Genomic DNA, 121,896 nt, shown 5'->3' with positions numbered 1-121,896 from the left:
AGGAAGGCAGCCTTTTTATTAAAGGTAAAGTGTACCATCAAGTTGATTTCAACTCCTAGCGACCATAGAGCCCTGTGGTTGTCTTTGGTAGAATACAGGAGGGGTTTATCATTGCCGCCTCCTGCACAGTGTGAGACGATGCCTTTCAGCATCTTCCTAGATTGCTGCTGCCTGATCTAGGTGTTTCCCATAGTCTGGGAAACATACCAGGGCTAACTAAAATATCACAAAACAGCAAGCAAGCCTTTTAGTTTCCAAACAAAAGATAAAACCCTGTATGCTTCGGAGTGTGTGTGGAGGGGCAATTCAGATGAATGCTCCCCTCAGGCAATTAAAGGACATATCGTGAGTGCATCAGGACATCCTCCAGTGATGTCACAATGGGCACGTTCTTAGCACATCCCCAATATTATCATGCATGCAGGTCAGTGTTCATCTGAACCAGATTGTTATTTTGAACAGATGGAATGACCACTGAGGGAGAGGTGGAATTAATGGCTGTTGAGAACTTGATTTATATGTACTTTATATTATTGCTAAAGTACCCCAAGATCATTCTTTTCTGCAATAGTTGAAGTCAGAGAGTGCTGGACATAGGTCCCTTTCTTTTGGAGAAAGGAAAGTGATACACTTGTGCTCTCTGGCCATTTTTACTATGCAAAAAAGTACCCTAAATTGTTGTGCTTGAAACATGCAAAACTGAAAAACTGCAATTGCTGTGACAACATTAAATCAGCATATTCATTCACCACTATTGTGAAAATCTCTCTCATTGCAAAGTAACTATGTGAAGCTTGCCTTATTTAGTGCTATGAAGGGAGGGGGGAAGTGTGATTAAAATTTCCTCATGTGTCTCATTGTGTATTTCAGTCATATTTGCAACACGTGTGCATCTCTATGCTATACTACAACCACAACTGATTGTATATAGGGATGGCAACAAATAAAATATTTTAATGCATTTATTATAGCAAAAATAAGTCTCTTTAAATTCACAACATTCAAAATCGATTTTAAACAAATAATAATGGCCAGGATTTGGGTCCACAGACATCAAAACAAGCTCAAAAGTCACAAACATTTTAATTTATCAAGATAGAAAAAATGTTTTTACAAACTCACACAATGTATAAAAATACTACATTTTCAATGTTAAGAAAATTAAGACAAGATAGGGGGAAAAGACAAGTATTTTACATATGTTATAATTGCACCCCTTTGTTTTCCCTCCCAAATAGGGCTAATACATTTCAGGTGATAATTATAAGGTCATGCACACTATCAAAAGCTGTGTTCTACGATTTGGTAGCTGTGTGTGCTCCCAATTTGGTTGTGGAAGCCAGATAGGAGGAAAACCTGGGTAGAAGTGACCTGGGTACTTTTTCCCCCCTACCTTGCTTCCACACAATCACTTCTACCCTGGTTTTCCTCTTACCTTGCACACAACCAAATATTGGAAGCACACACAGATCCCAAACCTGGGTAGAACACATTTTTTGACTGTTTGAATGACCTCTATGTCTCTGCTTGACATTAACAAATTCAACATTAGTACAGCAGGATCCTGGAAAGTTCAAGACTTTCATCAGAGCCATCATTCCCACCCCATATTTGACTATTTTCCTAACTTATCGAACCAATTTTAAAAACAAGAAACTACTTTCCAAAAAAAAAGACACTGCTTATCTCATTATCTCAAGACCCCAGCCTAGAACCTGGCAAAGTCAAAAGATGCTCTTCAGAAACCTGAATCAAAGCAAAACTAGACTTTTGGTGAAATACTGCTAGGTTGCACAATAGTTTGATGCTGCATTTAATCACTTAATCCAGGGATACCCAACCAACAGTACTCCAGTTATTGCTGAACTGCAACTCCCATCATCCATAGCCACAATAAATTGTAGCTGGGGGTGATGGGAGTAGTAGTTTTTCAACATCCGGAGTACCATCAGTTGGAAACCTCTGACAATCTATAATGCTCTAGGTGGCAAATGAAAGTAGTGGGGAGGGAGGCAGGGGAGGAGAGAAAGAAGGAAGTCTTCTGAAATGTCTTTATATCCAGAGGAATGAGAATACTGCAAAATTGCCTGGACACTGAATCTCTGCCTAAACTATACTATTGTGGGATTTATATAAGAATAAAGTAGAATTCAAAATAAATGGCCCAAAATAGACACCTAAAAGCTTACGGCACAACTGGTATACTTGTAGGACAAATCAAGGTAGCCGGTTAAACTGTCTTACGTGAATAGCAGATTTTACAATTCAAAAATGCAAAATTTAGATATCCAAATGTTGTGTGGAGTGCATACAAAGTATAAATGGTTGGACATTTATTATTTTTGCTCATTTTTTAATAAGTGGAAATGGCTACACCAGGTGCAAATCAATGGAAAGATAAATTGGGGTCATTTCCTTTCACAGATCTTTTTCCTTTGCTGTTTTTTTCTTTCAGGATGTCCCAGTGCCTACAGACATAATGATGTTAAATGATTTTTATATTGAGCAGAGAAATCAATACAGCAAGGCATGTATACCCACTTTGTCACATATGCCAACTCTCAGTTCCCACCCACTAAAACCTAAACTACCTTTACTATGTATGAAAATAAAAGCACAGGTGTGGGGGTAGGGAAGCCCCTTAAATATGATGCAGCAATTGCTAAGAAAAGAGTACATCATGGAAGAATATGAAGACAGACAACAGATCAGGAAGCCAACGCTTTTCAAAAGTGCTCTACCTAACTGGAAAATTGGTGTTATTAAAACGAAAGGCAAATAGATTCAGAGACACAGAAACATCTTCCTTGGAAGAAACATTGTGTTATTTGGCTTAGATAAATAGACCCTTCCTTTGGTGAAGAAGAGCATGCTAGTGGGTCCTGCAGAATAAGCCACATAGGTTTGGAAGCCGTATTCTTAGGGTGTGAGTTTTGCAATTTGGACCAATTCAGACATAATAGTTGGCACTTAAAAAATAATTAGGTTTTTGGGGAGAGTTGTGAAGTGATATTCACTTGACATTTCTGAATATGATCCCATAAGTCTCCTAGATTTCCATTGGGCCCTGCTCACTAATTTGCTCCTGAAAACTGTACATGGCTAATCAGTTCTAGGAAATGCTGGGTGGGCAGCTGTACCTTCAACAGCAGTCCAACATACTGTAACCAAGCAGATTAACCTTTTGCCATGGCTTTATCTCCATGTCAGATGTTCACCAGCTAATTTTGGGTGTGTATTCTAGATATTTTAAGGATACAGAACGCAAATAAGGGAAGAAATGGAGATGTGAGCTACAAGGTATTGCCGACATTTTTTGGTGGGGGGCAGGTTTCTTTGACCTTTAACAGCTGCAAACAGGAAGAAATCAATAGGTAGTTTTAGCTTTCTGCTCCTTTAACAAATGTTATCAGAGTCAAATTCAGAAGTTAAAGCTTCCTCTGTGCAGTTTTGCCTGCCCTAGCATACCACACAACAGGCAAAACTCACAACAGAGTAACAAAGTGAGGGACCTGAATGAACAGACAGCTGAAGATGTACAGGAGAGGAGGGCCAAATGTCAGTTCCTCTGCTTTCAAGTTGTAAAACAAACATTTGTTAAACACGTATAATATTGATTTTGTTCATTGACTTGGAACTTGGTGAAATTTCCAAGCAGATCTTGGACAGAGATAATACAACAAATAACTGTGCATTATTTAAGCAACATATCAGCTGCTACACTTCCTTTCCTTTACAGAACGATAAAATCCTCAGCCATATGCCTGAAAAACTAATAGAATGGGAAAGTGGAAAGGGAGAAGAGGGGTGATATGTATTTGCACAATGCCTCAGCATTTCTTAGCTTACCGTTTACATGCAATATCATAACAGCAATGATCTTGGGTTTTCATGATTCGACAGAATTTTGAGGTGCTAGCAGTTTGGAATACATGTCAAGTGTGCCAGTGTCCTCCAGGTTGTGCTCCAAGCATCCACCCCAGTGTCTTGGAGAAATCTGAATTAACTCAGCTCATATGGAAACACAGCAGTACTGTTCTGAGATGCAGGAGTTTCAGAGTGATCCCACACTATGATATCCCAGAAGCTCAGCTGCTTTGGATTCAGCTAGAATGCCATTATATAAGGAGACTTAACTTCCTCTAACATGTACTTTTAACACTGCCAATGACAAGACTCATGTTGCCAGGATCAGACTACCCACCATTAAATATAAAGCAAACAAATGCTGTAAGTGAACAGTTATCTGTACAATTTCTATCACACCTGTCTCCCCTTAACCAATGCTTACATTGCCTTAGTTGATGTTTGCAGCTTTACTCTAATCTGGAGAATGATTTTCTTCACAAAACATCAAGGAATTTAACAAAGATTTGCCTCATTAATGGACTCCAAGACACCTCCCCCCCATTAACCCCTCTCTTTTCATCCATGTTCAGATCTTTACAGAGGGACCCTCCTTACTTAGTCCTTAACAGAGGGACCCTCTCCCCAAACCGCCAAAATCTAGATCACTGAAGATTTAGGTCAGAGATGGCCAACCTGAGAGTCTCCAGCTGTTACTGGACTACAGCTCCCATCATCTCCATCCAAAATTTATTGAGGATGGGGATGGTGGGGGGCATAGTCCAAAAACAGCTGGCCACCCCTGGTCTAGGCATGAAGTGATCACCTGAAAGGCAGAGGGGAGTTAGGAGACAAAAAAGAACCAACTAACAGACACAGAGTTTTCTTTTTAAATAAATTGAGGTACACATCTTTGAAATGGTTGCAGAAGTTTGCATTTCTTTCATCCTCAAATAAATTCACAAGTGTCAATTAACTGTGGTGGTTGTTTGCTGATCAAATATTAACAGTCAAGAGGTATTCCTCTGCTTTTGCTGTACTTAGGGGACATGCATAGCATGGCTTCCATATGATTCTTCTTAAATAACTTGGCAAATGGCTAAAAAAATAAAAAGAGTCCAAATAAAAAAAAGTCATCCTCAAAAATCAATCCATTTGAAAATAGTGATTGTTCTTCCATTGTTATTCTTCTGTCAAATTGACCACAATATTGCGGTCCATGAGTTCCTTCAAAAACTTTTGCTCAGCAGCAATGTCATGGTATCCATTCTGTGCAGAACAACAAACACGCATTCAGAATTTAATGATCAAGGAAAAGAGCAAAGATGGTATTTATTTTCTAATCCTGAGGCACAATCCCCAGAAAACTAAGCAACCCCACTAAAATCAATGGGACCTGAACTCTAAACTTAAACACTAATTTTTCCAAAAGCACATCAAAACTCCTCTGGGCTGTCCATGACTTAACATTCTGCAGAGTGTCACCCACTTCATTCAGGTTAATTCACAGTTCAAGGGTGAGTCTCTTCTGCCACCATGTTTCTGCTAGACTTATAGGATTAAAACAAGGAAATTAAGAGGAACATAGCAACATAGGCAGCTGCCATATACTGAGTCAGACCCTTGGTCTATCTAGCTCAGTATTGTCTTCACAGACTGGCAGCAGCTTCTCCAAGGTTGCTGGCAGGAATCTCTCTCAGCCCTATCTTGGAGAGGCCAGGAAGGGAACTTGGAACCCTTAGACTATTTAATTGGTGATGTGTTCCATGAATGGTGCTGCAGAAGCAGTACAAGGTGGTCCCTATCTGAGGGAATGATTTGTGGACCCCCTTGAGTGAATAAACAAGCAAACATGTAGTATGATTGTATCACGTATGCAATTTGTTCCTAGTTAACCCTTCAGTTGTAGACTCTTTTGTAATCTTGCAGGACACAAGGGCAACGAAGAGCAAGCTGAGTGCACAACTCTCTGATCATGATATGGGGAATGATTCCATGAGCCCCTTTGTGTAGTGTGCATATATACTAGGGCTCTTTTTTTCCTTTCTGAAGAGCTAGCTCAAGTGCAGCATCAAAATAACTAGTGCAGTGCCCAAGAAACGAAGCTATTAATATGGAAGCTCCCAATTCAAATCTTGTCTGGGAACCATCCCCTCTGTCTCAGTCCCCTGCCCATCTGCAATCTGGGGATATGAATGTTGACTACCTTATATGGTCATTGTGAAGTTAATGGATGTTTCGAACACTCTAATGAAGGACATCTTAGCACATAACAAACCTTGGGGCGATTCTCACGATCAACAAAAATTGGGCTAGCAGAGGCTAGCCCGATTTTTGTTGACCGTAAGAACCACCGGGCTGGCAGCCGAGCCCGGTAGTTCTAGAGCGGGTAACCCGCTCGAGAACCCCTGCTAAAAAGCAGGTCTGCCTCCCAGCTCCGGGGGTCTCCCCAGTATGCCCTGCGCGCTCGCACAGGGCATACTGGGGCTTGCGGGGGCCGCGTGGCCCCCGCTCCCCCCACCCCCCGCCAGCTCCGCCAGGGAGCCGGCAACCGTGTGGGCGGCTGATCCAACCACCCAGGGCTCCCTGCCCGCTCATCTGCGGGGAGAGCAGGCTTAGCCCACTCTCCCCGCAGTTGTTACAAAAGCGGGTCTCACGGATCGTGAGACCCGCCTCCTTATGTTCTTCATACTGGTGTCCTGAAGACCATTTCACACATTACACAGAGGCAAAGCCAGATTTGCTACTGAATGTACACTCAACCGGCAGCTGCACCCAATCACTGCTTCCTGAGCCATATATCTAGAATTTTAAAAGTTGGAAGGATCTTGGAAGTCTTCTCGTCCAATCCCCTGTTGAATGAGGAAACTGCTACAGCACTCTTGACAGATGGCTATGACTATCCAGCCTCGGTTTGAAATCTTGTAGAGAAGGATAGCTCACAATTAGGGAATTCTTCCTGATGTCTAGCCTAAATCTCCTTCCTTGTAATTTCAAACCACTGGTTCTATTTCTGTCCTCAGGAGAAACACAGAGTAAATAAGCTCCTTTTTCTATGTGACAGCCCTTCAAATATTTGATAGAATTTCTGTATGACGCATGTTTGCAAACACCTGTTTGTTGCACTCACATTGAACAATACTGGGTGTACACCTGAAAACCTTGATGTACCTTGTAAAACCTTGATGTACCTTGAAAAATGTAATGTGTGAACTGGTCCTGAGGAGAGAATAAAGCCACTTACTTGAGGCCAAGTAGTGCAGTTGAGGTGGTAAGCAATAAAAGATCCCCAAATCGGGCTCGTAGCTTAAAGCCCACTTTAACTCCCCGCCCGCAACCTCCTAGAAAACACACACTTTCTCATAGCCATTTCTTATTGCAAAATGTAGCACATTACCTGAATCATCAAAGACATGGTGTCATTGCCATAATAGTGCAAAGAACTGTTTCGGTCACTGAAGTTGTACTTGAAGCCTGCCAAGTGAACGTCACTGCATATGTTAAATGCAAAGGCAATCGCAATTAACCCAGTTGTGGGATGTTTGGGTTTCTTAAAAAGGAAAAGGAAAAGAGAAAAAGACAAGCACAATTTTTTTAAAAAACCAACCAGAAAATAAGAGCTTTTGATTTGCAAACACATCCACACAGGTGAAACCATGTTTTATCAAATATATACTTTAAAACAAACCAGAAACTTGGTTACACAGTAAACTATGGACCAGGTCTCACGATCCTTGAGACATGGTTTTGGGAAGTGCGTGGGCAGGGAGCCCTGGGCGGCCGGATCGGCCGCCTCCATGATGGCCGGCTCTGAGATGGAGCCAGCGGGGGCTGGGGAGCTCGGGGGCCGTGCGGACCCCGGAAGCCCCAGTATGCCCTGCGCGAGCGCACAGGGCATACTGGGGAGACCCCTGAGCCGGGAGGCTGCTTTTAAGCCTCCGGGCCGGGGGTCTACTTGCGAATAGCCGTGGCGCGGAGCCGCACCGTGGCTACTCACGAGCAGATAGCCCAGGTTTGCAGAGCGCTCGCTCCGCAAACCCGGGCTAAGGGGTGGACTACAGGAGCAGGTTAACCACTCCAGAACCACCGGGCTCGGCTGCGAGCCCGGTGGTTCTTACGATCACAAAAATCGGGCTAGGATTTTCCTAGTCGCGTGCCACATACGTCATTGTGACGTATGCGGCGCGCGTGCCGGTGGCGGCAACGGGCGTATGCGTGGTGCCAGCTTTTTCTACTTATAAACTTGGAAGACAACGACGGGGGCAGGGGCGGCAGGGAGGAACAGCACCGGAGGAAGAAGAGCGGCAGAGGGGGGGTAAGTACTACCCCCCGCCCTTAAATACACACTCCCCGAGTGCCGGACCACACCTCCGTGGTTCCATGCACATCCCTAGTTAGCAGGAAGCTGAAGCCAATCCCAGCTCTCAGGAATGTGTGCCAGAATGACAAATGGAGCCCTTTCTCACAATCAGTGAGAAAGCGCTTGAAGGGACAAGGGGAGGAAGCCTTGCAAAGCTTATCTTCCCCACAGGCAATCCCCTGGTCTTTCCTGGATGGGCAGATTGCCCGCCCAGACAATTGCCAACTGCCCCTGGCAGCGTGGAGGGTCGGGGGCCATGACATGTCGCCCTGGAACTCTCATAATGCACTTCACAAGTGCACAGTGCATTATGGGGGATTCCCTCAGTGATGGGCAGTTGCCTGATGGTGTTGCAGCATCAGCTGAAAGCAGCCAATGCTGCCACAGAATTAACAAAACAGGGCAAAGGGAGCACTTGCTCCCTTAACCTTTAAGCGGGTGGCTACCTAGGTGAGTTTGCCGTTGAGGCACCACTGGATTGGGAGCGATCCCGGTGTTTCTTATGCATGGGCAAGACCAGGCTTGGCTTCCTTAGCTCAGTTTTGTCTGCGGATGAGAACAGCCTCATTGTTTTATAGCTGCTTCCCTCATAAACACAAAGCAATCTTATGTTTAACTAAGCTTTATTCAGGAAAAGTCCATTTTTCTCTTTTTCCTTCCCTTCCCTCTTCTTTCTGAGTCCACCCCCCACACTCTCTACAGGATCCTCCACAGGGACAAACTTCTAATTAACAAAACATGAAGGATTGCTAGATAGAATACAACATGTATGCATTTGCAAAATCTCTTATGCTGTATTCACACTTCATATTGCAGGTGTATGTGTACATATAAAAATGAAATGCGTGACCCAGCCCTGAAATTATGCCTGAGCAGAGCCTTGAAAGTGTAGGTTCTAGCTTAAACCTATGCTTTTCAGTAGGGATGGGATGTCAATTCAAAACAGGGGTGTTCAGATTAGTGGCCCCAGTTCAAAGCAGGCATAGTCCCCCTCAACCAGGCCCACCTCCAACTGGGGCTTGTACCCCATTCCTGCACATCACCTTCCCCAAGGTAAGAACTTTTTCCCTTAACAAAGGGAAAGAGGTGCAGCAGGCATAGAAGAGCTCCGGTAAGCAAAGGAGAAGCAAAGGCCTCTCTTCTAGTGGCAAATGACGCTCTTAGAATTGTTTTCACCCAGATTCATAAGGTTTGACTGCCAGCTTGCATGGTGCCTAGGAGGTCTCCTTTCCTTCAAAACCCTTCTCAAATGCAGTTTCTGCATGAAATGTTTGGCAAGACCTCCTAGCCTCTATACCTGATTATAACCAAGTCTAAGTACATGTAACAGAAATAATCACATATTCTTCCCTTGCTTCCTCCATCTCCTCTTCCCTTGCTGTCTTCTCATATATGTTTCCGTACAAAATACAAAGTACTGTTTATTACCTATAAAGCCCTTAATGACTTAGGTCCAGGGAGAAGCAAAGAGAGCCCCTTCTCTGTCATGAACCCTGTTGCCTATTAAGATAATCTAGAGAGGTCTGGTTATGGTTGCCGCCAACCTGTTTGGTGGCAACTTGGGACTGAGCCTTTTCTGTGGCCCAGGGCTTTGGAACCCACTCCCTGCTGAAATAAGAGCATCTCCTTCTGTTTGTTTTTAGGAGGACCCTGAAGACGTACTTGCTTCCCCAGGCTTTTAACTGAAATCTAAATTTTTACATTTTAATGTGTTTTTATCTATTATGATTTTTATCTTTTTATTATTTTAAGATGTTTTATATTATATTTTGTTTTAATGCTGTACACTGCCTAGAGATTTTGATGTTAGGCAGTATAGAAATTCAATAAAATAATAAATAAATAAATAAATAAATATCACATTTTAGATCACAAAGAAACTTATGATGTAAGCTTCTGACCTTACATCATAAAACACCACACACACTGATGGCACTATATAAATTAAACCACTACAAATGGACTCAGTTTCTGAAAGTACAACAGAAAAGCAAGGTCTTAACTAGTTTCTGAAAGGATGATAGAAGCCCTGTTCAGGTGTTATAAAAAGCAGGGGTGCTGTACAGCATCCCCAAAAGCACATTCTGAAGCTCAATCCCTGTGCCAACATGCTCAGAAGCTGTGCCTTCTCCTGCTGTCCATGGTTACAGCACTGGTCTGCAGAGACAGAGTTTCTCTGCAGAGGCAGATCTGACGAGTACCGCATTTGTCTCTGCAAACAAACACTGTAGCCCTGAACCATGGGATGGAGTTTTAGAGTGCAGGGGTGGAGCTTTAGAGCACATTCTCTGGGATGCTGTAGGCAAGCACAGCATCTCTACTTTTTAATCATACTGAACAGTGCTAGTGAGGAAGCCTCCTGCAGAGGGCCATTCCAAAGTTTGAATCTCTTCTTCAGGTGGTTTGCCTTTCTCTCAGAAGCCAAAAGAATCTCCTGCCCCAGATACACAGGTAGATTAAAAGACATGAATAATGGTGGTGGTGGGTGGGGGACCCACAGCCAGCACTGCAAAAACTAATTAAGATGAAAAATAAAGTGTGCCAAGCCAGAGATATCAAGGTCAAATGCAAAAATGAGATGCCCTGTTCTGCTGTGGATCCTGGCAGAAATTTCCTGGGCTGTCAGTTACTTTTTATTACACAATCTGGAACATATCAAATTTTAAAATTAAAATTAAAGAAAAGAGGGGCAGGAGAACAAAGGCCAGTGCAACACAGGCATCATCTTCTCCTCACTCCACTTCAGCAAGCAGTTTGTTTGATTTCCACAACTAAAATTGCTAAATGGAATCCAGGTAGGAGTGAGCATGTTTGTTATTTGTTAAATGGAAACATTGCTGTAGTGTAGAGTCAACATTAATTTGCTGAATCCTGTAATGTAGAGTTATGTTGTCACATTCCTGGAATCTTTTTAATGCATAGACCATGAGTAGTCTGTTGCTCAGAGTTCTCTCTCAGCACATGCTACTACCTTGTTTTCAAAAGGCACAGTGACTGGCCTTTTCCCACTGGGTTCCCTGTTAAGAAACTGTATGCTGAGTACTTTCCTTTTTCTTATCAGGGCAGCAGGCAAAACTGAGTAACACAAATCACTAATCACACTTGAAAAGTAAAATTACCAAGCTACTCTGGAGATGAGATGAGACCCACACCATTATAACAGCAGACACATTTATTTTTAGGGGTGGATTTCCAGACAGGCAGCACATCCTTTCCATGCTCATTTTCCATATTGAAGATCCCCCTTGGCCTTTTTGGGAGGACACAAATCTCACTCAGGTATGCCAAATTTCCAGATGGCAGCAACTTGTCCTACCTACACTTGTGCAGTTTGTTCCTCAGAGAGGGCCATCAGGACATGTCCTTTGAGAGCTTCAGAAGGATAGCTAGATTTTCCTGTTTTGCCAAGTTTTGGCAGAGGAGACACAGAAACATAAACAGCCATGCCCTTAGGTCCAGAGCTATCCTTAGGGCAGGGCAAGCAGGGCGACTGTGTGGGCCCCGCTCTTGTTGCTGCCATTAAAATTAACTGGAAATAACCAACACTGGCTGATTTGCCCAAGGGCCCACACCCTGCCAGGGCTCTCTGAGGACACCCCTGCTTAGGTCACAACCTCCCATTTAAGTTTACTCCCATCCCCAACACTGATCAATCAAGGGAGGGGGGGAATAGTTTATCTATGGATTCAAGCTTACAGACTTTTTTGGTTTTTTAAACTGCCAATAGTCCCAATAGATGTTGAGCACTTGCAGAAGATTTGTTCAAATTACTCTTAGGGTTTGGTTAACTTTAATAGGTGGGACTGTGAGCGAAGGCCACAGTTCTTTATTTAAGGGTTCTGTTGCTTCTAGTGTGTTACTGTGATCAGAAATAAAAATATTAAAAGTAGCTTTTCCTTCTAACAAGGAGTGGTAACATTAAATCGTAAGTTATTTATTTATTTCAGCATCATGTATCCTGTCTTTCTTTAAAAATATTCAAGGCCGGAAACTCACAGAAATTAAAGCAGTATAACTGATATTATCAACTTAAAGTTACGTTTAATCAGAATTTTAAAAAAACTGATCTGGTCAGTTATACTTCCTGCTGCATATCAAAGAAGTACATACTATAAATGCTTTAATACTATGAGCATTTAACTAAGTCCCATTGAAATTAAAGGGAGTTGTTAGTCATGTCTCATTTATTTCAACTGTGCTCAGGATTCATGACCAACTGAATCCTGCCTCTGTCCTCTTCTCTATTATTTGCTTTGAGTTTCCATGTTTTGCTTACGATGTGTGTGTTAAAAACGGATGTAAATTTAATCAACCCATCATTTAACCAATTAATCAAAAGCCAGGCAACAAGTAAATGAATAACCCTCATACCAATAGTAATTTGGTAAACAACTATTCTAGATCAACCATGTATTCTTAAATCAAAGCTGTAGACTTTGGGCTCTTCCAGCAACAACAAACAGCACTGTGAAAAGAGCTTGCATCAAGTAAGCTGAAGGCAAGAGCTTATTCAGCATCCACACACTCTTGCAAGATTCCCATTGTCTTTTCCAGCACAGTCTCATATGGTCATTAATGACCTTGCACAATTTCTGCAGTACCATCTGCTGGCCAGCTATTGCTTTCAGTGATTATCCCACCACTTTCCTGACAAACAGGGGAAAGGGTGGGTGAATCACATAAAGCAAGGGCTGGTCAGCAGGAGGAACTATGGAAATCACACAAGGTTCGTCATTCTGGTCCTAAGACCTGCATGTGAGATTGCATGGGGCATAACAACAGGAGTCTGTGAAAATGTGTGGAGGAATAAGCTTTTGCCATCAACTGACTGGCAAGCTCTTTTCAAAGCACTACATATTGTTGTATGGAAGAGGCCACTGTGAGGGTCATTCCAAAGGTAGACCAAGGCCTTTAAAATGTGATTGCAGGATAACTTGAAAGATTCAGAGGTTACATAACAATGGGAGATTATAAAATAAGATTAATGTATAAAGATTGGAGAAGTTCCTTTATTGGTTAATATTGTGTCTTTATGGGAGGACAGTCTGTGATTAAAAAAAACACCCAGAACTTACTTTTAGCAATATTTCAGGCTTGTAAATAGTTGCTCATTTGGTTGCCTGAATATGATTAAGATTAGTCTTTATTCATTCATTCAATTTATATCCTGCCCTTCCTAATGGCTCAGAGAAGTTCAAATTAAAATCAAACACACATAATAAAACAATTAAAATAAAATAAGACATTTAAAGCAGATTAAAACTCATTAAAATTTGTTAAAATATTTTAACTAATGTTTTAATTTTTTCTGTTGTAATTTATTTTTGTTTTGTTGTAAACCACCCAGAGACCACACCAGTGGGGTGTAGTGGTTAGATTGCTGGACTAGAACTGGGAAGCCCAAAGTTCAAATCCTGATTCAGCCTTGAAATTCACTGAGTGACTATGGGCCAGTCACTTATCTCTTAGCCTAACCTACCTCATAGGGTTGTTGTGAGTATAAACATAACCATGAACACCACTCTGGGCTCCTTGGAGGAAGAGTGGGATGTAAATGAAAAAATTAAAAAAAAGTTAAATTAAAACAATAAAATTAAAACTAGATATAATTAGAAGGAAGGCTAAAAAGACGGATCTACAGCTCTCTTGAAGGCCTCCAAGAAAGATAATCTTCTTATAATCCTCCAGTTGTGTTGTAAGCTGCCTAGAGAACAATTTGTTATGGGGTGGCTAACAAATAAAGTTGTTTACCACCACCACTACCACAACAACAACATCTTTAGATCACAGCTGGGCAAACTTGGCTCTCCAGACGTTGAATTACAACTCCCATCATCCCAAGCCACAACAACAGTGGCTGGTGGCGATGGGAATTTTAGTTCAACAACATCTGGAGAGCCAAGTTTGCCCAGCCTGCTTGAGGTGACCAGGCAAGGAGACTGTTACATACTGGAAGATATAATTATTTGTTTCAGGCTTTTAATGTATCAATATGACTAACAAAGTTATGTGTGCACAGGCAGGTTAATAACGCTTGTGGGCTAATTTTCAAGGCTGCAATATTGCTTGGGCAGTAAAATAAGTGTGGATTTCTCAACGTATACCATGTGCATTTGTTTACTCTTACACAAAAGAGAACCGTATACTGTCATCTCATATATTGTAAGTACGGTATCTTGTACATAGCAACACCCTTTAAGGAACAAAGCCACAGGTTTACCTTAGCTCCATCTTTAAGTGACCATTCCACTATAATAGGAAATTGTCACTATTCTCAATACCATGGAGCCTACAAGAAGCCTTCCAAGGCAACATGGTAAGGATGACTCTTGTATACCATTGCCTTGGCAGTTATGCAGACAATCAGAGTAAACGAATACTTACTTCTAGCTTGGAGAACTTTGAGGGCAAATGAAGCCAATCATATGCTGTTCTTCTAGTGATAGCAGGATCAAGTATTCTGATTTGGCTGGATTTGTATATCATTTGCAGTGCCGGTTTCTTCCAAAAAGCATTAGTTCTCTACAGAACATGCATTAAAATTTAAAAGCTGTTATCTCTTCAACACCTTGAGCACTCATTGACAAATAATGTAACAAGAGAGGCAAATTAATTCTGCGAGCAAACACACCAGTGGGACAGAGGATGTAAAAAAGAAAGCTCACATTGTTGCTTTTTAAAATAAGGTAATCTCAGGCCTTGGTCTTGTGTCTCTCATTCTCTGAGAATTAACAAAGCAGTAATACCAAGAACTAACACACATCCTGATGATTTTTCAAAGAAAAATGTATGAGTAATGGATTTCTAGAGCATGAAGCAACTTGAGAATAATGTGTTTTCATAGCCACATTATAAAAGAGCTGCAAGGTCAGAGCAGGCCAAAAAGGTAATACACTGTTCTCAAAGCTGTACAAGGATCTGAGAACTTTTTCAGAAAATATGGTGCCTAATTTTATATTCAGGACCCAAGAGGAAACTCTCCTGAAAATCAACTGGAGTGTCATTGAGGCAATTAAAGATAGCCTTTCCTATTCTGGCATAATTTCATCAATCTAGCATATTGTAATGTATCTTCTCTATCTATCTGGATTAAAGAGCATTTTAAAAAATCCTCATGGGCTCCAATCCTGAATTACACTGACTTTTGGAATTTGACTTTTGGAATTTGACCTTTCAAATTCCACAGGAAAACATGCCACATTCTGGTGATCAACAGAAACCACCAATCAGAGCTTCAGTGATGATACTGATCAGGCAGTTTGCTCAGCTCGCTGATGCCTACTGCCTCTTCTTTCTGAATTAGATACAGGATGTATTGCTTTAATCAGCTCTGTGGCTTCTGTGCTCCCCCCATGTTCAGGCTGGAGGGGCTGAGAAAAGGGGTTTCCTTTTTCACAGCAGCACTTTTTGCATTCATTCTGCTCTTTTGCAAGGCACATCCAAGATGATAATTTTGACTAATAACCTTTTTAAGCGGGTAGAAAAGAGTGAGTGGGGGGATATACACACAAGGAATGCAAGAAAATACTGCTGTGTGCAAACATTCAAAGCAAACATGGAGGACAATGTGACATGACTGAGCAAACACACACTATGAACGTGAGACAGTATGCACAAAGGCAGAATGCCATTCTGTCTAGGTGAAGGTTTTGCTCCAAAACTGTGTATATAGATAAGTTTGCTCTTAGAGCGTTGATCAAGGGAAGGGGCATGTATGATTATGGCCACCACTTTCACTGATGCTTGCCACTAGAACCGCTTTGCCACAAGCTGATTTCCTAAGTACTTCCAGGCTTTACCTCAAAATCATGAAGAACCTTCACTTTTGAAGACCAAGTTGGAGGTGGGGAAGGGTATTAGAGCTTCTCTCACAAATATACACGAGTGTATTAGTATGTGTGTTTGAGAGAGGGAGGGTGTGTGTGGCTTGCTTGTTGTTACTTTCCCTTCCCATATCCCTGCATTCTCCAAAATAAATAATCTCTAGTCCATCATCAGGGGTTGTGATCAGGACCAGGGCAGGGAGAAAGTGCCAGGCCATGCCAATCACTCCTTCACAATCAGAACACATGCGTGTGCACAGAGATATTATTCTATTTGTTTCTCTCTATCCTTCTCCTCTGACACTGAGTTAAATCTGAAGTGAAATAGAAGAAAAGGTGTTCCACATTACCACTATCACATGCCCTCACAATGAGGAGTGGGATGGAAAATAGAGTTCTCTTTAGCTTCTCTGACAGAACTGCCCTCTCAGATGGTTAAAGCCAACCACCTGAGAGGGCACCCACCAACTGCTAATGGATTCCCTAAATTATGTTTCACCTTTTCCAGTGTCCTAAAGCTTTAACCATCTGAGAGGGCAGTATATCAGAGAAGCCCAAGAGAACTCACCAGAACAAGCTGACCACCCTCCTGTAACTCCTACATAGGGATCACTAAATGGAACAGGCAGCAAAAGCAGCTGAAGCCGCTGGTCCTTATATTCACTCCCAACCCACCATAGCAACACTGCTATAAACATCAAACCTGTTGCCAAAATGAGATGAGGAAGTTGGTCCAAATAGAAACTAGCTCAAAGGAGCTGGACAAATCTATTTAACCCAGTTTCTCATATATACAAGCACCATAAAAACAGAAACTAGGGGTTTAAGGCCAGACACTTCCCCCTCTTTGCTTTAGAAAAATACCTGTGTCAAGGAATCCTGATTCTGTGACTCATATATATTATGCAAGTTAGCATGTTTTTAATTTGCACAATTTTATTTTTTTATTTTGCACAGTTTATTTTCATCATAAAGAGGTGCAAAAACCAGTGCAAGACAGCTTGCACAGTGGAAAGCAACACAAAATCATGTCTTTCCTTATCTTCTCTTATCAGGACCATTGCTCACAACTGCTGCCACTCCCTCTCCAACACTGCAGTCTGGCTCATGTATCCCTGCAATTTAGGCTTTATAAACCAGTCAGTTCCTAAACTTTTGTTACATTCCTCACTCCGAATTAGTAGCAGAGAGTTTGTACACAGTACTATACAAGATTGTGGGAAGGAAAAGTACGAGAATTGGAACCCAAAAAATTAAATTGGCTTACTATTAAACGCTGACCACTGAGCAGATCCCAAAGCCATTTTAAGTCATGAGGCTTGAAGACAACAAGAACTGCAGTTGTGTTAGGGTCATAGTGAATTGGATCTGAAAAAACAGACTCTGGATAGAAGAGCCGAAATGTTGTCCTCCTCCCAACGTCTTCTTCATAGCCTACAACAGGGCCATTATTCATTCTATAAGGGGGAAATACACACACAAAATAGTTGTTTACATGACAATAAATCCCATTTTGCAGAAAGCCATCTTAGCTCAACAAGCTGCAGTTCAAGCTACACAATGAGCCGAGGTGCCGAGTTTTGGCCATCCAGCTGTTGTATGACTACAGCTCCCATAATTTTAAACTGTTTAAATTGTTTTACTCTGTGAAATTGCTTTATTCTAGGAATTGTTTTTGTTTTTATTCTGTGGAAGTGTTTTAATTGTTATTTTATTTTCATATTGTAATTTGGATTATGTACACTGCCAAGATATTACATTATATTTTTATGAATGATAAGGCAAAAGTTTCCATTTACATGCAACAGAAAAAAACATGGGGAGCAAGACTATTACACTCCTCTTTGCTTCTGTTATAGGTGTGTGGCGTTTGGTCAGGGATGTGTGTATAAAGTTTATTTTCAGCTGTTTTTCACCATAGATGTTACTTTGGCTTGTATAAGTGTACTTCTATTTCCACTGCCACCAATCTTATGATGAAGCATCTGTAACTCTGTTGGTTTCTGATAACATGGCTTTGCAGACGTGAGGAGGGTTTGTTACAGAAATAACTCAGTCAGATGTACTTAAAAAAAAACCACAAGAAGAATATTTATTTAAAGATTTTATCTGAGGTTTGTTTGTTTCACTGCTGATTAGTAGTGCTGAAATCTTGCTTGGTTACAGAGTTGATGATTTGAACTTCTCACACCACTTCATTGCTTAACCCCTGCTAACTTGGCAAAGAGGCACCTTTTAATGTGGTGATTCTCTTTATTTAGCAGAGGGAGAGTAACTGGCCCTATCCACTCGCAGCACAGTACCTCCAGTGACTGTTGCTGGTGTCTATCTTATGTTTCTTTTTAGATTGTGAGACCTTTGGGGACAGGGATCCATCTTATTTATGTATTATTTCTCTGTGTAAACTGCCCTGAGCCATTTTTGGAAGGGCGGTATAGAAATTGAATTATTAATAACAACAACAACAACAACAACACAATATATAAGGCTTTTCACCTTTGAACCCAGTTCCTTCCCAGAACTGTACTTCACAACCCCATCTTTATTACAGACTGTCCTAATAACCCAGACCTTTATTTTTTAGACTGTCTTATCCTTTGAGTCTCAGAACTCCTCCTCTTTAGGACTGTTCCTACCCAGACTCAAATCTCCACTCTACTCTGTACTTCACTTCTGTCACTCTCTAACTGCCTCTTATTATTGACAGCGCCAATTTGCATAAAAGTAGTCCTGCCCCATTTCATCACAAGGCGTATCAAAAATGGCTCTTTAAAAGAACTTGAAAGAAAGTGCAGCTTTTTCAGACACTCCATGCAATCCATATTCTCTATTCTGAACACCTGTTCTTCCAATAGTTTCCTCCTGCACCACTTTCTTCATTCTTGCCTACCTCTTAATGTGATCTTGTGGCCAGCACTGATTGCAGTGAATTAATCCTTGCCAGGAAGATGCCTTGCTTGAAGCCCAATTGATCTCCTCCATATGTTGTTTTCTCACTCTCACCCTCCACATTGGAGATACTGACTCCCAACATAACTGTAGCAAACTCCCTTTGCTATTCCTATGTCCCAGATACTCCGTATTCCTGTTCTTGTGCTCCTTCTTTCACACTGGCCCAACCATCAGATGCCACAGTGGTTTTTACAAAGGTTACAAAGGTTTTTACAAAGGATGATATGTCCAAACAGTACCATCCATCACACAATTAGGGACACGTTGAAACACACCACTCCTGTGTGGTACTTCATTTCCCATAATTGCGTGTGGAACAGTGCACCTGAAACTCGCCTGCACCAAAATTATGAAAAATGGGACAGCATGCTGCGAGGGTAGCAGGACATACATGTCCCAGTCCATAATTGTGTGGTAGGTGCAGCCAGTCAAACATATTGTTCAAATGGGTTCAATATAAAACATAACAGGATACAAAACAGAAAAATAAAACCATTATAGAACTGAAAGCTGAATGTCTGATTACTAAACCACTTATTTTGAACTAGTTATCACTTTTTTTGTTTAGTGATTCAGTTGTTTAGGGAATGAATTATGTGGGATGGGAATATGTTAAGTTGCATGTTAAAATGTTTCTGCTACTGCATTTCTTCATAAATATACCTGTTTTATATTCTTACATTCTTGTGAGCTCAGTTGCTGTTTGTGCCCTCAAGAATCCATGTGTTAAAAATACTGTGTTTGTCACGGGTGTGTGTAATGGGGGGGGGATGATGCTTAACTTGCAGGGGGGCCTCCAGTGGTGGGATGCCTCTGAAGGCATTTAGGTCCAGACTCCAAAATTACCTAAGTGCACCTCTGATTCTGTATAATGGTTAAGCCCCCCAGTCATGAACTTACTGGGTTGTGTTACCATGTTTGCTCCGAAGCATGGTTGCTACCACACTTCATACCACAATAGCCATAGGCAAGCTGATTTCTCTCAGCCCCAGAGTCTTCCCCCATCACCATCAGTAAAGTGAGGAAAACAATATTGGCCTATATAAACATCTATTAATTCAACACTAAACCTTGCTATAACGTGAGAAATTATGTTTACCTGATTACCACATCATAGGAATCAATTGTCTCTCCTAAACTTTTGTTTCGAAGGACACCACCATTGCCAACCACCACACACTTCTTACACGATGAACTGCTGAACAAAGAAATGAGGTTTTATTAAAGCTCTGAGAAGAAAAGTTACTTATTTGGGGGGAAACACTTAAATACAATGAGCTTGGAATATTGTTAGCACAAAGATACAAAACAGACATGGAGAAAGCAAGAAAGCAAGTTAAAAAGAGGAAGTAGATTGTTGCTGATAAGGCTGCGGCATGTAAATGAACTGAGTTTAAAGAATTACAGGGGCTTCCTTGTCAAGAGTGAATCCTGGGGCCAAACTAATTACCTGAAGCTCTCCTGCTGGCCTTCTGCTCTTGAAGCTGCTTTTCAATTAAAAAGCATTTGGAAGGCAACACATAAAGCTCCATATTACATGGAGTTTGAGCCTCAATGTGAATGCAGTCATAAGACTATGAAAAAATTATGAAGGTGATTAGAGACATATCAGCTGATCAAATGAATTTTAATATATTAAATTTGCATAAGCACGCATATCACTAAAATGATCGTTTTAAAGAAAGAAATTTAAAGAAATTTATTCATAAATGATCTAGAAGCAGGGGTAAGCAGCGATGTGGCCAGATTTGCAGATGATACCAAACTCTTCCGGGTAGTGAAATCCAAAACAGATTGTGAGCAGCTCCAAAAGGATCTCTCCAAACTGGGGGAGTGGGCGACAAAATGGCAAATGCGGTTCAATGTTAGCAAGTGTAAAGTGATGCACATTGGGACGAAAAACCGCAACTTCAAGCATATGCTGATGGGATCTGAGCTGTCGGTGACGGACCAGGAAAGGGATCTTGGGGTTGTGGTTGACAGCTCGTTGAAAGTGTCTATTCAATGTGCAGCAGCTGTGAAAAAGGCAAATTCCATGCTAGGGATCATTAGGAAGGGGATTGAAAATAAAACGGCTAACATTATAATGCCCTTATACAAAACTATGGTGCGACCACACTTGGAGTACTGCGTACAATTCTGGTCACCACATCTTAAAAAGGACATTGTTGAACTGGAGAAGGTACAGAAGAGGGCAACCAAGATGATCAGGGGCCTAGAGCACCTTTCTTACGAGGCAAGACTACAACACCTGGGGCTTTTTAGTTTAGAAAAAAGACGACTGCGGGGAGACATGATAGAGGTCTATAAAATCATGCATGGCATGGAGAAAGTGGAGAGAGAGAGATTCTTTTCCCTCTCACACAACACTAGAACCAGGGGTCACTCCATGAAATTGATTGCCAGGAGGTCTAGGACCAACAAACGGAAGTACTTTTTCACACAACGTGTGATCCACTTGTGGAACTCTCTGCCACAGGATGTGGTGACGGCCAACAACCTGGATGGCTTTAAGAGGGGTTTGGATGACTTCATGGAGGAGAGGTCTATCAATGGCTACTAGTCAGAGGGCTGTGGGCCACCTCCAGCCTCAAGGGTGTGCCTCTGAGTAACAGTTGCAGGGGAGTAATGGCAGGAGAGAGGGCACGCCCTCAACTCCTGCCTGTGGCTTCCAACGGCATCTGGTGGGCCACTGTGCGAAACAGGATGCTGGACTAGATGGGCCTTGGGCCTCATCCAGCAGGGCTGTTCTTATGTTCTTAAGGCATGCCAACTTAGTTCTTAGATTGTGCATGCCTAAGATATACAACAGGTATCACCTTCAAAGAGACATTCCTTCCTCCTATGTCAGTCAAGGGGGAAATATCTCTTCTATAATGGTGCCTGTCATCAACTGTTCTCAAATTAAAAATAATTGACATTTAAAAAAAATTATGTTGCCTAATCAGAGGGGCCTTTTTATTTCATTCTAAATTGGTTCATATAACTGATTAAAGGTACAGCCCTATTAATTAAGCAATACCAGTAGTACATCGGTTTCTCTCTAGGGGTACAAGTAGAGTTATGAACCTCTCCCATTGTACCTCTTTCTGTGTGTACCCAGATACATACGTATAGGAATCTCCCTCCCTGGCAACAGAGGAGAGTTAGCTTGGCTAACCCAGAAGGAATCCCCCCCCCCTTTATGGCCCAGTTCATCATCTTCTCATTTCTTCCTTGAACAGGGAGTGCTTGTCACTCTTAAATACTGTACCTCCTATATTATGGCCAGCTAGAATAGGTCCCCTACACACAGATATACCTCATGATGAGAAAGCCCCTTCCCTATAATGCAGTCTTATGCAAGTTGTGTATGTGGGTGTGAGAGTGAGAAAGAGAGTGATTGGATCTGTACCAGACATGTGGGATCACACTAGAGAAAGAGATAAAAGAGCCTATGTAGTATGGCAGGATTTTGTGACTCAAAAGATACTAATTTACAATGGTAGGGGTGGGGGTGATTCCATTTGCTAACAAAGGTCAGAAAGAGAGACAGGATTTTCCTACCAAGCAGTAGGATCATATCTCTTTAGCTACAAAACAATAGGACACAATCTGTGGGCCAGCACTAGTGCATAGGGAAGAAGCAAACAAAGAATCCAATCATCTCAACAGCTTATCATAAGAGACATGGAAACCTAAGCAATGAAACCAAGATAAAGATGAGGCTTCTTGAATACAGAGTTTGTACAGCCACACATTACCTGAGAAACAACAGAATGTCCTTTCGCTGAAATAACAGCTCAATTAAATGTCTGTCCTATGTGTGCTAGGTACAGCCAAATCTTAACAGAACAGTTTGATTTGTACATGGGGGCAAATGGTTTCTGACATTGCATCTGTACTGCCCCCACCCAAATTTATGCCCCACTGACAGTGGAGCCCACATGTACAGCGCTGAGTCTCTCTCTCCTTCTGCAACAGTACATGTGCTTAACCTTTCCCCACCTCTACAGTGAAGCCTCTCCCTATCTTCTTCCCATGGTGGGTTCCTTACAGAAGCTCCTTTTGCTGCCATCCTGTCCAGCTCCCTCATGAAATCTTCCCTCAATGGCAAGATTAGTCATGTCCCTGAAGCTCTACAAGTATCCACTTATAGTATAGCCCCAATATTCCAAAAGGAGTAATTCATCCCTTGTTACTATTTTCAAAGACATATAATATACAGATGTTATATGTATACTATACAATGCACATAAGCAATTTCTGTATACATTTTACTAGATGCTTAACTGCCAATATAAACATACACACTGTTAACACACTTCCTTGTCATCTGTGGCTGAAGCATAGTTTTCATTTGCTGAATTGTGAAAAAGAAAATGTCATGCATTTGCATATGCATTGCAAGCAACACTGGAAAAGCAGACAAGGGGAACCACACTATACAAGGGCTTCCCGAAGCCAAATATTAACACTTGGAACATAGCAACTGCTTAGCCAACACATAGCACCCTCCCGTTTCCTCTCCACTCTCCCACAGTAAGAAACCATCTGCAAACATTTTTGCATTGCACAACTCTTAAGTTTCATCTAAAGCAGTTTCCCTTGCCCCACTCTCCACCAGTGGAATCCAGTCATATAACATCTTCTTCTGAACTCCCAATGATATTTGAAACGCGCATTTAATACAATGTAACCTTGTCTGCATTAAAAGTGAAACCATTTTCAAAAGAGATGTTATGATGCAGGTTTCACGTGAAGCCATGACATTAAGCAAAGGCCCATTCAAATGTTATGTTCAACACTTGTACGAGTGTACAGTGTATATAGGTATGATCTGTACACAGGTACAGTCATGCACATGTTATGTTGAATGAAGGTACAGAAGTACACTTCCAATCTGTACCATGCATTTCAAGGGCCTGTATCCAGCTTCACTTTTTAAATGAACACAAATACATGTACAAGTGTACAGACATCTATACACTCGTACAGCATAATGTCTGAATCGGGCTCAAGTTTACACTATCTGCCCAAACTTTGGGGGGGGGGAAAGAAAATCAAGGTCAGTTCATAAAATTTGCATTTAGAGTTCAGCTAAGCTATATGATGAGCAATGTTGTTTAAGTCACAAGCACATTTTAACTGTGCTCCCAATCTCAGCAAAAGTAGTGGAAATTACATTTGCCCCAAAATTCCACATTTCAAACCATCATTGCATTTTTAGCTGAAGGTTGGTAATAGCACAAACAACCTCACCTGTCAACTTCTCTGAAGAGTCCACAGCTCTGCAACCTTGAAAGAGCAAGTTGAAAATACTTTTCTGCAATAAAAAATTTAAAACCCCTATTTAAAAAGGAACAGATTTTCTTTTTTCAGCTTTTAGAACTCAACACTCAACACAGCTGCCTTGACTGCTTTTTTTTTTTTAGCCAAGGTGCCTGTAATCTAGACTCTAGTGTGGGAATCTAATCTAGTGGTAATCTAGTGTGGGATTTTTTTTAAATTCCCTTTTCATAGCTGACAACAGAAAAACTCTCCTGAGCCTATTCACCCTAGATGAACAATGTGCAGGAGTCACTGCTTCATGGATGAACAGGAAGAATACAAACCTCTAATACTCTTATTTCATTTTAATTGAAAGATATTCCTGGAAGCAGGACTGGGAAGCAATCATACATGAGCCTGCCAGCTGGGTATTTGGTACTATCTGAGGGGCAAAAGCTCATTGTGATTTTTAACAAAGCCTATACTCCTAGACACCTTAAGCCAGGGATTCTCAATGTGTGGGTCCCCAGATGTTACTGGACTTCAACTCCCATAATCCCCAACCCCAGTGGCCTTTGGTTGGGAATTATGGGAGTTGAAGTCCAATTACATCTGGGGACCCACACGTTGAGAATCCCTGCCTTAAGTGGTGCAGCAGGGAAATGCTTGACGAACAAGCAGTTCGAATCCCTGCTGCTACTATATGGGGCAACAGTGATATAGGAAGATGCTGAAAGGCATCATCTCATATTGCATAGAAGGAGGCAATGGTAAACCCCTCCTGTATTCTACCAAAGAAAACCACAGGGCTCTGTGGGCACCAGGAGTTGAAATTGACTCAACAGCACACTTTACCTTTACACTCCTAGAGATGGAAAATGAGAGACAGAATTGCAATACTTTCTGCATGTTACCATGCTTTTACTCTCCTGACCATCGGGCCTGCAATGGCTAAATCTGCAATGGTGTTTGAAAAGCTTTTAAACTTTTTTAAAAACCACAAAAAACTACTATAAAATTTTATCAGTGTCAAAGGAATGGAAAGGAAAACTGGTAGGAGTGTCTTCCAAAGATTACTGCATGGAGAGAATATGACAATTTGTTCATAATTGTTTGTGGATAGGAATAAAGAAGGGGTGATAACAGAGAAAGCTGTAGGAGCAGCAATAGTTGCCCATTTTCCATTTCTATGGGAGCAGACTTCCCCCAAAATCACCATGAGTATTGGTTCCAAGATAGGCAAAATTTGTGAGGCTGGCTCATGGGCTACAAGCTATCCATTTCCTCCAATGTACTTCTGATGTAGAGCCCAACAATTCCTTTGGGACAATTCTACACATTTCCCCCCAACAAGTTTCATCGGCAGTTCAGATGTTTATAGCAATCTTTATAGTACTGCCCTCACCCAAGATAGGCATGAGCCTGCAATATTCAGGCAATGAACTCTTAAGTACTCTGACTTCCAGGTAAATTATGCAGCACTCCCAATACTGACCAAAGTCTTACACAATATCCCATATGAAGAGATAGAGGGGGTAGAATCAGATTCTTGTCCAATTTGCTCCGCAAACCGTTTCCCAGTTTACCATACTGTCTTTAACAGCAGCACTTTCAAAAACAATGCACCCTTAATAAAAATGAAAGAATTCTTTTCATAGTTTACCATAACATAACCTTGTATATAACACCACCAATATCAACAATTACTCACCTGCTTTCTTTATTCCATAAGGTAGTTCAATCCTGTGACTGCCATGGAGTTCAGACACATCCAGAAAATTATTAAGGCACAGGAAGGGATACAATGTATTCACTCTTGGAGGAAGAAAAGGAGAAAGATCTAGTAAGAATTTTTGTCAGACATCCTATGTGTGGACACATGGCATGAACTGGTACCATCTCATGAATCTGAGGGCCAAACTAGATGCCACATGGCAGATCAATGAAGAAGCTCTCTTATTTTGATCAAAGCAATTGTGGGGAGCACTATTCAGTTTGGGTATGCAGTGCTTGCAGCGGAGGTTAACACTTCCCCCTCCTATTTTCCTCAACTGATATCTCATTCCCAAGAATGTTTGATTTCACAGGATAACGCATACAGGCACCTATATTCTATGGGGCAAACAGCAGCCTCAGGGTACAATTTAGACTGGAAAAACAGCATTGGGGGCAATGTTAAGCCAACCTCCCAGCCAAGCTCAATGGTCCTATCCTCTTCCCAACCAACACTTGTCCTTTTAAAAGAGGAAGCAGATACTGGCCAAGGAATACCCATGCCATGTATAGTTTTGCTAGGATGTTAGCTTGTGTTGTCCTGATTACAGAAAGTGAAAACAGGAACAATCCACAGAATGGAGATGAGGGACAAAAAGCAGTGATTATGTAAACTAACAATACTGCAGTTTGAAAATGAACGCAGCTGGCTGTTGTGCTCTCATAGCAAGACATGTGTTTGAATTAAGGTGTCCAAAGATCTAAAGCAGAGCTGCACAATTGCAGCCCTCCAGTTGTTGAACTACAACTCCCATCATCCTGAACCACAGTGGCCAACAGTCAGGGATGATGAGAGTTGTAGTCCAACAGCAGCTGGAGGGCCAAAGCTGTGCAGCCCTAATCTGAAGTGATAGTAATTAACATTTATTTAAGTAGAAGCAAGTAAAACATATTTCCATATTTGAAAGGCCTGGGTTCTTAAGAACTTGCAAACCTGTTTATCTTTGACATTGGCTATAAAATATATCTGCCTCTCTTGGCACTAAGCTGCCAAGTATGCTTATACTGAAATTTCTCTTTAGGTTAAGACCATCTTGCCTTTAAGCAATAAAACCTTCCCAGAAAGGATAAAACAGTATGGATCCTTTTGGGTCATCAAAGGGTAACTTCCTGTTATCAACAAAGATTTCAGTCTTGAGGTTCTCCTGACTTGATTTGGATTACCAGATAAAAAAGGAACAAAATATGCAAGTAATAATTAGATGAAATACATAATTTAGAAATAACATTCAGAAACTGTTTTAATATGCTGCTTCTTTTATCTTCATTTTCACTCTATGCTGTTTTGCATATTTTAATAAAGAAAAGGCATTAAAACAGTTTTACAAAACACAATGACTTCTTTCCTTTTCTTCATTACCCTCCTTCAAGTTCCTGAATAGACAAGAAGCTATTAACTTTTACCTAAAACATCTGTGAAAATATTTTAACAAGGGCTGTGGACACCAATAACCAAAAGATTTAGGTCTTATGCATGAGGAAGAGGAGGAGGAGGAGAAGAAAACACTCTTGACAAATAGAATTATGGTCTTTAGGAGCATGTATCTTTTACACACACACACACACACACACACACACACACACACACACACACATTGTGCATACCTATTCACATACTGCATGGCTAAAAAGATTACTTGGACAGTGAGCCATGAGCAGTTTTAGTGGGATGATTGAAAAGCCATGAATCTGAATGAAATACATGCTGAAAGAACATTATATGCTGTAGGACTGGCTGGAGAACCAACGAATCTTTTGTAGGAGCATAAAAATATTTATGGAATAATACGTGTCCAACCTGCTATGAAGTAAGTATTTTCCTAATAAGTAAAAGTTCTGATGAATGGGAAGTTAGTGAGTAAAAAACTGCAACGGGTTTTTCATTGTTGCTGGATGAAGAGCAATGCTATAAGAGAAAATATAAAATTGAAGAGGACAAGATCTGGGTAGCCAGGGAGATTGCTTATGTTGATTTATGTCTACAGTACTTTCATTTTTCCCCAGCACCAGAAAAGGCTTAAGAAGCACCATTATGGTCCTTTATGTTTAAAGGTCTGTTTACACTGTAGCGAAATTCTGCTATGTAGCCATCAGAGTGTGCAGCTCCCTGATTGGCTCTAAAGGGAGCTCAGACTGCTTATGAGACTGTTGCAATGTTGTTGTTACATTTGGTATTCTTTTAACTTACATTGTTCTGCTACTTGTTCTATTGTTACTGTAATCTTTTGGTTTTCTCATTGGTCAATGACCATAAGTAAAATCTGAATTTTTAAAGTTCTGTTGAAATACATGAGCCTTGCTTCCCACTCACGCCCAACACCAGTAAACAGAAGCACACAGCCAACTTAATAGGTACCTGGTCTGCCCCAGGCTAAGCTCTGAAACATGTACAGGAGGACCTCGATATCCGCGGACTCTACATCCACAGATTTGCGTATCCGTGGTCAGGTAATAGACACCCAACCTAGGCATACGGGGTGGGGGAGAACTGGGGACAGGAAGGTCAACCTTGCACATTTGCGGGTCAGGGGTGGCTGAAAATGATCACAGAGGTCATTTCTGGCCACCATTTTGTGTTTCGGAGCCTCAACATGGCTCCAATTTTTTTGGGGGGGGACAGCGATTTTCAACCAATTTTCAGCAAATTCATCAGCATTCAGGGGCACAAAGTGATGCAGGGGGAGCAGCTAAGATGGTAGGCAACGTCCCCCTGCATCCCTCCCCCAAAATTTGATGTTTTGGTGAGGTATTCTGGTGGCTGGGAACTTAGCCCCCTATTCCTCATTGCCCCAATGACTTGATATTCACGGTTTCCGTATCTGCTGTTGTAGCATGGACAGAACCCCTACGAATATCAAGGTCCTCCTTTACCTCTAAGCATATGCAGAATATATTTTTCTCACTGAATAGCCACAACCCACTTATGCATATTTGGGATTAGGAGGCATCGACTCCAGGTAGAGCTGAGCCACAGCATCTCTCAAGATTTCAACATACCCTTGTCCTCTTGGATGTTGTCCCTGCCTGCCTGCCTGCCAGCATGACCTTTGCTGCTGCAGTTCTGGCTCCTTCTGCTGCTGAGAGGCAGGGAGAAGAATCTCTGCCTGCCAACCTGAGGTCACTTCTGGCTCCTTAGTCTTCAAGCTGACTGTGTGGGCAGGTGTCCGAAGAGGAGAGTTTTCCTGCCTGCTCAACAGAAAGTGCTAACCTTATATAACTGTTCTAGAATATATAGAATATATTCTATACACACACACACACACACACACACACACAGCCCTATACGTAAATCACAAATCTCAGGAAGGAACATGAAGTTTCATTTCTCCTTCCACATCTCATGCTGGGAGATGTTCATGTTTCCATGATATCATCAGTTACCCAATCCAGAGGTACCACAAAGAACCAATGGGAAGGGGAGAAATGAAGAAGCTAATGACACATTACATGTAAACAAAGCCCTGATGTAGTTTTTTAAGGAACAGCAGTGTAAAAAAATGCTTTTTGAACTGCTCAATGTTCATCACTGAATGCTGCTTTTCAGTGCAACATTGTGAACAACAGTAGTAAGCAATGTGAGGCAGAAAAACACAGAACAGAAACCCATTACAGAAAGTAAACTCCTCCACTACAACCAATGGAACTTACTCCCATATACTGAATTTTAGGTTTATGAGCAAGATACATTTTGGGTAGCAGGAATTTTTTTTTTTAATGACTGACTTTTCACAAGTAAGGCTAAGAACTCCTTTCGGTCTTGAAAATGTAATTTGTGAAAGACTTGATTCAGAATAGAAAGCAGATATGAACTATAAGCTTTACATCTGAATTACAGGTACTGGACGTTCAAACATACAACTGCCTATGCACTTGCATTAAAAGAAGCTAGCTGATATCCTGCAGAAAAAAATTAACATTATAGCCCTATTCAGACATTAGTAAGCCAAGTGCTGTTCACAGTTACAGCACCAAAAGTGGGTAGAAGTCCCGCCCAGGCACTGTCACTCCCTCCCTCTACCTCGCCATTCATGGTTACAGCTGTGTTTGTGTGAAAAGGGAAGCACCATGGGCTGCCAATCACAGAAGTGGCAGCCATCATGGTTATAGTGCCACCCTTTCCACACAAATGTTGCTGTAACCTTGAGCAGCAAGCTTGAGGGGGATGAGTGACAACATCAGGGCAGAACTTCCTACCTGCTTTTGGTGTTATAATCATGACCTGAGCTTGGTGTACTAATGTCTGAATAGGGCTAAAATAAGCATTCATTTGTGTTAATACTCATGGTTTTCTGACTGCAGTGTTGCATTGGTGAAAGAAAGGCCCTTTGTCCTGTTGTGGATAAGACTTCATTTAGGATTATCTCTGCTCTCACCTGGCATGTGATACAGTATGCTTTGCATACATCTCTTGTCATGCTTTGAGATCAGATGGAGGCAGCTGTGTCAAGATGCTTTGAAATTTGAGGTGCATGTGGATAGCTGCAAGATCCAAAGCCTTCTAAAATGGTGGTGTATGGTGGTATATTTTCCTGGAATATCACTTAAATTCTGTACCATGAACCGATCAACAGAGCATGGCTACTGAGCAATCCAGACATTTAATAAAATAAGCAATACCTAAGAAAATAAGTTTGGATGTTGCCAAAGGAGTGAAGCGTCAGAGCTAACGTTCTAATAAGATATATACTAGGTCTGTGCAATATCTGGTTTCCGAAATTGGAAATGGCCCAATATCAGAGCTATCAGAAATCATTTTGATCCATAAAAGGGAAGCTTATATCAGATCAGAATTATCCAATATAGTATCAGGATACGGGATACTGGATCAAATACTGGAATAATGGAGCACAAAATGGTGGCAGAAATACAAAATGCTATCTGCATTCCTGCCCCCAATTATGATTCAGAGTGGGGGAAGCCATCTTCTGCCATCTATCTACCTGTGCATTTATTTATGCTATTTTTAATTTACTTTTTACATACCTCTTTAAAATGCAAGTGGTAGATTCTCTGATGTGACATAACTTCCCCACTGAGTCTTGGATGTGACATAACTTCCCCACTGATTCTCAAAAGCTGACATAATCTTTTTCCATGATTCTCAAAAACAATGCAATTTCCAGATTATTTAAAAATAAAATAAAATAAATAAATGGACAGATTTAATTGAAATTAAATACACAGAGTCCTGCCATTCTGGACTACGTGTGTGCTTAATTTCAGAGCTCTCTGTCCAGCAATTCATTCTCTCTCTCCCTTTGTTTTTAAATGATCCTATAGTTATCAGATTTCTGATAATAATATTTAGAAGAGCCAAAAGATATGATACAGATATCTATTGTGTAAAATCTGATCCAATACAATATTTCCAAGTGTGCAGAGGTCTAATATTTACAGGTGAAACTCAAAAAATTAAAATATCGTGCAAAAGTTCATTAATTTCAGTAATGCAAATTAAAAGGTGAAACTGATATATGAGATAGACGCATTACATGCAAAGCGAGATAAGTCAAGCCTTAATTTGTTATAATTGTGATGATCATGGCATACAGCTCATGAGAACCCCAAATCCACAATCCCAGAAAATTAGAATATTACATGAAACCAATAAAACAAGGATTGTAAATAGAACAATATCAGACCTCTGAAAAGTATAAGCATGCATATGTATTCAGTACTTGGTCTGGACCCCTTTTGCAGCAATTACTGCCTCAATGTGGCATGGCATGGATGCTATCAGCCTGTGGCACTGCTGAGGTGTTATGGAAGACCAGGATGCTTCAATAGCGGCCTTCAGCTCTTCTGCATTGTTTGGTCTCATGTCTCTCATCCTTCTCTTGGCAATGCCCCATAGATTCTCTATGGGGTTCAGGTCAGGCGAGTTTGCTGGCCAATCAAGCACAGTAATCCCATGGTCATTGAACCAGGTTTTGGTACTTTGGGCAGTGTGGGCAGGTGCCAAGTCCTGCTGGAAAATGAAGTCAGCATCCCCATACAGCTCGTCTGCGGAAGGAAGCATGAAGTGCTCCAAAATCTCCTGATAGACGGCTGCGTTGACCCTGGACTTAATGAAGCACAGTAGACCAACACCAGCAGATGACATGGCTCCCCAAATCAACACAGACTGTGGAAACTTCACACTGGACTTCAAGCATCTTGCATTGTGTGCCTCTCCATTCTTCCTCCAGACTCTGGGTCCTTGGTTTCCAAATGAGATGCAAAAGTTGCTCTCATCAGAAAAGAGGACTTTGGACCACTGAGCAACAGACCAGTTCTTTTTTTCTTGAGCCCAGGTAAGACGCTTCTGACGTTGTTTGTTATTCAGGAGCGGCTTGACAAGAGGAATACGACATTTGAAGCCCATGTCCAGGATCCGTCTGTGTGTGGTAGCTCTTGATGCACTAACTCCAGCCTCAGTCCACTCCTTGTGAAAGTCCCCAACACTTTTGAATGGCCTTTTCCTGACAATCCTCTCCAGGCTGTGGTCATCTCTGCTGCTTGTGCACCTTTTTCTTCCACACTTTTCCCTTCCACATAACTTTCTATTAAGGTGCTTTGATACAGCACTTTGGGAACATCCAACTTCTTTTGCAATTACCTTTTGAGGCTTTCCCTCCTTATGGAGGGTGTCAATGATGGTTTTCTGCACAACTGTCAAGTCAGCAGTCTTTCCCATGATTGTGATTCCTAATGAACCAGACTGAGAGACCATTTAAAGGCTCAGGAACCCTTTGCAGGTGTTATGGATTGATTAGCTGATTGGAGTGGGACACCTGGAGCCTAGACTGTTGAACCTTTTCACAATATTCTAATTTTCTGGGATTGTGGATTTGGGGTTCTTATGAGCTGTGCGCCATGATCATCACAATTATAACAAATTAAGGCTTGACTTATCTCACTTTGCATGTAATGCATCTATCTCATATAGCAGTTTCACCTTTTAATTTGCATTACTGAAATTAATGAACTTTTGCACGATATTCTAATTTTTCGAGTTTCACCTGTACAGTAAATGTGTTCTGAAAACAAAATTCAGCGTGGTTCGCTAACATTCGTTTTTACTTCCAACTTACTTTAAGAAAGCTGAAACATTAGCTTTTAAAGCACAAGCTATTAGTTGCCCTTTTCTTTCTGTATCTGTAGAGGGCAACCTAGAACAAAAGAAAAACAACATGTTAAAAAAGCTGGATGAACTGACAGGAGACAATGAACTGACAGGAGCCACCCCATGAATGGCTGCAGAGGAAGGAAGAAGTAGCACTGAACCACTTTCCTCTTCTCTTCCCAATACAGAAGGGAGGAGCAAATATTTAAAAAGGAGGAAAGAATTAGAACGTGATTTTAATACAAAAAAGAAAATAGAAAATGGGGAAGGGGCTCTACTTCCCTTGGTGTTCTACTTCAGACACCAGCACGTCACAGATTGGCACCAATAATGCATTCACTTACATGTATGCTGATAATAGGTGGTAATGAAGTGCCCAAAGCACAGTGCAAAGAGTGTGTTTGAGCAGTTTGGAAGTGACATAGGGGAGCTTTAAAGAGGAGAGCAGGTCCTTACCTCCTCTCTGCCGTCCCATGTAGCTTCCTGCTGGGGCGGCGCTTGGCCCAAATACTCCCACGTGGTGCCAGCACGCACATGGTGCCCACACATGCAGGAAGATGCACGGGGCAGCAGAGAGCAGGTAAGGACCTGCTCTCCTGTTTCTTAAAGCTCCCCCACATCGCTTCTGAACTGAGCTCTAACTGCGCTTCGGGCACATCCCTAACAGGTGGAGGCTTACACTGGGCAAAAATAGACAGCTATTTTAAGTACCATCACGTTTCAAATCATTTTTTCAAGGTTTGGAACAGAGCCACTAGGAAAATAAGGCAATTTGGTCAATAAAGCTATTTCTGGAAACAAACTGAAATTCAATGAAAAATTGCCCTTTTTTGGGTAAGCAATGTTCTGGAACAAAAAAAAATCCAAGGTAATAGTCAAACTATTTTATTTCCTTTTTATTATAATTGACTTCTCTTCTGCTACTTATTATCTTGTAGCAATTTAAAAATAGATCGCCTTTTACAGTATAATATAAATTATGTATTCCACCTATACCATGCAAAATGAATGTGCATCGTTTGGCGATGGAGTGCCACAACGTATTTTCCAGCTCCTGTATAAGACTAACCTCTGTAGAGGCACCGCACATAGCCACACAAATTTTGGGGAGTTTGCAGTGACAAATGACAAGAGGTAGTAAATAAAAATTGAAATTACCAATAGCCGTTTGTCCTCCACAGGTTGCAGTGTAGTATAACATACATCACACCAGCAGCCAAGATGATTGCTAGTAATATCCGTCTCATGACTAAAAGGTCTGAAACAGAAGATCATAACAGAAAGTTAAGGAACATAAGAACAGCCCTGCTGGATCAGGCCCAAGGCCCATCTAGTCCAGCATCCTGTTTCACACAGTGGCCCACCAGTTTATACTCCAGTTTGCTTGTTTCTTATATTTGTGCACTGCCCCAAATTCTGCCCCAGAATTTCTGTCTCTGGGCGACTTACATCAACATAAAACAAGAATTAAAACCTTAATAGGCCTGAACAACATACGGCCCACAGGCCAGATCCAGCCCATGAGGCCTTTTTTTCTTGGCCCACACGACCATTTCCCTCCCCTTCAGCCATTTCCCCTTTTTTGTTCCCTTGCCCAGCACCGGTGCAAAAAAATTCCTCCCCACCCACCTCACCTCCACATGCTTTCTTGGCTCCACCATGTCTCACCTGTCAAAGAAGCATGGGAGCTGGCACTCTCCCTCGCTGAAGGGATTCTCACACCAGTGTTCCCTCTACGGTGTGCGCACATGCCTGTGCTCACAAGGGTTTGTTTTTTTAAAATGTCCACTCAGTTAATTTTAGATCCCACTCAGATTGAATCAGGAAGGCTCCATTCTGAATGCATGTGTGCACACACTGCCTTGATACTCCTGCCCAGAAGAAAACTCATTCCACACACAGATAAACAAAAATCAAAGATATTACTGTCTCAACGCGTGTGCGCTCTCTCTCTCTCTCTCTCTCTGAGAGGTACCTGGGGTGGTTGCTGCTGGCTGAACCAGCCAAGACAGCACATGGGTAGCTGAACAGGCCTCAGCAAAGGGCCAGCTTCCTTGCCCTCCCACCTTGCCTTCATGTGCTTTCTTGGTCAGATGAGAAGCAGCAGAACCAGATGAGACAGGCAAGAAAGACATGGGAGGCGAGGCGGGCAGGCAAGTGAGTCAGCACTCTCCCTTGCTGTGGCCCATCTGCCCACCCACGTTATCTTGGCTGGTTCAGCTGACAACAACCATCCAAGGAGAGAGAGAGACCCTTCACCCTTTTTGTGCTGGTACCAGCCAAAGGAACAACAACAACATTGTTTGTGCTGCTGGCTGAAGGGGAGTGCAATGGCCTGCAGGCCAAGAGAGTGGCCAAGATCCCTCCTCTGCACATGCTTAAGGTCCTCAGTGCAAGCACCTCCTTTCTCCCAAGCGGGCACTCCCAAACCTTGCCACCTATCCGCCCAGCAGGAGCTTGCTCTCATCAGCTGCAATGAGTGGGCAGTGAGTAAGGCTTGCCACCGCCACCTCCTAAAAGAGCTCCTTCATGGCTCTTTCCCACAGACAGGCACACCCCATTCTTTCCTGCCCCACCAGCAGGAGATTGCTCTCTTCAGCTGGGGAACGAACGGGCAGTTAGTGAGGCTTGCTGTGCCCCCCCCCCACCGCCTGAAAGAGCTCCATCACAGCTCTTTCTCCCAGCAGGTGCTCCCCACACCGTCCTACCCAGCAGCAGCTTTAAATTGCTTCTCTTTGGTCTCTCCCCCCCCACCCCCGCTGCACTTCCCACCATCACTGCCATCGCATCAGGAGTGAGAAGAGGGCTGGGAGAACCCAGCAGCTTACAGACCTGCAGGGTAAGGGGGGCTGCCAGGGAGGGGTTCCACCATTTTCTAGCTATTAATTATTTAAGTAAAATAAAAAATAATTATTATTTCAACTAATTATTTTAATTATTTTTTAATTTTAAAATTCACCTTGGCCCCCACACGCCAAGCCATGGATAGTTTCGGCCCACCAGGGCATTTGAGTTGTACACCCCTGCCTTAGAACAATTTAAAACCGCAAGTCTAAATAAAGGCTTGAGTGAATAAATAAGTCTTTAAAAGACGCATTTATTCACCCAAGTTCTTAGAACCTGCTGAGCAAACACAGCTGAGTTCCTGCCATATTAATGTCAATGAACCACATTGTGTGAAGAAACCAAATGGAACTGAGGTAAGGAGTTAAAGCACAGATGACTCAAACTGATAAATGACAGATGAAAGGCAGTTCTCTCTTCTACATCCTGATTTTAAGCTCATGTATATGACCTTAAAATCATGTATATAGAGCTTAGGCACAGGGTATTTAAGAGAGCTACACTGTACGCCCCATCGCCCATTGAGATCATCTGGAGAGGTTTGTCTGCAGTTGCCACCAGCTCATCTGGGGGCTAAAAAAGGATGGACCTTCTCTGCTGCCACCCCAAGACTCTAGAATGCACTCCCTGCTGAAGTATGAGTCTCTCCATCTCAGACAATTTTTCAACAAGTACTTTTGAGACTTAAATACAGACTTTTTACAAGTTGTCAAAGATGTTTCAGCAGGAAGCGCATTCCAGAGTCTCAGGGCAGCAATAGAGCAGGCCCATCCTTGTGTAGCCACCAGACAAGCTGGTGACAACTGCAGACGGACCTCTCTAGATGATCTCAATGGATGATAGGGCTCACAGTGTAGTTCTCTTAAATACCTTGGATGTAAGCTGTATATACATGATTTTAAGCTCATATACATGAGCTTAAAATCAGGCTGTAGAAGAGAACTGTATCCAGACCATTCACCCGTCATTTATCAGTTTGACTCATCTGCACTTTAAATTAACTCGTTACCTCAGTTCCATTTGGTTTCTTCACACAATATGGTTCACTGACATTAATATGGCAGGATGGAAGTCAGCTGTGTTTGCTCAGTAGCTTTTAAAGTGGTTATATAACTAGACCATTGTTTCTAAGCAAATCTTACTTAACCTTCCTTGCAAGGAGCCTGAAGAATTCCTTGACTTTTCATAACTAGCTCTCAAAACTACTTATGCATGTGTGTGCGTGTGCGCGTGCACATTCCCCCCCACCCACCCTGGTCCCAGGAGCTCTCAATCTAGAATCAATACAAGCAAGGCAACAGAGGAAGAGAAAAGGAAGCAAGGTGGAGAAACCAGGAAATAATATGCAATTGTTTCAGTTATTCTGCTGTAACTAAGTCTAAGTATAGGTATGGTGACTAGGGAGTTGGGTTTAAATATGTACTTTTGAGAACCTCTTTAGTACTCTTTCTGGATTTGATATCTGGCTCTGTTTTCAACTGCTTTAAAAGAACACCACCACCTCTTGGTTTTTTCTAACCAGTGTGCTGGACCAAGACCAGGGAGACCAGAGTTCAAAGTCCCATTCTGTCATGAAACTCATTGGGTGACTCTGGGCCAGTCACTTCTCTCTCTACCTAGCCTACCTCATAGAACTGTTGTGAGGCTAAACATAACCATATAAACCACTCTGTGCTCCTTGGAGGTGTAGTGCACTACTCAGAAGTTTGTGGAATATAGGCCTGGAATATAGGCCTGTGTCTGATTTCATTTTATATTATGAAATGAAATCACACCTGAACTCTGGGTGAACTGCCTGCTCTGCAAAGGGAGAGGCACATTTCAGCATTGCATTGTGGACTGGATACTTAAGAAAACACAAAGGGCCGGGCCTGTGCTAATCAATATGCTAAAATGTAACTCACTATCAGATAATGTCTGTGCAAGAAATCTATGCTAATCATTGTCAATGATGGCCCTGCTATGCCTACAGGGGATCGTTCAGTTGCTGTCTATAGAAATTCCACCCTAGGAGAACACCTGTAGATTTAGTCTTTCTACTAACACTTGCTCCCCCTCCGGCTCCCTTCCAAGTGCACAGTTTGCAGAAGATGGGATTAAGGTCTCTCTGGACTGATTTGCTTTGGGCTATGTCCCCTCCTCAAGATAGCAGCTAACAGAAGATGGGATTAAGATCTCTCTGGACTGACCAAATATCCTGAGGTAATTAAAAGACAATATTCAGAAGATAGCAGCAAGTTGTCACCCCTTCTGGGGAACCCAGGAAAAGATGAGATTTGTATAGATCAAAGGAAAATACACTATAAAGAGTGGGGGCCACTAGACAGGGAGTTTAGCAGTTCTGTGCCTACGGGCAATCCTGCTCACAGAAGCCATCCCAGAGTTTGCTGCTAAGCCGCATGGAAAAAGCAGGAACTCTGCCCATGGATGCTCAGCCGTGCCCTGGGCAGACTGCAAAAAGGCTCCTGTCTCCTACCAAAGGCCTGGCTTCTCCAACTGAGAGGATCCACCGCTCTCAAAGCCTCTGATCCTGGGTAATATGCTGCCTTCACAAGCCTTGGATCCCTACTTTCCTCCTCCTTACTAAGCACTACTACCCCCCCTTCCTGAGCCCCCCCCCCCTCCTCCTCCTCTCTCTGCTTCTCTCTAAATGTTTTATTTAGAACTTGTTAGATTATTAGTTATCTGTAATTACTGATTGCACACACATATGTTAGTTAGGCACATTACACTACACCTTGAATCGGAAACATGTTTTTAATGTTTTGATTTTGTCCTGATGAGCAACTTTTTCATAATAAAGCCCATTGAACTTTCTGAGTGTGTCTCTCTCTATCTCTGTTTGCGCGCCCAGATAATACATGGTCACCATCTCCAAGAACCAATTCAGTTTGTGTATGATGTGACTTTGCCTCTTTCCCTCTGAGCATGTACAGAGTGCGAAACCAGGTATAGTTCACAACAGAGGGAGTGCAGGATAGAAATGCAGCAACAACCACCTCCCCACCACCTTCTTAACTATTTTAGTGGCATGTTAAACACAACTAATCACATTCTCTGTTTGGATATTGCATAGTGTTCTCTTAATATGGTTTTCTTTACTGTGCAGCTTTGTGGGACATAACATTTAACATTTACAGTAAAGCTGTTTCACCTGAACAGAAGAGGCAAGCTGCCCTCAGAACAAACACAAACATTTAGTTTTAGAGTTATTCAAAGATGGGAATTCTATTAAACATAGAGCCAAGAACACTTTAAATGCTAAAGAGCAAGGACAGGAAGCATTGAGCAATTCCTTCTTCAGGGGCAAAGATAGCAATCAATCAATATCTTTATTACAGTACTTGACCAGATTTCAGCATTATACAGAGTTGACATTCAGTGCTGCTGGTACAGTCAGATATCACAGTTGCATGTAGGTAGAGGGAGTTTACCCATCAGGGACATCCTTACCTAACTGATGGCGGGGGGGGGGGGGTCTTTGCCACTGCTTGACGGCTCTTGTCTGCAATGGCACAAAATCTAGTGACACAAGAAGTAACAAATACAATCTGATCTGCAAGAAGATAAGTTACATAAAAATCCACTAGTCTTCCCTGAAAATTCTCTAAAAGAGGTAAAATCAATTTGCTACGTGGTGTGCTGTAAAATTTATGAAGAAGTAAAATACGAGCCAAACTATCAACTTTGTCTTATCCACAAGAACACTTGCACAGGTGATAGGGTATCTTTTTGTCTCTCCCCTCCAACCAAGCTGATGGGAAAACATTATAATGAGATAAGGTGAAGGCTCTCTGATGGGTTAGACATGTCAGATTATAAAGATAGCTTGCCAGACATAAAACTGAGGTGACCCACAAATATTTAATGCAGTTTGGGAGTTTGCTGCTCTATAGACTTTGTTCTATAATTCTATTGACTTGATCAAACCCCACAGCAATGAGAGATTCAGAAGCAAGTCCAACTGTCTGGAGTTTTCTCATTAACCTGGGTAACCACTTAAGAGTGGGTCTGATCCTGCAGAACTAGGAGGGCCCAATCCACTTAGTTGAAATTTTACTTTTAGCCAATGTTTAAAGACTGCCAACCACACTCTGGTCTCTACCTTATTCACCCCAGCCTCCTGAGTTGGATATGCCTTTTGACATTTGAAAAATGTTCTTAGAAATTTAGTTTGGACAACCTCCACAAGGGTAAAGTTCAAATACAATTGAGCTCCAAATAGCAGCTGGGCCATCAACTTGGCTTGAAACAGCTTAATAGCTGCTGGGGTAAATTGTCCCCCTTTGGAATGATAAACGTTGAAATCACAGTGGGGCAATTCTCACGATCTGCAAAAATCGGGCTAGGAGAGCCTAGCCTGATTTTTGCAGATCGTAAGAACCACTGGGCTCAGCTGCGAGCCCGGCGGTTCTCGAGCAGGTAACCCACTTCTGTAGCCCTCCCCATAGCCCAGGTTTGCGGAGTGCTCTGCAAACCCGGGCTATCTGATCGTGAGTAGCCACAGCACGGCTCCATGCCACAGCTACTCATGAGGAGACCCCCAGAGTGGAGGCAAAACGCCGCCCCCCAGCTCCAGGGGTTGCACCTGCATGCCCTGCGCGCTCGCACAGGGGATGCTGGAGCTTGCGGGGGGCAATCAGCCCCCGCTCTCCCCAGCCCCCGCCAGCTTCATCACAGAGCCGGCAATTGTGTGGGCGGCCGATATGGCCACCCAGGCCCCTGCAGCGATCATCTGCGGGGAGAGGGGGCTTAGCCCCCTCTCCCCGCAGTATTGGCAAAAGCCGGTCTCACTGATCATGAGACCCGCCTCAGTAGCACTTTGCTGCACTGTTTGTGTTATATATTCTAAGTGCTCTTCCCCCCCCCCAAGAAGCATGAAACACCACCCCCAAGTACTTAAAACACTTAACCTGTTCAATCATGTTGCTATTGATTCTCCATCTGTGAGATTTAGGTTTCTTAGCAAAGACCATTATTTTAGTTTTTTAGTAGTTAATTACAGTGTTCTAAACAGAACTGGGAAAGTGCCTTTAATGCTCTCCTAAGGCCGATAGAGGTCAAAGATAAAATCACTGCATCATCAGCGTAAAGAAGTATAAAGATCTGCCTACTTGCTTTCTTAGGGGGGTGCATGTCTACCCTATTCAGATATTTAACAAGTGAGTTAATATAGAAGTTGATAACAGGGGAGCTAAAACACATCCTTGCTTAATGCTAGAGCCTGTTGGAATTGAGTTAGATAAATCTCTGTTGGGATTATGTCTTACATGAAGAGATGTATTGCTGTATAATCTATGAATTAGAAATAAGAGACATTTGTCAACTGAGGATACACTAAGCTTTGACCAACACAGATCTCTCAGGATAGAGTCAAAAGCAAACAAGGGTGTCGTTCAGTTGCCAGAAGGTGACATGGTCCCTGTTCTAAACTGAATCAATTGTTTGTTGCCATAAATCCTTTAGCACATTGTTGGCTCAGATGGCAGTTTTAACTCTGCACATGAGTTGCAAGAAAAAGAGTAGAGGTTTCTTAAGGCATTCCCATCTAACACTAATTAAATGAATACAAATGATTCAACCAAGATTATGCTTTAAAAGCATACAGCCCCTTCTAAACATTAACTGCATCTGTTTTAACACATATATGCCCTTTTGCACAATTAAAAGGTACATATGGTTTTAGGTGGGTATCATCTCTTAAAATTGTTAAAGCACATTTCAAGGAAAATGCTAATATAATAACATAAGCATTTTTATAGCACCAGCAAGTTTCCAGAACATTTCATACATTATCTCAATAATCTAACCAATCTAGCAAAGAAAACAGACAACTCCAGGCAGTTGGTCTTTCCTGCCAGGTGTTAGTACAAAAGGAGGAATTTAAATTTTGATGGACCATTGATTTGGGCAATGTTGTCAATGCTCCAACTAGAAAGAACCATTTGCACTTGGCAAATAGAAAGAAGAATGTTAATTAGATTTTATCTAAATGCTTGCTATAGCACGCTGGACTTATTCCTCTCCTCATCCCTGTGCACTTTTTAAAATTTATTTCAAGTGAGCTGGATATGGCTGCTATCCTGCATACAACACAATGAGTGGGTTTAGACACAATGGGTCAGTTCAGAAGTAATACAGCATCAGGACTGAATCCTGGTTCCACACAATGTCCCCTAGTCTCAGGCACATGTGAGGAGGGATTCTACTTCTGTCTTAAAAGAAACCAGGATCTCTCATTACACTTGAACAGCTCAGTCCTGTCCTATTCTAGCCAAAGTTTCAAAACAAACCAGGATCTGAAGCTGCAATCCCAGTCCTTATTCTTATTCTAGTTAGAATAAGTCTTATTATTCTAACTAGAATTATTCTTATTCTTATTCTAGTTAGAATAAGTCAAGGTCACTTGCTTTAGATGCGACAAGATAAAGTGGAACAGTTCCTCCTCTCACACATGAAAGGGAGCAAGGAATGTGCATGTCTGAATTGAGAGGATGCTGAACAAAGCCAGGATTTAATCCTGCCTCTGCCTTGTGCCTGAACAGGCCAAATGTTAAGTCATGTTTTGTGTTAACCCATTCCCTTCTCCTCCCCCCACCACAAGTGGCAATGCCCTGCCTCTTATCCTGGTTTGCAACATCATTGTTTGTCATTTCATCCAAACTGGCACACCATGGTTTGCACTTGCCCTGCAAACCAGGATTGGAAACCTTCTGGTATCTGTTTGATTCTGGTTTACAGGGCAGATGCGAACCTCAGATGAAAGGACGAATTATAGTTTGCCTTAAACCACAATAGGAGGCCAGGAATGACTACACACAAGGGAATGAGAAGTGAAGGGAGCATAAGACACCTATGCTCCTTGACTGCTTGTACATGTAATTCCAAAGTATGGCTTCCTATAAACTATCTGAAATATATAGATTTTTAGGCTTACACTGCTCCCCACTTCCATCACCTCTTTGTTGTGTGTGATACAGCTCAGTTGCTTTTGACAGACTGGGGGACCTCAGTAGAGAAATCTGTGCTCTCTGATCCCAATTTAGGAGCATCCCGCTCATTTGAGGTAGGCTGCCACCAGTTGAAGACTGATCTAAAGTCACTGACCAGACTAAAACACAGATTAAACAACTTAGAACTGTCTAGTTTGGGATTTGCTGGCACTGTACTGCCAGAGTCTGCACAACCAGAATCTAGACAACAATATATTAGTCTAAAAACAACCCATCAGTAGTGCATGACTTTACAAGGCACATGGGAAAGAGTTTTGCAAGCAATCCTCCAGAACCTTTTATAACCAGACTGAAGCCACTTCTAATTAAATGAAATTCATTAAGAAAATAAGAGTTGCACACAAAATAAGGAATTGAGGAAAATAGGATAAATTGGGAGTAGAAACACACACACAAATTCAAAAGAAAATACAAAAACATTAACTAACTAGCACTGAGGTTTATCATAGCCTAGCAGTAGGCAGGTCCTTGACTGAGAGAGCATTAATTTCTACAGTTTCTCCCTTTCTGGACACCAGTAGGACTTGGTGACTAAAAACTGGTGACAAAATGACTGGGAGTCTTGGTCCCTATTTTATAGTGATTAAAGAGGTGGAAGGCTTTCCCACACTTAAAACAGACAGCTCTGGGATCCAATGAGAAGAGCTGGTGTACCTATGATACAACATTGGTCTTAGGCCAACCCAGGGTTTTCCCTACAAATTGGAGGTTCCTCCTCCTTAATGGGACTGAACTTACATGTCTAAAGGTAGGTCTGGTTTGAGCTGTTTACCTATTGTGAAAAAGGATTAAGACTATACTTTGATAGCTCTGTCCTTTTGATGACAAGAGGCAAGAGATTGCACTCAATCAACAAGAGGGAGGAATGCTTCCCTATTCAGAATACCCAGGGTGGACTGGAAGTGTTTGACATTCTTGAGCTGAGATTGATCATTCATCCCAAACTACCTGCATTTATTCTGACTGCAAAATGGTCTGTTTTGCTTCAGATCCCTCCACAGTGAGGGTCATATTGATTGCTATCTGGTTGTGGGACTGTAACAACATGGACAATGACCATCTTTTAAACTGAGTGGGTATAAGCTACTTGACTGAGTGGGCATAAGCCTAAATGGAGTGCAGCTCCATTTAGGAGGCTGCACTTACTCAACCAATTCAGCTGCACAATTCTGCAATTCCATATACAAAATTCAGACATAAGCTGACTGATTTATGAAAAGCAGCAATTAAATTTATTTCTCAGATACAAGCATTTGCATGAGCAATGCTACACAAAATAATCAAGTCCTCTGTAATACAAAATGTGATAAGGAAATTCCCAAACATGAGAAAGCTTGCTGCAGTAGCGGTGATCTGCTAAATATATTTCAAAGCACCTACAATACCATTCAAAGCAGTTCTACTTTCCTTGGGAGAGGATTGAAGATTATCCTAGAGAGAATTAAAGGGGACATCTGCTTTGATAGTGAATTGTGGTACCTAGATATGCAAGGCATATAATTAGCTACACATATGGCCAGAGATGAGGTGAAACAGAATCTCCTCCCCATGCAATCTAGCTTACAGCCCTCCTTATCCACTGGAGCAGAATATATATGGTGAGACTTGCATGATGACATGTAGTCCACTACCACAGAATTAGGCGCCAAAATTAAACAAGAACATGCACTCCTCTTGGACCCTGTACTTGTTTTCCAGTCTTCCCAAAGTTGGTTGTACTAATGAAAGTTTTGTCAAAGCCTGCTTGGCTGTCTGGACCAAAACTGGTAACACGGGCTTCCAAACAGGCAAAGGAAGAGGCATAGATGAATTTAAACCCTGGTCCTTTACAGGAGAAGATGGTTGCTTTACATAAAATCCTGCTGTATTAGCCATTTTCAAAGACACATACATTATGATTTTTTAGTTCTACTGATAATGATTTCTGCTAGTAATGGTGATTTCTGCTGATGGTTCTCAAGAGTTATCTGTATATGTGGAATCATCCTCCAAGTTATACGATTCCTCTGTCCATTTCTGAATTATTTATATTTATTTCTTTTCCCGATTTCTATACCACCCTTCCAAAAATGGCTCAGGGTGGTTTACACAGAGAAATAATAAATAAATAAGATGGACCCCTGTCCCCAAAGGGCTCACAATCTAAAAAGAAACATGATAGACACAAGTAACAGTCACTGGATGTACTGTGCTGGGGGTGGATAAGTCCAGTTACTCTCCCCCTACTAAATAAAGAGAATCACCATGTTAAAAAGGTGCCTCTTTGCCAAGTTAGCACGGGTAATCTTGGCAATCTATGACAATCTTCACTCTTCCACAGGTGCAACCTGATAATGTCAATGTTGATGCTGATAGAACAGATGTTACTGCTGATGAAACCATAATAGACATCACCATCCTTGAAGAGACAACCAGTGGTGTCAACAAACCCTGCGATGTCTCTGGTACATATAGAGGTGAAAGCTGCCGCTCCAAGCCACACTGATCAGACAACATATACTGAATATGATCCTTCCTTATCCTGTGATACAGTTAAGTTATAGTTCCCTTCTACCTCTCAAAAGTGTACAAGCTAGAGTGTGTGAAATTCTATTCCTGCAGAAATTATAATGGTAATGAGGATAATGTGACTAGTGTAATCCTACCACCATATTAAGGAACCCTGCTATGCAATACTGGAGGATAAATTCCTATGTGCCTAGCATGTGTTCTTGATGTGCAGAATGGTGTCACATTCTGTGATGCACATCCAATCTACACCTCGACACAAAACTCAATTCCTGGAAAGTAGCATCAGTTCTCTAGTCCTGGCTTACACAATAAACATACACTGGGGACATTAAAGGTGTTCTCTTAATTTGCATATACCTTCAAGGTGCATAGAGGAAACCCACTTGGTGGGTTTTTAAGGTTTTCAATTTTGTTTTAATTGGAACTGATACAGTACTCCAATAGTTCTCCCCTAATGATCACACTGGCCATAAGCAGGTTACATCAGAGTGTTCTGAGGAGCTAAAAGATGTTTCCCCAAAGAGTCACTAATTTTCCCCAAAGAGTCACTACTGCAGAGGTACTAATCGTGTTAGTGTAATGGATGAATGGAGCATCCTGATAAAGATCAGTGTTATTTTCCAAATATATCCACAAACAGGATCCTAGATTTCTATGCAGTTCTGTTCAGATTCAGCCTGCCAAAACTTACATATTACCATCTAACATTCCCACATAGAGGTGTATGCAAGCACTTTAAAATTCTGTCCATGAGCAGAAGTGTTACCTCAGAAGTGGCCCTGCTCATCTGTTGAATGCAGAAACAGTGAGTGAGCGGGTGCATTATAGCAATGAATTAGAAACTACCATCAGCCTTGCAAGCAAAGACAACAGACGACCAAGCAGAACTTGGGTAGATGTCCAGAGTATGCTGGAGGGCAGTTTGGATGGAAAGGTAGTGAAGCGGCTTCTTGGTCTCACCTGCTATCCACAGTGGCAGCCCATCCAGGGCTGCAGAAAACAAGTCTCAGGTGCAGCTCATTTCCACTCTTCTCCGAAAAACAGTCTCTGACAGGCTGAAGAACAGCCTCTGCATTATTGAGAGCTATAATGTTTCTGAATATTTCAGACTCAATTCCACTTTTGAGAGATCTGAACATGTGTTTCTATTTAGGCACAGGTTGCTTCCTTTTTATGTGTTATGCTTAGTGATTGCATAAAGTTGTACTACTCCATGATTCTGCCTTGCTAAAGGCAGAATCAAAATAACAGACTTAAAAATAAGCAGAAACAACTGACACAGGGAGGTGCATAAAACCTACAGTTCTGATGAAGCTGCTTTCCTTCTACTTCTCTTTTTCCATTTCATTTCCCTTTAGGTCAATTCCAAATTGTAAAAAATGAAATGAAGAAGTGTTCAGTCAAGACAAAGGGAAAGCAGGTGAGAAGACTGTCCTGATTTTATCTTCTCTCTCCTTTCCCTGACTTCTTGTTGCCCACTCTACTGCAGCATGGCACTGGTGAATTATTTGTTCAGTATAAAAGTCTCCTGCTATGGACTTCAAGAGCACTGGTTTTGCGCCCCCCCCCCCAAATGATGTGAAATATTGCTTTGCAACATTATTTGTCAATTCATGGCTATGTCTAGTGCTTACAGTTATGCTCCCTGCTAATGCAGAATCACAGCTACTGTAATACTTACATCTGGTTTTGATAGTGTTGTCTGTTTCTTCTTCTATTTGCTACTATTGTATGTTGGCTGAACTCCTAACAAAGCAGAAGTGGAAGGATATTTGCACTAAGTGTGGAGCTTCTGTTCCAGACTAGTGTTGCACTAGTGCAAGCATATTTGTGCATACGCAACAGGTGCACAACCTGTTTTAAGGGGAACTTTTCTGCAATAATGCAATTTTGCAAATCCCCCATAACTCCGTGCAGCTTATGTGATCTTCTTGTCCTAGCATAACTTTGTTTGTTGAGCAAGTGCAGCATTAGCCAAGACGCTGGCCATTTATATTGCAATTTGTCTTGAACATTTTTATCATAGAAAGGTGGGGATAGAAATATGAACAAATACATTATTCTTCCTCTGTTTAATCCCACTTCCGTCCCTTGCTCTCACATCCATTGTTCTCACTTGAAAATTTGCATCTGAAGCCCTTAAAGCAGCACTGGTTAAGCACCACACACATTGATGGAGATGAGGAGGGGGCCCATTGAGGGCATCTAGCCCAAGGGTTCTCCAAAAGCTGGATCTGGCACTGAACCTAGTCTTGTGTCACTCTCCAGCCCATTCTACAGGCACTAATCATAGTCTCTGGCATACATAATGAAATGAGAGACCCTGCCCTGCCCTGCAGTTGCAGAATTAGGGATCTCCTGTAGATGCCACTTATATTGTGTTACTGGTCTACCTTTGCAGGGCAGAGTCAAGGCAACTTTTATTGAAAAAAACAGATGTTAGGGCTGCCATATGGAAAAGAGAACAGGTCTCCTGTACATTTAAGAGATGCACATAAAAGGGGAATTTCAGCAGGCGCCACTTTTCTTCCAACTGCACGACAAGCTGCATCTGCTGAAATCCCCCTTTATGTGCATCTCTTACAGGTACAGAAGACCATATAGCAGGCCTGCTCAACTCCAGCCCTCGTGCAGATGTTGGCCTACTAGTCCCATAATCCCTGGCTATTGGCCACTGTGGCTGAGAATTATGGGACTTGTAGTCCAAAAACAGCTGCTTTTTAGCCTCCCAGTTGGGGGTCTCCTCATAAGTTACCGTGGCACAGAGCCGCACAGCAGCAACACACGATCCGAAAGCCCGGGTTAGTGGAGAGCTTGCTCCGCTAACCTGGGCTAGGGGGAGGGCTCCTGCTTGTAAACCACCGGGCTCACCTGCGAGCCCAGTGGTTTACACGACCAGCAAAAATCGGGCTAGGCTCTCCGAGCCCAATTTTTGCTGGTCATGAGAACAGCCTCATTGACTCATATTAAATTACTCTCAAACAGTATATGTAGCTATAGACCATATTCAAAAGAAGAATGCCTCATTTCTCCTTCCCGCTTTCATTTTCTTGTTCTCTTTCAGTTGCAAGAAGGGCGGGGCGGGGGGGATGTGTGCTGTGCTGGTGGGTACTTGTGCAGTAAGAGGAGGAAAGCTCAGAATAAACCCTGTAAAGAGTCTATTTAACTGCTGCAGAATCAGAACACTAGTAAAACAAAATATACTGTGCTCGTATATGGGCACAGTATATTTTGCTTTACTGGTGTTCTGATTCTGCAGTAATCAGTATGATGTTTGATTTTACTACAGCTTATTGCTATCAGGTATCTTAAGCTGCGAAGAAAGCAAACACATTAATGCTACTAAAAGAAATAATTGTTTAGAAGAGAGCGTGAATACAGTCTTTAGGCGAGGAGAAGAAAAAGAAATGCGCCTCCAAGGCACTTTTAAGCAGAAGTCGTGCCTGTATGTCATCTGAAAAATTGAAGCAAGGGGCAGGTCTTTCCTATTAGGGATGTGCACAAAATAGATTGTAGCACACAGTTGCCCAAAAGCGGGCTAGGCTCCCTTAGCCTGCTTTGGGGCGATCGTGAGAATAGCCTCAATATCTGCAACGCACCTTGAACATTCCAAAACACTATATAAACACAGGGTTTTAACTGGGTGTTCAGATTCAGAAGTCTAACTGCCCCCCCCCGCCCGAAACATTCAGAAACAAACTTTATATGAAGTTTTAAATCAATGGCTTACATCTGGCCGAAGGAAGCACTTGTGCACCAGGGAGGTGAATTCTGTCAGTCTCTGTACCGCTAGTCACAGTACCAAACTGTGACTAGCGAAAATATGCCCCTGAGGTCTGCACCAGAGTATCCTTCGTGCGTCTCCAATTAAATCACTAACAGCACAATTATATAGATCAGGAATGCTCAGCGTTGGGTGCCCAGCTGTTTTTGGACTTCAACTCCCATAATCCCCAGCCCCAGTGGCCTTTGGTTGGAGTCTGGAGATTATGGGCGTTGAAGCCCAATAACATCTGGGGACCCAACGTTGAGAATCCCTGCTATAGATGTTTATTCACAATTAAGTATCTTATTTTGTCACATCTGAGCTTTCCCCTCCCACTCAACATTCTGGAACCAATTTTAAAAGTGACTTTCACTTGAAGCAGTGGCAGACACTCTGATTAAATTACTCAATACCACTACTCAGGAGCTACTATAAAGAACTACTAAGCCACTCTGGGAAGAGCAGAAGGTTTCAAGTTCCCTCCCTGGCTTCTCCAAGATAGGGCTGAGAGAGATGCCTCCCTGCAACCTTGGAGAAGCTACTGCCAGTCTGTGAAGACAATACTGACTTAGATAGACCAATGGTCTGACTCAGTATATGGCAGCTTCCTATGTGACATAGATCCACATCCGCTGGCCCCACCTATCGCTGTCCCCAGCCCCAGCCCCACCTTCCCACAGTGCCTGACATCCAGAACAGTGATGTTCTGGATGCCAGGAACCTCCTTGCAGGGTCTTGCCAACCCAAACACCACTCACCTCTCTTCCCTCAACCTTGCTGTCTGTGGCAGCTACTGTAAAAACACCCACAGGCCTCTCCCTCTGCATTGGGAAGAAAAAATGGGAATGAGCTGATGGTGCACTAGTTCTTTCCTTCTCTCACCCCCATTCTCCCTTTCGGCTGATGCTTCTTCAAAAAGCAGCAACAGGGAAGAAGGCCAGGGAAGCGAGCTGGGCACCATCTGCGCTGGCAAGGAGAGCAGGGCATGAGGAGAGGGGAAAGAAAGGAAGAAGCAGGAAAGAGAGGAAGCAGAGTTGAGGCCTGGGTGGGGGCAACAAACAGGCAAGTCAATGCCTGTGGCAAGGGAAGGTGGGGTACCCAAATATAGTGTCTCATGGCACAATCACTGTCTGAGACCATAATCTCACTGGATTTCATGGATCAGCCGCCACTACATCTATGGTCCCCATACATTCAGACATGACTAAAAGGTGCATGTACAAACAAAAACCCTATGAGAGATGTGGAACTTCTCACTCGTTTTTGGTTTTTTTACCTTACAAGGGATTTAAAAAACAAAACAAAACACCTTAATTGAGATTTGGTACATCTGTTTGGGGCTAGATCAAATTGCTTCGTAGGCCAAATCCAGACTGTGCGATATAAGTTGCTTGTGTCTGGTTTAGTGATTAAAAGACGACCAAGGTGAGTCTATCCATATATGTTGCCAGATTTAAAGAGCAGCACAAAAAGTAATGGAAAACACATTAAAATGGGATTGCAAAGGCCAACAGAGGTATTTAAAACAAAGTTCATAGGTGGGTCAAGGCTCCAGGAAGCAGAACATTCTTGCAATCTCCAGCAGAGTGTGCATGCATTATTTAGTGCCTAAGGAAGATACAAATTATGTTGACAGGAGTGTCCGGTTTCTCACAAGTTTCAATATTTTAAAAAGTCTGCCACTGAAAAGTTGGCAAAGGATTTACCAGACAAGCCAACTGGCAGAGAAAATTAGATTTTAGGTAGACAATTAAGCTGCCTTTTCAGAAAAGTGATCTCCTCTAGAAGAATCAATCAGTAAGAATTTGACCTTGGTTACAAGCAGCTCCAAAGGTGATTGAAGCTGAAGAGCCATCTGTGCTGAATCCATTAAGACGACAGGACTTGCCTAAAAGTTGCTTATTTACAAAATGAACTGCCTTCCTGTTTTTTCTTCTCCATTTTGGCAGTGTTTGTAACAAAGTTTATTTTTTGAAACAATGACAGTCTCCATCCCTCATTAACTAGTGGAAACTATTAAACATCATTTACACCAGCCTATTTAAATAGTATTATATCCTAATTAAGAAGTTCTTTTTCAGCCACAGACTTTTTTTATGTAAGAAACAAATACTTGTGCTTCAAGTTTGTTTTTTCTCAAAGAAATAACTACCCTGGAGGTGCCAAATTACTTCCCCCACCTGCAATAGTCACTTTACAACACTAATAGCAACATGTGTATAGTAGTGCTAATACTCCTAATTTAGTCTGCATTAACATCTCCTCTGTTCCATCTCAAGTCTATTACAATACAAACTGCAGACTTTGGCTTCTCATCCCACCTACCAACATCATTTTTCTTAACCTCCACCCCCCACCACCCGTTAGCTGTTTGGGGGTTGGTTTTGTGTGAGTGGGTTTAACTCCTAGCCTGAAGAAAAGTGCTAAGAGATTGCTGCCTGCCACTTTTGTCCGCTCCCAAAAGTTATCACCTTTTAACTTTCTCTTGCAATTACTGTTTGTGTCTAAAGAATCGAGCCAAGCTACCACTTTAGCTTCTGCTTCCTATTACTACTTCCATTATTGCCTGTTGGCAGGCATTTAGGGAGGTTATGCCATTTCATGATGATGATGTCATGGAGTAATAGATTTGGATGTCATCAGCATATTGAAAATACCCTGCTCCAAATCTCCTAATGATCTCACCCAGCTGTTTCATGCAGATGTTAAAAAGCATTGGAGATAGGATGGAGCCCTGAGGGACAGCATACAATAGCTCTCATTTCAGGAAGCAACTATCTCCTAGCAAGAATGTAATCAGTAAGAAACACTTTTTCTCTCCCCTCCTCCACCTATTTCAGTCACCTTCCTGTTTCTCTCTACCATGGAAAAGTTTGTATTCCAAGAGTGAATATATAGGAAAGGGTAAATGATCCATGCAAAGAATGCCACATGAAGATAAATTTATTGGAATCAAGTTAGAGCAAAAAAAAGATCTTCATCCACTGAAAGATAAAGAAACTTCTCTCACCCAGCACCCAGCAATTCCCCCCAGGATATGAAGCCTGCAGGGAAGAGCTATTGTATGCCTAGAAAGGCTTGAAAAAAATGTCATTGTGGTGTAAATAATGGTTCACCCACCCCTGACTAGGCGGCTTATCTTGGAGTAGGGAACAAAGGTTCATACAGCCCTGTTGCAAGTTTTGTTTTGGAAAATGTGCTTCTTCTAATCAGTCTGTGGTTTGCAACGCCTGCAGCTTGCAAGGAGATCTTTTGTGAGAAAGTAATGAAGCATGTAGGAATAAATAAATACTGAAAAGAGATGCTGCTGGCAACAGCAGCCTGCTCTTTTGAGACAATGCTATTTGAATGGGGCAATAGCAGAATTTTGATTAAATCAAGGGTTTGTCAACCTTGTTTTTCAAAACAGAGCAGCAGATCAAGCCCACTGATATCCCAGAACCAGGCCAATAGCAGTTTCCCGATTTGCGTGAAACTGGTGGAAAACCAATGTATTATTGAAAATACTTATATACTGCTTTTCAACGGATAAATTCTTAAAGTTGTACACCGCCCAGAGCCTCTGGATGGGGTGGTTTATAAATGTAATTAATTACATAATAAAGTGACTTTACATAGAAGAGGCAATAATATGTTTAAGAAACACAAGGTGGACACAAGCAACAGCCTCTGGAGGAATGCTGTGCTGGGGTTGGATAGGGCCAGTTCCTCGCCCCCCCCCCACTAAGTATAACTTAGCACCACTGAGAGACCTAAATGCCAAGTTGAAGACAGATCATCCTGGAGAGAATCTACCTATGTGGTCGCTAAGAGTTGACACCGACTTGACCATGTGTGTAATTAAGGCAAGGACCGAACCCACTGCCTGGAGGGGCCCCGCAGAGACGTGTCACATAACTCCCCATTGCCCACCCGCCCAGTCCCCCTTGTCCTGTTCACCCTCTCTCCTACTTGCCCTCCTGGGCGACAATCTAAGCAGCCTGCAAGCTGCTAGAGCTCCTTCTCTCTCCGCCTCTCAGCTGATCGGCAGTTGGGCAGGGCTTCCAGAGAGGCCTCCGCGCAGGCTTCCCTGAAGCCTGAACTCGAGTGCCGAAGGAAGGAAGGAGACAGGCAGAGTGGCCATCTCTGGCTGCCCTTATCCACTACAGCTCTCTTCAGACCCTCTGCCCAGCCCAGGCAGCCCAGCCTCTGCCAGTAATTGAGGTAGAATGTGAATTCCATTTTTTGTGGTTACACCCCCCCATATGGTTGCACCCCCCAGAGAACTTGTGTTTTGGGTGGTAGAGAAATGTATTAAATTAAATAAATATAGGGATCTCCTTGCTTTCTGTAGGGCTTTGATATGTGCTGAGACTGAGAAGTCTGAACCTGAAACAGACTGGAATATTTGCTGGATTTTTTTTAACTATCTAAAAGGTCCTATAAGTGGCTTGTTTCATGGCAGAAAATTACAAAAACTTCTAGAACAAACAATATTTTATTTATTTATTTATTCATTCATTCATTCATAAATGCACTTATGTTCAAGTTGTTTTGCAGCCCAGAAGGTCTGAGTAAGAACTGTGAAGCATGTGTTGTGCTTTTATTTCATTTCATTTTTCTTTAGAAAGGCCAAGCTGGTAGGACATGTCCAAAAACCTCGCTCACACTATTTACACTGCATGTCATCAGTCAGTACGATTCTATAATGATATGAAATGTTTAGGAGGCCCTGCACATGCTGATTTGCCCCCAGCCCCACACCCCACTGGGGATGACCCTGCTTCTGAGCACCCGCAGAGAGTGGTTTTTATCTCAGTACAGTGAGAGACCACAACCAGCCCTACTTCCACATTGGGGAGCAGGGAGAATGACTTTTAGGACAGAAGGCGTAACTTCAGGAGCTCCTTGAGTCCTGGCATGTCTCATCTATCTTAAAACTTTACCAAGAAGAGGCAGATTCCTCATTCTTCCCCCCCCCTTTTTTTCTCCTGAGGAATGGTGCTAATTCTTGCTCTTTCTCCCCACCTATCTTCCTTGCTTCAGTGGGACTTACTGATCTCCTATAGGGAGCAAAATATGCTGGGAGCACAAATTAGTTTGGTTTGGTTTATATCCCTGAGCATGTGCAATCCTATATACACTTACCAAGGAAGAATCTCAGACACAGTTGAATGCAATGGAGTTTATTTTTAAGCAGACATGCTTTCCTAGCTAGTAAGTCCTTTAGGTTTCATTGAAATGTACTTCCAGCTAAATGTGGTTAGATTTGCTGCCTGAGGCTGCAATTCTCCACTCACTTACCTGGGATGTTTACACACAGCAGGCTTTACTGCAAAATTGAAGTTGTCCCAAAGAACCAACACAAAATAGTGTGGGTTGTTTTTTTTTACTTCAGATATAAATCAGGCTACACTCTAACGAGCAAAGCCTGAATTGCTCCCCAATAACTCGCAGGGACTTCAGGGTAAATCTGGATTCTGGATTCATAACATGTGAATGCAGTACCTCCATTCCAGAGGAGATGTGCGTTAAAGGGCTTTAAAAGCTCCGTGTGGAAAACCTCCTGGAATCAAACTTTACTGAATTTGTTCAGAATTCTGAGAAAACATACATAGGCTCACACTGCATGGTTGAAAGTCGCCTTTGTTAGTTGGCAGCGAGGGGCCTATTTTAATAATTAGTGTTTCTAGTGTGTTCTAGGCATTAAAAGTAGCACAAATATATAGCATTCAATGTATATCACTATATATTGTGAAGTGTGCATGTGTGTATTCAGTGAAATGTATTTCCAGGCAGCATACTTATTTTGAAATATCAGACTTAAATGCTTGGGGGCCTGGGGTGTGCGGAGGCCCTGGACTTTGAGAGGGGGGGCATTTTAAAATCTCATCTCTGGGCCCAGTCCAACCTTGCTACACCCCTGGACTTGACAGCACTTAATCAATCAATCAAGTATAACAGAGCCACCACTTTTAGAAGTGTCTCTTCACCCAGTCAGTAGGAAGTTTTAGCAAACCTGAAAGTACTCTTACTACTTTGTAAGTTTAGTTTGATCCTGATAAAGATATTGTGCTACTGATGGGAGAAGTTCCCCTAAAGGACCCAAGACAACTACTTGCCGCTTTTGTCAGCTCCTAATGGTATTACTTTTAACCGCCCAGGAACTTTTTTTTTTAAGAGCCGGTAAGCTTTAAATTAGAATTCATTTTAGTAATTTTAATTGTTTTAGCAACTGTTTTATACTGTTGTTTTTATTGTGTCTCGTGTATTTTAATTTGTGTTGACTTTTAAGCAGCCTGAAGGGCCGTGAAGATACTTTGTAACATGTGAAAAACACCTCTAAGAATAGGCCCTTGTCTGCAACCGATACATGGAACTTGGCTTGGTTGAATTGGTGCAGTACCTGTGAGTGCAGTTCAGACCTTTAGTGCTTTAATTTCAGCTGCTTATATCCCTTCCCTCCATACTGCCTTTTTCTCTATGTGTGCAAAGGTTAATCTAACGGAGGTACTTATTGTGCGGGGTCGGAACTCTAGAGACGATTTTGATCTGCCTGTTCTAGACGGGGTCACACTTCCCCAAAAGGAACAGGTTCGCAGTCTGGGAGTACTTCTGGATCAACGTCTCTCCTTGGTTTCTCAAGTTGAGATGGTGGCCAGGGGTGCGTTCTATCAGCTCCGGCTGATATGCCAGCTGCGCCCGTTTCTCGAGATCAATGACCTCAAAACAGTGGTACATTTGTTGGTAACCTCCAGACTTGACTTCTGTAATGCGCTCTATGTGGGGCTACCTTTGTACGTAGTCCGGAAACTTCAGTTGGTTCAGAATGCGGCAGCCAGGTTGGTCTCTGGGTCATCTCGGAGAGACCACATTACTCCTTTGCTGATGGAGTTACACTGGCTGCCAATAGGTTTCCAGGCAAAATACAAAATGCTAGTCATAACTTATAAAGCCCTAAACGGCTTAGGCCCAGGGTATCTAAGAGAGCATCTTCTTCATTATGAGCCCCACCACCCATTGAGGTCATCTGAAGAGGTCCATCTCCAGTTACCGCCAACTCGTTTGGTGGCTACACAGAGACGGGCCTTCTCGGCTGCTGCCCCGAGATTGTGGAATGCGCTCCCTGCTGAGATACGATCCTCCCCATCTCTGGCAATTTTCAAAAAACACCTGAAAACACATCTCTTCAACCAGGCTTTCTCAGCTTTTTAAAACTTGTTTTTAAACTGTTCTGATTATTTAATTGTTGTTTTATGATGTTTTTAATTGTTAATCATTGCTTTATGTTTTATAATTTTTGTTTAATTATTAATTGATTTTAATGGTGTTTTAATGTAAACTGCCCTGAGCCTTTGGAAGGGCGGTATAAAAGTTTTAATAATAAATAAATAAATAAATAAATAATAAATAAATAAATAAGAACATAAGAGCAGCCCTGCTGGATCAGGCCCAAGGCCCATCTAGTCCAGCATCCTGTTTCACACAGTAGCCCATCAGATGCCACTGGGAGCGTACTGGCAGGAACTGAGGGCATGCCCTCGCTCCTGCGCTTAAAGGTAAAGTGTGCTGTCAAGTCGATTTCAACTCCTGATACCCACAGAGCCCTGTGGTCCATTGCCTCATCCCACGCAATCTGAGATGATGAATTTCAGCATTTTCCTATATCGCTGTCACCTGGTATAGGTGTTTCCCATAGTCTGGGAAACATACCAGCGGGGATTCAAACTGGCAACTTTCTGCTTGTTAGTCAAGCATTTCCCCATGGTGTCACTTGTGACTCCTGCTCTTACTCCCCTGCAACTGGTACTCAGAGGCATCCTACCTCTGAGACTGGCCAACTAGTAGCCATTGATAGACCTCTCCTCCATGAAGTTATCCAAACCCCTCTTATAGCCATCCAGGTTGTTAGCTGTCACCACATCTTGTGGCAGAGAATTCCACAAGTTGATTATGCATTGTGTGAAAGAGTACTTCCATTTGTTGGTCCTAAATTTCTTCAAAGCCAGAAATAATGTGCACACTACCGATAAAAAAAAATAATTTGAGGTTGTTCCCATTGACAAAATACTGTCAAATACTGTTCCCATCTATTACTGAATAGAGTTGCTGTATTGAAACCCATATAAAACGTGACAACCAAAATAATATATAACAGCCTGTGTTATATGTCATGTTTTATATGGGTTTCAATACAGCAACTATATTCAGTACATAGCTGGTATATGTATTTTGTCAATGGGAACAACCTCAAAAAAAATTTCTATATACTGATACAGGTTTTCAGGTTGCAGTTCTATCCGTGGCATTCTAGCTTTACATCAGTTTTCTTTCTTTTTTTATCAGTAGTGTGCACGTTATTTCTGGCTCCGTTTGTTTTTCTGGTCCTAAATTTCCAGGCAATCAATTTCATGGGATGACCCTTGGTTCTAGTGTTATGTGAGAAGGAGAAGAATTTCTCTCTATCCACTTTCTCCACACCATGCATGATTTTATAGACCTCTATCATGTCTCCCCACAGTCGTCTTTTTTCTAAACGAAAAAGCCCCAGGTGTTGTAGCCTTGCCTCATAAGACAGGTGCTCTAGGCCCCTGATCATCTTGGTTGCCCTCTTCTGCACCTTTTCCAGTTCTACAATGTCCTTTTTTAGATGTGGTGACCAGAATTGTATGCAGTATTCCAGGTGTGGCCGCAGCATAGTTTTTGTATCCACACAAAAGGAGAACAAAATGGAGGTGACGACTGTAAATAATATGGGACGCTCATGAAAAATAAAGCTGATTACAGTGAAGCAGTCACATACCTCTCTGCAAGCATGAAATTAAATACCACTGCCATATTATGCGGTGCTCTATTTAATAAGCAAACAATTAAGAACTAATAAGTGGAAACCTGTACAACAGGCTCTTTTTTTTAAATACTCTTTTAGTACCTACTCCCCTTTCCCATGCATACCACTCCAACACACAAACACATCACATATTCTTTCACATGTGCACACTGTATTATATGCATACATACCATTCATACCATATAGCCGCAACCATCACATACCATTCATCCAGCACTATTCTCCACCCCTTAAAGCATCTGGAGCATTCTATCTAAAGAAGTGATCTGGCACTGCATCTAGCCTTTAAACTGGTAGGTGGGAGACAGAAGAGAGAGAGAAAGTTTCAGTCTAACAAACCTACATCAGTACTTGCAAGTTCTGTCTTTGTACTAAGTGTACAAATTTGAATTATTATACTTATGTTTCTAATTTTTCTTCTAGACAACTCCTTCCTCCCCAAAACAGATATAGCATGCTTTCCTTCTAGTCTTTAGTCATGTGTATAACATTGCACCTGCAAGGGATCCTCTGAGTTCAGATTATAGACAGATAGACAGACACTCTAGCTCAGTTAATTTAAATAATATGCCCAGAACCACACAAAGAACCTATTGAGAAAAGGCTGTGTTGTGCCAGTGTTGCATAAACATAGGTCTCTATCCAAAACATTAATGCCTGCAAGAAAAAGAAATACTAAACAGAAGGGTTTGGAGGGTAAATACAGCAGGAGCACTAACCTAGTATGCAGATTGTGCTAAGTTTCATTCATTTCATATAATTTCACTGTCACACAAGGTTAGGAGTCTTAAAAGCAACAGCAGAAGCGGGGGGGGGGGGTTTGGGGTTGCCACAAATAGGTATCACTGGCAGTGCACCAGGAAGTGAGGACTACTCTGAAAATAGTAGCAAAATTCAGCTGAGTGGGTCAGATTCCAGAAGCCATCTGTGTAAAAGGAAGAAATCATTTAGGCCTTTAGTACAAAAGGAAATCTATGTCTTCATATTTAGGGGAAAAACCTCAGCCACAGAAATAAACATAAACTCAAACAAAATCTCAACAGACATCTCTTTAGAAGCCTTCAAGAAATCACATGGCAGACCAAGTCACAGTGTACACATACAGCATTTAAATACCATGGAAGAAGCTTTTAAAGATCCTAGTACTGCATCGATAGCAGAAGAATGGAGCAGGTCTTTTTCTGTGGTCAGCTCAAGTGAAGTCTTTGAATTCCCTTCCAGATGCCCATCTCTGTTAGCTTTGTCTTGGCAAGCACTTAAAGACTGAACTTCCATTACTGCTGATCTTGTTACCTGTATTTGTTATTGTTATGATGCATGCCAGCTTGTTAGCCTCTATTGTTGCATTTTATTTATATTTTAGGTGGTTTTATATTTTTAATAAAGTTGTGCCGTCAAGTCAGTGTCAACTCCTGGTGACTACAGAGCCATGTGGTTTTCTTTGGTAGAATACAGGAGGGATTTACCATTGCCATTTCCCACGCAGTCTGAGATGATGCCTTTCAGCATCTTCCTATATCGCTGCTGCCCGATATAGGTGTTTCCTATAATCTGGGAAACATACCAGCGGGGATTCGAACCAGCAACCTCTTGCTCCCTAGGCAAGTTACTTTCCCACTGCACCATTTTAATACCGAATACAAATTTAATGTTGTGCATTGAACATTGTTAAAGGATGGAGGTAAGATGAATTTGCCTTCGTCACTTATTGGATGACCTATGCTGAGAACTAGACAGGAAGTGTGTCCTGGGGCAAGCCATCTTCCTGGGGCCTTTACTGGGATAAGGTCTTGTGGCTCCAGTTCTTCCTCAAGTGTGGGTTGCTGAAAGTAATGCCTTTTTCGACTCCATGACCTTTGGCTTATGGTATCCTACAGGGTTCCAACCTTCCCCTATTCTAGTCAACATCTACATAAATGCTGCTGAGACAAATCATTCACAGATTTGTGGTTAACTGTCTTCTGTATGCCAAAGACACACAATTCACTCTTTCCCCACATTTCATCTCAATCCAGGGAGACTGGAGGCCTTGATTATTATCTGAGATCAGCGATAGGCAGGATGCAGGCTAACTAAAGGTAAAGGTAAAGTGTGCCATTGAGTCAGTGTCGATTCCTGGCGACCACAGAGCCCTGTGGTTGTCTTTGGTAGTTAGCACCACCTCAAATCTGGAACAGACAGGGGCACTCCTGGTTAGAAGAACTACTGATCTAGAGATGGGTTTCAACCGATTCTTAATGGTGTTGTACTGCCCTGAAAGATCAGGTGCATAGTCTGGAAGTGCTCTTAAAACCCAGCATTGCTCCTGGATGTTCAGGTAGCTACTGTGTTCAGAAGTGCCTTTGCTCAGATTAGGCTGGTATACCAGCTGCATACTACTTTTGTGGAGGAAGCAGATTTGACCATGTCTCAATTGAATTGCTACAACATGTTCTACATGGAACTGCCCTTAAAAGCTGTTCAGCAGCTTCAGCCGATTTAAAAAAACACTGCCAATCAAGTTTTGATTGGGGTCAGTTTTGGGGAACATGATACCACACTGTTAATTAACTTCATTGGTTACCTGTCCATTTCCAAGTGTAATTCAAGAAGCTGACCATTACCTTTGAAATCACCCTTGCAACAGGGCAAAGAGCCACCTTTTAAAATGGTAGCTATCTTGTTTTTAGCAGGGGGGATAGCTACTATACCAGCACAGTGTCCCTTTTGTTTCTTTTTAGATTATGACACACTTTGGGGGCAGGGAACTATTTTCTCATTACTTTTGCTACATGAACCACTATGAAAACTTCTTGTTGTTGTCAATAACCATGTAACTTAATAAAGATGAAATGTAACCCATTTAGAACTGCTGTTGCTGGACAGTCTTCATGCCAGAATGCAGATGTAAATGGAGAAAGGCCAAGACTCAATTCAAGTTTATGTTGAAAATATTTTAAAGAATCGGTCACTAAAAAATTGGCCAATTATCTGCTTTCCTATGCTCTGTTGTGAGACCACAATAAGCTGGAGAGTTTAATTTTCAACTCCCTTTATCTTGCCTGTAGTAGTGCATCCAGCAAATTCCATTCTGATATAATTGCTAACTTTCAAATTTTATTACAAGAGTTCCAAATTTGGAAATTCTGATCCTCCATCCCATTTAAACCTGAACATATCAGCTTCAAAAAGCTGTTAGACGAGACAAGGAGAAGTACTACAATGACATCTGTAAAGACCTTGAAGATGAAATAGACATGGAAAAACAAGGATCTCTGAACTCAGAAGGAAGTTCCAACCATGAATTGGTATGTTAAGGGATGCCAAAGGACAGGTAGTAACTGATTCAGAGAAGATCAAACAGAGATGGAAGGAGTATACTGGAAATCTGTGCAGCAGGGACATCAACATCCTAGATACTCTAGAACAGGGATTCTCAACGTTGGGTCCCCAGATGTTATTGGAATTCAACTCCCATAATCCCCCACCAAAGGCTACTGTGGCTGGGGATTATGGGAGTTGGTCCAATAACATCTGGAGACCGAATGTTGAGAATCCCTGCTCTAGAAGATATTCCCTACTTGCAAGAACCTCTAGTAGGGGAAGATGAAGTTAGATCAGTACTCCGGTCATTACCAAGTTGGAAGGCTACAGGAATTGATGGAATAACTACAGAAATATGGCAGGCAATAGAAGAAGAATCAGTCAAGACTCTAACCAAACTATGCCAGCAAATCTGGAGAATGACACAGTGGCCAGCAGATTGGAAGAGGTCACTTTACATATCCATACCAAAGAAAGGAGACTTAACAGATTGTGCAAACCATCACACAATATCCTTAATTTTACATGCTAGCAAAATACAGCTCAGGATCATCCAACGCAGATTAGAGCCCTACATGGAGAGGGAAATGCCAGATGTTCAAGCTGGTTTCAAAATAGGCCGGGGAACAAGAGACATCATTGCTGATGTATGCTGGATAATTGAGAAAACAAAAGAATACCAAAAATAAGTCAATATGTGCTTTATTGACTACAGAAAAGCCTTCAATTGCGTTGACCATGTCAAGTTGTGGATCTCATTGTTCTCATGAGAAACCTATACACAGGACAGGACGCCACAGTCCTGATGGAACATGGTGAAACAGACTGGTTACAGATCAGCAAAGGAGTAAGACAAGGCTGTCTACTTTCTCCTTATTTATTCAGTTTATATGCTGAACATATACTGAGAGAAATTGGATTGGAAGAAGATGAGTGTTTTAAATTTGGAGGAAGAAACTGACAGCTGAGAATGTGGATTGGTCTGCAAGATCTAGTAATGAAAGTCTAGGAACACTGTGAGCAAATGGGACACCGACTAAATGTCAGGAAGACTAAACTAATGACAACGGGTACAGCTACCAGCCTCAGAATTGACAGTAAAGACACTGAAGTGATGGGTAGCTTCTGCCTTTTAGGATTGACCTTCAACAGTAAAGGATCCAGCAGTCAAGAAATGCACTGCAGACTAGCGCTTGGTAGGGTTGCAATGAAGGCCTTGGAAAGGATATTTAGATGTCGTGACGTGTCTATACCTACAAAGATTAGAATCCTTCAGACAATGGTTTTTCCCATGACGCTATATGGAAGTGAAAGCTGGACTCTGAAGAAGCAAGATAGAAAAAGTATTGATGCTTTTGACCTTTGGTGCTGGAGAAGACTTTTGAGGATACCATGGACAGCCAGGAAAACAAACAAATGGATCATAGAACAAATCAATCCAGAATTTTCACTTGAGGCACAAATGACCAGGCTCAAACTATCATACTTTGGACACATTATGCAAAGACTGAGCTCCCTTGGGAAGTCTATAATGCTGGGGAAAGTTGAAGGAAAGAGAAGAAGAGGACGACCAGCAGCAAGGTGGATGGACTCGATTACGACAGCAATGAATGCACCACTGAGAGACCTGAAAGGCCAAGTTGAAGAACATCCTGGAGCGAATCTATCTATGTGGTCAACACCGACTTGACGGCACTTAATCAATCAATCAATATCAGGTTTAGCTACTCAGGGCATTTTCCCCTTCCCAGACAAATTTCAGTAAAATATTTTAGCATTTTAAGAAAAAAAAATCCTCACAGCCGTGTTCCTTCTAAGGCATGCATGCACATGTTGGTACGCACAATAGTTTTTTGATGTCTGCTCAGTTAATTTTAGATCCCGCTCAGGGTGAATCAAGAAAACCTCATTCTGACTGCATGTTTACATACACTGCCTTGGTATTGCCACCCAGAACAAAACTCATTCCACGAACAGATGAAAACAATTATAGAGGGAACATTGCCTCACAGAGAAATTGAACATTCATAATAAAAAAGAACAAAAATAAACAATGGCTGACATGTAATGCAAGTTTGTCAGCATTTCTAATCAGTGCCATTCTGCTGCATGTGTCTACGGAAATACAGGTGAAACTCGGAAAATTAGAATATCGTGCAAAAGTCCATTAATTTCAGTAATGCAAATTAAAAGGTGAAACTGATATATGAGACAGACGCATTACATGCAAAGCGAGATAAGTCAAGCCTTAATTTGTTATAATTGTGATGATCATGGCGTACAGCTCATGAAAACCCCAAATCCACAATCTCAGAAAATTAGAATATTACGTGGAACCAAGAAGACAAGGATTGAAGAATAGAACAATATCGGACCTCTGAAAAGTATACAGTGTACTGTGCTTGATTGGCCAGCAAACTCACCTGACCTGACCCCATAGAGAATCTATGGGGCATTGCCAAGAGATGGATGAGAGACATGAGACCAAACAATGCAGAATTGCTGAAGGCCGCTAATGAAGCATCCTGGTCTTCCATAATACCTCATCAGTGCCACAGGCTGATAGCATCCATGCCACGCCGCATTGAGGCAGTAATTGCTGCAAAAGGGGCCCAAACCAAGTACTGAATACATATGCATGCTTATACTTTTCAGAGGTCCGATATTGTTCTATTCTACAATCCTTGTCTTCTTGGTTCCATGTAATATTCTAATTTTTTGGGATTGTGGATTTGGGGTTTTCATGAGCTGTACGCCATGATCATCACAATTATAACAAATTCAGGCTTGACTTATCTCGCTTTGCATGTAATGCGTCTATCTCATATATCAGTTTCACCTTTTAATTTGCATTACTGAAATTAATGGACTTTTGCACGATATTCTAATTTTCCGAGTTTCACCTGTATTACAGAATAGCATTTTGCACAAATACTGAAAAGAGCATGCACACACTTCATGAGTAAAATTCAGTTGTGCTCTTCAAGTGCATGCATGCTGGTTTAAATATTTGTGCAAGAGCACTCTTGCACAAGACCATTAATGTTTTCCTTAGACATCTGCAGCAGCACAGGCCAATTGGAAATACCATCATAAGCCTATGTGATATGTTGGCCAATATTCTAGGCAACATGGTGACTTTTAGTAGAGCTTTTTTCCTGACTAACAAACATCTAGGTGACTCCTTTATCCAGTTCCCTGAGGATCAGTTGTAGGTTTATTACGATATTCTGCATGTAATGCTCCCAAATCATCTATTATATTAATTCTCGTTGCCGGTGTGTGTCCTCCTGGATTTGGCGGCGGAACTCTCGCGAGAGTTCCTAGCACTGGGCAAGAGTTGGGGCAAAGAAAAAATGGCGGCCGCTGGGAGGCAGCGGGACAACCTGGCCAGCCCAGGCCATGCCATCTGGGGTACGGGGGGGCAGGCGGTGGCAACAGCAGCAGCAGCAAAGCCCAGCCTGTCTGCAGGAGGCTGGAGGCAGCGGCGGGACGGCCGTCCCAGCTATCCAAAGTAATGGCAACGCCCGGTCTGCTGGCGGGAGGCAGTGGCAGGACAGTGCAGGTAAGGGGGAGGCGGCAGCGGAAGCGGCAAAGCCCGGCCTGCCCACAGGAGGCGGGAGCCGGTGGGTTGCCAGATTGGCTCCCTGGGACGGCCATCCCGGCTGTACCAGGCAAAGGGGAGGTGGCGGCAGTGGTGGCGAAGCCTGGCCTGGCTGCCAGGGGCTGCACAACTTCAGCCCTCCAGCTGTTTTTGGAGTTCAGTGCCCATCATCTCCAGTCATAGTTGCCAATTGTTAGAGATTATGGGAGTTGAAGGCCAACATCTGCAGTTTAGCAAAGTTATCATATTTCTATACCGCCTGACATGTGCATCCCTAGGCGGTATACGTAAGTTAAAATACAACAAATATAAAAACAAGATAAAATACTTAACACAATTATGATAGAGAACCAATTAAAATTAATTAAAAGCCTGAAAAAACAGGTTTGTATTAAGGGTCTTTAAAAAAACAGCAAGAGATGGAGAAACCCTGGTTTTAACAAGGAGTGCATTCCAGAACCCCGGAGCAGCCACAGAGAAGGCCCGGTCTTGGGTAGCCACCAAACGAGCCAGTGGTAGCCATAACCAGACCTCCCCAGATTATCTTAATAGGTGGCAGGGTTCATGACAAAAGAGGCACTCTCTTAAATACCCTGGACCCAAGACATTAAGGACTTTATGGACAATAACCAGCACTTTGTATTTTACCCAGAAACATATCGGCAGCCAGAGCAGCTCTTTTAAGATCAGTGTTATATATTCTGATGCATTCTGCATCAGCTGTAGTTTCTGGGTTATCCCAGAGACCAGTCCGGCTGTCGCATCCTGCACCAGCTATAGTTTCTGGGCTACTTACAAAGCCATCCCCACAGACAGTGCGTTACAGTAGTCAAGCCTGGAGGTTAGCAGCATATGTACCACTATTTTAAGGTCATTTTCCTCCAGAAATGGATGTAGCCATCATATCAGCCAAAGCTGATAAAATTTTAGAGAGCAGGAGGCGCAGGAGAAGGCAATGGTAAACCCCTCCTGTATTCTACCAAGAAAACCATATGGCTCTGTGGTCACCAGGAGTCAACACCAACTCAACGGCACAATCTTTCCTTTCCTAATCCCATCCAGAACAGGCAGGTCTAAACTATCTCTCAAGTTCTCACCCACCCCCTGCCACAGTCAGTACTTCTATCTTATCTGGATTCAAGTTCCATTTGTTATCCCTCATCCAGCCCATTTCTGCCTCCAGACAGGTATTTAAGGAAGTTATACCATTCTCTGATGAAGCTGATATGGAGAATTAGATTTCGGAGTCATCACCATATTGATAACACCCTGCACCAAATCCCCTGATGATCTCTCCCAGCAGTTTCATGTAGATGTTAAAAAGCAATGGAGACAGTATGGAGCCTAGTAGAACCATACATTAAATCCCACTTTGCAGAGCAACAGTCTCCAAGCAACATCATCTGGAATATGCCAGAGAGGTAGGAGTGGAGCCACAGTAAAACAGTGCCACCCAATCCCAACTCCCTCAGGCGACCCAGAAGGATACCATGGTTGATGGTATTGAAAGCTGCCAAGAGATCCAAAAGGATCAACCAAGTCACACTCCCTCTGTCAATACCCACTTGGAGATCATCCATCAGGCCAACCAAGGCAACCCCATAGCCTGCCCAAATGCCAGTTTGAAATGGGTCTAGATAATGTGTTTCCTCCAAGCTTGACTGGAACATAGAGATCACTACCTTCTCAATCACCTTGCCCAACCATAGAATTTTAGAGGACTGTCTATAACTGGTTAACTCTGAGGGATGCAATGCAGGTTTCTTCAAGTAAGTTCTAATAATAGCCTCCTTAAGGCAAGGAGGCATCCTGCCTTCCCTCAGAGAAGCATTTACAATATGCACCAGGCCCTCTCTGATAGTCCTATTGGTAGATGAAATTAGCCAAGTCGAGCAAGGGTCAAGAGAACAGGTGGTAGAAGCTGAAGCAGCTTGTCCACACCCTCAGGAGTCACAAACTGAAAGTGATCTAATCTGATCCCATAAGAGTAGTTTCTGGACACCTCCCTAGTAGACTCTGCAATAAATACGTAATCCAGTTTGACACAAATATGAGAGATTTAACATGCCAGAGTGGGTGCTTGAAGAGAATGCCAAATTTGAATGCAAGGGGAAGGGGGCACGGACTAGCCCTCTCACAACCCTAGATAACTTTGCTGGACATGAACTTGCAGAAGCAATGCAGGTAGAAAAGAACTACTTCTTTGCCACCCATACTGCTAGAACATAGATCTTCTAATGAAATGTACTCATTAAAAAGTAATGAGTTTATATGAATCAGAAAATGGATTATCAACTGGTTTTAACTGAAATCAATTAATTATTGGAATTTATTCCAATAAATATTGGTGGCAATGTCTCCAAATATGAAACTATCAAAACTATTTCATTTCAGATCCTTATAAAATGATTTAGGGAATATTTTCACACTGCATTCATCTTATACTCCATTAAAATCACCTCCAAGGATAATATGTCCCTTTGCTTTTTCCTCAATAAACACCATTAAATGTTTATAAAATACAGCTTGATTTTTATTGATTGATTGATTTGATTTGTAAACCGCCCTTCTAAAATGGCTCAGGGCGGTTTACAATTAAAACAAACCACTAAAACAGTAAAGAGCTAAAACAAATTTAAAAAACAATATAACAATTAACAATTTAAAAACATTTTAAAACAACAATTAAACAATTACAGTGATTAAAAACCCCGAAATCGGGCTTTGAATTTTAAAATATACCAGATATTAAAACCCCCAAAATTTAGGGAGCTGAGAAAGTTTGGGTGAAAAGATGGGTTTTCAGGTGTTTTTTGAAAGTTTGCCACAGATGGGGAGGATCGTATCTCAACAGGGAGCGCATCCCACAATCTGGGGCAGTGACCGAGAACGGATTTGGGATTGGGTGGCAGGTTGGCGGCAACTGGAGATGGACCTCCTCAGATGACCTCAATGGGCGGTGGAGCTCATAATGAAGAAGACGCTCTCTTAGATACCCAGGGCCTAAGCCATTTAGGGCTTTGTAAGTTATAACTAGCACTTTGTATTTTGTCCGGAAACCTGTTGTTGTTGTTGTTGTTGTTTCTTGTTTACACAGTCAGACAGGTGTTATTGACTGGTTTGTTTTATCCAGACATCGAGTCCTTCCCAAGGACTTGGGATGGCTGAATTTTATTGTCAGTTGTTATAGATATTGTCGCAGAATATAGGCTGTTCCCAGTAAAGCAGCAGCAGCAGCTGCTGCTGCTGCTTATTATTATTATTATTATTATTTTACATTTATATCCCACTCTTCCTCCAAGGAGCCCAGAGCAATGTACTACATACTTGAGTTTCTCATTCACAACAACCCTGTGAAGTAGGATAGGCTGAGAGAGAAGTGACTAGCCTATTGGCAGCCAGTGTAACTCCGTCAGTAAAGGAGTAATATGGTCTCTCCGAGATGACCCAGAGACCAACCTGGCTGCCGCGTTCTGAACCAACTGAAGTTTCCAGACTACATACAAAGGTAGCCCCACATATAACACATTACAAAAGTCAAGTCTGGAGGTTACCAACAGATATACCACAGTTTTGAGATCACTGATCTCGAGAAACGGGCACAGCTGGTGTATCAGCCGGAGCTGATAGAAAGCACCCCTGGCCACCGACTCAACCTGAGAAACCAGGGAGAGGTGTGAATCCAGAAGTACTCCCAGATTGCGAACCTGTTCCTTTTGGGGAAGTGTGACCTCATCTAGAACAGGCAGATCAAAATCATCTCTAGAGTTCCGACCCCGCACAATAAGTACCTCTGTCTTATCTGGATTCAGCTTTAGTTTATTCTCCCTCATCCAGCCCATTACTGCTTCCAGGCAGGCATTTAGGGAGGATATGCCAGCTCCTGAAGAAGTTGACATGGAGAAGTAGATCTGGGTCTCACCAGCGTACTGGTAACACCCAGCTCCAAATCCCCAAACACCCAGCGGTTTCATGTAGATATTAAAAAGCATTGGAGAAAGTACGGAGCCTTGAGGGACACCATACTTAAGCTCAGATTTTGAAGAGCAACAGTCTCCAATTGACACCATCTGGAATCTATCCGAGAGGTAGAAGCAAAACCACTGTAAAACAGTGCCTCCCACCCCCAACCCCCTCAGACGTTCCAGAAGGATACTATGGTTGAAAGCCACCGAGAGATCCAAAAGGACCAACAGAGTCACACTTCCTCTGTCAATTCCCAATTGGAGATCATCCATCAGGCCAACCAAGGCAGTCTCCACCCCATAGCCTGCACAAAACCCAGTTTGAAATGGGTCTAGATAATCAGTTTCATCCAAGACTGCTTGGAGCTGAGAGACCACCACCCTCTCGATTGCCTTGCCCAGTCATGGGAGTTTGGAAACAGGCCTATAATTGCTCAACTCTGAGGGATCTAATGCAGGCTTCTTTAGAAGAGGTCTAATGATTGCCTCCTTAAGACAAGGAGGCATCCTGCCCTCCCTCAGAGAAGCATTTGTGATTTCCACCAGGCTGTTTACAACAACCTCCCTGCTAGATCGAACAAGCCATGTTGGACAAGGGTCAAGAGAACAAGTGGTAGGCCTCACCGCTCCAAGCAGCTTGTCCACATTCACAGGAGTCACAAACTGAAACTGATCCAGTCAAATCACACAAGAGGAGTTGTTGGGCACCTCCTGCTCAGACATCAAATTAATTGTGGAGTCTCCATCTAAGTCGGCCCAAATCCGAGAGATTTTATCTGCGAAAAACTCTTTAAACACATCACAGCGGGTAACTGATGACTCCAAATTCTGGTTCAAGGGAGGGGGGGCAGATACTAATCCCCTCACAACCCTGAACAACTCTGCTGGACATGAACTCGCAGAGGCAATATGGGCAGAAAAGAACCTCCTCTTTGCTGCATGTATTGCCTGAGCATGGATCTTTAGATGTACTCTATGTCGCAATCTGTCAGATTTGAGTCGAGTCTTCCTCCACTTGCGCTCCAGTCGCCTAACTTGCCGCTTCAGCCCCCGTAGATCTTCCGTATACCAAGGGGCCAAATTTGAAGTGGGTCGGAGGGGACGCTTGGGAGCAATCGTGTCTACTGCCCTGGTGAGCAAGTTGTTCCAATTCTCAACCAGGGCATCAACAGGATCACCAGAAAAGCCAACATTAAATCCCTCCAAGGCTTCTTGGAATCTTAGTGGATCCAATAACCTCTTCGAGCGGACCATTCTAATGGGCCCCTCGCCCCTGCAGAAGTGGGAAGTGGTTGTAAGTCCAACCTTAACCAGATGGTGGTCCTTCCATGACAATGGGGAAATCACAGGAATCCCCACCCACGGAACACCACCCTGATCAGAGTAAAATACCAAATCAAGTGTGTGACCTGCAATATGCGTCAGTCCAGAGACCACTTGGGATAGGCCCATAGTTGTCATGGCCGCTATGAACTCCTGAGCTACCCCGGACAGAATGGTCCCGAAGTGAACATTGAAGTCCCTCAGCACCAAGAGTCTGGGAGACTCCAACACAAGTTCCGCAACCAAGTCCGTGAGCTCAGTAAGGGATTCCGCTGGGCAGCGGGGCAATCAGTACACCAAAAGAAGTCCCAGTCTATCCCTGGTCCCCAAACTCAATAACACACATTCAATATGGTCCGATACCCTGACAGGGACCCTGGTAAGGGAGATGTTATCCCTATAGACCACAGCCACCCCACCTTCCCGTCCACATCCCCTCACCTGCTCCTCTACAGAATATCCTGGAGGGAGAAGCTGGGACCAAACTGGACCACTAGCCTCTCCCAACCAAGTCTCAGTAATACATACCAGGTCAGCCCCTTCATCCATGATCAAATCATGGATGAGTTCAGATTTATTTTGGACTGACCTGGCATTACAAAGGAGCAGGGAAAAGCTATGTAGGTTGTTGGCAGTGCTCCCCGAGGTCAAAGAGCTGGCAGGACAGCCAGAAGGGGAGACAGCTATTAAATTTCTGACTACCCTTCCCCTGGAACGGCCCGCTGACCTGCCAACATTACTTCTTCTATTCCCCACCACCACTGGGATGGCTGCCCCATAGTCAACGAAGGCGCCCCCTGTCCACCCATCTTCAGACAAACCCAAACACATTACAGCAACTTCAACCCAAGTCTAAAACAGCTTAAAACTAATTAAACAGAAGCCCTCTAGCTCTCGCCCTTGTTCTCCCCCGAAGTCACTCCCCCAAAGGAGAGAACCCCTTTGGTGTTGCCCCTTCAGTGGTGACCCCGCCGGTGGCAGGCCCACCACCACAAGGAGCCTTCCTATAAAGCCCAAAACCAAGCAGGTGACCAGAAAAACAGCTGAGTCACTCAAGGGCTGGTCCCAGTCCTGCCCACACTTCCCACGATGTTGACCTGAGGCTGCAGCCCCACAGGGGAAGCAAAAGCAGGCAGGCAACAGCAGAAGGAACCCCAGCACTCACCTGGTCTCTCACTCCAGGCAGCACTGGGTGGGAGATAGATGGACTCTTCCTTTCCCCCTCTGCTGGGCTTCGTATTTGGCATGTGTATGTGTGCCTGTACGCTCACACTCATGTGATCATCTGACCAGCTAAGTTATCAAGAAAAGCAACATATCTCCCTGATCTATCTCTACAAGGCAGTGTATGAACCTTTACTGCTTATATAGCATGGAAGCTAAGATGTGCACTTTAACTTGCAATTTCCATGCCTTTTAGAGTGGAAATTTAAGGAATCTTAACTCTAATCTTGAACCAAAATTTTTTGGAGTACTGAAGTTACAGAAAGTTGGATTACTAAATTTACTGTAGATTTTGAAGCTATTTGAATTAACGTTTTCTGTCCTGAAATTTATGTTAGGCTCCAAAAATACTGACCAAGGGTAAGGCTACAAAATCTTAGAGTTGAATTGTACCCCAACTTTTCTTTGCATTTCTGGGATGTCTGCACTGGAATTCCAGCCATTGCCTAGTACAGATAACATAGCCTTCCAGACCTCATAACCTGATGACATGAGCCACACAATCTTTTCAATGGCTAATTGTATACTTTTACAAATGTCTCTTTACTGAGTGGAAAAACTAAAGACTATTACCCAAAAGCCTCCATTAGATCTGGGACTTCAGCTACTTGAAAAACACCTGAGATTTCCTGTCTAGCAGGAGCAAGGAGTGGAAGTTAACCCTTTGTGAGCCGTGACCTCCTACTTCAAGGGAGAAAGTTACTTGCCATTCACCAAGAATAACAAGCCTTGGACCTGATAATTTAAGATTAGTAGGAGAGAACTCATTGTTGGGATTATCTACTTCAAATAAAAGATCAAGTCAATGCTTTTGATTGACTTCTCAATCACAAAGAATCTCCTTCAGCTGTTTATTAAAGGCCAGCATTTCCCCGAAATTATCAATACTATTATGCTCCTGTCCACAACTGGAGTACTCTGTCCCTATTTCCATTCTGGAACAAGCCTAAAGGATCAACAGGCTACCAATAACCCTGTCCAGTGGTCCCTCTTATTTTTCTCATCTCTGTGTGAAGTGACTTTTGTTCTAGGAGGCATTATCAAGGCAGTGTGTGTGCACCTGCATTCAGAATAGGGCCTTCCTGATTCAACCTGAGCAGGATCTTAAATGAATTAAGCAGACATAAAAAAACTGGGGAACATGCACATGTGCGCACGGCTTAGACAGTGCCCCTTAGACAGTGCCCCAGGGACAGTGCCCGTCTCGATCAAAGCTACCATTGCTTGAATCGTTACTTTCAAGCCCACTATGTCCTGATTTAAGGCATCCAATCTGTTAAAAGATTTTATCATGTGATTGTACTGAGAGAAAGCATTGATCCTTAAGATATTTATAGACTAGTACCTGCAGCAAAATTGCTTTAGAAAGAGCCTTTCCAGTCATATTACCTAGATCACCACCAAATAACTTATCTGAGAAGTACATGAAGATTTTGGAGGTGTTAATAATAAATCTCTGTACAATAAATCTGTGTCTAATGACCTGTTATCTGGCAAAACATTGAACAATATAAAAAATTCTGCACTACATGAGTTCTCACCTCTATACCTCCTATATTCTTTAAAGTTAGAAGAATTAAAATTTTCTGATGTATTTAAATTTATAATATTCCACTGCCTAGGGGAAGAGTTGGTACAGGCGAGGCTCCTTGGGTGTGTACAGAAATACTAATGAAGTAGTAATGCTGCAGAAAAACAGGTGCTTCTGCAAAGTTCAACTAACTCAAGCTTTGCTGCTAGCTCAGTGGGAAGGATAAATTTCAACAATCTCTCCGTTGCCCAGAAGCCATCTGTGATATCCAAAAATATGTCCCTGAGGATTGTACAGCCCTCAGGGACATATTTGCAGGTGACACAGAGGACTTCCAGAGGAAGAAGAGGAAATCAAAACGTCAAACATACATGTGCACACACAGCATTAGTCTGGAACCCTTCAGAAGCACTGATGCATCATTGGTCAGCAGCTAATCCAAGATGGGAGTTTTGAACAGACCAACAGGATATATCTTTCTCCAAACCATAACATTTCTGAACCAGTTAAAACCATAGCAGCAGTTATTTACTATTGCACATGCAACATACTCTCTTCTCCAATAACCATAAAATAAGACACTATTATTATTACATTTATATCCTGCTCTTCCTCCAAGGAGCCCAGAGCGGTGTACTACATACTTGAGTTTCTCTTTCACAACAACCCTGTGAAGTAGGTTAGGCGAAGAGAGAAGTGACTGGCCCAGAGTCACCCAGCTAGTTTTCATGGCTGAATGGGGATTTGAACTCAGGTCTCCCCAGTCCTAGTCCAGCACTCTAATCACTACACCACGCTGGCTCCACACCACACTAGTATTTAAATACCCAAATATGGTTTACAACAATAACATTTTGAATATCACTAACCATAACTATAAACAACTTTCTATTTCTATAACCCAAACAAACCAAACAAGAAGCAAAAAAGAAGAAGAAAAAAAAAAGGAAAGCACCCAAGAGCCATAGCACAAGGGTCTTTCATGAGGAGGCTGGAGCTCAATATAAAATGGAAGCAGTAGCCACCATGATGATATTAGATGATCAGGGAAATGGGAAAGTAGAAAGAGGTTCTTTCTCAGTCTTCAGTCCTCACACTGAGAGTCAAAAGCCAAAAGTCCTTTGGCTTTCATCCTTTGACTCATGCCAGAGGCTTGCTCCTCAGGCCAGGCAAGTATCTGTTGGGAAAGCCAAATCAAACACAGGACCAAGCAGAGCCAGCCGAAACCTCCTCTCCTTCTCCCTTTCTCACCAAAATTAGCAAGGCAGAGATAAGCATTCAACCTTTAGCCTCCACTGTGGGGAGACCACAACAACATGTTATTGAAAACCAGAACAAAACTAGAAAACCTTTCTTGGTCTGCTTCTTTGAAACTACAGGAAGTAAACCTCCTCTCCATCTCCCTTTCCCACCAAAATTAGCAAGGCAGAGATAAGAATTCAACCTTTAGCCTCCACTGTGGGGAGACCACAACAACATGTTATTGAAAACCAGAACAAAACTAGAAAACCTTTCTTGGTCTGCTTCTTTGAAACTACAGAAAGTTAAGATTTTCCTTGATGCCATTAAATAGAAATGCTTGACAAACCAGCAGAAGGTTGCTGGTTCGAATCCCCACTGATACTATATCGGGCAGCAGCAATATAGGAAGATGCTGAAAGGCATCATTGCATCATCTCACGGGAGGAGGCAATGGTAAACCCCTCCTTTAACTACCAAAGAAAACTACAGGGCTCTATGGGCTCCAGGAGTCAAAATCGACTTGATGGCACACTTTGCCTACCTATTAAATAACTTCAGTAAGGTAATATCATACAGACACGAAAGCTCAGGCCTTCAAAATAAGGAGTACATATCTGAGCAGTTCCGAAAGCTAGAATTATTCTGCACAGGTATAACCAGACCCAATTAGGAATGTTAAACATGAAACAATTAAATATTTAATCATTAAGGTTCGCCTTGCCAGATAGTAATTTCAATAAGCATTTAAGCAATCTAATTTGATCATTCCATCAATTGCCTGCAGACTCTCGTGGTTAGTTTCCAAAAGTCACTTTAAATGACATGATGTTGCTAATGCTACCAAATAATGATTGCAACAACAACAGACAGAAAGAAAGCAATGGAAGCTAGTGGTCCATACATTTTTAAACATACACATCAGGATTTTTTGAATGTGGACATCATGCATGTGTGGAAGTGACTTCTGGCAACTGCCAGGCAAGTTCAGAAAAGTTTTTTACCTTAACTGGAGTGGGGTTTTTTTAATTTTTAAATCAGAGCTGACCACAGCCTTATTCAAACATTATGTTCAATGCATGTACAGTTTGTGTATACTGTGAGAACAGAGCACAGTTATTAACACAAGTACAGCAGTATTCAGTACTTGCTATCTATACCAATTTGAGAGACCTGTACCCAGGTTCACTTTTTTAAAAAAAGGAACACAATCTTGCCATTAACCCCAAAACATGTACATGTATACAGACACCTGAACACACGTACAATGTAGTGTCTGAAGAGAGTTCATGTTAATAGTTAAATGAAATTTAAACAGTAGATATTTACATCTCTAAAACCAATACAAAATTAGTCCAAAGAGAAAATATACATGTAGACTTTTATAGATTCAGAACATGTTCATAGCATTTGGACATCATGACCATTTTAGGGCAGAAACCTATACAAGACCTCTGTGCATAACGTAGTTTTGAAGCACAATTTTGTATTACAAATAACGTGCCAAGCATGCCATTATAAGGCTAGAGTTAGTGGGACTGACACTGAATGTAAGATCTTATAGTAATCACTTAACCTAAATCCATAGTAGGAACCAAAGAGTCACAATATATCAAGTACCAGTTCTGCATAATCTCTATTCACATCAACTGAAAGTTCACAGTGGTAATGTTCGATGTTTGCTGTCCGTCATAATATTTCAACAAAGTTTGGGCATTTGTGAACAGGGTCAAACATAAGCCAAAATATCAGAAGATAATGCAATTCAAAATATTCCATTAACCTGAAGTAATTACAGAGAAACACACTCCACATTTTATAAAGTTAACTGAAAATGCTAACCAGCTCTTACCATTAAAATTCAATTGCCACAATTCAGTGGCAATGAATTAAACATGCTTAATGACAGTGAATTTAATGGGCTTAAGTGCACTTATGTCTGCATTTGATTTAGAATTTATATATTTTATATCCCTAACAGCACTTTCAACACCAACAAAGTACCATTATAATCCTAAAGGCTTTATCCAAACTATGAGACATGCTTTTGAAAAAAAATTGTTTTCTAGGATGTGTTTCAGCTTTGTGCATTCACTTGCTGAAGCTTTTCTAAAGAAGCAGAAGATGTTAAGAAGTTGTTTTTTAAAAATTAAAGCTAAAATTCCTGTGTAATCACGTGCCTCTGGGAGGGTAAGAAAAACATCAAAAGGTCACAAGACATTCAACAACATCATGTGTTAAGTCACACAGTGGTTTTTTTTCTTTTCAAACACAGCCTTGTAGTGCTTGGGAACCCAAAGATTACAGTACTGAGGCAGCATTTGGGAACACTAAACTAAATAATTTTAAGACATAATAGTACCTAGGATATAAATATTACGCCAGTGAGGGCCAAAGAGGAGACTGGAGAGAAAGGAAGGATTCTGTTCATCCATCCCACAAACGAGTCCTATTTCTCTACCTTTTACAGAAGGAACTCTCATTTCAGCTACAGCCATCATTCTATCTAGTTCCACCTTTGACATCCACAACTCTTTTTCATATCCATAAGTATGCAAGATTGTACTTCTAACCTTTGCCAAAATTTTGAACACACACACACAAACAGTTAATGCATTATACATTTGTTGAGATGGGGCTGTAGCTCAGTGGTTTTCGCATGCAGAAGGTCTCAGATTCAATCCCTGGCATCTTCAGGTACGGCTGTGAGAGGCTGTGAGAAACTCCCTCCGGCCTGAAACCTTGGAGAGTTGCTGTCACTCAGTGTTACAAAATACTGAGCCAATGGACCAATGGTCTGATTTGGTATTAAAAAGGTTCCTATGTTACTCTAACATAGGGAAGAGCAGAAGGTTCCACGTTCCCTCCCTGGCTTCTCCAAAATAGGACTGAGAGAGATTCCTGCCTGCAACCTTGGAGAAGCCGCTGCCAGTCTGAAGATAATACTGAGCTAGATAGACCCATGGTCTGACTCAGTATATGGCAGTTTCCTATGTTCCTATCTTCATTACTAATAGCTGTCTCCCACATTTATGATTACCTGAACAGAGGACAATGCAAAATAAAAAACTGATACTCTTTTAAAAGGCAATATCTATCTATCTATCTATTTATTTTTATAGCACCCTTCCGAAATGGCTCAGGGCGGTTTACAATTAAAACAGAAACCATTAAAACCAATAACTATACATACATACATATATATATATATTTTATATATATATATATATATATATATATATATATATATATATATATATATATATATATATATAAAAAAGCCAATTAACAATTAAAACATCTTAAACAACAATTAAACAATTAGAACAATTAAAACCCTGAAAACCAGGTTAGAGTATTAAAACAATTAAAACTAATTTAAAACCCTGGAAAACCAGCCCAAACAGATCGATTTTAACATAGTTCTTTATATACATGCTTTGCTTAAAACAGGGGTTGCCAACCTTTTTTTAACCTGTCACAAGCCTTCAGCTCAGTTACCCTATAGAGATAGAGAGCCGGGTCTCACGAACAGTGAGACCCAGTTTAAAAGGGTGAGCGGGGAGGGAGCCCTGGGTGGCCGGATCGGCCGTCCACACGATTGCTGGCTCCGTGACGGAGCCAGCGGGGGCTGGGGAACTCGAGGGCCGCATGGCTCCTGGGGAGACCCCTGGAACTGGGAGGCGGCTTTTCTCCTCCCCTCCAGGGGTCTACTTGTGAGTAGACACGACGCGGAGCCGCACCGCGGCTACTCACGATCTTTAAAACCAGGTTTGCAGAGCACTTGCTCCGCAAACCTGGTTTTAGGGCAGGGGTACTTAGGCGGGTTACCCGCCTCGGAACCACCAGGCTCGCAGCCGAGCCCGGTGGTTCACACGATGGGGCTAAATCGGGCTAGCCTACACTAGCCCAATTTCACCCCATCGTGTGAACAGCCTCAGATTGTGTGTGTGTACACATGTACACACACACACACACACACACACACACACTTGAATGTTACCATTATGAAACAGGTTATTCCAGTTACAGGCTTAAATCTAGACTAAGTTACTTGTGAGTACTCATTGCTAATTTTTTGAACCCTTTCAGGAAGCTTCAGACAGGGCTTCAGCACATAGCCAAACAGCGAGAGAGGAGGGTCTTCACCCTCCTCCCCTTCTGCAGTGGACATATCGATGAGGACACATTGGTTCAAGCCAGAAATCCACAAAGATGGACAAATAGCATGGCTACAGCATGGGGTGGCAGAAGGGCTCTGAATACCCCCTGGGAACTCTTCAAGTGGCCATAGGGGAACTAGTACCCCTGTTGGGAACCCCTGGTTTAAAATATTCTCAGTTTGCATCATGTCTAATGCTTCAGTGCAGCAGTCACTTTAACAAAAAGCTCTTAACAAAAAAGGAGGCAAGAGAACACCTAGGAAGTCCATATAGTAAGAGAAAGCTAAGCATCACTGTCCTGCCCTCTCCCTCTCCTTGCATTTATGGAAGATACTGAGGGGAACTTATCTGTACATGTAAAATTGTTATAGTCAGCTATCACAAATAATTGCATCTTATCATAGGAGGCACTTAGCAAATGGAGAAAACCCAGAATTAAAATATGTATACCCCACCCCTGTAGTACAATTCTACTCAGAGCAACTCACAAAATTAACCAATAAAATACTAAAAAATATATAAAAATGTAAGGCATCCCCAGGGCTCCACATGCTATAATGCCTTTTAACATCTACATGAAATCACTGGGAGATATCATCAGGAGATTTGGTGCAGGGTGTTATCAGTATGCTGATGACACTCAAATCTATTTCTCCATGTCAACATCATCAGGAGAAGGCATAACCTCTCTAATTGCCTGCCTAGAGGCAGTGATGAGCTGATGAGGGATAACAAACCAAGAGTGAATCCAAATAAGATGAAGGTACTTACTGTGCGGGTTCAGAACTCAGGAGGCAATTTTGATCTGCCAGTTCATGCTGTCATACTTCCCTAATGGTACAGGTATGTAATCTGAAAGTGCTTTTGGACCCAAACCTCCCCATGGTGTCTCAGATTAAGGCAGTGGCCAGAGGTACTTTCTATAAGCTTCTGCCTATATGCCAGCTGCGTCCATTTCTCAGAACCGTAGTACATGTGCTGCTAACCTTCTACTTCTTTTAATCTTCAGGAAATGGCACCGCACATTAAGGTTATCTGAGGAGGTCCATCTCCAGTTACCACTGGTTTGTCTGGTGGTGACTCAGAGGCGGGCCTTCTCTGTAGCTGCTCCTGGGCTGTGGAATGCGCTCCCAGCAGAAATCCGTAATTTGAGTAGGGATGGGCCCGGACCGGTGGCCATTCAAAAAGCCTCTGGACCGGTCCGGACCTGGGCAGTCTGGTTCGGGTGGGGGGGGGTACCTTTAAGAGCTGCGGGAGGGTTTACTTACCCCTCCCGCCGCTTTCCCACTTGGCGCCGTAATGTTTAGAGCAATTGGGGCAGAAGGACACCTCCCTGCCGCCCCTTACCCGACATTGCTTGAAAAAATGCCCAGGAGTCCTTTGTGCATGCGCAAAGTAAAGTAAACCCTCCTGCCGCTCTTAAAGGTACCCCCACACCCCAGTGCCGGATCGCAGTTGGCGGTTCCGTGCACACCCCTAAATTTGAGTTCATTACTGTCTTTCAGGAGGGCCTGGCCTTCCAGGGTTTTTAAACTACTGTAAACTGTTTTAAATTGTTTTAAGTGGCTGCCCTGGTTTTCCAGGGTTTTTAGCTGTTTGAATGTTTAAATTGGTTTTATTCTGTTTTTATAGTTTTGATTTTAATTAACTGGTTTTAATTGCTTATATCCTGTTGTAAACTGCCCTGGGCCATTTTGTAAGGGCGGTTTACAACATCCCCATCTCTTTACATCCTCCCCATCTCTGGCAATTTTTAAAAACACGTCTGAAAAGCCATATTTTCAACCAAGCTTTCTCAGCCTTTTAAAATTTGTTGGTTTTAATTTTATGATTGATTTTAAATTGTTGAATTGTTTTAACTTTTATTATTATTATATTTATATCCCACTCTTCCTCCAAGGAGCCCAGAGCGGTGTACTACATACTTGAGTTTCTCCTCACATCAACCCTGTGGAGTAGGTTGGACTGAGAGAGAAGCCCAGAGTCACCCAGCTAGTTTCATAGCTGAATGGGGATTTGAACTCGATTCTCCTCAGTCCTAGTCCAGCACTCTAACCGCCCAGAGACGAACGTTTGGGTGGCATACAAATGTGATAAATAAATAAATAAAATAACCTCCATACTTGACTAACGCAATGTACTCTATGTGGAGGAGAGCTGGTCTTGTGGTAGCAGGCATGAACTGTCTCCTTTGCTGAACAGGGTCCACCCTGGTTTGTATTTGAATGGGAGAATATATGTGAGCACTATAAGATATTCCCCTTAGGGGATGGATGCTCTGGGAAGAACATCTGCATGATTGCATGCAGAAGGTTCCAGGTTCTCTCCTTGCAGCTCCAAGATAGGACTGAGAGAAATACCTTATTTTCTCCTTCATTTGGAAGCCTCTGTTGGGATGGGGCTTGGCTTAATTTAAAAAAAATTCAATTTTGCTAGAGCAATATGAAAGACAAAGTCCTGGGTTGCTGAGAACTGTGTGCAATCTTCTTTATACAGTGAGGGAAATAAGTATTTGATCCCCTGCTGATTTTGTCCATTTGCCCTCTGACACAGAAATGACCAGGCTATAATTGGAATGGTAGGTTTATTGTAGCAGTGAGAGACAGAATAACAACAAACAACCCCTCAAAAGCCCAGTGCCCAAAAGTCAGCGATGGATTTGCATTGTAGTGAGGGAAATAAGTATTCGATCCCTTCACAAAAGATGTCTTAGTACTTGGTGGCAAAACCCTTGTTGGCAATCACAGAGGTCAGACGTTTCTTGTAGTTGGCCACCAGGTTGCACACAACCCAGGAGGGATGTTGTCCCACTCCTCTTTGCAGATCCTCTCCAAGTCAGAAAGGTTTCGAGGCTGAAGTTTGGCAACCCGAACCTTCAGCTCCCTCCACAGATTTTCTATGGGATTAAGGTCTGGAGACTGGCTGGGCCACTCCAGGACCTTCATGTGCTTCTTCTTGAGCCACTCATTTGTTGCCTTGGCTGTGTGTTTTGGGTCATTGTCATGCTGGAATACCCATCCATGACCCATTCTCAATGCCCTGGCTGAGGGAAGGAGGTGCTCACCCAAGATCTGACGGTACATGGTCCCGTCCATCGTCCCTTCGATGCGGTGAAGGTGTCCTGTCCCCTTAGCAGAAAAACACCCCCAAAGCATCATGTGTCCACCTCCATGTTTGATGGTGGGGATGGTGTTCTTGGGCTCATAGGCAGCATTCCTCCTCCTCCACACACAGCCAGTTGAGTTGATGCCAAAGAGCTCGATTTTGGTCTCATCTGACCACAACACTTTCACCCAGTTCTCCTCTGGATCATTCAGATGTACACTGGCAAACTGCAGACGGGCCTGTACATGTGCTGCCTTGAGCAGGGGGACCTTGCGGGCACTGCAAGATTTCAGTCCTTCACGGCGTAGTACGTTACCAATTGTTTTCTTGGTGACTATGGTTCCAGCTGCCCTGAGATCATTGACAAGTTCCGCCCGTGTAGTTCTGGGCTGCTTTGTCACCGTTCTCATGATCATTGCAACTCCACGAGGTGAGATCTTGCATGGAGCCCCAGACCGAGGGAGATTGACAGTTATTTTGTGTTTCTTCCATTTGCGAGTTATCGTGCCAACTGAAGTCACCTTCTCACCAAGCTGCTTGGCGATAGTCTTGTAGCCCAGTCCAGCCTTGTGCAGGTCTACAACCTTGTCCCTGACATCCTTTGACAGCTCTTTGGTCTTGGGCATGGTGGTGAGTTTGGAAGCTGAGTGATTGCTTGCTTCTATGGACAGGTGTCTTTTATACAGGTACTGTAACAAGCTGGGATTAGGAGCACTCCCTTACAGAGAGTGTTCCTCATCTCAGCTCGTTACCTGCATATAGTGAAAAGACACCTGGAAGCCTGAAATCTTGCTGGTTGATAGGGGATAGAATACTTATTTCCCTCACTACAATGCAAATCCATTGCTGACTTTTGGGCACTGGGCTTTTGAGGGTTTGTTTGTTGTTGTTCTGTCTCTCACAGCTACAATAAACCTACCATTCCAATTATAGCCTGGTCATTTCTGTGTCAAGGGCAAACGGACAAAATCAGCAGGGGATCAAATACTTATTTCCCTCACTGTACATGTAGTAAATAACGATGTGCATTTATAACATTGTAAGGTAGACACGCATCATTAAAATTAGAATCAAGGCATAGGAAATGTGAACGGCCCCCTGCTGACAATGCAGCAACGCTGATATGGAAACACAGGATATCTGGAGGGGCACTTAGAGGATATGTTGCGAGTACGTTGCAGTGTGTAATCTGGAAAACACCATGGCAACCACAGAACTATGTGGTTTTCTTCGTAGAACACAGGAGTGGTTTATCATTGCCTTTCTCCTGCGCAGTACGAGACGATGCCTTTTGCCATTATCATTGAAGTGAGCATCCACCTCCAGCACCTTCCTATATTGCTGCTGCCTGATATAGGTGACCACAAATATTTATTTACTAAGCACAGTCTGGGAAGCACACCGGCGGGGATTCGAACTAATAGCCTCTTGCTCTCTAGGCAAGCTGCTTCCCTGCTGCACCACCACAGCCGATTCCAATACAGATTGATTGATTAGTTAAGTGCCGTCAAGTCGGTGTTGACTCAAGCTGATGACACCACTCTGACAGCTGAGAATGTGGATGGTCTGCAAGCTCTAGTAATGAAAGTCAAGAATCACAGTGAGAAAAGGGGACTACGACTAAATGTAAAAAAGACAAAACTAATGACAATGGGTACAGCAACCAGCCTCAGAATTGATAATGAAGACGTTGATGTGATGGATAGCTTCTGCCTTTTAGGATCAACCGTCAACAGTAAAGGATGCAGCAGTCAAGAAATATGCCGCAGACTAGCACTTAGGAACACAGGAACATAGGAAGCTGCCATATATTGAGTCAGACCATTGGTCTATCTAGTTCAGTATTGTCTACCCAGACTGGCAGCGGCTTCTCCAAGGTTGCAAGCAGGAATCTCTCTCAGCCCTATCTTAGGGAAGCCAGGGAGGGAACTTGGAACCTTCTGCTCTTCCCAAAGCGGCTCCATCCCCTGAGGGGTAATATCTGAGGGGATGATGGACAGGACCATGTACCGTCAGATCTTGGGTGAGCACCTCCTTCCCTCAGCCAGGGCATTGAGAATGGGTCAAGGATGGGTATTCCAGCATGACAATGACCCAAAACACACAGCCAAGGCAACAAATGAGTGGCTCAAGAAGAAGCACATGAAGGTCCTGGAGTGGCCCAGCCAGTCTCCAGACCTTAATCCCATAGAAAATCTGTGGAGGGAGCTGAAGGTTCGGGTTGCCAAACATCAGCCTCGAAACCTTTCTGACTTGGAGAGGATCTGCAAAGAGGAGTGGGACAACATCCCTCCTGGGTTGTGTGCAAACCTGGTGGCCAACTACAAGAAACGTCTGACCTCTGTGATTGCCAACAAGGGTTTTGCCACCAAGTACTAAGACATCTTTTGTGAAGGGATCGAATACTTATTTCCCTCACTACAATGCAAATCCATCGCTGACTTTTGGGCACTGGGCTTTTGAGGGGTTGTTTGTTGTTATTCTGTCTCTCACAGCTACAATAAACCTACCATTCCAATTATAGCCTGGTCATTTCTGTGTCAGAGGGCAAACGGACAAAATCAGCAGGGGATCAAATACTTATTTCCCTCACTGTAGGGTTTCCCAGGGATCTGTACTGGGACCAGTGTTCTTTAACTTGCTCATAAATGCTCTAGAGGTTGGGGTAAGCTGCAAAGTGGCCAAATTTGCAGATCACTAAACTATTTAGGGTAGTGAAATCTAAAACAGATTGTCAGGAGATCCAACAATCCAAACTTCACATATACGCTGATGGGATCTGAGCTGTCAGTGACTGATCAAGAGAAATCTTGGGGTTTTGATGCACAGCTCATTGCAAGTGTCAACTTGGTGCACAACAGCGATGAAAAGGGCAAATTCCATGCTTGGAATCATTAGGGAGGGGATGGAAAATAAGAATGCTAGTATTATAATGCCTTTATACAAATCTATGTTGCGGCCAAATTTAGAGCACTGCATACAATTCTGGTCAATGTATCTTAAGGAGGATATTGTAGAACTGGAAAAGGTGCAGAAGAGAGCAACCAAGATGATCAGGGTCCTGGATCATCTTCCTTATGAGGCAAGGCTACAACATCTGGGGCTCTTTAGTTTGGAAAAGAGGCATCTACAGGGAGTCATGATAAAGGTGTATAAAATTATGCACTGAGTAGAGTGGACAGAGAAATTTTTCTCCCTCTCTCAAAAATACTAGAACCAGGGGTCATCCCATTAAACTGAAGGCCAGAAAATTTAGGTCTGACAAAACGAAGTTATTTTTCACACAGTACATGATTAATCTATGGAATTCCCTACCATGGGTAAAGAATGGGTGATGGTGACAGATACTAGCTTGGATGGCTTTAAAAGGGGCTTAGACAAATTCATGGACTAGTCTGATGGCTATACGACCTCCAGCTTCAGAGGCAAGATGCCTCTAAATACATTACCAGTTGCAGGGGAGTAACAGCAGGAGAGAAGGCATGCCCTCACCTTTTGCCTGTGGGCTTCTTAGAGGCATCTGGTGGGCCAGCATGTGAAGCAGGGTTCTGTATTAGGTTGGTCTTTGGCCTGATCCAGCAGGCCTGTTCTTATGTTCTTTTGATCTTTGTAATTGCTTCTTTTGGCAGTCTTGCAACCACATGAAATTTGGGATTGGGTCACTGTGCATTAGATCTCACCCCTCAACCCGTGTGTGTGGTAGCTTTGCTGTCACACAATTATTTTAAACAGAGTTTTGGGGGAGTTAATAGTACTTTGGGGGAGTTTTTACCCACCACCTTCTTCCACTGCCCAGAATTGAGCCCAGAAGCCACGCTGCTCATGGGCATGAGGGCTGCCCGTCAACCTCTCAGTTAAGCTGGGCAGCTGGGTTGCTGCTGGACATGAGGCCGAGGGTCCCACACACCAAAACAGCCAGCTCCCAGAGCAACCACCTTCCTTTCCCATTTGCATGCAAATAAAGAAGGGAAGGGCCAGAGAATGGAAGAGGAAATGGGGAGAAGGTGCTTGGCTCCCTCCCTCCATCTTTCATTAAATGAAGAGGGAGAGCAGGGAGGCCCAAAGACAGAGGAGGTAGTGAAGTGGAGAACCTGTTTGGCTAGACTGTTTAAATTCCAGTCCAGAGTGTGCCCCATTACCAGCCCCTGGTTCATCCAAACAAGGCCAGTGGTGGAGGCATGTTGGGCAGGCAGGCAAGAAGTTCGGGACACCTGGCAAAATATTTGGGACATGTGTCCCCTTATGTCTAGTGCTAGCAATGCTGATGGGAACAAGTGAACTAAGAAAATATGGCAGGTGGTGCTGGTACTTCCTCAAAGTGCAGCAGAATGACTCCCTGGCTCAGGGTGGATTTTTCCAGATCGCAGTCACCCTATGGTTACCCAAATAATCCTTGGGGGAAAACACCCTGTGTAGTAACATGACCTCTGAAGAGTTAAATATTAAAACTCTCTATTATGGGCTAGAGTTAGCTTCTACCCCTTAGGCTTTCCTTCGCTCTGCTTTTCAGTTTCAGATGTGCTCTCTACTTTGTCTGCAGTAAGTAGTGAAAAGAGTTAGTTTCCCCCCTGAAATAATTATAATAGTTAATACTCTATTATAGCAGAGTTGGTTGCTTAAAAGTTATAATAAAGAGGTAATGTAAAGCAATCTAGAAAAAATATTTATCCTAAGTTACCCATTACTCTATTGCAGTAGTCACTAACCATGGGTAGGCAACCTTGGCTCTCCAGCTGTTGCTGAACTACAACTCCCATCATCCCCAGCTGCAGCTGGAGATGATGGGAGTTATAGTTCAGTAACAGCTGGAGAGCCAAGGTTGCCTACCCCTGAATCAGACTCCCAGTCATAGTGGCTAAAATTGTTTTTTTCCTGGAACACTTAATGAAGGAAAAGGATGTAAAAAAGATCCCTAGAAGAATCAATACACTGCTGTGCACATTACAGTTAGATGGCTGGCCACCTAGGTTGTACTCAGGTCAGAGCTTCAAGCACCACTGCTGCATCTCTTGCCCTATTATTTCTGATTTTGCCCTGAATGTGTGAACAGCAGCATGAGGCCATTTCAGGGTTTCTGACCAAAAAAAAAATTCTACCCAGCAGCCAGTTTTTTTTTAAAAAAAAAACCCAATTGCTTTCCACAATTAGTTTCCAACTGATGAGTTAGTCTTTTACAAGGGAACCAATTAAAATGTTTTCTTTATTATTATTGATGATGATGATGATGATGATGAATTCTATTTCTATACCGCCCTTCCAAAAATGGCTCAGGGCAGTTTAATGGCTCAGGGTGGTTTACTTGTCTGAAAGGAAGGAAAATCTAAAGAGAGGTCAGGAACAAGATTAAAAGGAAGCATTAAGACACATCCAGAGGTCTTTCCCACCACCCTACTCCCATCCTGAAACTATCAGGACAGGAGCTGTAGTATGGACAAGCTTGTTATCTGGATAGAAGCTTAAACTGAGATACCTGGTTCAGCTTAACATCCTTATGAAGCAAAAATACACCAGTGATTTAATTCCTTTTAAATCACTGGTGTAAAATCATGAATTTTCTGTTAACTCAGCCATTGCATAGCCTATTATGTAAGTTAATACTCTCATGGGGGAGGAGCGAGGGGGAAAGTCACCTAACCAAACAAGTGTCTTTTAAAGTGGAAATTCTCTTTATATTTAGCAGGGGAAGGAGAGCAACTGTCTCTATTCCATTCCAGCACAGTATCCTTCCAGGGGTTAATACTAGTGTCTACTTGCATTTCATTTTAGATTGTGAGCCCTCTGGGGATAGGGATTATTATTTTTCTAAGTAAACCAGCCCCTGTCTATTAGAGAGCCAAATAAGCTTTACTCTGACTTCAAGATGTCATCAGAGGTTGTTTGCAAACTTGCAAGTCTGTCTTCACACCCACTGGAAATGTGAGGGGCTTTTTAATAATGAAAGCTGATATTCTCAGATGCTGAACTCTGTGCCTCATTAACAATTGCTGTGCTTGAGGCGGATTTCAGAATTCAAGGGCAACCTAGTTCAAACAGGCTGTGACCAAGGGTCAGACCAGCCTTCCAAAAGAAAGGACCATAGCTGGCCTGGTGCACTGAAGTGGCATACAAGACGCCTGACCTTTGAAGAGCAAAGCCTCCCAAGGCAGAAAACAATTATTCTTCCAAAACAGTTGAACAGAGGTATTGCCATATAAATACACACAGTTGGTAGGTCAACACATTTTTAGCATACTTTCCAGTAGGCTTATGAGATCACCCGGCAGTGAGAGAGTATATGTGTCCCCTCTATCAACTTTGCAAGGCCTGGACCAATATGAACCAAATTTGGTACAGTTGTAGGGACGCATAGGGAAACCTCAACGGCGTAGTTTGTGATGATGTCATCCATCCCAGTTCAAGATGGTGGATGCATAAACTTTTGAGGCACAAGTGGGCTAACTTTTAAACTGTCTAACCAATTTGAACCAAATTTGCTACAGCTGTAGGGACACATAGTGATGCCCAAATGGTGTGGTGTGTGATGTCATCCACTCCAATCAAACATGGTGGCTCTGTGAACATCTGAGCCACAATCAGGCTAAATTGGACTGTCTATCCAATTTAAACCAAATTAATTACAGTTGCGGTGAGTGACACACAGAGGCACCTCGATGCCATAGTTTGTGATGTCTTCATCTACCCCAATCCAAGATGGCGGATGCGTGAAAGTTTTAGGGATGTGCACAGAACCGGTGGTTCCACCAGTCGGACCCCAGGGGGGTGACTCTTTAAGGGCGGGGGAGGGTGCACTTACCCTCCTGCCACTTTTCCCCTGCCGGTGCGCCATTAATTTCCCAAAATCCATGGGGTGCCAGCGTACCTCCCTGCTGCCCCTTCCCCCATTGTTGGCCGGAAATGAGGAAGTACCATCTATGCATGTGCCTGCTTTTGCGCGCACGCACCCGCTGCACATGTGACGTGCGTGCACACGTGACAACAGGCACACACGCAGATGGTACTTCTTCATTTCCAGCCAACAACAGGGGAAGGGGCGGCAGGGAGGTTCGCTGCCGCCCCATGGATTTTGGGAAGTTAACGGAGCACCAGCAGTGGAAAAGCGGCAGGAGGGATAAGTGTACCCTTCCCCCACCCTTAAAGAGCCACCACCCCCGGTGTCGGACCGCACCTCCGTGGTTCTGTACACATCCCTAGAATGTTTGAGGCACAAGTGGGCTAACTTGAGGACTGTCTAACTGATTTGAACCAAATTAGGTAAAGTTGTAATGAGTGACACACAGAGACACCTCAGCGGTGTAGTTTATGATGATGTCATCTACCCTGATTCAAGATGGCAAGACCATAAACCTTTGAGGCACAGTGAACTAACTTGCGGACAATCTAACTGATTTGAATCAAATTTGCTACAGCTGAATGACACATAGGGATGCCCCAATGGTGAAGTTTGTGATGATGTCACCGATCCCGATCCAAGATGGCAGATGCATAAACTTTTTAGGTGTAAGTGCACTATCGTGAGAACTGTCTGATTTGAACCAAATTTGGAATAGCTGTAGTGAGTGACACACAGGGACACCTCAATAGCATAGTTTGTAATGATGACATCCACCCCAATCCAAGATGGCGAAGACATGAACATTTAAGGCGCAAGAGATCTAACTTGTGGATCTCAATTTGCACCAAATTTAGTCCAGATGTAGAGACAGTGAAAGGAAAGTAGGCCGATTAGTTCTTACTAGAACAACTTGTTAGACATCTGCAAGTCTCCTGCGGTATTATCTGAGGCAGCAGCAGCAAGGGGACATGTCATCTGCAATCCAATTCCCAAGAGTACTATAGTGAATTTTTACAATTCCAAAGCAAGAAAGGGCTAGAGGGAGTCGGGGAAGCCAAAAGGCAAGGGTGGTAACAAGTCTCATAGACATCCTCTGGGACTCTACCTGCTCTGATGTTGCATGGAGTTGTACTTGCCAAATTTCATTTTCATGTTGGTTTCCCAATTTCCTTCAAACACAGAAGTCAAAATTGGCTAATACAATAATTTCAAAACAATCTAAGCAATTATAAAACAAAAAAATATAGACTATCTTTTCAATCTAAGACCAAGTAATAAAGTATAATTCAGTTGATACACACAAGTTTCATAGACCTTCCTACAGTTTAAACAGTTGCCCCAGGATGAGGCATTTGCAGATCTACAACACATGTATCTACTTATCCACTCTACCTTCACACACACCTGGGAGAAATGAAGTTGCAGACTCAAATCAACTCATAACATCCACAGATTACTGTAGCCAGCATATCAGACTATCGAACACACCAGGCTCCAGCTGCAGATTGGCAAGCTAGTGAAGCCTCATAGGAGCAGGAATGTACCTCCAATCCCACTGTTCTTTCGTTCAAGATGATGTCAAGACTGATGCCAAGTCTGACATGGAGAAGGAAGCATAGAACTTCCTTCTATGGCTCCTAGTGGTTTGGAAAGCTCTCACACAAACGCAAGGATCTTCACAACTAGTGTTCCCTTTAACAGGGATTCCAAGATGTTGTTGACTACAACTCCCATAATCCCCAAGCAAAAGCCATTGAAGCTAGGGATTCTGGGAGTTGTAATCCCCCACATCTGGGAATCCCTGTTAGAGGGAACACTGTTCACAACTATCAAAGTCATTTGTGACCACTGTCATCCCTGCAGCATCTCAATGGGTATAAATCATTTCCTGAACTACTATTTCTAGTTCAAGTGCTTCTGATCACTGATGTACACCACTCATTCCACATTGTTTTAGCAGATGTAATAATCATACAAAGAGGCAACAACAGCCTCTTGTCCTGCTGACAACCTCTTGGCCATATGGCTGTCAAGCAACAATGGCAATTTTACACATATGCACACACACCATACTTGAGCAAAAGAGCACCAAAATATTATGCCCAGTAATATAATGCCACATGATTTCCTTTCAATGGCTCATTTCTTTAAGGGACAAGTTAGAGTTTACAAAGAGTTCCATGACTCTTTCGTCCATGGGTGAAAAAGTCACTTGAGGAAGGTGATTATGAGTTGGAAAATGACTGCAGGGAAAAAGGGTTTAGCAGGCTTTCCCTGCCAACTATTTGCCAGATTCAGACCCTGTTCCCAGACAACTCTGGGTTTAAACAATGCAAAGAAAGGAATTATCTCTATATAACATCATATACATAAATGTATATAACCATAATGTCGCCTTTGGCCCTTACAGTAGCAGAAATAGAATTTGAACATGTAGCAGAAATAGAATTTGAACATGTTCTAGTATGCATATAGAGCTTCAATCCATGAACCAAAAGTAATACATTTTCAGAATTATAGGTGCACATCCAAAGTCACTGTTCATCTTTCCTCCTCTTGTGGAAGTACTGTGCACCTCTGAACTTTGCCCAAGCATATTAAGAAGTTCAGAGCTCTGTGCTTGCTAAGGAAATCAAAACCTGTAGTAGTCACTGAATAATGCAACTGAAACCTTGCTTCCAATCTGTCCCTTCTTGCTGAGACAAGGTGAAACCTTCATGTAGAGTTAGAAAAAAGCATTGCTTCTATTTAAGCTATTTCCTCAAAATTCTTTTCAAAACACATACATCCTACTGTATTTCTCTGCCACCCCAGCAGAAAGCTGCAAACATTGCCTTAAGGATACATACATACACACACACACTCATATGACATGATGTCAAATTAAGCAATTTGAAACTAGTAACTTGAGAAGGAGAAAGCAGGTTAACCCATGTTCTGTGGGAAAGTTTATTGCACAATGTGTTTCTCCTCAGTGCTCTTTGGCTATGTATGCATGCCAGGGTTTGTTTTTCCAAGTTTTAAAAATCTGTAATGACACTAAAATAAATAAATAAATTTAAGTCCATTTTGAACTTTCATGGAAAAATTTATAAAAATTACTTCCAACAAGATCTCCTGCTACCATTCATAATTTTAACACCCAGAATCGGTGTAAGAAGAAACATTGTTTTTCTGAATTTACCTATAAATTACTTTCTTGCAGATTAATCTCAAAGGCAGGTTACCTACTCTCAATCCACAACACAGACTGAAACTGTCAATTCACATGCATTTCTTCTTAATCTTCACATTTTGGAAGGAAGACATCCACTGCATGCTACTACTGAAGAGAGGTGCTTTTAGTTTCATCGCTCTATTTCTATAGAAACCTGGTTAAAGCATGTGAAGAGGTAACTATGTCCAAAGATCCTGCAAAAGAACATAGAACGCAGATCATGTGCTGCAGAAGTATTTCAAATTTAATTGTTTAAGAAAAATTCTTGATCATCTTAGTTTTCTTGCTTTTAAAAAACAAACAAACCAGCACATACCTATACATATACATGATCCTCCAACTTGCAGAGGAAAGCCTGCAAGTGGGTTGGCAGTTTTTCCAAATAATGAGCAAACGTGGGATTTCACCAGTAACTACCGTGAAATATTATCAAAGAAAGTCCATCTCCCTACCTAGTAATTCTTTACCCTTCCTGAGTTCTCACCACTTTTGCATACTTTCATATGCAAAAAAGCAAACCCAAATCCTGTAAGAAAGGTCCTTAGTATCAAGTTGCGAAAAGCATGCAAAGCAAGCATATGTAAGCAAATTTAAATGCTTCACTTGCTTGGGAGCAAGTCCCACTGAAATCAATTAGACTTATTTCCGAGTAAGAAATAGTTAGGATTTGTGTGCAAATGGGTTTTATGATTACATCATTTGGGCTTTGTTTTTAAAATGTAATATGCCAGAAACTTTAATGAAACCATGTTAAGTGATACATTTATCCAAAAGCAACATAGGAATTTATAGGAGTTGCTTCTGAGTAAAAGCTCAAAGAAGAGTTAACAAGTGTGTTCAAGGCTAATGTTGTGTTACAATTTGCACTTAATATACCAAAGGTCAAAACTCACTGAACTGCAAAATTTCACTCGCAGGAAGTCTAGATTTGTGCAAGACATGTATGGTGTGTACATGGGGATGCTTTGTTTAACCTTTAAGATGAGAGCTGTGATACCAAAACATAAGAGAAAACAGGGGCTAAGAAAAGTTACAAGATTTTGACTTTTATTTTTGTTGAAAAAGGGCAACTAACCTTTCAAATCAGTCATACAATGGCAAACGCCTGCCTGCCTTGCTCTACCCTTTTCAAGCGATTGCACAGGCTCATTTTAGCGGGACCACAACCGAGGAAAGGTTTTAACAGCTGAGGAAGGAAGTGGGACTTGCTGAGAGCAACCAAGTTATGTGTAAAAACAGAGAAGCTGACCACCCCACAACAAAGTGATGAGGGGAAGGCAGAGCAATATCGGTTCGCTGTCCGCATCTAGTTAGCTCTTCTCCCCGCCCCCCATTTAACCTTTTCAGGGACGGCAATACTACAGCTGCTGCCCTGGCAGGTCGGCCTTTCTCGGCTATCTCCTAAAAGCACCAAACAGGGAGAAGTCGCGTTTGTAGCAGATTCCTTTCCGAGGCCTTTCTATTTGGGGGCTGAAACGTTTTTCCCCCAAGAAAAAAGCAAAGAGGAACAAAAGGTGGACTGGGAGAGCTTTTCCGATCCACCTCTAAAGGAAAGAAGAACGGGAGAAAACTTAACATTCCGTAGGTTTCTATTCACTTCCAGAAGCACACAGGCAGCTGCTGCGAAAGTGGCTGGAAAAAGCCCGACAAAAAGCTCCCTCTTCGCACAGCCAAGGAGGACAAAGGCAGCCCTACAGACCCACAAGGCTCTCCGAATGCACGGCACCTTTTCTGCTCCGACAGCTAAAGCCTCACTAAGGCGACCGGGACATGGAGGGCAACTTGCTCCCAAGCCAAGACGATCAAACCTCCCTTTCTCCACACACGCCACGCCGAATGGTCCTCAGCTCACCCCTTGGAGCCAGGCGCCGCGGAATTAACAGCGCTACACATCGAATGCGGCTGGGCACCCGCAGCCTCACGCTACTACCCCAGGCGACTGGACCCAGATTCTGCCTCGGAGCCGATTTGGGCGGGTCACGGGTGGGAATAACGGCCTCCGGAGTGCGGGACTGGCAAGGGCGCCAATGTCTGCCCTGCTGCAGGCGGCTTCAGGGCACAGCCCGGCCCCCCGCCCCCGCATGCTCTCCTTCTCGCTCCTTCCCCCTTACCGTGCCCGGCGGGCTGCTGGTCTTTTGCGAACCTCCAGCGTGGCTGCAGCCGCTTACGCTGCAGCGCTGCGCCGGCGTTTTCTCCTTGCGCTTTCACCAGCCTGCGCTTCTTTTAGCGGCGTCCCTACTTGTGCCTCGCTCCTTCGCCCTCTCCTTTAGCAGCTCAGGCGGGCTTGCAGGAGAAGTGAGACGAGCCTCATCGGGTAGGGACGGGAGGCCTCACCGGGCAAGCGGGGCGGGGGAGATGTGCTCTGTAGCAACTCTGTCGGGCTGGAGCCGAGTGGCTGAGGGAGACCGCAAAAGGAGGGGACGCTCCGCCTGTTGCTGCCGCCAGAGCCTTCCCACCCACTAGGTAGTAGAAGGGGATTTTTAGGCGACGAGCACGCCTCCTCCACAAGCCCAAATTACCCGAGCCGCAGGACGGGGGCGGAGAGAGCCTTTAAATAACGATGATGATAAATAATACATCAGCGACCGTCGAGAAAAGAGTCCATTGCTGCACCCATCTCCATTTCTGGTTTTAGAACGGTAAGCAAACCATTGCTAAGCTTGTAGCAAACCAGCCCCCAAAGTTAAAGCTGTGTGTGACCTCTTCTTACAAGCTCATGACTGCTCGCGCTCAGGTCCATTTCACAGGGAGATTAATGTTCCACCAGCTTCTCGACTAGAGCTAATCCGCGCTAGCAAGGCAGACGTTTCGTGCTAGGTACTCTGAGTGAGAAATTCTAGAGAGATTAGCCGTGTTCGTCTGCACACACTATTGGAAGGGCGGTATAGAAATCGAAATAATAATAATAAATAATAATCTTTGTATAGATTAATAAACAACTTGGGACTTCTTAAAGAGAAAGGGGTTTCTAATGCACAAAGGTTTATGCTGCAATAGAAATGTTAGTTTGTAAGTATGCCCCCCCCCCCCAAGAGTCTGTGTTGGTACTCACCATCCTATGTTTAGTCAGGGTGGAGAGTGCATAGCAGCCCATGACCGTTCACGGGCGCTTTTAAGTACAAAAGTGTGTTTACCCATACTGCACTATTGTTTTCATTGAAGCTATTCCAAAATTCCCCTCTCCTCCTTTTCAGGGAGGAGAACCTTGGTATGAATAGCACTGTGGGATGGAAGGGGTTGGATTATGCTTTGGTGAGGTTTATAGGAAATAGTTCCTCTTTAAAGAGGAATCCTGCGCCATGCGGAAGGAGCTGAAGTTAAAAGTGCTCTAAGAATTTGTGAAGGAACTCAAAGATCTGTCCATATGAATGTGGCCTGGATCTTCACCTTAAGCAGTGGCTCTTAGTCTTAAACAGCTATGTAAAACTCAGTGAACAGCAGTGTGGTGGTAGCTTCAAACCTTACCTGGCTGTGTGGAGAGAGAGTCATTTGTGTACAACTTGCAGCTCACCATGAAGGGGGACCTTTAATCCTTACAACTCTGTGCACCCCAACTGGTGGAGTTTCCATGAAGCCATATCAAAAATAGACAGCACCTGGTCAGAGGTACACCTAGGTACTTCTGGAGCCTGGACTTAAAGGCCTTTGGAGCCCCTGCACCCCCACCCACTGCAATAAAAATGTTACATCCCCTTACACACACACACACCTCATTACATGATTGCCATGAAATCTAGGAGCAACAAACAGAAGTACTTTTTCACACAATGCATAATCAACTTGTGGAATTCTCCGCCACAATATGTGGTGACAGCCAACAACCTGGATGGCTTTAAGAGGGGTTTGGATAACTTCATGGAGGAGAGGTCTATCAATGGCTGCTAGTCGGAGGGCTGTGGGCCACCTCTGGCCTCAGAGGCAGGATGCCTCTGAATACCAAACGCAGAGGAGTAACAGTAGGAGAGAGGGTATGCCCTCAACTCCTGCCTGTAGGTTCCCTGCTGCATCTGGTGGGCCACTGTGTGAAAGGGGATACTGGACTAGATGGGCCAAGGGCCTGATCCAGCAGGGCTGTTCTTATGCTCTTACACACAGTATTTTTAACACATGGGGGCACAAACAGCAACTGAACTCACAATAATGTAAGAATATAAAACAGGTGTATTTATGAAATATGTATTCGCAGAAACATTTCAACACACAACGTAACATATTTCCATCTCACATATTTCTTTCTCCACTCCCGCCTCTGTCTCTAAAGCAGGGGTCATGCTTGGCTGCCCATTGCAGTGCGGGCTGGCAGTGCAGCATCCACACCACCTGGGACAGACTAAAAAGGATTTGGGGACCCCCAGGGTGAGTGGAGGCCCTGGACTTCAGCCCAGAAGTCATGGGGTAAGAGTGCCTCTGTGCATGGTGATTTGTTTTCTAAATGTAGGAGTGGGTCCAGGTTTGAGGGGCCGTGCCCTCCATAGATCCTTTCCTACCTCAGGGCCCCCCTCCCTGTACCTTGGCTGACAACTGGTAGATGTAGAGGGGTTCTTCTTGTAGCAGATGGTCAATAGAAACAACAGTAGTGTTCTACCAGCATCCCGTCTTTCCCAGGGACTTGGCCAGAGTGCTTGGGTTCAGATAACTGCCCTAGGATGCCACATCCCATTTAAAACCACACCAGTGTCAAAAGCCAGATGGAGGGGAAGTGGCAGTGGTGTGGGAAAGAACCTATAAGTTATTGGGGCACCAGCTGATCACAGGAAAGTGAGTTTGCATCATATGTTACCTCGGTAACTTACGAATTTACGAATGTGGATATGGATTAAAATGTTTTGCCCTGTATTTGTATTATAATTGAAATTAATGGCCTGTGATCACCTGACAACAACAACAAAAAGGCTCCAGGCTGCTGGTTGAGGTTTATATCAAGCACATAAGATTCTATATCTATCTGTATCTATATTTATATTTCTAGATATTTTTTAGCTGAGGAAACTGCTAAGAGATTATTCTAACTGTTCTTGCAGATGTGAAGAAACCAAAAAGCTTTCCCTATATTATGGACTGATGAAAAGTATATCTGCAAGAAAGCAATGTGTGGCAGTGTGATAGAAAAACAATTTTCCATCTACTTGAAAGCACTGAGGAAGCAGGATGCAGACTGTGGGGAGCACACACCCTTCCTCTCCTTGCCTGGCTGGGTGCTCCTACCCAGATGGGAATCATGTGAATGAGTCTATTATATTTCTTTTGTCTCTCCAGTCTTAGGCCAAATACAAACTTTGCATCTTCAATAAAGCTTTTAAGCTTCTCAGAAATGTATTTAATAATTGCATGCTATTTTTAGTCTGCTTTCTTTAGGGAAAGTAAGTTTATGAGATCACCCAGCTTTCTGTGTCCGTGTGTCCGTGTGTGTGTCCCTCTATCAACTTTGCAATGCCTGGACCAATTTGAACCAAATATGGTACTGTTGTAGGGACACATAAGGACACCTCTAATGGCGTAGTTTGTGAGGATGTCATCCACCCCAGTTCAAGATGGCAGACACATGAACTTTTGAGGAGCAAGTGGGCTAACTTGTGAACCGCCTAACTGATTTTAAACAAATTTGGTACAATTGTAGTGAATGTCACGTAGGGACACCTCAGTGGCATAGTTTTTGATGATTTCATCCACCATGATTCAAGATGGCAGACGTGAACACTTGAGGTACAAGTGGGTTAACTAGTGAACTGCCTAAACAATTTGAACCAAATTTGCAAGAGCTGTAGGGACACATAGGGACCAGTGTTCCCTGTAAGAGGGAATCCCAGATGTTGTTGACTACAGCTCTCAGAATCCCTAGCTGCAGTAGGCTTTGGCTAAGGATGCTTGGATGTGTGAATGTTTGAGGCAGAAGCTGGTAATTATCAGTTAAGATTATGGTGGAAGAAAAGTAGGCAGATTAGTTCTTTACAGAACTTATTGTTTCTTTCCTACTTAATTACTTGAAGCTCTCCAAACATTTGTGAATAAAACAGCTGCAACTCATTTGGTACATATTTTTGCTATGTAGATTTCTGCAGAAAGTACAATTGTTTCTTTTGTTGCTAGTGTTTTGTCATCAGAGGTTTTGCTGTTTAGTAGGGAAGCAAAGAACACTTGTCTCTAGTTGTGTGTTAATACTACGACTATCTTTTCCTCTTCTTCCACACTTTTCTCCAGCAATTTCTAAGCTTCCAGTATCAGTACAAAATTCCAGGAATCAATACTTAAGATCCAAACTGTTAATTCACTGGAAGAGAGAGAGAGGGAGGGAGGGATTGGTTATTTGTTGCATGAGTTCCCCAAAACTCTGCTTCTGTACATCAAGGCTGGTAAGAAACTCCCCAGAAATTCCTGTAAATTAATCATTTATTAGAGTAAGTTACTGGTCAGGCAACCACCTAATTTCAAAGCATATTTTGCTTCAGTTGCTGCTGGTGGGTAAACATTCTCCTGCATATGCTTCCAAGAGAGAAGAGTATCCAACTCTCAACTCATGGAGGTAACATCAGAATAAATAAATGGAATTAGATAGGTAGATATAATATGTGTATAACGCCTCCATCAGTTGGCATTTTGAGTACCTTACATAACACAATTATATTCAGCAACTCAAGCACACTCTCCATGGTTTAATTTTGCATCTGAATCACCTCAACATTTCTGCATGCAAAATTGCCAACTGGATTCAAGTGCATGATGCCTTTGAAGAACTGAGAAGATAAACCCACTGGATTACACTCAGGGGCGTATCTAGGGTAGGGCAGGCAGGGCACCTGCCCCGGGCGCCACTTGAGGGGGGGCGCCATTTTGTAAAATTAAATTTTTTTTAAATGGATGCTGAAAACAAAATGGCCACCATGCATGCTCAAATGGCCTCTGTGAGGCTCTAGGTCATGCCAGGCCTTGCAGAGGCCATTTGAGTATGCGCAGTGGCCATTTTGTTTTCAGCAGCCATTTTTTTTAAAAAAAGATTATTTTTAAAAATGGCTACCGCACATGCTCAAATGGTCCCTGCGAAGCCCTAGAGGCCAGCGGGGGGAGGGGAGACCTTTGCAGACACCCCCCCCCACACACACACAGCCTTTAGGAAGCCCCCCAAAGGGGCTACAGGTAAAATTTTTTTGTTAAAAATTAATATAATATAAGACACTGTACACATATTCAGATTGGCACTATGTACAGAGAATCAGGGCTTATGAATACTGAGCTGAAGCTTATGAGCTAGGATTGTATTCATTTGCTCTTACTTTGCTTCTTGTGATAAGTGAATTAAATGTGATGTCTTGCTAATATGGCTATTAATGGTGAGTTTGTTTTTGAATCAGTGTGAAATCCTTAGTATGAAGACCCACTGGGAGTTTCTTGCTCTCTTTCTCTCATTTTAACTGTCTTTCTGAAAGACTAGAATATATTCCAAGCAGTGACACAGTTTACTCTGCATATCCTTTCATTATTTTCAGAGTATCTGGGAAAAGTCAAATTCTCCATTTATTTTTAAAACTTATGTGATGATGATGCTACAATGCATAGTAGAGAATTAGACAGGCACTTCTGTTTAGTTTTCCAAGTATACCTCCACATAGTATTTGGGTATTTCATGAGCCCCAGCATACTGAAATTTGTAGTTTTCCAGCATTTTTTGGTCTGGCTAAGTCCACAGCTAAATGGTTTTTGAAATATTAATAGATTAACAAGCCTGACTTGTATTTTTCATTTGATATTATGGTAAAGTTATCTGAAAGATGGGTGTCAGATGGTTGGACAGGGGGCGCAATTTCAGTGTTTGCCCTAGGCGCTATTTTCCCTAGATACGCCTCTGATTACACGCATCAGTTCAACACACTAAGCAAACAGAAATTTCAACAGAGGATGGTGATTAATCCACCTGCTTGGCTTATTCATGTTCTTATTTATACAGATATTTTATTTCTGAGTGACCTTTACATAACACAGCTGTTCTATTTCTCACTAAAGCCTGAACTATATTGGTTCGCTATATTGGTGTGGCAGTAACAGGGATAGGATGAGGAGTTGTTTCAACATTCTGCCATTATAAGCCCTGAACATTCTATTAGTTATAGAATCTAAACCATGTGTCCAATCTGCCTGAAAATTTGCAGATATCAAGTAGTTGACAAGTGGACCACCCCTCCAAGCTGGAGTTGGAAAGGGCAAGTCCTAGCAAGTTCTGGATAGTGGCTTCTTGGTTCTGAACATAGTTGCCTGGTAAAGGAGAATCTGTGAACACTCTGACACTTTTCTAGTTAAATAACTGTTCCCTTCCCCCCTCTTTCTTTTTATGGCTTTTCTTTTCTCTCAGCCCTACTGTTCCCTATTCTCCCCCCAAACCTCTTCAGGAAACTCTTTATCTTTCTACAGAAGCAATGGAGCCAGAGTATAGGCAGGCATTTGATGCCACGGAGGAAATGAGTCTGTAGCTAGCACTGCCATTCTGTGGGCTCCCACCCAGAAGCCTTTCTGCTTGTGACTGGGATTACAGGCTTGTAGTTCCCACTCTTAAAATGCTCAGGAGCCGCACGGGATTGTGGGCTCCCCGTTTGTTGGCATATGGGGACAGCTCACTTAGTGGGCAGTGGGACGATCGGCCCCAGGTTCACCAGCTACCAAGTGAATTGAAAGGGGATTAGCCTTGCATATTTCCCTGTGTTGGGAATGTCTAAAGCAGACCTGGAGTGATCTGCCAAGTTAACTCCATTTCAAGGTCTCTCTGTCGGAAAACTGACCCTCTTACTTTCCCCTCCTCTGTGGTTGCCTCAAATATGCTAAAACTAATCACCTCAGCAAAAAAGGAGATAAGGCACTGTGAACACTACACCCTTCCCCATCACAAAAGAGCTAAGTGGGCAATAGAAACTCAGGAGATGCACTAATTAAAAATAGTGATTGGTTTATTGGGTGACAGATACTGTCTTTGTACATCCATTCATCCATTTACATACCGGTTGTTCTTGACCATTCATGTCATTGTGCTTAAGCTAGCACACCCAACAAAGGCAATGGATCATTTTGAGATCCACCAGAATTTCCCTCTTCAGGAAGGAGTCAGTGGCCAGTATTTTGCATCAGGGCACATTTTGGGCTATAACTGGCCCTGGTTTCATGAACCAGTGTGCTTCATTTGGTCTCTATACCTTGGAGTCACCCACTGTTTGGGTGATTGATCTGATACCAACTATAACACCAGGCCAGGTCTTGCTTTTTGCGCCATTCCTTCTCTCAGCCTCCAGATCGGCCTTCCTCGCTGGCCCAGTCTGCCCAGGCATGCCTCACTACTACAAGAAGCTGGCTACAGACACCTGTTGGATTTACCCCTGCTGCCTAACCCCCCTGAGCTGCCTTTGGTTCTCTGCTGCTCAGGGGCGGAGCCACCATTGGGCGAAAGGGTTCAAATAACCCAGGCCGCCAATGGGGAAAGGCCGTGGCTCGGGCTCCATAGGAGCCCAGAGCAAACTCCCCCCTCCCATGCCCAGGCTGCCGAGAGCCCGGGCGAACTCTTTACTGGTTATTTCAGGCAGCTCCGACTGCCCAATAGAATGTATTCCCCTTCCTCTTCTTCTCTGGAGGGAGAGAAAAGGGAAGACGTCCTATTAGGCAGCCGACCCTGCCTGAAATGAAGAGCTGAGAGCTCATTCTGGCTCTCGGCAGCCCAGGCCACGCCCCCTTGTCATGTGCCTTGTCATGTGTGAGGGGGCGTGGCCTGGGCTGCAGAAAGCCGGAACGGTCTCTTAGCTCTTCATTTCAGGCAGGGTTGGCTGCCTAATAGGACGTCTTCCCTTTTCTTTCCCTCCAGAGAGGGAGAGGAAGGGAAATACGTTTTATTGGGCAGTCGGAGCTGCTTGAAATATCCGGCAAAGAGTTTGCCCAGTTGGCATGGGAGGGGGGAGTGTTGCTCTGGGCTCCTACGGAGCCTGAGCCACGCCCCAAGCGTGTGATGTAACGCACACGGCAAGGGGGCCGCCGAGTGGGGCTGGACGCAGGCTGCCGCTCGCCTGGCTCCGCGCCTGCTGCTGCTGTCCGGTTCTGTTCCTGAAGAAAAATGTCCTTCGGTTGCACCAGAGCCATGAGGGTCCAATCACCCTCGTGGCTCAAGAAGGTTGAGGTTGTATGATCATCACTGCGCCCCTCTGGGCTTTGCCTATCCCTGCTCTGTCTTAATCCAAAAACCTGTTTCTTTAAAACCCTTTTTTCTCTGGCCAGCCTGAAGTTCATTTAATTTGGACACCAAGCTAAATTGCCTCTTTGCAAGTTATCTGCTTAATCTCTGTAATGTATTTTAGTAACAATATTGCCTTAATCAACTCTTATTTACACTGTATCCATAAATCCTTCAATAAACCGATTGTATTTGTGAACCCCAACTAACTCTCTGTCAGTCCATTTCCCCAGGACCAGAACTTTGCAGGGGCGTAACTATAATAGGGCAAAGGGAGACAGTTGTCTGGGGGCCCACTGCCTTGCCCCCCCCGAGGCAAGTCATATGACTGACTCCACCAGCCATGCACCAGCCCGGGCTTCCTTCAGTTGTATTCATCCTCCGAAATTGATGTGAGTGTTAAGACCTGGAGCTACCAGAACAGCATGTCTTTCTCTAGTACCATTGAATGACTTGCATCGTCCACAATTTACATGAGCTGAGCTTCAGTGAGGGGGGAGGGCATTTAAAATCTTGTCTGTAGGCCCACTCCAACCTTGCTACGCCCGGAACTTTGCACAAATTTATTCTGACATGGGACTGCTCCACTCTAGCTTGCTAATTCCCTCACACAAGCCTGAATGCATTTCATTTAGGGGTGTTTGCCAATCACCCTGGAGCAGTTCCATTAACAAAAAACAACTAATACTTGCGTTGATCTGATTGTGAGACTGTGTATATGAGGCTGAAAGAAGGACAGAATTTAACTGAGCATGTTAAATCAAATTCTGGGCATTTCAAGAAGATCTGAAAGGAAAAATGTTTCTGCAGAACTATGTCTGCCATAGCTGGAGCAGATAATGAAATCTCCCCTCCTGAGTTCACAGTAGGGACACATAGGGACACCTCAACAGCATAGTTTGTGGTGATGTCCTCTACCCCATTTCAAGATGGTGTGTGAATGTTTGAGGCACAAGTGGACTAATTTGTTAACTGCCTAACCCAGAGGTGCATAACTCAAATGCCCTGGTGGGCTTGAACCAACCATTACTTGGTGTGCTAGGGCTGAGGTCAATTTTCAGCACATTAATTATTATATTAAAATTAATTAGTAACAATATTAATGAAAGTGAGGGGGCACTTGGAGTCAGGGGGAAAGGTGAGGTGAAAGAGGGATGGTTTCAGTATGTTTTGGGCAAGAAGCAGGGGACAGCTGGTCTCAAGCAGCCAACTGCATTGAGCAACTGCTGCTCCTCAGCAGGAGTGGCTAAGACCTCTTCATGGTTCCTGCTGTTGCTGCATGAACCAGTTCGGCAGCCACGGCTGGAGTGGAGATCAGGTCCTTTAAAAAGGAGGAGCACAGGTCCTTACCTGCTCCTCTGCTGCCCCACCGCTATACCCATGCTGGCATGCATAAGACTGTGCACAGCTGCTTCCCTGTTCCCAGCAGCCCTGTGAGTGGCGTCAGCATGCACATGGCCACCATGAAGGTCCTTACATGCTCCTCTGCCACCCCACCACTTATCCAGGACCAGCACTGGTGTGCAAAAGACCACATGTGGCTGCTTCCCTATTCCCAGCAGCCTGCATGTGCATCAGTATGCAGGCTGCTGAGAACAGGGAAGCAGCCATGCAGTCTTTTGCACACCAGTGCTGGTCCCAGATCAGCGGTGGGGTAGCGGAGAAGTAGATAAGGACCTGTATCCCACCTTTTTAAATGAACCAATCCACGCCCCACTGGACCGGCTTGGGTGTGCCTGCCTGAACCAGTTCAGCACTTCCATCCTGAAGTGCCAATGATGTACATGATGTCAGTGTCATGGACCCTTTAGGGAACAGTGACTATAGTGCAATCAAAGTCAGTATACATGCGGGGAGAGAATCACCAAAGAAGTCTAACACAGACACTTTGAATTTCAGAATAGGAAACTTTTCCAAAATGAGGAGTATGGTGAAAAGAAAACTCAAAGGGAAAATCATGAGAGTCACTTCACTCCAGAACGCATGGAGTGTAATCAAAATCACAATACTAGAAGCCCAGTTAGATTGCATACCCAAAAGGAGGAAAGGTACCACTAAGTCCAGGAGGATGCCAGCATGGCTAACAGGTAAAGTCAAGGAAGCCTCAACTTCCTTCCAAAATTCTTTGAATACATCAGATGCAGGAAACCTGCAGGGAGGCAGTTGGACCATTAGACAATGAGGGAGTGAAAGGGGTTATTAAGCAGGATATGGAGGTTGCAGAGAAGCTAAATGAGTTCTTTGCATCTGTCTTCATGGCTGAGGATACTGAGCATATACCTGTTCCTGAACCAGGCTTTTTAGGGATGGAGGCAAAAGAACTGAGTCAGATAGAAGTGACAAGAGATCATGTTCTAAACTGTCTGAAAAAATTCAAAACTAGCAAATCGCCAGGGCCTGATGGCATCCATCCAAGAGTCCTTAAAGAACTCAGATGTGAAATTGTCAACCTCCTTGCTAAGATATATAACTTATGCCTGCAATCAGGCTCTGTCCTGGAGGACTGGAAAGCAGCAAATCTCACACCGATTTTCAAAAAGGGATCCAGGGGCAATCCAGGAAATTACAGGCTGGTTAGCTTAACCTCTGTTCCGGGCAAATTGATGGAAAGCATCTTCAAGGATAAAATTGTAAAGCATATAGAACAACAGGCCCTGCTGGGAGAGAACCAGCATGGCTTCTGCAAAGGGAAATCTTGCCTCAGTCACAAACTTTTTGGAGTTCTTTGAGAGTGCCAACAGGTGGGCTTCCAGCAGCATCTGATGGGCCACTGTGTTAGACAGGATGCTGGACTAGATGGGCCTTGGGCCTGATCCAGCAGAGCTGTTCTTATGTTTATGTTCTTATGCCAAACTGGTTCAGGCACTTCCCTAGTTGCTGTAGGATATTCCTACCTATGGCCAGATATGCTCCTGGGCTTATGTTGTGCAGGCCTGGCCTAACTGATTTGTACCAAATTTGGTACACTAGTAGTGACACATAGGGACAGCCCAACGGCAAAGTCTGTAACTATGTCATCCATCCAAGTTCAACTTTTGAAGTGCAAGTGGGCTAACCTATGAACTGCCTAACTCATTTGGACCAAGTTTGATACCCTTCTAGTGACACATTGGGATACCTCAATGGCATAGTTTGTGATGATGTCATCCACCCCAGTTCAAAATGGCAGACTTGTGAACATTTGAAGTGCAAATGGGCTAATTTGTGAAGAGGGTAATTATCATTTAAGATTATAGTGAATAGTCAGATTAGTTCTTACCAGAACTTATTTGTCACATTTTTATCCTAATCTTTTACCGAGGACCTTCTGATGGCATACATCATCATCACATTTTATCCTCTCAATATTGCTAGGTAGGTTAGGCACAAAGAAAACGTGACTTTCTCTAGGGTATCTTTAGGGCAAAATCACCTTGTTCACTTCCCCTTTGTGAACAGAAAATTCATTAATATGACACTTTTGTTATGTATTGCAGGTTTCATGGATGCCAAGTAATATAGTAAGTATGAAATGAAGGTAAGTATTATGCTGAATTCCTGTGTGTGCATACAAGTGGTGTATATATCAGTGTTCAGTTTTAAAGCTCTGCTTACAGCAGCAGTGGACTAACAGCCCAATTCTATGCATGTTTGCTCAGCAGTAAAACCTGTTCAGTTACTTACTTCTGTGTAAACAAACTGAGGTATGTACTATAGATTTATTTACGATATCATTTTTGCTGGGGACATTGGACCATATTCTGATGTAAAATCTCATAGCTTCAAACCTATTACAAGAGGGCAGTGAGATGTCTTTGTTTTCCATGAGTACCTCATCCCTCTGTTTTTTTCTAATCCCCCATTCTGCAACATCAACAACAATGCTCTACTGTCTAGACAAGTTTAATCATACAATATATGCATGAATACTACATGTGAGTACAACAGCTTGATCCTATGCAAAGACAGGCATTCTTAACTCAACTGAAGTCAGCAGGCTCAAGTGAACCTAACTGTATAAGGTGGGCTGCATAAGCACACCAGTTCTTTTTCTTGTGGTTGTGTTTCCTTGCAGTGCTATGATGCAATTCTTTTTTAAACTGAGTTCATCAATTGCACTTCATTCCTCTCTATAGTTCCAATAAGCATGGGCTTCTTCTGGAACTTCCAATCTTCTACCTGGCCATCCCTACAAAATGCAAATTTGCTATGTAAAAATAGAGTACCGGAAATAAAATGACAAAAATATAATGCTGCAAGACCTAAGCAAAGAAATACGAAACACCACACACAACAGCAGTTAGGCTGTTGAAATACCAAACACAATTCAGCAAGATTTCAGGAAGTGATGTATTAAACAAATTATCAGCAATTATCTGGAGGGAAATGTGGAGACATTTGGTAAATCAAAAGTGTACAACAACATTTTTTTTTAAAGTGGAAGGGACAGGAAAGGGATCTGAATACTGAACAAACAGTGTCTCAAACTCTCTGCCCTGGTACAGTCAGAAAATAGTGAGATGAGCTAACACAAGAACTGCTAGATCTGGATACCTAGCAATGACTCCACATGACATTCACTACACAAGCCCACAGAAGCTTGTGTGGAAAAGCCCTTCATCTGGAAATACTCAGGACCTTTGTTTTTGTAAACCACTTTACCAATATCCAAGTTTACAGACCTTTATAGTCTGCTTTATGTCCTCAGCATTACAAGGACAAAGACAGAAACATGCTTATAACACCCCTATCCTCATACAAGAATCGTGTCATGATCCCCACCGTTTCCAATGTCAACACAGTGTTGAAACCTTGTTTCCATCTTTCTACACTGAGAGTTCATTCACTCTGCAGTGACCTGATTGAAAAGACAGCATGATAGCTCTTTTGGTTAAAAATATGCTAGAAAAGACAATTGTCCCATAACATTTTATTAGCGCTCAACAGCTGCAGAGTGCAAGAGGTCATGCTGCAGACTGCATGGTGCCTTGAAATTCAGACACATGTATTTATCTACATGTGCACTTGGCATGTGCCACTCATTCAGAGATGAAACTTCTAGAGCCTGTGAGCTGGGAGCTGCGTCCTAAGAATGACAATGCTAGCAACTCACACTAACAATTTTAAGATGGCACCCCAAAAGGCAAAATAATAATTTTAAAAAAAATAGAAGCAATGATTTATCAGGGCTGGGGATTAGAAAATAGGGATTGTCCCTGATAAACATTAGTAGCGTATGTTGTATTAACTTCTGCGGGAGAAAGTGAAGCGCTGGCAGTTAGACAACTGAGAGAAGGGAACTCCAGACAACTGGCAACCTTAGTGCTGGGGGAGCAAGTCAAGTTTTATCCTCAATTTAAAAGTACATCCTGACATAGCGGGCTTCAGTGGGCATAAGCTCTCTACAAGAGAGGGAGGTATGCTGCACAGGAAGCCCAATGTGACCAAGAGACAAATCGACATATGATGGTAAACATGAAATAATTAATTAGTTTCATGATCTTAGAGACTAGTTCCAATTTTTGTAGCTTGGGGGTGCTGCTACCAAAGTTAATTCAGCTATAAGCAAAGCTATATTTTATATACCCTTATTATTTACAAGTATAAAGCACTGCTGCAATTCAAGTTCAGCCTTCATTTAAATTATTTTTAAATGCTTATGTGGCAAAAAAGAGCAATATTAATTTAAAAATCATGAAGCCACAAAGCAGCAAAAATTATGCAGAATACCTTTTAATCACCTGATTTTAGTTAGATTAATAGACCCCTTTTAGGATAATTTTTTTTAACTATTTGGGAATGGCAGACCTACATTTCCTAACTTCTTCAGAGCCAGATTTCCAATGTTACTTCTTCTTGCACAGTGGTTAGTATAGAGATGATATTATTTGACTATTATTAGTGGAAGGAATTAAATCCTTCTTATCACATTTAAGCCATGGGTGGAAGTGTTTTCTACTTTCCATTATTTTGTTATGGAAAATAATTTGCAGAGTTATATACAAAACTATTTGCATAAGAAGCCTTCTTATGATGTTTTCCCTACCTCTGAATCAGAAGTACAGTAAATAGTTTCCACAAATTTGGTTCATGTAATATTTGTATAAGAGTTCAATCGATGGATGCAAAAATGTAGCAACTGAGTGACTCCATCCTAAAGATCTTTAGAACACTTTATAGAAAGGTAGAGATTCATTCTCCAAATATTGTGAGTGGATGGACTATTATTTTTGTGAGGCCAAAAGACAGCAGAGGGGCTTTGGGCTGTGTGATTTGGAGTGGAGTAGAAGCAGGTGGATAAAAGATTAAGCACCCACTCCTGCTGCTGCTGCTATTATTACGATATGCTTTTCAGCAAAACTGCTCAAGGCAGTTTACATAGAAAAATAAATGATAGTTAAATGAGATGGCTCCCTGTTCCAAAAGGGTCACAATCTCTAACAAGAAGCACAAAGGAGACACCAAGAACAATCACTGGGGAGGGGGATGCTGTGCTGGGGTTGGTCAGGGACAGTTACACTCCCCCTGCTATTCACCAGGGAGGAGAGAAGAACTGGTCTTGAGGTAGCAATTATGAATTGTCTCTTTTGCTAAGCAGGGTCCATCCTGATTTGCATTTAAAGGGAGACTACATATATGAGCACTGTAAGATATCTCCCTTAGGAGATGGGGCTGCTATGGGAAGAGCATCTGCATTGCATGCAGAACAAGGTTCCAAGTTTCGTCTCTGGAATCTCCAAGATAGGACTGAGAGAGGCTCCTGCCTGCAACCTTGGAGAAGCTAGTCTGGGTAGACAGTACTGAGTTAGATAGTCCAATGGTCTGACTTGGTATAAGGCAGCTTCCTATGTTTCGCTTTAAAAGGTGTTTCTTTGCTCAATGAGCTTTTGCAACATAGAAAGCTACCATAAACTGAGTCAGACCATTGGTCCATCATTTTGATTTATGTATTCTAACTATAAGCTGCTCACAATGGACTGGGGGGCTCTTAACATTTTCCTGGGGTCCAGGGGCGTAACTATCATAGGGCAAGGGGAGACAGTTGTCTGGGGGCCCACTGCCTTGGCCCCCCTCCCGAGGTAAGTCACATGACTGACTCCCCCAGCCACGCACCCGCCCGGGCTTCCAGGGGGCATTTAAAAATCTTGTCTCTGGGCCCACTCCAACCTTGCTACGCCCCTGCTGGGATCTACCCACTATGGAGGGATTGGTCTGATCCCACTTTAGGTGCATGCTGCTACCTCAGAGTAGGCTGCCACCAGCTGAAGACTAGGAATGTTCAGAACTGGTTCAACCATGAACCACTGCGAACCAGGCCAGTTCAAGCGGTTAGATTATGAACTACTTTGAACCAGTTCAGGTTGGTTCATTGATCCAACTGGCCCAGCTGGTGGGTTTGAGGACCTGAGGTTCAGTTCAGATTTGGACTGAACTGTTGTGAACTATACCTGGTTTCGCACTCTGTACATGCTCAGAGGGAAAGAGGCAAAGTCACATCATACACAAACTGAATTGGTTCTTGGAGATGGTGACCATGTAGGATCTGGGCGCGCAAACAGAGATAGAGAGACACACACTCAGAAAGTTCAATGGGCTTTATTATAAAAAGTTGCTCATCAGGATAAAATAATCCACATTAAGAACATGTTTCCGATTCAAGGTGTAGTGTAATGTGCCTAACTAACATATGTGTGTATTAAATCTTCCTAGATCCTAATACAATTCAGATATAGATGGGGAAGGGTGGGGGGTAAGGAAGGCTGAGGGCTTGGCATGGTTTGGGGAGATCAGGAATTAGTAGAGGGACAAGGGGAAGGGAGAAGAAGGGGAAAGGATGAAGGGATCCAAGGTTTGTAGAGGCAGCATATTACCAGGATCAGAGGCTTGAGAGCAGTGGATCTTTCAGCTGAAGGAGCAAGGTTTCTGGCTGGAGACAGGAGCTTTTAGATCAAGCATGCAGTTTGCTCAGAGCACGGCTTAGAGTCAGAGCACCATGGCTGGGGAAGTCTTGACTTCCCACTGCGCAGTGGAAGTCACAGACCATTCCTGTCCATGGACAGAGTTCCTGCTTGTTGCCCTGCGGTTTAGCAGCAAGCTCTGGGATTGCTCGTGAGCAGATCTTACTTGTAGGCACAAGATTGCTTGTAGGCAGGCACAAGACTGCTCGTTCTCTGTCCAGTAAGCCTTATTCTTTATAGTTATATCTTCCTTTGATCTCCCATCATCTTTCCTGGGTCCCAAAAGGTGACAACTTGCTGCTACCTTCTGGATAATGTCTTTTAATTATTCAGGATATTAGCCCAGTCCAGGGAGATCTTAATCCCATCTTCTGTTAGCTGCTATCTTGAGGAGGGGACATTGCCCAAGGCAAATCTGCCTCTCTGAGCTGCAAATGGGCATCTTCTCTTGTCCCCAGATTTGGGCCTGGTCCCAGAAGGTGTTAGTAAAAGGACTAAATCTACAGGTGTTCTCCTAGGGTGGAATTTCTATAGACAGCAACTGAGTAATCCCCTTTGGGCATAGCAGAGTAATAATTGACAAAGATTAACATAGACTTCTTGCAACAGGAAAGGGGAGATCAGCCCCTGTCCTCTTCCACAGACATTATCTGATAGTGAGTTACATTTTAGCATATTGATTAGCTTAGGCCTAGCCCTTGTGTTTCTGTTAGTGCCCATTTCACAATACAATGCTGGATTGCCTCCTCCTTCACAGAGCAGTACATGAGGCAGGCAAGAGACCTGGGTGTCAGTTCACCTTGAGTTCAGGCATTTAATTGAACTCTTATAAAATGGAATCAGACACAGGCCTGGGTTCCATATAATTCTGAGTTGATGGCTCTGAGTTTAATGTTGGGGTCAGGGGAGGTGTCCCCAACAGAACCATGGCAAAAGGTCAATGCACACCCCTGTTGAAAACTGACTGGGTTCAGACATGGCTTCAACACACTCTAGAGCTGTCTGGCTGGAGACTTTTATATGACATAGCCAGAGTCCACAACAGACAAGCAGTATAACAATTCCATACAGGAGCAGAGGTGCCATGCTTTGGCATGTGAGAAAGAGTTTTGAAAAATACCTCTAGTACCTTTTCAGTAGTGGCTCATCCTAATGAGCTAAGGGGTGCCAAATGAGACACAGTTGGCTCTGGTTCCCAGTAGCCCTGTTTGCATCCCCCCCCCTCTCATCTTGCCCAGCCCCAGCATGAATGAGAGCTGCATGGCCGGCAGCCTGGCCATTTGTCAGGTAGAGCTGCTGGTGGGGTGGTGGTGGTTAATAAGTGACCAGCCCTCACAGCTTTACCTGACGAATGGCCAGCCTGCAGGCCATTAATGTCGGGGCTGGGTGGGATGAGGGCGGGGTGCAAATGGAGCTACCGGGGAAGCAGAAGCAGCTGGACCTCATTTGGCAGCCCCCCCCCCCCCGCCGCCGCCACCTGGCTCATTAGGACCAGCTGCAAAGTGCAAAGGAGGCACAGCTGCCTCTCCTTCTTGGAACTTCATTTGTTCCCCCCTCTCTCTCTCCTGGCCTGCCCCACTCCAGCATTAATGAGAGCTGCACTTTCTGCTGGTTGGCCTTTTGTCAGGTAGAGCTGTACAGGCCCACAGAGAATGAGCGAGGAACTGTACATGTGTACAAATCTGCATGTGTGTATACACTGTTTACATATTGTACATGCACTGAATATCACATGTGAATAGGGCTTCTGTCTCTCATTGAAGCAAGTAGCAGCAGCAGCAGCAGCATGTGAGTACAATGTCTTCTTCTCACTGAGGCATGCAGAAATGCTGCAGGGCTGACTTAAGGCTGGCTGAGCCTGGCAGCCACTCAGGGCACCCAGCTGAAGGGGTCACTAACCTGAACTTGATGACTCGGAGTGCGTTGAGTGAGCTAGGGAGGGGGGAAAGCAGTTGTACTTAGTCTCTTATTCCAAGTTCTACAAGTTGGTTGGTTCTTCTTAACCACATAAATGAACTTCCATCAATTGCCATTGGGGAGAAAGCACTCCTCATTCCAGGGGGCTATTTATCCTAGTGTCGGCCTATTTGGTGCTAGAGTCTCTTTCTCATGGAGGCAGATGGTTTGGCCATGATGCCTGAGTGGATCCTCTGTATTCAGAAGTAGTATATCTCAGAATATCAGTTGCTGGGTATGGGGGGACAATAGCAGGAGCAGGTAATTGCCTTCATGCCCTGCCTGTGAATTCCCCAGAGGCATCTGGTTGGCCACTGTGAGAAAGAAGATGCTCGTGCGCCTGGCGCCTGGTGTGCCTATGCACGACTGGTACTTCTGGGTACTTCAAGGCAAAGAGGGGACGGGGCAGCAGGGAGGTATGCTGCTGCCCAGAAGGAGCGCCAGCGGGGGGATAGCAGAAGGAGGGGTGAATGCATCCTCCCCCACCCTTAAAATGTGACCCCCCCACACACCTTCAAACCACCCCTGCCTGGTTCCATGCACATCCCTAGCTCTTACAAGGCACTCCTTGCAGTGAATCCACCAGGGTGACTGGCTGGCACCAGAAGATAATGAAGGCAGGAGCAAGAATGATGGTAGCATGCCAAATATCGCAGCGTGGCAACCTGCAGACTCTGCCAGAGCTGGGCACAGTTTGAGAGACAGCGTAGCAAACTGCAGGTGAGCAAAAGAAGATGGGCAATGGCACAACATTCTAGACCAGGGCTGCTCCGCTTCAGCCCTCCAGAAGATGTTGGCCTACAATTCCCATAATCCCTGGCTATTTGCTGTGGCTTATGGGAGTTGCAGTCCAAAAATGGCTGGTGGGCCGAACTTGAGCAGCCCTGCTCTAGATATAGCAGGACTTCAGTTTGTACATCTAGGGCTACTACTCATCCTCAGTTCCATGAAAAAGTGGAATATCCTTGAGGAAAGGTAATCTGTCCTGTATTTGCCCAACCCCACATGTGAGCCAAAAGCACAGTTGGAGTGTATAGCCAGCACTCTGGAGCAGTTCTGATAACAGAAGCCAGGTCTATTCACAACAGACAAGAGGCCCCTGGAAAACCTGCCCTCTGATGCTCCAGAGCCAGGCCAACTGGGCAGGTGATGGGGCGGCGGCGGTGTGGGGTGCAAGGTGCTTCCTTGTCACAACAATGGGTGAACACTGTCTGCCCAACACTCCAGCAGCCAGGTCTACCACTGTAACTGGTCCACTCAAATGGATAAACCTGGCCTCTGTTGCACCAGCAATCAGGGCTACTATTGCTGCTATAGTTGCCCATTCAAATAAATGGGTAAACATAGCCTCCATGCTTTCTAATTTGATTTTTAAAAAGAAAATTGGTAGTGGGAATATTGTCATTTAAAAAAATGAAAATATGGCAGCCCTAATGTGCATCACACAAGGAAGTTTTAGAGAGAGCCGAGATGGAAACAGTAGCAGAGAGTAGAGGGAAGAACTACCTGGCAGCCCAGAAACAGCGGGGCTTCCAATTCTAGGAAGTGCTCTAGATTGTCGTGGTAGATTAGGGGAGGGAGAGACCAGGTGGTGGCTGAAGATTAGGGCTGAAAGACCAATGGAAAGTAGAACGTGCTGATATGGCACAGAAATAATGGATCTGTGACCGTTCAATAAACTTGAAACTTGATATGTTACAGAAGCTCAATGGGTGCTTTAGTTTACAATGTTCATGCTTTCTGGTGCATGAATGAACTCGTCTCTTAAAGGCTTAAAAAACAAAATCTGGAGCAACAGTTGTTTTTACAGCTTTCCATGACTGGGATTTCTCTCTTTAGAATCTTATCAAAAATACCCAGAAAGGCATTTAAGGGAATTTTCAATTAGCAAAATATATCTGAAAAAAACATATGTCCTGATGGATGTGTGATTTTTAAAGATCTTTAATAAATACTTGTCAAGGCCACTGTTAAATCTGAATGGTGTGCATGCAACTATGCAAGTATGAGCACTTCTGTTGCCCCGAAGAATTCAGTATGGAACCATGAACTACTGCTTGCTTCCAGAGTTTGCAATATCCTAGACCCTGTTGCTGGGAAAGAAATTTCAAGGAGATCAGAAAGTAGTGAGGTAGCTGGTAAAAGGTAAAGAGCCATGTGGTTTTCTTGGGTATAATACAGGAGGGGGTTTACCATTGCCCTCTCCTGCACATTATGAGATGATGCCTTTCAGCATCTTCCTATATCACCGCTGCCTGATATAGGTGTTTCCCATAGTCCGGGAAACATACCAGTGGGGATTCGAACCAGCTACCTCTTGCTCCCTAGGCAAGTTACTTCCCTGCTGCACGTAACTGGTAAGCAGCTACAAATTTAAGAAAGGATTGCCTAATGCCCAGAAGAAATTGCCTGGCCTGCACCTGAGCCCATAACAGCAACTGCTACTGAAGAAATTGGTAGGTTTAGCATTTCAAAGCATAGAGATAAGCAACATTACCTGCTACTATTTGCAGATCATCAACATAGGAAACTGCCATATACTGAGTCAGACCATTGGTCTATCTAGCTCAGTATTGTCTTCACAGACTGGCAGCAGCTTCTCCAAGGTTGCAGGCAGGAATCTCTCTCAGCCCTATCTGTATGGGTCCATGCCTTACACATAATACCCTCCTATCATGGGTTGTAGGGCCAATTCCTATAATATACTTACATGGAATGTTAATGGATTAAGGTCACCAAATCATAGGCAAGAGATCCTACACTTTTTAACAAAATGGAACTATCACATCTATGTTCTGCAAGAAAATGAGAGCCACCACTTTTTGGCACAACAGCAATGGGCAGTGGGTCCATCCTTCTGGTCCTACGATGGGAGCAGCAATGCAGGGGTAGCGATATTGTTTAAAGACAGACCTGATCTCAGAATCGAGAGGGTATTGGAAATTGATCAGGGCAGACTAATGTACAGTATGTAGATTTTACTGTCAGGGGTGACCCAAGCTCGGCAACCACTCTAAGGCTTGACCGAGCCTTTAGACTCTGCACCATATATGCCCCGGTACAATCACACCTTAGGAAGGCTCTTTGGGCTAAACTAAAAGCTATATGTGACACCAAGCACCACCTCCTGATCGCCCAACTGAGAGCCCAACTGAGCGACAGGAATGCCTTTTCGGAAAGCCTTCCAGTCTCCCCCTCAAGTCCCTCTCTAACGAATGAGGAAAACGCTCTCCAACGTTTTCTGAGTGAGACTCTGGGTTTAGATGATAAGGCCTTAGAGGTATATAATGATTTGGATTTTTTCCCAATCTGTCACAAAGAGAATTTTAAATTGCAGTATAGACATAAATTTAAATCTGGAGTCAAATTTACATATTACCACCCGAGATCAGCTAGCCGGCTAGATAGACTCTGGGCTCCCCCTTCTTTTGAAGTCTACAGGTGTAAACTAGTACTTACCCCATGGTCAGACCATGTGGCTTTGGGATTTATTTGTAATCTCTCTGAGGTAATTCCACATGGTAAGCCCTTGTGGTGATTACACCCAAAAATGTTAAGTGATGAATATCGCAAAGGTGTCCTTTTATCAGAACTGAGGTGACAGATCCCCCAGCTATTAGAGGCAGAAGATGATCTTTTGGGAGCCTGGGAGACACTTAAAAAGAGGGTGGGCTGCCGTACTAGGGCAGTGACCAGCCGGACATATAAGATAGGGGTCAAAATTATCAGAAAGCGATCACCCAACATCTGAGGATTGTCGATAAGATGAACAGGGGAGAAGCCTTCGACGTGGACTCATGCCACCGCTACAAAGAGACAATCAGGACATTTCAAAATGAGCTGTGGTACAGGCGTTTAGAAAATAAGTGGTATCGCTTCAAAGGGTCTGTAGTTGAAAAGAGGGAGTGGGCAAAGGACAAGATGCATGCATCTAGTTTGACATTCCAAGGCCTGTGATTGGATGGAAGTAGCCCACTAATGGCCGACCCCCACGATATGTTAAAGATCATGGCCCAGTTTTATACAAACTTGTATGCATTGAAGGATATTTCTGTAAAGGACATTCAATCTTATCTAGATAGGTTCTGCAGTCTGAATGAATATGGTCTCAGCTATTCCCTCACTGAGGGGGGGGAAAGCTCTTTGACCCATCCTGTAACGATAGAAGAGGTCAGAGCAGTTATCTCAGCGGGAAAGAACACATCGGCCCCGGGGCCTGATGGTCTGACATGGCCTTTCTATAAGATTTACGCAGACCAGCTACTACCAGTTTTAGTAAAATTATTTAATTTTGTCCTAGATAATGGGCATTTAAATCGGTCCTTTGGGGATGGCCTCTTAATTTTCCCCCCCAAGAAAGGTGACACCACTTTACCACAAAACTGGAGACCGATAACCCTCACAAATATCGATTACAGAATCTTTGCCAAAATCCTAAATAATAGATTGGCGAAAGTGGCCCCTATATTGGTCCACAGCTTGCAGACAAGCGCTATCTCAGGAAATAAGATGACAGACTCATTGTGTCTGCTGAGAGAACTTTTTTACTCTTTACAGAATGAAAGTTGGAAAGGTCACCTCCTCTTATTGGATCAAGTTAAGGCCTTTGACAAAGTGAACCACAATTATCTGTGGACATTGTTGAAAGCTAAAGTATACCACCCTTCTTCGTAACTTGGATACAGCTGCTCCATACGAATGCAAAGGTGACACCACAGATTAATGGATGGCGGGTCGACCCAATCATTTTGCATTCGGGTGTCCGCCAAGGATGCCCACTGAGCCCATTACTTTATGTTTTTGCCCTGGATCTGATCCTGATCAGGATTCAGAGAGAACCCATCTGCAAGAACTCTCGGTCTCTATCCCTCCGCCCTGCGAGATCTTCCCGGGAGGGAGGAGGAGGGGGAGTGATGGGATAGCCGAACCACCTGTCCATTCAGAACCGCATTCTGAGTTTAGGGTAAAATTTGTAGCTCATGCCGATGATGTTACATTACTGTTATCTAATGAAAATGAAATATCTGTAATACTAGACCTCTTCTGGGAATATGGCAAGATCTCAGGCTCAGAATTAAATGCTGACAAAAGTGTATTTGTTAAAATGGACCCCGGATGCCAGCAACTCTCATGCCTACCCATCTCTGAATGTAAAAGTGAAGGGGCCCCAGCGTCCAAACTGAAGTGGGTAGATACAGTAAACATTTTGGGGATTGAATATGGGATTAAGGGGGAAATCTGGGGGGAAATTGGACAGATTGGGAAGAAAAAGTAATGCTTAAAATCACCATGTGGAAAAAATGGAGCCTTGCCATATACCAGAAAGCGGTTTACATCCGGACTTACCTGATACCCCCGGTGCATAACCTGGCAGTAGTCTATCCTCCCCCACTCGATCTCCTTCGGAGAGTTGAAAGCCAGATCTTCCGTCTAGTATGGCACACAACGTCCTTCCCTTTGGCCCCTGCGGTAGCATTTAAGGAGGTTGAGCGGGGAGGACTAGCCCTACCTGCTCTGCAACCGTATTTTGCAACTGAATTCATGTCCTACAATTTTGGAAACTGGATTTTCATGGATGTCCATAATATGTCCAACCTCCTGCAAAAAACCTGGGTCTCACTTTTCACTCTGCATTGGTGCAAGTCAGCATGGGGCATAGCATGGTGGGGGAAAGGATCTTTCAATGCTAATATCACCCAAGTATTAGAAAGAGAACACCCGGACTACTTGAGAGATTTGTTATTCACACTTAAAAAATGGAAGGTTGAACCGGATCTATTTAAAGGATCCTCCTCAGTTAAGCAGCTAAGGAAAACAATTTATGGAGAGATCCTAGAAGTGGGGTTTTTAAAACCTGATTTAGAACGTAAATGCTACAAACACCGCACTTCACAGTACTTGTTGTAACCCAATCACCCTATCGCTCTCTTTAAGGAGAAAAAAGTCCTTTTCCATTTATGGGAAACAAGGTGGCATTTATACCACCAAGTACTACCACTTAATGCAGCTAAGCCATGGCTCCCAGAGGACCAGCAAGAGTGTCCTAAAATCACCTGCAAACAGAAAGCTAGTGAGCTAGGCAAAACATTCAGGGAAACCCATTCACATTTCTTAAGAGTGTGTGGTAGGCAAAAGAGTGTGGCAGGGAGTAAGCAAGTTGTTAGAGTGGCCTGATTTGAAAAAACAGACTTGGGAAGAACTAACCTCAGGTTTGAGCGATAGAACCTCTTTTCGAGGTCCCAGAAAGAAACCTTCAAGGAAATGGGACGGAATGGGTGCCCCCATACTAGGGAATTGGAACTTTCCCCTTCTCGTAATCAGGTTAGTAAACCTGTATGTATTTGTATGCAATGCTCCTGCATAGGAATAGGGAGGGAAGACGTGACCAAGAGGTTCACGCAGATGAGACAGTAAATCTCTTCTGGAAAAGTTTGTATGGTTGTGTGCAAAAAGACAAGTGTATCTCTTCTGAACAGCAATGGGACAAATTATGGAAATGGACGTTGGATGTAACCCCCCCCCCCGCCGATTACCTGATGTGCCTTGTAATCCCCCATCCCCGAGTTACAGTACTACCTGCATATACTTCATAACCTTGTGGGTTTCCAAATCCTTGTGTGTAAATCTTTGTAGATATATGATGTACAAACAACCACTTTGTATATAATTGTGCTTTGGCAACTTACTGTATGCTTTGGTAGTTTGTTGGTTCAATTAAAAAAATCTTGTCCTATTGAAAAAAAAAAACACCTTGTCCTATCTTGGAGAAGCCAGGGAGGAAACTTGAAACCTTCTGCCAGAGCAGCTTCATCCCCTGAGTACTCACATATCAAGTCTCCCATTCAGATGCAACCAGGGCAGACCCTGCTTAGCTATGGGGACAAGTCATGCTGCTTGCTACCACAAGACCAGCTCTCCTCAAGCGGCTGTTGTGAAATGGAAAATGCCTTTTCAGAAAGCTGCTTTGTAATTGCTTTGTAGAAAGTGTCTTTGCAAGTCAGTGCCTCTGTGGGATGGAAAAGTACAGACCAAAAGAAAGTGTTAAGTCAGCTATCTGCCCAGAGCAGAATAGGTGGGGGTTTGCAGCAGCGGGGAGAGATAGGCTCCCCTGAATAGTAACTGTATTGTTCTAGGAATGTGAAGGCTTCTTCTATTAATTAATTATCTCTCTGCTGTGAAATAGAAACTTAGAGTGCGAAGTCCAGCCTCTATGCAAGCATATGTACGAATGTAATGAACTTATTGGTTCTTTGGGGCTGAATGTTGACGCCTAATTGTGTAGTAATGCCAAATTATAAAAACTTGTGACCCAGGCAGCTGCGCGCGTCTCTCAGGTTTTACCATTAGGTACTGGGAGCGTCACCAAAGCTGGTTTTCAATAAACGGTGATTTTGCTTCCTTCAATCATCCTTGTTTGCCTGGTTTGTGGTTCTGAGGAATTTGTTGGCCCTCAGGTAACACTGTTAGAAGCACAGGAGCAGGGACTAATACAAATAGGCAATCCAAATTCCTAGGACAGGCTCCAGGCCGCCTGCATACATAACAGAAGCAGGAAATGTGGAATAGGAAGGAAATGATCTCCAAAAGTATCTGGAGTCATTACTATCATTAATATTCCCCGCCCTCTCTCTCCCCTTCTTAACCAGATCTGGTGCATGCATCAGGCTCCTCCTATTGAAACACAAAAACTAGCATGGATGCCTTCAATTACTAGCAGGGTGTGTTGCAGGCTTCCCATTACCATACCTAGCTGCAAGGAGCATGCCCAGTGTGGAGCATTTCTAAGGGCCCTGGTTGCACTCAGACTCCCTGACACCTGCTGACTGAGCAAAGAGACACCTTTTAAAGTAGTGATTCTCTTATATTTAGCAGGGGGAGAGCAACTAACCCTATCCAACCCCAGCACAGCATCCATCCAGTGGCTTGCTGGTATCTGCCTTATGTTTCTTTTTAGATTGTGCGCCCTTTGGGGACAGGGGACCATCTTATGTATTTATTGTTTGTTTTTTCTATATAAACCGCTTTGAGAACTTTGGGTGAAAAACAGTATATACATATTCCTAGAAGTAGTAGTAGAATAGTCTAGCAGTTCTTCTTGGCCCAGGGGCTTGCCACCTGTTCTTTGTTTCAGATAACTGTTCTTTATTTTGCATTCACATGTACCTGTTCTTTTTCAAGTTAATAAAGTTACTAAAGCAGTTTGTTTGTCCTATATATTTTCAGCCCTCTGAGGTAGGCCAGTCACTGATTGCCATGCACATACAATGAAGAGGTTGGCTTCATGTTGCAGCAGGCCCCTAGAAAGCAGTCTTCTTCAGCCCTGCAGGCTGGATAGCAGATTGCACTCCGGTACTACCACAGTGAGTGCAATCTGCTATCCAGCCCGCAGGGCTGAACTACCACAACGAGGAGCCACCTAATGGCACAGTGGGATACTGCACATGGGATACTCATACTGCATGAGAGATGGCAATGGTAAACCCCTTCTGTATTCTACCAAAGACAACCACAGGGCTGTGTGGTCGCCAGGAGTTGACACCGACTCAGTGGCACACTTTTACCTTTGCTACTGATGTGAATTCCGGTTCGACCCTGGGTCCGCCATAAGCCAATCAAACAGACACAGTGGGAATCAATTAGAGGCTTGGTTTAATGCTCTGCAGAAGCAGGTAGACAATGGGGCTCACGCTCCACATTGAATACAAATTGGTTATAGGTGCATCTTACATTTATACAAACAATCTGAATGATGCTGACATAGTATACTTGGCAACAAAATGGTGGACTAAGTATCTAGTATGCATGCGAAAGATTCATTGTTCATCTGGTGATCACCCCTTATTTGGTTACATCCTGTTTTCCAAACTGTCAGCAAAGAACAGTGAGAATTCATCTGGTGAGAACCAAGTTTCTTTAGATACAATTTAGTGGAGAGAGATAATGACGTTGATCATGTGAGGACGTGTCCTTGAGCTGGCCTGAGCTGGGCTAGGGTTACTTTAAGTTAGAATTAGGTTTTCTAAGCAAATTTGGAGATGCTTTGGTTTTCTAAGTAAAATGGAGTTACTTTGGTTTTCTAAAACACATCACTACCACAATGAAGCTTGCTTTTGGAGCCAAAGGTTCATCTTTGGCCCTGCAGGCGATGAGAGGAGGCTGAGCCTTGCGGAGCAGAGAGGAGCCAGGCAGGTGAAGGTGTGGCCTATTCTGCAAAAGATTCTCCCTAGAATTGAACAGCCTGTCTGTCATCGTGGCTTCTTCTTCTTCCACCAACCTCCAGCAAAAAAAGGCAGGTGGATGCAAAAATATTGTGAATCATGGGGAAAGGAGTTCTGTTGGTTGTCTAATGTGCATGATAATGCTTTGAAAGCTCATTGGGATATATGCAACTGAGACTTTTCAGTTTCAAATGGTGGCGTGCGTGAGGTGAAACAGCATGCAGCTGGAGAAGGTTTGCAACATTCAAATGAGGGGCTAAAATCAAGCCATATCCAAGTTTCTAATTATTAAAATTTCATCAGAAGCTAATAACTTATCTCTTTTTATCATCTCTTGTTGTTTTACCTGTTAAATGAAAGAGTGAAAGAGATTTGAGGGGCTCTCTCTGAGGAAAAAAAATACTTTCACTTTATATGAAGACTGTTAAGAACACTAGTATTTCTTCTATGATGCTTATACCTGTATGTGTATATTACTGAGCCTGGGTGGTTGCAACAAGCTTATTTATATGCAGGGGCAGATTGAGCTTGTTGCTGCCTGTAGACAACCAAAGATTTGCCACCCTGGCTCGTGAGGCATGCCGGCTATACTTGTAAAGGGGAATCTGGCAAGGATTCCCCTTTAGAAGTAACGGGCTTGAGGGAGGAGTTAAATCTTTCCCCCATGAGCAGAGAGCCCTGAAATGGGCCAAAAACGGCCAACCTGTCATTTGGGAGGCAGGTGGAACTCTCGCCACCACCCCTGCCATCCCAGGGGCTGTGCCGCCACCATCTTTCCGCCATCCCAATGTGCAGTGGCGGTTTTTAAAAAGGTAGAGAAGGAAGATTTAACTTTTCCCTGACCCAAGCCCTTTACTTGCACACCACTCCCATAATTTGCTGCCCCTCAAAATTTGCTGCCGTAGGCAAGTGCCTACATTGCCTATGTGTTAATCCACCCCTATTATACTCTGCCTTTCTAGCAAGCTATTCAAGGCAACTTACAATACCAAAATTGTACAAATATGGAAT

General features: G+C 43.1%; 1 protein-coding gene and 1 long non-coding RNA gene across 8 annotated transcripts; one reads left to right on the top strand and one right to left on the bottom strand.

Annotated features, from left to right (window-relative positions):
* Positions 1 to 948: 948 nt before the first annotated feature.
* ST3GAL6 (ST3 beta-galactoside alpha-2,3-sialyltransferase 6) lies at positions 949 to 94,769 on the bottom strand. Of its 6 annotated transcripts, none has more exons than XM_053309576.1 (11): positions 94,632 to 94,769; positions 34,268 to 34,367; positions 33,078 to 33,155; positions 29,002 to 29,190; positions 25,943 to 26,046; positions 24,223 to 24,286; positions 20,081 to 20,179; positions 17,297 to 17,486; positions 14,591 to 14,728; positions 7,244 to 7,396; positions 949 to 5,115 (listed from the first exon to the last, which is right to left on the bottom strand). In XM_053309576.1, the coding sequence occupies exons 2-11, from the start codon at positions 34,354 to 34,356 to the stop codon at positions 5,029 to 5,031; spliced, it is 1,191 nt and encodes a 396-aa protein (XP_053165551.1). In that variant the 5' UTR covers positions 34,357 to 34,367; positions 94,632 to 94,769; the 3' UTR covers positions 949 to 5,028. The 6 variants fall into 6 exon arrangements, with proteins under 6 accessions (XP_053165551.1, XP_053165549.1, XP_053165552.1 ...); XM_053309574.1 differs by lacking the exon at positions 94,632 to 94,769 and adding an exon at positions 93,691 to 93,829; XM_053309577.1 differs by lacking the exon at positions 94,632 to 94,769 and adding an exon at positions 93,432 to 93,642.
* LOC128350817 (uncharacterized) lies at positions 94,082 to 97,603 on the top strand. Of its 2 annotated transcripts, none has more exons than XR_008319460.1 (3): positions 94,082 to 94,218; positions 95,841 to 95,974; positions 96,601 to 97,603. It is a non-coding gene; the product is annotated as an uncharacterized LOC128350817 (long non-coding RNA). The 2 variants fall into 2 exon arrangements; XR_008319461.1 differs by having other exon boundaries at positions 94,085 to 94,218; positions 95,844 to 95,974.
* The last annotated feature ends 24,293 nt before the right edge of the window (positions 97,604 to 121,896 follow it).

The sequence above is a fragment of the Hemicordylus capensis genome, chromosome 3 (assembly GCF_027244095.1).
Source record: "Hemicordylus capensis ecotype Gifberg chromosome 3, rHemCap1.1.pri, whole genome shotgun sequence".
NCBI lineage: Eukaryota > Metazoa > Chordata > Lepidosauria > Squamata > Cordylidae > Hemicordylus > Hemicordylus capensis.
This window is presented reverse-complemented; position numbering and strand designations above follow the sequence as displayed.

Bases quoted from the DNA above. Each gene is read 5' to 3' on its own strand.
- ST3GAL6 (XM_053309572.1), bottom strand. The intron at 24,287-25,942 runs GTGAGTAATTGT...TTTTTATTGCAG, and splicing joins TTATGGAATAAAGAAAGCAG to AAAAGTATTTTCAACTTGCT. The intron at 17,487-20,080 runs GTAAACATAATT...TCCCCCTTATAG, and splicing joins TCCTATGATGTGGTAATCAG to AATGAATAATGGCCCTGTTG.